At 36.0% G+C, this 126,340-nt stretch overlaps 9 protein-coding genes and 1 pseudogene across 17 annotated transcripts; 4 read left to right on the top strand and 6 right to left on the bottom strand.

The window, feature by feature from the left end:
* Window positions 1-21,232: 21,232 nt before the first annotated feature.
* On the bottom strand, window positions 21,233-23,874 carry LOC140860738 (AP2-like ethylene-responsive transcription factor At1g16060; annotated as a pseudogene).
* A 469-nt stretch (window positions 23,875-24,343) lies between these two features.
* LOC140894485 (probable pectate lyase P59) lies at window positions 24,344-26,486 on the bottom strand. The gene is made up of 4 exons (XM_073302984.1): window positions 26,153-26,486; window positions 25,342-26,023; window positions 24,991-25,236; window positions 24,344-24,858 (listed from the first exon to the last, which is right to left on the bottom strand). Exons 1-4 carry the CDS (start codon window positions 26,347-26,349, stop codon window positions 24,631-24,633), a joined length of 1,353 nt encoding a protein of 450 aa, XP_073159085.1. The 5' UTR covers window positions 26,350-26,486; the 3' UTR covers window positions 24,344-24,630.
* A 1,571-nt stretch (window positions 26,487-28,057) lies between these two features.
* On the top strand, window positions 28,058-30,901 carry LOC140864190 (mitochondrial outer membrane protein porin of 34 kDa-like). Its single transcript, XM_073268185.1, has 6 exons — window positions 28,058-28,194; window positions 28,278-28,348; window positions 29,402-29,512; window positions 29,724-29,810; window positions 29,905-30,113; window positions 30,271-30,901. The coding sequence occupies exons 1-6, from the start codon at window positions 28,146-28,148 to the stop codon at window positions 30,575-30,577; spliced, it is 834 nt and encodes a 277-aa protein (XP_073124286.1). The 5' UTR covers window positions 28,058-28,145; the 3' UTR covers window positions 30,578-30,901.
* Window positions 30,902-31,809: 908 nt separating this feature from the next.
* Window positions 31,810-48,498, bottom strand: LOC140894556 (inositol hexakisphosphate and diphosphoinositol-pentakisphosphate kinase VIP2-like). 5 transcript variants are annotated; one of them, XM_073303100.1, is made up of 31 exons: window positions 48,372-48,498; window positions 48,066-48,186; window positions 47,852-47,911; window positions 47,618-47,664; window positions 47,424-47,507; window positions 46,325-46,388; window positions 45,661-45,814; window positions 44,661-44,731; window positions 43,759-43,863; window positions 43,452-43,544; window positions 42,846-42,920; window positions 41,804-41,889; window positions 41,371-41,577; window positions 41,187-41,286; window positions 40,988-41,058; window positions 39,677-39,758; window positions 39,000-39,158; window positions 38,795-38,837; window positions 38,277-38,359; window positions 37,092-37,154; window positions 36,937-37,011; window positions 36,095-36,220; window positions 35,644-35,885; window positions 35,460-35,504; window positions 34,974-35,040; window positions 34,500-34,571; window positions 33,956-34,209; window positions 33,780-33,837; window positions 33,025-33,192; window positions 32,492-32,566; window positions 31,810-32,329 (listed from the first exon to the last, which is right to left on the bottom strand). In XM_073303100.1, the coding sequence occupies exons 2-31, from the start codon at window positions 48,126-48,128 to the stop codon at window positions 32,066-32,068; spliced, it is 3,156 nt and encodes a 1,051-aa protein (XP_073159201.1). In that variant the 5' UTR covers window positions 48,129-48,186; window positions 48,372-48,498; the 3' UTR covers window positions 31,810-32,065. The 5 variants fall into 5 exon arrangements, with proteins under 5 accessions (XP_073159201.1, XP_073159202.1, XP_073159204.1 ...); XM_073303101.1 differs by lacking the exon at window positions 48,372-48,498 and having other exon boundaries at window positions 48,066-48,331; XM_073303103.1 differs by lacking the exons at window positions 47,424-47,507; window positions 47,618-47,664; window positions 47,852-47,911; window positions 48,066-48,186; window positions 48,372-48,498 and adding exons at window positions 46,544-46,928; window positions 47,025-47,414 and having other exon boundaries at window positions 31,812-32,329.
* A 7,502-nt stretch (window positions 48,499-56,000) lies between these two features.
* LOC140862846 (probable prolyl 4-hydroxylase 7) lies at window positions 56,001-58,868 on the top strand. Of its 2 annotated transcripts, none has more exons than XM_073265884.1 (8): window positions 56,001-56,188; window positions 56,338-56,424; window positions 56,531-56,588; window positions 57,061-57,165; window positions 57,456-57,513; window positions 57,599-57,774; window positions 57,861-57,921; window positions 58,363-58,868. In XM_073265884.1, exons 1-8 carry the CDS (start codon window positions 56,124-56,126, stop codon window positions 58,668-58,670), a joined length of 918 nt encoding a protein of 305 aa, XP_073121985.1. In that variant the 5' UTR covers window positions 56,001-56,123; the 3' UTR covers window positions 58,671-58,868. The 2 variants fall into 2 exon arrangements, with proteins under 2 accessions (XP_073121985.1, XP_073121984.1); XM_073265883.1 differs by having other exon boundaries at window positions 56,335-56,424.
* A 1,891-nt stretch (window positions 58,869-60,759) lies between these two features.
* Window positions 60,760-63,882, bottom strand: LOC140863994 (uncharacterized). 2 transcript variants are annotated; one of them, XM_073267849.1, is made up of 9 exons: window positions 63,463-63,882; window positions 62,993-63,061; window positions 62,533-62,886; window positions 62,193-62,328; window positions 61,870-62,032; window positions 61,609-61,737; window positions 61,317-61,511; window positions 61,099-61,221; window positions 60,760-61,002 (listed from the first exon to the last, which is right to left on the bottom strand). In XM_073267849.1, the coding sequence occupies exons 1-9, from the start codon at window positions 63,647-63,649 to the stop codon at window positions 60,910-60,912; spliced, it is 1,449 nt and encodes a 482-aa protein (XP_073123950.1). In that variant the 5' UTR covers window positions 63,650-63,882; the 3' UTR covers window positions 60,760-60,909. The 2 variants fall into 2 exon arrangements, with proteins under 2 accessions (XP_073123950.1, XP_073123949.1); XM_073267848.1 differs by having other exon boundaries at window positions 62,993-63,070; window positions 63,463-63,881.
* A 2,117-nt stretch (window positions 63,883-65,999) lies between these two features.
* LOC140863834 (anthranilate phosphoribosyltransferase, chloroplastic-like) lies at window positions 66,000-70,728 on the bottom strand. 2 transcript variants are annotated; one of them, XM_073267558.1, is made up of 10 exons: window positions 70,306-70,728; window positions 70,042-70,185; window positions 69,067-69,228; window positions 68,871-68,954; window positions 67,812-68,000; window positions 67,582-67,672; window positions 67,386-67,445; window positions 67,196-67,314; window positions 66,463-66,597; window positions 66,000-66,207 (listed from the first exon to the last, which is right to left on the bottom strand). In XM_073267558.1, the coding sequence occupies exons 1-10, from the start codon at window positions 70,507-70,509 to the stop codon at window positions 66,166-66,168; spliced, it is 1,230 nt and encodes a 409-aa protein (XP_073123659.1). In that variant the 5' UTR covers window positions 70,510-70,728; the 3' UTR covers window positions 66,000-66,165. The 2 variants fall into 2 exon arrangements, with proteins under 2 accessions (XP_073123659.1, XP_073123658.1); XM_073267557.1 differs by having other exon boundaries at window positions 66,001-66,210; window positions 70,306-70,727.
* Window positions 70,729-70,976: 248 nt separating this feature from the next.
* Window positions 70,977-73,116, bottom strand: LOC140865938 (probable inactive receptor kinase At1g27190). Its single transcript, XM_073270780.1, has one exon. It carries the CDS (start codon window positions 73,064-73,066, stop codon window positions 71,225-71,227), a length of 1,842 nt encoding a protein of 613 aa, XP_073126881.1. The 5' UTR covers window positions 73,067-73,116; the 3' UTR covers window positions 70,977-71,224.
* An 8,308-nt stretch (window positions 73,117-81,424) lies between these two features.
* LOC140864677 (uncharacterized) lies at window positions 81,425-85,372 on the top strand. 2 transcript variants are annotated; one of them, XR_012144315.1, is made up of 5 exons: window positions 81,425-81,575; window positions 81,667-81,843; window positions 82,209-83,354; window positions 83,733-83,844; window positions 85,357-85,372. XR_012144315.1 is itself a non-coding variant. In XM_073268976.1 (4 exons), exons 1-4 carry the CDS (start codon window positions 81,543-81,545, stop codon window positions 83,766-83,768), a joined length of 1,392 nt encoding a protein of 463 aa, XP_073125077.1. In that variant the 5' UTR covers window positions 81,425-81,542; the 3' UTR covers window positions 83,769-85,312. The 2 variants fall into 2 exon arrangements, 1 of the variants encoding a protein (XP_073125077.1); XM_073268976.1 differs by lacking the exon at window positions 85,357-85,372 and having other exon boundaries at window positions 83,733-85,312.
* Window positions 85,373-85,611: 239 nt separating this feature from the next.
* LOC140860736 (uncharacterized) lies at window positions 85,612-86,067 on the top strand. The gene has a single exon (XM_073263742.1). The coding sequence runs from the start codon at window positions 85,612-85,614 to the stop codon at window positions 86,065-86,067; it is 456 nt and encodes a 151-aa protein (XP_073119843.1).
* The last annotated feature ends 40,273 nt before the right edge of the window (window positions 86,068-126,340 follow it).

Here is a 126,340-nt window from a genome sequence, read left to right as displayed (position 1 = left end):
TGAATAAGCACAAAATCTTCAGATTTTAGCATAAAGTCTTTAGATTTTAAGCATAAAAAAGCATAAATCCAGTACAAGAATTAAACAATTAAATATTCAAGTTTTGTGGTCCTAGGGAGCTATTGCAAAAAATCTTATGGGTAGGGAGCTAGGGCAAAGTCAAGTTTGGGTTTGGGAATTTATCACCAATTTGCTCTTATTATATTATAATTGTTATTGTTATTTTTAATCTTATTAATTTTAAAATTTTTGTCATTATTACTACTGTCATTATCCTTAACTCTTATCATATAATTTATTGCTATCATTATAATAAATATTATTAAGTTTTTTTTATTTAAAAATATATATAAAAAATTTAATCTATCTATATCTATATATATCTATATAAAAGCAGAGTTGTCTGCTACTTTTAGTAATTTCTCTCCAAAAGTTAATTACTAAAAAAAGCAATAATGTTAACAAATTATATATCTAGATAATGTTTCAAATTTTTGTTTGTAAAAAAAAATTTTAGTTAGATATTTTGTTTATATATGTTAAATTTTTATAAATATTATATATAGTAATATACCAATTATCAGTTCTATATAAAATTTTAATCGAACGTTATCACTATTTCCTAATTTCAATTATTTTTTGTGTGCATATATATATATATATATGATAACGTATTAATATTCGGTTCCGTTCATTAATTTTTAATTTAAGTTAATTTTTTCATCCATACATACGTAAAATTTACATAAATATTGTACATGATAATGTGATTAACGGTATCAGTACTTTTTAATTACAGTTAATTTTTTTTGTATCTATATATTAATATATATGTTAAAATTTTCATAAAAATTATATATGATAATTTACCAATTTTCACTTTCAGTTCAAAATTTATTGGATGTTATCATTAATTTTTTATTTAAGCTATTTTTGTTATTTTCATACGTATTTGAATATTTTCATAAAATCTATATCTAGACAATGTTCTAATTTTTTATTTAAAAATTGAAATTTGATCAAATGTTATCACCATCCTTTAGTTTCAGATATTTTTTTGAACCATGTAGATTTGAAAGTTTCCAAATTGTTATATATATAATATGTACCAATTTTCGGTTAATATGAAATTTTATTGGATTTTATCACTATTTTTTTAATTTCAATTATTTTTTTATGTTCGTATATGTGTGTGAAAAATTTTAGACACACACATATCTTACTATCTTACTATATTATAATAGATGAAGACATTATACTAACAGTTTTTTGTGTGTCAAATCACACCAAAATTTTTTCCAATTTTGCCCCTAAATTTTACACATATCTTCTTTAATTTATATCTTAAATGACTAATGTATCCATATTTTCTCAAACATCACTACTTTATTTTTTCTTTATCTTAATTTTCAAATTCTATTATCCGTTTTTATTAAATTATCCAAATACATTTTTACAAATTTTCTTTCTATGTTATAATTTTTTATGTTTCTTCCCAAATAATATTTAAATTGTTGAGCACGTAAAAATCACATGCCACGATTGCTAATATATATATATGATAACATACCAATTTTCGATTCAAAACTTGATATTTGTTTGGTTGTTATCATTGTTTTTTAATAGTAAAATTTTTGCCTTCATATATATTTAAAATTTTTCATAAGTTCTATGTATGATAATGAATTTTTTTTTTCGTTTTAAAAAATTCGATATATATGCAAAATTTACACGAATATTATATATGATAATGTATCAATTTTCGGTTCAAAATTTGAAATTTTATCGGATGTTATCACTAATTTTTTATTTTTGTTAATTTTTTATTCCTATATATATGCAAAATTTTCTATTAATTATATTCACATATTAAATATAAAATTAATTTCAAAACTTTCCGAATTCATATTGAGATTGAAATTAAGAACATTGAAAATATAAAATAACTTTAAATATATGCATCGATTATAATATTTCATTAATTTTTATTTTAAGTTCATCAATTTTTTTTCTTAGTATTATTATATTTAATTGATGTATGTTTTTTAAAATAATTACATTCATAATTATTTATCATATATTTATGTGAATATATTGATTTTTTTTGACAACTTGAATATATTGATTTTGAAATAATATTAAACAAAATAAAATTAATATATTTGTATGCGTGATCAGCATATACATGTTATCAATAATAACTACCAGCTATACAACAAATAATAACAGAATTGTAATAAATAATTTGATGTGTCTTTAAGAATTTTTATAATTCATTAAATAAATAAGTATTATCAATAAAATTTAAAATACATAATTATTTGAAATATTATTAATTTAATTTCAGTGATCAATTATGTATGTATGTGTGAAAATTTTAATTAATTGTATATATATGATAATTTTTGGTTCAAGATTTGATATTTGATTGCATATTTCAATTTTTAAAATTTGATTGAATGTTTAATATTTTAGGTTTCAAAAAAACTTTCATATGATGATTTTTTGTTCAAAATTTATCCCATGTTTCAAAATTTGAAAATTTTTTATTCAAAATTTGAAAAATTTTAATGTACCAATATACGGTTCAAAATTTGAAATTTGATCGTATATTGTCGTAATTTTTTTATTTCAGTTAATTTATTGTATTATACATATATGAAAATTTTCATAAATATTGCATATGATAATATATCAATGTTTGGTTCAAAAATTGAAATTTTATCAATATTATCACTATTTTTTAATTTTATTTAATTTTTTATGTCAATATATATCTAATTCGATCACTTTTTTAAAATTTTTGTTATTTTTGTGTTCACACACGCATATATATAAATATATATGAGAATTTACATAAATGTAATATATCATAATGTAGGGGTGAAATAGGGTCGGGATCCGTCCCGTAAACCTACTACCCAACTTTCATCCCAAAAAGAATCGGAATTTTTTTTTTCTCTCGATCCCGTACCCGAAACATTTCGGGACCCGACTATTCAGGATCTCGAATGTTCGGGATATCTGACCGCGTTAATCGGTGTGAATAAATTCAACTGGCAAGCGTACCAGGTCAAGTAATAATATAGTGGACAAAGGTCCAAGTGTCGAACCCACAGGGACTGTATAAAAATGATTACCAAAATCTATTTATTTCTACTTAATCTTTACTAATGAAAAAGGATGATTTCAGATTTTAAACTAATGAATAAAATTGAAAATAAAATTAAATTAAATAAAAACGCAGCAGAAAACTTTGGATTACTTAAAATTTGGGAAAAACTTCGATCAAGGACACACGTAGGTACCAGACAATTTGTGTAACAAGCAGTCAATCTAAGATATCAGACTTAATCGTAATTCACGGGAATTTTCCTAATTTATTCAAAGGATTATTTCTAGAACAATCAAACCTATTAAAATATTGATGAACTAATCTTTCGTAATTCTAATCAAATTTGAATTCATAAATTGCTGTGAAAATTCAGTAAAAACCTAAACCGCATAATGAAACCTAATTCTATTTCTAGTCAGTTTTACACTATGTTGATTATCGAAGTGATCAAAATCGAGACCTCCTCTGTCGACTTGGAATCGATTAACAAGCAAACAAATAACTGGCCAAGAAATTTGTAAGACAAATATAAATTCGATAATTAATAAAATCAAATCAAGTCTAAACATCTCAAATAAACAAACAAGTTTTCTACATAAATTGTCTGGCCCAATCACGTGGCCTTGATCGAAAAATAAAAACTACTCACAATTCATAATTCAAAACCAAGTTTTAATCATGAATTGACAAATAAAATAAAATAAAAGAGAAGAGAAAAGAAAAATCTCCCAAGCCTGTGTCGTAGCCGCCTCTCGAAATCTCCTCTAAAATTCTGGAACATTTGTGGAACCCTTGTAAAATAATAAAAACTCCTATTTATAGTATTTGGAAAGCCTTAAAAATTAATTTCCTAGTTGAAATATAATTTTTGGAATTTTCTGGCCCGTCGACACGCGCGCGTGCGCCTTGGAGTCCTCGCGCGCGCGCAATTATATAAAACAGTGGCCCAAACTTCCTCTCTCGCGCGCGCGCGAGAAATAGTCCCGCTCGCGCGCGCTCCACTCACGAATCTCTGGAATTTTCTTCTGCGCGCGCGCGAGATAATGTCCTCGCGCGCGCGTTATTTATTTGCTGAACATGCGCGATAGCGCTGCTTCTTGCGCCAACCACAGCCATAAAGCGCGATAGCGCTAATTCTTGTGCTAACAACTTGTTTCTCAGCGCGTTAGCGCTTCTCCCATGCTTATCAGCGCCTAGACAAGGGCAAACGCGCAACAACTCTCATCATCAGCGCAACCTTCAACCTGCTCCAAGCGATGATTTTGAAAAATTCATATCTTGAGTTCTAGCCGTCGGATTGATCTGAAATTTGGACTGCAGCTTTAAAACATCTTGAACTTTATTCTGAGCGGTGAAGATCGGATTTGGATCTCTCAAAAATTAAATATGATTTTTAGATCAAGGCTACTCCGTTATTCGCTCTTCAAAAATCTAATTTCCTACAAAATTAACCGGGGAAGTGAAATACACACACATGAACTAAAACACATAAAAACACATAAAAATAATATGAATGCACACAAAAATATATATAAAAATATCACAAACTAATGCATACAAACTGCACTTATCAACACCCTCATACTTAACTCTTGCTCGCCCTCGAGCAAGACATGCAAAAACAAAATGCAAACAAAAACATAAGTAAGGACAAGTCATAAATGTGCACAGCCTCTGAGAAGTTCAATTACCAACAAAAATCACAGACATGCTCTCAACTTTTCATAATACACTTTCGGTTTTACGTAAACGTGTGTGTGTGAAATGTCATTCCAGTTTCATACAACTTAGACCGAATTCGTCTCAAATCTGCTTAGCAACCTATGACAAATCAGTGCAAGTTTCACTTTTCAAGTGTCCATTTATTCCAACGATCTCTAGACATACCCGCCTCCCTTGAGATAATGAATTACACACCTCCGGATTTTGCACCCGGTATTGCATTAGCCCCAATAATTACCCGCTGACTTAGCTACAACTGGATAGGATGTGAAAAATCATTCTATTTTTTCTTTTTAATCCCCTCATCTATAGCCCGGATGGAGCATCAATCCCATTTAACCCGCATACTTAGCCTTAAATTTAATCTTTTATAGGATTTTAATCCTTTCAAGGCCCGGATGGAATTGTATAAAACTCTTTTTTTTTTTTTTCTCTAGGTGCGCCCAAGATCATAAGTGTAAACTAGAGCCTCATCAAAATTCATAGTACACAATCAAGATTCACAAACCACCTATTGCCGTGCAATGGTCAAACAGACAAAAACTTCATCAAATCTTTTGTTACAGTCCACTGGTCTAACATTAGTGCTTAAAAATATTCACGGTTCAACCTACAGTTTCTCATGTCAAGCCAAGAGCAAAATTTTTCAAAATTTTTTTTTTTCAACATAACTTCATCATCATTGGCTATCATGACTCATCCTACTCATGCAATGCAAACAACAACAAAAACACACCATATGCAAACAAAAACGAAACACGACAAATGCAAAACAAACACACAAATGCTATAAATTAGTCTATCCCCCATACTTATCCAAAGCATTGCCCTCAATGCTTTAGAACAATGAACAGAATGCAAACAAACACACAATGTAATGAAAAACAAAAATAACACTCCCCTGGTTTTCGATGCATTCTCTTCCTTCTTGACAGTATCCTCTGGGACGGTATCAGTAGTCTAGATTATCGGCGGGCACGACCAACTGGCATGGGAAAGAAACACTAATCAAATAAAAACAAAAATAAAAACCAAAAACATAATAAAAAAAACAAAAACACTGGGTTGCCTCCCAGTCAGCGCTAAATTAATAGTCTATAGCCCGACTATACTCCTCTTTGAGTGGTGAAATTCAAGGTGGTTTATCCACCGTCTGTGAAAAGCTCGAATCAGTCCTGCACTTGCATGCTACATCATTAAAGAACTTGTGCAAGGGATTAATTCCTGTAGACAACTGCACCTGCAGACATGCACCAACATCATGCATCTCATCAACCAAACGAATAACAGAACAAGATTTCAAAATTGGGCTCTCAGTAGCCGACTTAGACATAGTAAAAACTACTTGTTCATCGTTCAATCTCAGAACCAACTCTCCCTTCTCAACATCAACTAGGGCTCTACTAGCAGCAAGAAAAGGACGCCCTAAAATCAGTGGAACCTCACAGTCCTCATCCATGTCAAGAATAACAAAATCTACAGGGTATATAAAGTGTTCTATCTTGACTAGAATATTTTCCACTACTCCTCTTGGATATTTAATAGAACCATCAGCAAATTTAAGAGAGATACCAGCAGGTTCTATATTTTCAACTCCTAATTTTCGAGCAATAGAATAAGGCATTAAATTAATGCTCAACCCAAGATCACACAACACATTCTCAAAAGACAAACTTCCAATATGACAGGGTATAGAAAAACTCCCTGGATCCTGAGATTTTGTTGGAAGCTTCTTTTTCAACACCGCCGAGCACTCTTCCTTCATTGTGACTTGCGTAAGATCATTCAGCTTCTTTTTATTTTTCAGCAAGTCTTTCAGAAACTTTGCATATCTCGGCATCTGAGCTAAAGCATCTGCAAAAGGTATGTTAATATGCAGTTTTTTGAAAATTTCAAGAAACTTCTTAAATTAAGAATCAAATAATAGTTGCTTAGCTCTATAGAGGGAAAGGTAAAGTAGATAAATCAACATTTTTATTAACTTCAAATTTTGAAGTCTTACCTTTCTTACCTGTCGTGGAGGATTTTTCTGTACGCACCTCCTCTTTTTCTTCATCAATTTTTGGCCCTTCCACAGCCTTTTCGTCTTTCGGTTGCTTCTCAGACTGTTCAGATTGTGATCTCGTCACTACCATAATTGCATTCACGCTTTTGGGATTGAGCTCAGTGTTGCTCGATAGAGATCCAGTAGGACGATTTGACAATTGGGAAGCAATTTGACCCATCTGACTTTCCAACCTCTGCATCATAGCTTCTTGATTTTGTAAACGAGCCTCAGTACCCGCCACATATTTCATCATTATTTCCTCGAAGCTCGGCTTCTTCTCCTCTTGCTTGGACTGCCAGTTCTGATTATAATTATTGTTGTAGGAGTTGTACGGCTGCCGTCCTTGATTTCCCATAAAATTTACAGCATCAACTTCAAACAACTGCTGATCCTCTTTCAGATTCCCTTGTGTTGGCGCTGTTTTCATAAGTGCCACTTGATGTGTTAGAGAGTCGATCTTAGCGTTTAGGGCCATCAAAGCATCAACCTCTAGAATTCCACCCTTCTTTTCCTTCTTTACATCCGGCCACCCAATATTACTCTCTGCCATGTTGCCAATGATCTCCCAAGCTTCAGCTGGCGTCTTTCTGAATAAGCATCCATTGGCGGCAGCATCCAGCATAGATCGAACCGACTGATCGGCTCCGTTGTAGAACGTCTGGGTCTGCTGGATTTGAGTAAGATTATGCTGAGGACATGTCCTCAACATCTTTTTGAACCTGGTCCACGCCGCATGTAGAGATTCTCCCTCCTTTTGCTTGAAAGATATAATATCAGAGAATAACTTAGCCATCTTCGTAGGAGGGAAGTATTTCTTTAGGAATTCTTGGACAAGACCCGTCCAAGTAGTAATACAACCAGTCGGCAGGTCATCAAGCCACTCCAAGGCTTCGCACTGTTAAGAGAATGGGAATAACCGCAGTCTCACTGCATCAGAGGTTACCCCATTAAACTTGAATGTGTCGCAAATCGACAAGAATCGCTCCAGATGAGCGTAAGGATCCTCAGTAGAAGTGCCTCCAAATCATGCTTGAAGTTGGATCATCTGAATAGTTGAGGGTTTAAGCTCAAAGCTGTTCGCCTCAACAGCGGGGCGAACGATGCTGGATCCATAACCTTCAACCGGAGGCCTAATAAGATCCCAAACAGTGCGGTTGTCAACTTCTTCTGCCATTTCTTCCTCAGACTCAGAATCAAGCTCCAAATTAAGATCTTTCCTAGCTCTCCGAATCCTACTAAGCATGCGTTCTATCTCCAAATCGAGTGGTAGGAGATTTTTGAATAGTCGAGATCGATGCATGCACTAGCAGATGAGTACCTGACAAACACAAATAAAATAAAAAAAATTTAGAAAGCAGATAAATAAAAAAAAACAGTCTAATCTCAAGAGAAATAAAAATTTTGATATCAAACAGTCCCCGGCAACGGCGCCAAAAACTTGACCGCGTTAATCGGTGTGAATAAATTCAACTGGCAAGCGTACCAGGTCAAGTAATAATATAGTGGACAAAGGTCCAAGTGTCGAACCCACAAGGACTGTATAAAAATGATTACCAAAATCTATTTATTTTTACTTAATCTAGACTAATGAAAAAGGATGATTTCAGATTTTAAACTAATGAATAAAATTGCAAATAAAATTAAATTAAATAAAAACGCAGCAGAAAACTTTGGATTACTTAAAATTTGGGAAAAACTTTGATCAAGGACACACGTAGGTACCAGACAATTCGTGTAACAAGCAGTCAATCTAAGATATCAGACTTAATCGTAATTCACGGGAATTTTCCTAATTTATTCGAAGGACTATTTCTAGAACTATCAAACCTATTCAAATATTGATGAACTAATCTTTCGTAATTCTAATCAAATTTGAATGCATAAATTGCTGTGAAAATTCAGTAAAAACCTAAACCGCATAATGAAACCGAATTCTATTTCTAGTCAGTTTTACACTATGTTGATTATCGAAGTGATCAAAATCGAGACCTCCTCTGTCGACTTGGAATCGATTAACAAGCAAACAAATAACTGGCCAAGAAATTTGTAAGACAAATATAAATTCGATAATTAATAAAATCAAATCAAGTCTAAACATCTCAAATAAACAAACGAGTTTTCTACATAAATTGTCTGGCCCAATCACGTGGCCTTGATCGAAAAATAAAAACTACTCACAATTCATAATTCAAAACCAAGTTTTAATCATGAATTGACAAATAAAATAAAATAAAAGAGAAGAGAAAAGAAAAATCTCCCAAGCCTGTGCCGTAGCCGCCTCTCGAAATCTCCTCTAAAATTCTGGAACATTTGTGGAACCCTTGTAAAATAATAAAAACTTCTATTTATAGTGTTTGGAAAGCCTTAAAAATTAATTTCCTAGTTGAAATATAATTTTTGGAATTTTCTGGCCCGTCGACACGCGCGCGTGCGCCTTGGAGTCCTCGCGCACGCGCAATTATATAAAACAGTGGCCCAAACTTCCTCTCTCGCGCGCGCGCGAGAAATAGTCCCGCTCGCGCGCGCTCCACTCACAAATCTCTGGAATTTTTTTCTGCGCGCGCGAGGGCATTTGCTGAACATGCGCGATAGCGCTGCTTCTTGCGCCAACCACAGCCATAAAGCGCGATAGCGCTAATTCTTGTGCTAACAACTTGTTTCTCAGCGCGTTAGCGCTTCTCCCATGCTTATCAGCTCCTAGACAAGGGCAAACGCGCAATAACTCTCATCATCAGCGCAACCTTCAACCTGCTCCGAGCGATGATTTTGAAAAATTCATATCTTGAGTTCTAGCCGTCGGATTGATCTGAAATTTGGACTGCAGCTTCAAAACATCTTGAACTTCATTCTGACCGGTGCAGATCGGATTTGGATCTCTCAAAAATTAAATATGATTTTTAGATCAAGGCTACTCCGTTATTCGCTCTTCAAAAATCTAATTTCCTACAAAATTAACCGGGGAAGTGAAATACACACACATGAACTAAAACACATAAAAACACATAAAAATAATATGAATGCAAACAAAAATATATATAAAAATATCACAAACTAATGCATACAAACTGCACTTATCAATATCCCATTGGGTAGCGAGAGAAAATCACGAATTTTTTTCATGTTCAAGATTTTGTTCAAAAAATTTAAAAAAATGTGATAATTTTATTAAATATACTATTTAGAAACTTATATTTATAAATAAAAATAAATATTCAACTTAAAAAATATAATATTAAAATATTTCGGATAATGTTTCAAAGTTTTGTTAGGAAAAAAAATGTATCGAATAATTATTAATAAAATATTCGGATACAATTATTAAATAAATTTTGTTAAATAGATTGTCAAATAATCTCCTGAATCTTGTTCTACATATTTGTTTTAATTATATAATTATAAATATTAAATTATTAATTTAATTTTTTAAAAAAATACACAAAAATAAAATGACATTTCGTGATTTTACAATTTGATGGTCCCAACAATAAAAATTATGCGAATTAAGTCAATAATTAAGTGTTATATGAGTTGAAACCTACTAATATTTAGGTTATTATATTAATAAAGTTAATAATAAAATATATTATTATATTATTTTGGGACGGGTTTGGAATCCCGTCAGGGGATATGTCGATGCCACCCTGAGGGTAGTATCCTTAGGGTAGCGTGTCAGTTTATTATTGGCCACTCATGTGGGACCCACACATGGGTCCCACAAAAGTGGCCAATAAAAAATTGACACGATGCTACCCTGAGTGAACCCTCAGGGTAGCATCGAATTTTCCCCCGTCAGGATAAGTTTTTATTCCCGATCCCGCTCCCGATATTAATCGGGATGGAAAAAATCCCAAAATTTTGGGTCGGAAAAATTTAGGGTTGTGATTTTTCGGGACGGGAATGAGATGGGATTCGGGAAGGGTCGAGATTTTGGAAATTTTTGTCACCCCTATCATAATGTATGAATTTTCAATTCAAAATTTAAAATTTGATCGGGTGTTATTATTATTTTTTTATTCAGTTAAATTTTATGTTCATATATATATGTGATAATTTTCATAAATATTATATATGATAATGTACCAATTTTTTGTTCAACTTTGAAATTTGATTGGATGTTAGTGTGTTATCAATACTTTATAATTTCAATTAATTTTTGGTCAAATATGTAAAAAAAAGTTTGTAAATGTTATGTATAATAATGTACAAATTGTCGATATAAACATTGAAATTTCATAGAATGCTATTAATATTTTGTAATTTTTGCTAATTTTTTGTATTCATGTATATGTGTAAATTTCGATAAATATTATATATGACGATGTATCAATTTTCAATTAAAAAAATGAAATTTGATCGGAAGTTATTCCTATTTTTTAGTTTTAGTTAAATTTTTTTATGTCTGTGTATATGTGAAAATTTTTCATAAATGAAATATATGATACAGTACCAATTTTTAATTCAAAATTTAAATTTGACAAGATATTATCAATACCTTTTTAATTTCATTTCAATTTTTTGTTGTGTACATATATGAAATTTTTCATAAATACTATATATTATAATGTACCAATTTTTTTTTCAAAATTTGAAATTTGATAGAATGTTATTACGAATTCTTAATTCCGAATGACTTTTTGTGTTATATATATGTATATGTAAAAATTTTCAAAAATATTATTTATGATAATGTATTAATTTCGATTCAAAATTTAATTATATACATTATTTTTCAATTTCAGTTAAATTTTTTGTGTTCCTATATATGTTAAAATTTGCATAAATGCTATAAATGATATTTAGATTTTGCTTAACATAATCGATGTTATGGCTGGACCCACCTGAAAATATAAGATGCATTAAAATATATACAATGATGTTTCATTTTATTCAATTTATGTTATTATTTTGAGTGTTGTGTTACTTTTATATGTTTAGTTCTCACTAATATTTATCATATTAAATATATAAAAATGTTTTTTTATATAATAATAAGTTTTTTAATTTTTAAAAAAGTATCGTTGTGAATGTTTGGTATATTTATTGTTCGTAAATCAGTTTTATATGTATATTAATTATAGATATAAATTTTTTATGATATATATTATAAAAAATAATAAAAAATTTTCATTTATTAAAATATTAATACTCCGTACATCGCACGGGTGAAATACTAGTATATATAATATTAAAGATTAACTATGTAATCTAAAACACTTAAAAATATATATAGATAAAAAAGACTATGAAATTGAAAAAATATAGATAGAGATAGTACGAAATATTAAAAAAAATTGATATTTTTGGAAAATAGAAAAGGAAAAATGTTTTTTTGCCCAATAACTTGTCTATTTTTTTTGTTTTGATCCATTAAATTTTTAAAATTTAGTTTTGGTATACTAACTTTTATTTTTGTGATTTCGGTCGAATTGTTGATGTGGCATGTGTTGACATGTCATTATTTTTTGATGTCATATCAATATTTTTCGGTGTCACATAAGCAGTGAGACCAACATCCCTAAAAATTAAAAATTAGTATACCAAAATCAACATTTAAAAATTTAATGGAACAAAACTTAAAAAATTGGATAAGTTAGTGGACAAAAAACTATTTTCCAATTGAGAAATTAATTTTAAATTGTTGATAAGAATAAGAATTACCTATAATTATCGATTTTTTTATAGGTAAAAAAGAAAAATTGGCATTAGTGTAAATTCATTTTGGAATTCACTTAATTAACTGAAAGTTAGTTAATAAGTGTAGTAACCCGGAACCCATTTTAAGATAATAATATGTTAAACATGATTAAGGGTTGGTAATTGATCTATTTCGGAGTGTTATTGGACTTCGGAAGAGGAATTTGGGCTTTTGACTTTGAGCCAGATCGGAAGCTCCGATCCCAGTTCGGAAGCTCCGATCCCGAGATCGGTGGTTCCGATCGTTGCCGAGATTTTGGCTATAAATAGGGCTCATTTGCTTCAGTTTTGAAATACGAATTCCCGCGTTTCCTTCTTCAGTTATATAGTGTGAGATATACACTTGAGGGTCCTATCGATTATAATAGAGGTTCTGGAATAACCAAGGTGTGGTTATAGTCATCCGGGACTAGCGACTCCAAAGGGCTAACTACGGGCGAAGGTATGGTCCGGGAATCTATTTAAGTTTTGGGAGTACTTATTAGCTTAGTTAAGGCTTATAGAATTTATGTAGTGATACGGTGAACTTTTGAATATAGGCTTGGAACCTAGGATCCTATTATACTTGAACTAGCCTAGAGGTACGTACACATTGACTGAGATTGCCAGCGAGTATACATGTTTATATGTTGCATTTATTTGGCATTATTATATGGCATGATGTATGATTTACCGTTTTCTATACTCATATGACATGTGCATATACACGTGGAGCCTATACCTTGTTATACCTGATTATAGAGCCGCTCAGCTCTATACTCGATAGCCTGTCACTGAGAGTACCGCGACGGCGGGGGCATTTATGTCTGTCTACTCTGGTGTACTAGACGAGTGTGGTTGCACCCAGAGGTTGATCCGTGCGGTGGCAGCACTCATATGGCGCCGGTTCTGAGCATGACTTTTCAGATGACCCTGTACCAGTCATCATGTTGCATGCATTATATACATATGTTTACTCATGTCTATGTACTGGGCGTAGCGCTCACGTCCTAGTTGTTATCTTGGACACCCTATTCCATGGGGCAGGTCGCAGGATGGACGGAGCTGGTAATTCAAGGCAGGACTAGGGAGCAGGAGCCTTGAGGATTTTATTATACAGCAGGATTCGATATAGCTATATAATGTTTACTGTTTAAGATTTCGATTTGGTTGTATCACTACAGATTTAAGCCTGGATTATATTACTAAGCTGATATGTAAATTATGGATTATGTTTCCGCACGTTTTTACTCTGTTAAGTATTTTGCTGTATTAAGTTTAATGCATGTTATTAGTTGCCAGTTAGTAGGTGATTCCATGCAGGGTCACTACATTTTTGGTATCAGAGCATGCATAGATTTTGGGATTAGTACTTGGGATTTAGTTTAGTCTTGAGTAATTCTTGCGCATTTGGGATTTTAATGTGCAATTCTTTTCAGGATATGGCTGACGAGAGTCACGGTAGTGTTGGCCAGGGAGGTGGTCATCATCATCGTCGCCATCATCATCATGATGATCAACATCGTCCTCATGAGGGTCGACGTCGCTACTCTATTAATAAGTTTATGCAGGTAGGACCGAAACCCTTAGTGGGAGGCGAGAATCCTGAACAAGCTAGAAGCTGGATGTCTAAACTTGAGAGCACGTTCCGAGCTTTTGAGTGTACTGAGGAGCAGAAATTGGAAGTTCTAGAATTCGTTCTAGAGGATAGAGCACGTTTTTGGTGGGATGCCAAGGTTGCTCAGGCACGTACTGAGAGAGGACAGGTGACTTGGGGGAATTTCTGTCGGGAGTTTCAGAAATTGTATTTTCCTCCGGCTGTTCGCCAAGCACGATCTATGGAGTTGCTTACTTTGAGGCAAGGATCAATGACTATTGATCAGTATCAGCAGCGATTTCTTGATCTGCTACCTTTCAGTCCTCATATCAATGAGAGTGATGCGTCGAAGTATGATATCTTTCTGCAAGGACTGAACCAAGATATCTACTCTCAGGTTGTCGTCTGTGATGACCCGGTATCTTATGAGACTTTGGTGAACCGTTGCCGTCTTGTGGAGACCAGCAACAGGCGTGGACAGTTGATGATGTCAGCACAGCCTAGTGGATTTATTGAGCCTCGAGCTCAATCTGTTGTGTCATCTGTACCTACGTCTTCTTCTACTTCTACTACTTCGTCTGGTTCTCGTGGTTCATGAGGTACTTTCCGCTTTGGGAAGAAGAAGGAGGAGTTTTGTAGCCACTGTGGTGGGAAGCATCCTGCAGCTTCATGTCGGAGAGCTACTGGGGCTTGTTATATTTGCGGTCAGCAGGGACATCTGCGGAGAGATTGTCCTCAGCGCATGGGTTCTGCTAGTGGATCGGGATCCCAGGTTGGATCTCAGGCTTCTATTTTTCCACGTCAGCAGCCAGCACCACAGAGTTCTTCTGGTTATCGTCCCCAGACTCAAGGGCAAGTGTTTGCTCTGTCTCAGGAGCAGGCTACTGAGGGAAGCGATCGCATGTTGGCAGGTAACTTCTTGTTATGTGGTATTCCTGCACTTGTATTAATTGATACTGGAGCATCGCATTCCTTTATTTCTAGTCGCTTCGTTAAGAGACATAGATTACCTTATGTATCATTAGATATGGATTTAGTTGTATCTACTCCGTTGGAGCAAGAGATAGTAACTAAGCGTCTAGTGATGGGTTGCCTTCTGGAGTTTGAGGGTAATGTGTAATCGGCTAATTTGATGATATTAGCGATGATGGATTTTGATTGTATTTTGGGAATAGATATGCTGACTTTGTATCACGCTACTGTGGATTGTTATCAGCGTTTGGTACAGTTTCATCCCGTTGAGGGTGATAGTTGGTACTTTTATGGTGAGGGTGCGCGACCTCCGATGCCACTTGTTTCGGCTCTGAAGGCATGTCATGTCTTGGAGTCAGGTGGGGAGGGCTACCTCATCTATGCAGTTGATATGTCCATGAGTAGTACGGGTATTGATCAGCTACCGGTTGTCAGCGAGTTTCCTGACGTATTCCCTGATGAGATTCCTGGTTTTCCTCCGGTTCGAGAGGTTGAATTTGGTATTGATCTAGTACCAGGAACTACGCCTATATCCCGAGCACCTTATCGTCTGGCACCGTCAGAGATGAGGGAATTGAAACAGCAGTTACAGGATCTGCTTGATAAGGGATATATTCGTCCGAGTGTTTCTCCGTGGGGAGCACCTGTTTTGTTTGTCAAAAAGAAGGATGGATCGATGCGATTATGTATTGATTACAGGCAGTTGAATCGTGTCACCATCAAGAATAAGTATCCTTTGCCGCGGATTGATGATCTGTTCGATCAACTACAGGGTACTTCTGTTTATTCGAAGATAGATCTGAGATCTGGATACCATCAGATGCGGGTACGAGACTCAGATATATCTACGACTGCTTTCAGGACCAGATACGGGCATTATGAGTTTCTGGTGATGCCATTCGGTTTGACGAATGCACCGGCAGTCTTTATGAATCTGATGAATCAGATATTTCGAGATTATCTGGATAGATTTGTCATCGTCTTCATAGATGATATTCTTGTCTATTCTCATGACAAGGATGAGCATGCACAGCATTTGAGGATTGTTCTACAGACGTTACGAGATAAGCAGCTATATGCGAAATTAAGTAAGTGTGAATTCTGGCTTGATCGGGTAGTATTTCTCGGTCATGTGATTTCTAATGAAGGGATATCTGTTGATCCTAGTAAAATAGAGGCAGTGCTGAACTGGTCTCGACCGAAGACGGTTGCTGAGATTCGTAGTTTCTTGGGTCTAGCGGGATATTACCGTCGGTTCATCGAGAATTTTTCACAGTTGGCCAGGCCTTTGACTCAGCTTACACGGAAAAATGTTACCTTCATTTGGTCCTCGGATTGTGAGGAGTCATTTCATGAGCTGCGTAGACGTCTTACTACTGCACCTGTGCTAGCTCTACCTTCTGGATCAGGAGGTTATGTTGTCTATACTGATGCCTCTGGTCAGGGGTTAGGATGTGTTTTGACACAGCATGGACATGTTATTGCCTATGCTTCTCGACAATTGAAGTTGCATGAGAGTAATTATCCAGTGCATGATCTCGAGTTAGCCGCCATTGTATTTGCGCTCAAGATTTGGAGACATTATCTTTATGGCGAGAAATTTGAGATATTTACGGATCACAAGAGTTTGAAGTATTTATTCACTCAGGCAGAGTTGAATATGCGACAGAGACGCTGGATGGATCTCTTGAAGGATTATGATTGTGAAATCAAATATCATCCAGGTTCTGCTAATCTTACTGCTGATGCCTTGAGTCGGCAGGTGAGACTGTCTGCACTTCAGACTAATGAAATATCTCATATGATTCAAGAGTGCTGTTCATTGCGTTTTACGCTCAAGCACAAGAAAGGGAGGAATGGGATTCGTTTGTATACTATTCTATCTGAGCCGGTATTGTATTCTCGGATCAGAGATGCTCAGATATCTGATGTTAAGACTCAGCGATTGGCACGTCTAGCCAATGGAGTTAATACATCTGGATTCCATTTTCAGGCAGATGGTTTATTGTGCCTATCCAATAGAGTGGTTGTACCTAATGTTGCGGAGCTCAGGAATGATATTCTATCTCAAGCTCACAGGAGTCGATTATCAGTTCATCCTGGAAGTATGAAAATGTATAAGGACTTGCGAACTAGATTCTGGTGGAAGGGAATGAAGCGAAGTGTTTATCAGTTTGTTTCGAGATGTTTGGTTTGCCAACAGGTCAAGGCTGAACATCGACGACCAGGTGGATTACTGCAGAATCTTGAGATTCCCGAATGGAAGTGGGAGCATGTAACTATGGATTTTGTTACCCACTTACCTATGACGTCACGTCAGTGTGATGCTATTTGGGTCGTTGTTGACCGTTTGACGAAATCAGCACACTTTATTCCTTATAACCGGGAGTATTCTTATGATCGCATGGCACGCTTATATATCCAGGAAATTGTGCGATTACATGGGATTCCAGTGAGTATTGTCAGTGATAGAGATCCGCGATTTACTTCACGTTTTTGGGGTAGTTTTCAGCAGGCGTTGGGTACCACTCTGAGTTTGAGCACGGCGTATCATCCGAAGACTGACGGGCAGTCAGAGCGCACTATTCGTACGCTGGAGGATATGCTACGTTCTTCTGTCATGGATTTTGGTTTATCTTGGCAGGATCAGTTACCTTTGATTGAATTTGCCTACAATAACAGTTATCATCGTAGTATTGATATGGCACCTTTCGAGGCATTGTATGGTCGACGGTGTCGTACTCCGTTATTCTGGGATGAAGTCGGGGAACGGCAAGTCGAGTGTCCTGAATTGGTGCAGCAGATTGTAGACAAGGTAGATTTGATCAAGCATAGGATCAAAGTTGCTCAAGATAGACAAGCCAGTTATGCGAATATTCACCGTAGGCCACTTCAGTTTGAGCCTGGTGAATATGTATTTCTCCGGGTATCACCTTTCAGGAAGGTGATGAGATTTGGTGTGAAAGGCAAGTTGTCTCCTCGTTACATTGGGACTTTCCAGATACTGGAAAAGATTGGAGATGTTGCTTATCGTTTGGCTTTACCGCCATCTCTTTCCAGTATACACAATGTTTTTCATGTGTCGTTGCTTCGACAGTACATAGCTGATGAATCTCATGTGATTCAGTCTACTGATATTCAGCTAGAGCCAGATCTATCTTTTGTTGAACGACCAATCTGTATCCTAGACAGGAAGGAGAAAGTTCTTCGGAACAAGACTATACCACTTGTGATGGTACAGTGGCAGCGCCGAGGCGTTGAAGAAGCAACTTGGGAAACTGAGAGTCGTATGCGAGCAGAATATCCTGAGTTGTTTGCTTTGTATTTTTAATTACCATATAAGATGTAATTACCGTTGTTGTAATAAGACATGGTTTGTTGTTTCATATTGTTATCTTGATTTATCTTTAGATGTTATTTCGCGGACGAAATATCTAAAGGTGGGGAGAATGTAGTAACCCGGAACCCATTTTAAGATAATAATATGTTAAACATGATTAAGGGTTGGTAATTGATCTATTTCGGAGTGTTATTGGACTTCGGAAGAGGAATTTGGGCTTTTGACTTTGAGCCAGATCGGAAGCTCCGATCCCAGTTCGGAAGCTCCGATCCCGAGATCGGTGGTTCCGATCGTTGCCGAGATTTTGGCTATAAATAGGGCTCATTTGCTTCAGTTTTGAAATACGAATTCCCGCGTTTCCTTCTTCAGTTATATAGTGTGAGATATACACTTGAGGGACCTATCGATTATAATAGAGGTTCTGGAATAACCAAGGTGTGGTTATAGTCATCTGGGACTAGCGACTCCAAAGGGCTAACTACGGGCGAAGGTATGGTCCGGGAATCTATTTAAGTTTTGGGAGTACTTATTAGCTTAGTTAAGGCTTATAGAATTTATGTAGTGATACGGTGAACTTTTGAATATAGGCTTGGAATCTAGGATCCTATTATACTTGAACTAGCCTAGAGGTACGTACACATTGACTGAGATTGCCAGCGAGTATACATGTTTATATGTTGCATTTATTTGGCATTATTATATGGCATGATGTATGATTTACCGTTTTCTATACTCATATGACATGTGCATATACACGTTGAGCCTATACCTTGTTATACCTGATTATAGAGCCGCTCAGCTCTATACTCGATAGTCTGTCACTGAGAGTACCGCGACGGCGGGGGCATTTATGTCTGTCTACTCTGGTGTACTAGACGAGTGTGGTTGCACCCAGAGGTTGATCCGTGCGGTGGCAGCACTCATATGGCGCCGGTTCTGAGCATGACTTTTCAGATGACCCTGTACCAGTCATCATGTTGCATGCATTATATACATATGTTTACTCATGTCTATGTACTGGGCGTAGCGCTCACGTCCTAGTTGTTATCTTGGACACCCTATTCCATGGGGCAGGTCGCAGGATGGACGGAGCTGGTAATTCAAGGCAGGACTAGGGAGCAGGAGCCTTGAGGATTTTATTATACAGCAGGATTCGATATAGCTATATAATGTTTACTGTTTAAGATTTCGATTTGGTTGTATCACTACAGATTTAAGCCTGGATTATATTACTAAGCTGATATGTAAATTATGGATTATGTTTCCGCACGTTTTTACTCTGTTAAGTATTTTGCTGTATTAAGTTTAATGCATGTTATTAGTTGCCAGTTAGTAGGTGATTCCATGCAGGGTCACTACAATAAGAGTGAAATTTTTTAATTAAATATTAAGATTGTAAAATTAAAAATAAGAATGAATCAATTATTGAATATTATTGTGATCTTTTATTTATTTGATATTCTAGATTAGATATATCATAATTAAGAGATTATATATATATATATATATATATATATATATATATATATCATCAGTTTTGATCTCACGCACCCTAGGGTGCGGGGATCCACATGCATCTTGTGCCCAAAACAATTCCGATTGCCTTGAAGTTTTCACGGTAGGATCGTCTCGAAAATACGAATCCAACAATATATTATATGCTATAAATTTCAATTTCGGTGGTCAATTACATGAAGAAGGCTGAAAATTGCATATTTCACCTAATTTCCGATGATCTTCAAATATTCGACCACCGAGATTGAAATTTGTATCATATAATATATCGTTGGATTCGCATTTTCGAGACGATTTTACCGTGAAAATTTCAAGGCAATCGGAGTTGTTTTGGACACGGGTTGCACGTGGATCCCCGCACCCTAGGGTGTGGGATCAAAATTGTATATATGATAATATTTTATTTGATTTAAAATATCTTATGTATCAAATTACATTCAGAGTGGTTAGATCACGTACGATACAAATTACATCATATTTTCTATTTCAAATTACATTTCGAGTGGTTAGGCCGCACGGTACAAATTTCTGAGTGTTTCGTAGGTCCAAGAAGACACACAAGAAAATCTATTTTAGTCGAATTAAGATCACAGGATACAAATTTCTGAGTGTTTCCTTAGTTCAATATTGATTTGTGATATCATATTCTGATTAATTAAGACTGTTAGTAACATGCTAATTTGATTCTAGGAAATGACTCGTCGAAGAAGTACTGGAGTTCCCCTTCGCATGTCCGGACTAACCTCAGAACACAAGAAAGACGTGATCAGGGACCTAAGGATTAAACTTGGAGACGTACTCGTACTGGAGTTCCCCTTCGCATGTCCGAACTATCCTCGGAACACAAGAAAGACGTGATCAGGTACCTGAGGATTAAACTAGATAAAGATTGGAGAAACATGCAATGTGGAAAGGAATGGAGCTCTTGGAAAATAAGATGAACATTCATGAAAATATAAGCCCAGCGCTTGTATGAATCAATGGTAGTATACACCCAACTCTATCTATTGGCAACAGTTTCTGATCTCTAATCATAATTTATTTCCGAACATAGCATGTAACATCGGTATATCGGTATTTGTTTTTGGAGGAACAAAATACTTTATTCTCCGGCGTTCTTGTACTTCCCACTAGTTGGTTGATTTTTTATCGTCTTATGGGTTGTAGCATTTGATGGAATTGTACAACCCATAAAACCGAGCCAATCAGCCATTACTCCACTCCGGTTGCGGTTGCGGGTATGTAAGTAGTGGGAAGTACAAGAGTTCGCCTACTGGAGGATAAAGCTTTTAATTTGTTCCTATAAACAGTTATATATGCTATGTTCGGAAATAAATTATGCAAATTATCTCCCTATATGATCAGAAAACCTGTTGCCAATAGATAGAGTTGGGCGTATATGACAATTGATACAAGCTCTCGTCATGGTTTGCAGTTTTATTTGTATCAAGAATGCTAGTCCAAAATCGTTGATATATTTCTTGCACTCATTAATTACGTCCCACTCCACATAATTAATACAATTACTGAATCTTTAGTTAACCAGCCAACAGATAGAGTTGGGTGTATATGACAATTGATACAATAGCTTTTGGATGGATGATTATGTTGCAGGTTGGTAGTTTTATAATTGTATCAAGAATGCTAGTTCAAAATTCACTAAATATTGATATATTTCTTGTACCCATGAATTACATATTGTGCAACATAACATACGAAAACAAGCTCATTGTTTGTAGGCGCGCGAAGTCCACATATGGAAACATTATATGTAGGGAACTTGATCATCTTTGAAGTTTGATCTGCTTAAATCAACAAACTTAGTTCCATCTAGGCTTCAACTCTAACATGATCATCAAGTCACAAAAAATTTACATTCTCAATGCTTGCTAGCATAATCAGTAATGAGCTTGCGAGATGTGGATGATCAAGTCATATGATCATAAACCTAATCAAATGACTTCAGAGAAATTCCAGGTTTTATATTATGTGACAAAATAAAATTAATTTATTAAACTCTTTGTTTTATTGTTATACTTTAGTTCCTATGATTATACAGGATAGATAGAAGTAACACAATTTTTGTTTTTAGTATGAAAATATGGGACTCGAGAAGGTCAGGAGATTCAGATTTCAATGAAGCCAAATATTTTACCACAACATTTAAACATCTCGTAGAAAAATTCCAATGTTGGTGTTGCATAGAATCTCTGATCGAACATCGTAACATACTAACATAGATGAACTTCATTTATTTTTTTTCAAAGAAAACTAGTTATTTAAACAAAATACAGTATACAAAATATTGAAAGTTTGTAACAAACCTAGGGGAAATACTTGTAGCTAGACAAAGCATTAAATTATGCTCCTGATCAAGCCAATATTGGGAAGATTCCAGTTCTTGTCAAGAAAACTACTTGCTAATTCAATGAAGAATTGTCTAATGACTTCGAAGCTAGCTACCTAGCCCTGTTATAGGAATGAGGCTGTCTCTGCAGATCATTTCCATGCAAGGCCACTGGATCGAAGAGAACACAAATGGACCATCATGGAGATCAACAACTCCATATTCATTAAGATATATCACCACTTCCCCGACGCGGGCTTTTGCGGTTTTCGTTGTCGCTCTCTTCTTCTGGTAGATGCAAGTTCTTCTCTAAAAGCTCTCTGAACACTGAAGATTTGAGAAGCAGCCCAAGTGCCGAAGGAGATCGAGTACTGTACGTTCTTGCAAGAATAGTTAAAAGGAGCTTTTGTTCCATATGTTGTGCACTGAGAAGACAGCAAAATTTCCTGTGATTCTACTTTTCGTCTTGTTACTTGATGAGTGAGTTCAGCTTGAAGAAGTACTTATAACAGGTCCAGGCTTCAACCATCGGATGTAAGAGCTCAAGTCGAAATTTGTGACCGCGTTGATTCCTCTGTACGTATTCTATGGCTGCGATGTCGTATGCTCGTGCTGCTTCTTCTTTGGTGCCTACGCGGTCGAATTCTGATTGATTTGCTTGTTTGATCACCTCTTTTTATTAATGAAATGTGAGAAGTTTGTTTTAATTTAGAACATATACTACTGTAGGTGCCAAGGTAGAGGTACTTGTTTCCAAAAACTCTACAAAGCTTCCCCTCTTCCATTGTGATGGTGTCTGCATATATAAAACTAATATTGTGTAAAAAAATATTCATATATTAATGAAATAAAATCACTATAAGGTTAAAGATTGACCATATTATATACCTAGCAACTCCTCTGTACTTTGACAATCCTCTTGAAAAACTACTGCTCTTTCTGCATGGAGTATGATGAAGTCTTCAGTACTACAGCACTGAATTTTATTTTATGTAACAGAGGTAAATGGAATGATTGATAAAAGATTACCTTCTCAATGAAGCTAGCTAGGTATTCTTCTTTTGTCACCATTTGCATGATTCCGATTTCGTTCTCATAATCAGCTACCTGCAGAAAATAAATATTGAGTAGATATAATAGTCCAAGTAATTGAGCATGTACATACTTGATAAGTTAAAAAAGCTCACTGGGAAATTGGTAAAAGTTGAAGTCCCCCAATACTTTAATGCAGCTAAATCATAGGCCCTTGCTGCAGCTTCCTCTTCATCATAATTAGCTCCTGACAATTTTTCCAAAATAATGTTGGAACAATATAAACAGTCTCTAACAAGGCAGGCAAAAAAAAGAAGAAAAGAAAAGAAAAAGAAGCAAGATTATAACTCACCAAGATAAACTGTCCGTCCATTGCAGAAATCCAATTCCACCAGGCCGTGGAACAAAACCAGAAAATATAATTTATCGACGAATTCGCTAGCAAATAACAGAAAATTTTCGGTACGAACGGTATGGAATATTATGTCGTATCGAAATGTTGGTATAACGGCATTTCGGTATACCAAAATATGTAATCTATTTTTTTGGTACCGAAGTTTTCGGTACGGTATGCAGTATCATTCGATAAAGTATGTATACTGTACCGAACCAGCCCTACACATAACGTTTGAAGCAACGAATATACTTTAATTTTCGCGAAGCATATATTTATTTATTTATTTATTTATTTATTCATCCTCTTCTTTTCTTTCTGTTTTTAAGGAATTTTTCCTGCCTGAGCATATATATATATATATGTTTACAAATTAATTGTGGTCGACTTAACATGAGTAACATTTTTAAAATGCTCAACATGAAAAAGTAATGTTTTAGTTATTTTCAATGAACCATACTAGCGGCGCCACTATAGTTTGTAGGTTATTGTATTAACTTGAGATTTATTCAATACACACGAAATAATAATGGATCGTTGCGAGTTATATGATCATAAAAAAGAGTTTTTTTTTTCAAGAAAAGAAAAGAAACTATCTAATATCGGAAGTAAACAAAATTGATATACAATTAATCTATCCTACTTATCCAAAAAATCGACTCTACACCGAAATTTCATATTAAAATTTGCTGGAATCGCTTTTTGTCAATATTTATTCCTTTTATAAATGTTATTGTATCCACGTACCCTTCTCAGTCCCAAAAATATAAGCATGAAACCAATTATGCATGCATGTACATGATTTATATACTCTTCTTCCGTTCCTTTCTCGGCCTCGCTTGCCATATATATTCTTACAAGAACCCATATATGTTTTTAACAGGGTATCCCGGGCTTGCAGTTTATCCAACCAGCAAATCTCGTCATCTCCGCCACGTTAGTTGCCGGAGCAGCCGATATCTTATCGTATACCTCCGGGTGCTTGCTCGTCCACTTTGGATCTCCAGACTCAACAAAGAATGCACCTCTCAAGAACATATCCCCCTCTGATCTCCATGTCCATTGTTTCCACACTGATTCTGGTGAGTATTCCCTCTTCGTCACCTGCATTTTCCGCCCAAATTTAACAAAAAAAGAAAGTGTTACCTTTTTTTTTTTTTACATAAACAATTTTTCAGTGTCACGTCATCACTCTGACGAAAAAACATCTGCCCAAAATGGGTTCTGTTACATTACCTCCTTGGCGAAAGGATTGTCCGGCGGGGCGATGTATCGGTTTCCCTGGCTAATGATGGTGGGGTGTTGGCTGCCACCGATGGCATACATATTCCAATGTGTGTAGTCGTTGTTCACGACGTGGATGTATCCCCATCGGCACCGAGGCATTCTTTGCACCATTCTCTTCCCAAAATGGTTGAATGCAACTGTTATTTGCATTTTCTGGTCTTGAGAAAAGCTATCACTCGCCCCAAAAAGCATTGCCTGCATACATACTTGTATATTTTTAACACTTTTTATTTTGTGACATAAATCGATTAGCTAGTTTTGATCCAATATAAATATATATATTTGCTGCTATATATGTACCTCGTTGTGATCAGTGAAGTGGCTGTTGGAGATGGTGATACCGGTCGAGCCCTGGATTGCGTCGATGAGTCCGTCGTAACAGTTGGTCATGGACACGTGATCGATCCAGATATCCTGGGATCCGAAGATCGAAATCCCATCCCCATCGCTCATAGTCCTCAACCCGAAATGGTCCGCCGAGTCCCTGATCAAGCCACCAGTCCCACGTACGATGTTTGAAATCCTCAGCCCATGTATGATCACATTTTTCACATACTGGATCGTGATCCCGGCCCCATAGGAGATGCGGACCTTGGCGCCACGCGCGTCGATGGTCTTGTCGCTCTGCACGATCAACTCTTGAGTGAGCCTGATGACCATGTCGCGCTCGAATATGATCCACAATGGCTCCTTTTGGATCACCCCGTGGCGTAGGGTTCCGTTCTTGGGGTCCAGAATGTTGTTGTCTGAGGGATCCGTCACCACGTAGATCTTGCCATTCTTTCCACCCTTGGCCTTGTAACCAAAGCCCAACACGCAATCCGCTAGCCGGAACCGGTTGCTTGCCCAGTTGGGCTGGCATCTCCAGCACCTGTCGATGGGGTTTGTGGCCTTGCATGGGCCATTGTACTTCCTCCTTCCTGCTAGCTGCCTTCTCGTGTCATTTGAGCTCAAATGGCCATCCCCGATTTCCTTTAAGGTCCTGATAAAATGCACACACATTGTGACCAAACAATATTAATTGCATGTGTATAATTAAGGATATATATATATATATATAATTTATTGAATAGGAAAGCATACAAATCCAGCTTGTTATAACTTGATATACCTGTGGACATGCATGTTCAAGTGATTAACTATTTTCTCGGGCTGTTCCTCGTAGGATTCGAGGGTCCGGTTCCATGACTCCGCAGCGCGTCTACGCCACACTTCATCAAATTCTTCATGATGAGCTCTGAGGCTCGGGAGAATTGAAGCCAAAGCAACAAAGAAGACGATCAACATGTTGTATTTATTTCCATGCATCTTTTTTTTTGCTTTTGTTTTGGTTTTTTTTCCTTGATTTTTTATTTTTATTTTTTGAAATGGTAACGGTCTAAGGTCGAACCCTTTAGCAGATGATCTTCGGGTTCAAACCCTTTATTTTAGTCGACCAGAAGAATAAAAACTGGTGTTAAAAAATGAAGTTAATTATCTTTAAAATACGGTGTGTGTATATTGTTTAAATACAGGATTATATTTAATTTAATGGTAGTGGAAGGCAACCTCCGCGAATGTTGAGGGGAACCGATTGCTTCCATTGGTTTTAACGTCGTATCGCAAACTTTATGGGTTTTTATTATTATTATTTTTTTTCTGTGGTTCTCATGAGGTACAACCAATATATCGTATAATGATATTTACAACAATTATGTTATGATATTTTGCTATTATATCGTGAAATTTTGATATGATATCGTGAGATTTTTCATTCAATGTATCATGAGATTTGATAAATTAAAATTTTGTATTGAATTTTTTATGGTATAAAAATTGTTGTACAAATTTGGTTGTACATGTAGCACTGCTCGGTTTCCATGCGGTAACATGAATGTTAAATGATTGCAATGTTTTAATTTGCTATATATAATGTGTCCTAAGATTTTTTTTTTTTTTTGTTATTTAAATTTATATTGACAAATTGATCACGTTAATGTCACGTGAAAAAAAATAAAACTACTAAAAAATCAAACAAACTTAGAACTAAAAAATTAGATAACGCAGATATATAACAAACGAAGCTAAGACCATTTCGTGGTAACAACTATTAGTTGGACCATTATTAGTATAGCCTAGTAAAAGGCTCAAATAGGTCATTATATAGCACAGTTTGGTTTCAGAAAATAATAAATAATATTTGGATTAGTAATACAATGTAATATAAAATAAATAAAAAATGATAGTTATTTTAATATTTGATTTGATTGATAGATTATAATTTATTTGATTTGATTGATTGAATTTTATATTAAAAATATAAATTACCATTTTGTTTTTTTGAGAATAAATAAAATATGAATAATATTATTTATAAGTGTAATATAGTAATTTAAATTCAATTATTTAATTGATGTAAGATAAATGATTGATGATTTGATTAATGTAAAATAAATAATTAATAAATGTATAAATAATATATGACGAAAAAAGGCGGGATTTGATAGGATAAGTTGTACAAGTACTAATTGTACTTGTACCAAACGGTACCATATAGTATATATATAATATGATAGTAGAATAATATTTTAAAATCTTTAACCAAAAAAAATTATATTTTAATAACTAGTCAATTTCATAATTTGATGCGTAGTGAATAAAGTGAAAAGTAAATATTTATTTATTTGTTGGGAGGAATATTTTATTTATTTTTTATTTTTTGGAAACGGAATATTGTATGGATTTATTGCAAATGGGATGAAATATTTGTGATCCCTAAAAATCACATTTCTTGAGGAACAATACACCTCACTTTCATTATCTTTTTGCCGAATAAATTACAGGGCATAACCACAAGTGCCACGTGTCCCTTAAACCCCTTTAAAATTAAAATCTATTCCCCAATTTATCAACGGTCCACAAATAACCGCTGCCTCCTCCACCCCATCAACGGCTCAGATTCCCATAGAGACTTGCCCTGCGTAAAAAGAAACGCAAAAATAAATTATAATTATAAAAAATAAAAGGTGCATTTCATTCCCTTCTGCATTCATCGTAATACCTTACATACATATTTTCTCTTACTCGCCACATTTTGTTTGATTTTCATTTTAGGTTGAAGAATCATGGGCAAGGGACCAGGGCTGTACTCTGATATTGGCAAAAGAACTCGAGGTTCTTTGTTTGATTATTGTTTAGTGTTTTTTTCTTTCGTTTTTGATGTTTACTAGCTGTGTTTTTTTTTTTTGTGGAATTAGATCTTCTGAACAAGGATTACTTGAGCAGCGACCAGAAGTTTACGATCACCACCTATTCTCCTACTGGAGTTGTAAGTTTTTTGTGAGCATTTATGGCGTTATTTCACGGATCTAGCTTCGGATTCGTTTTTACTGGTCTCCTGATTTTATTTTGGGAAATAGTTAGTGCAGTAATATGGTTATGTGCATGTTGTTTTAGCTATGTATTTGGATTTTTAAATGTTAATCGATATTATTTTGCTAATGTTTTAGTGTTTGTTGTGTGATTAGTTTTTTTTTTCTTTTTTCTTTTTCTTTTATTGATCTGTGCTTTTTAAAGATGTTTTTCTGTTGATAGACATTTTCATTGGTTTTTATGATTTTTTTTTGGCATGGTCGTCGTTTGTATACTACTTACGCATTAGGTGCAGCGTTTTGTTTGTGTACGTCGCAATTTGCTTTTGTTCTCTAAACGTTTCGGAGGTCCATAGTTGAATGTCTGTCGGGTATGAGTGCCTCTACTAGGTTGTTGATTTCGTGGAAGTAATATTTGTGAAGCTAGTTTTTCATTTGTGTGAGTTGTTGAAAATGCTGTTACTGAAATAATGGTATCGTTTTATTACTTAAAAATGATGGGCTATAGGTCAAAGTTAATGCATGTGTCTGTTGTGGCATTCATTGTAATTTTTATGTCTGGATTGGGTGAGAAAGGTGTTTTTGGCTATTTTCTTATTACCGTAGGCAGTCGCACTTGTTTAAATGTATTTACATATTATTATGAATCACATTAACTTATGTTGTATAACTTTTCTCAGTATTAGTCATTGTTTTAAAACATTTGAAACTTGTGTTTCACAAATGAATATGCTGTTGGGATTAAGTATCATTTCTTTTGTGTCTGACTCTTCTCCTTTGAGTCCTGAACTGAGATGTGCATCATTTGTGGTAGCTGGTGTGCAGATTATTGAGTATTTCACTATTTTGTATTTAGTGTTTAATGTGTATAGTGCATGCAGTTTGTAACCAAAGATGGCTTATATGTTGTGTTTTGTTCTGTTAGTTACTTCGATGTCAATGGTTTGTTGGAGCGTCCTGATATAATTTTTGTATCTTTCCATTATCGTTACTTTATTGTTTTGTCGCAGACTCTCACTTCGACGGGAACAAAGAAAGGTGAATTGTTTTTGGCAGACATTAATACTCAATTGAAGCACAAGAATGTCACAACCGATATCAAAGTGGATACGGGCGCTAATGTATGCTTTACTTTTACCTTCTTCACTTGGATTATGATGTAATCGTCTTCTATTTACGTTATTTTTTCCTCTTGCCTCTCTTAAAAATTGAGGAGATACCTGCTTGTTTTTCAAAATATCCTGTAAAATTCTCATCAGAATTGTTGAATTGTATTACTAAAAATTGATCTTCGACTCCTCAACATCTAAATGATTTTCGAATCCATGCCAGCTCTTTACCACTTTCACTATTGATGAGCCAGCACCTGGTTTGAAGACAATCTTTAGCTTTAAAGTTCCTGATCAAAGGTCCGCAAAGGTAAATTGAAGTGGACAATTTTTTGCTATATGAAATCCGATGTGCAGTATATTTTGGTCCCTCTTTAATTATGGATTCTCATTTACTTTTGCAGTTGGAGCTTCAGTACCTGCATGATTATGCTGGTATTAGCTCGAGCATCGGGTTGACCGTTAACCCCATTGTGAACTTTTCTGGTGTTGTGGGAAGCGATAAAATTGCCATGGGGACTGATCTGTCTTTTGACACCAAGGAAGGTGCTTTAACCAAATGCAACTTTGGTGCAAGCTTCACAAATACTGATCTCATCGCCTCGTTGACTCTGTGAGTAGTCTGCCAACTGCTTGTTCAAATGACTTTGTTCCTTTGCAGATCAAGACGATAATTTTAGTACACATATAAATGCAACAGTTTGGCATTTGTGTCGTGTGTTCTTTAACAGATTTTTGAGAAACTTAATGACTCTGTTCTCCTGCTTTAGGAATGACAAGGGTGACACCTTGACTGGATCTTATTACCACACAGTGAACCCAGTGACCAACACTGCGGTCGGTGCTGAGGTGGCACACAGTTTTTCGAGTAATGAGAATACCATAACCGTCGGCACTCAACATCCGTTGGACCCCTTAACCACCGTGAAGGCTCGACTGAATAACTTTGGCAAGGCAAGCGCCCTGATCCAGCATGAATGGCGCCCAAAATCACTCATTACCGTGTCAACTGAGGTGGACACCAAGTCTATAGAAAAAAGTGCAAAGTTTGGTTTGGCATTAGTCCTCAAGCCTTGAGTCGATTTCTCCACCCCCAACCAAATTAATATCAGATCAATGAGCGTTCTTCTACAGTTGGCTTAATACTAGTTCTTTTGGTGGTTTATATGGTTCTTTCAGAAACAATTTTAGGTGTTTTTTGGAACTTGATTTCGTGGTGTCTCCTGTCCCGATTTTATCTTAGGTGGAAATAGTATCTGTTTGGTTTTTGGACTGGATTTTAGGTCTTGAATTTGTTTTGGAAGAGGATGTCGGACCACGATTTTTTCCGTCGTTTTAATTTCTGCGCGCCAACATAACCCAATGGTTTTTTGGACATGAAATATGACTTCATTTTTTTTATTATTGTTATTGATGTGTTATAGAGAGCGCGACCCATTGTCAATGTCATCGTGTTCGGGACAAATAACAGAATCAAAATTGACAACTAGCAAGTCGACTAATATCATAATTGTTATTAACATTTAATATTATTATTATTATTGAAACTAATAGTCAAATTGGTATTGTTTATTAATTTAATTTAATTTAATTGTTATGTTAATTATCACAATAAATGCATATTTCTCTTGCCATTAAATTTAAATATCTGTTATATAATTAGTTAATATTTGTAGCTATTTTGTTTGTATTATGGATATTGAAGTAGCTGCAGACAAATTTTTATTGCAAATATTAATTAACAAGCAATTTTCTAATTTTAAAATTGAAAATATCAATTAACAAATAATTTTTCCATTTTTTAATAAGTATTTACATAAATAATTTGTTGTTTCTGTAATAATTATTTAATTATAAAATTCCAAATTAAATAAAAAATATGTTATAAAATTAGATAAATTTTTAACATAATACGCGTCCATATATTTCAAGCAAACAAAAAAAAGGAAGAAGCATGATTAATACGATATTTTAAATTTTATTATTAAAATTTTAAAGAAAGTAATTCTTGAAAATTTTAATTATATCTTCAAGAATATATTACTAATAACGATGAAGGCATTCCAGTAATCGCAATACAACCAACAAAAACAATACGTCAATTTAAAATCATCTAACATGGTGCCTAATTGCCAAATGAATAAGAAAAAAACATAATTTATTTTTCTAAGATTTATTGTAACTAGATGCATTAAGACATTAAGCTTGAAACACCATTAGAACTGGTATATGCAACAGGTAATGACAACATTTTGTTGGGAAGGTGGTGAGAATAGCACTTGGTCAAATTTTGAACTTGCTTCCATTTTCATCTTATAATGCAAATTCAGTAATGCAATTACTTAGAAATCAAATCACACACACACAGCAGAAATATGTGCATGAAAGTGAGGTTTAATGGTATTATTATCTTTCAGTGGGGTGAGTCTTGTTAGTAGAAAGACTTCAATTGGAAAAAGAGCTTCACAACTATGTCTCACTACTGAATGACTATATATACAAGAACGAATGAAGAACACAAACCGATAGCTTCAGACTCTTAAGTAGAAGTTTAATGAGAACATACTATTTCCCGTTAGCGTTTCCATACTTGTGAAAGGGCCAAAGATTAACGAGGCGTTCTAAAACTGCTGCACTTTTGGAAAAATAGCCTGAGAATCCCTGAGGAATGGATGGAGGGGGGAAATCTTCCGCCGGCATAGCAAATGGACGAAACATCTTCTCCATCATCTCTAAGGTCAAACACGATCCGACTTCTTGCAACCTCTCAGGACCCATGATTGGTAATGTGTGCTCCTGATGCAGCGAAGTTGCCTCGCTATCATTGCTCTGCCAAAAACGAAATGAAAAAGCTAGCTCACAGAGGAACTCCAAGAATGGGTAATTCTTCAAGAATTCCCAACTGTTCGTGCCACGATCAGAAAGTGCAAAACAGGAGCATAATGTGGTTAGAAGGATTTCCATAATAATAGTGTCACAAATTAACTATACCTCCAAAGGGGATAAATCTGCACCACGGCTAAAAGTCATCTCTATCCTAAATCTCTTGGGATCTTCTAAAGCCACCTGCATTTGCATTAGATAATAAGTAAGATGAACAAACTATCAGCCAACACAACTAGTTTTGAACATGCAACTTCTGGGATGATATTTTTCAAACCATGTGAATTTAGTGCCACCTGATTCAAAGTTAGGGATTGCTGCTGGACTATGCCATATCTTAACTCGGCGGGGAAATGTTAGTAAAATCACTTCTACAGTTCTATCTTAAATCTCTCTTTGTAGGATGCACAACTCTGAACATGCGTCGTAATCACGAGGACAATGTTGCTCTCGTCTCATGGGACAAATTCCATGCATCAAAAGTAAAATGAAAGCTATTTATGGAGTTCCATCCAGAAAAAAATGGTGATAATAATCTTTACAGGTCAGTCTATGAAATTGAAATGATGACATACAAGCAGGTTGCATATAATTCCACGTAAATTACAAGGAAGAGAAAAAATCAGATTCAAGACACCAACCTCCGTGTCCTCGAACAATCTCAAAACAATGTAGCTCATGTAATCAAGCTCTTTAGTCCTACACAAACGCTCCAATCCATTATCACAAACAATGCTGGGTTCTCCTTGAAGAGATTCATCCAGATTGCAATAACGAAGAACATTCATCAAGGAATGTATATGAGATTCCTACAATTTCAAAATAAAACAATCAATATAATTTGAATGGAATATTAAAGAAGCAAACTCAACCACCAAGAAAATGAACAAATCTTTTATAATTATGAATCTCTTTAGGATGGTAGTACATGCAAGTCACAAACAGAAGCTGCCTCACAGAAAAAAGAAAAACAAAAGTCGGATATACATTAATATGCTACGCTAAAAAATAGATCTAGATCTTGTCCGCATCAACCATGATGCTATAAGTAACAAGTAGCATACTGCGCTGCCCATGGAACAATATTGTTGAAGAGCATGGCAGGACTAATCCAATCAGACCGAGAAAAACATCAGCATATATTTGGTTTCTCTCCACGACTTTTCATATCTTAAATCACATAATACACTAGCCATATCATTCCCAATTTCATTTAATCCATGATGAATACTTGGGTACTTGGATTCACGTTGGGGTTTGATTTTAAACCTGTGGATCTAAACACTATTTTTCAGATGAGATATTTACCGAGTCCACTTTTGAAGCCTTCTATGATAAGGAGTTAATAAATACAATTAAAGTAGAAACAAATTGTAAAACTGGATAATTCACTCACAGATGTAAAGTAGAGACGTGTTCGCACATGGCGGTCCGGTGTTCTCACATTAGCGTATCTGAAGATGAAGCAAAAACTAATAAATTGGAGATAAGACAAACGTGAGTAATAAATCCAAAAATTAGATTTAATTTTCCAGGACAAATGCGAGTAATAAAATCCATCAGAGCATATACTTTGGATCCAAACGGTATTTGGTTTCTTTGTCGTCATCATCATCTTGATCCAGAGACATATCACTTGTAAAACTAGCTCTTCTGGCGCCTTCAAATTTACCGTTAATCTTTGAATGATAATCTGTGTCATCTTTTCCGGTGCTAGGAACAGTAGGATCATTGTCCTGATTATTCTTCAATTCTGCAACATTGATTGCTTCTTCACGAGTATTTCTCAAGTCGATCAAGATTTTTCCCAACAAACGACGAGCAATCTGAATTACATTGACACAGTTTTACTAGTACGTATGACTTGCAAAGATATGAAGTAGAACAATGCACGCATGTTTTAAGGCAAAAAAGTTACTTTATCAACTAGAAATTAGTTCATTTAAGCAACAATCAAAACCTGCCACCACTCTCTTCTACATCAACCTAGGTTTATGGAAAAACTGTCTTTGCCCAGCTCTATATAATTCATCCAGAATTGGATAAATTGTAAGAAAACTATGAAATTTCACGAACAAGACAGAAAGTATATTGAAGATGTAAACAGCTGAATTACCTTGGATCCAATCTTTAGTTTCTGCCTAGGATTAATTCCATACTCATTTGGAATAACACCATCAGCAAGTAACTGTAAAACAGAAGAGTGGATGTAGACCCTTAGAATAATTGTTTGGTTGTGCAAACCAAAGGGATTGATGACGTTGGGTTGTACCAAGTCTGAAACCAAGTGGAGAAGGATAATTTTGTACAGAACTCAGTTGTGACAAAACCATAGGCAACTAACTGCAGATAAAAACCAAAAGGAAGAAAACCTGATAAATAGTGGACACACAACACCAACCGAATAGATGTTTCGCCTTCAGAGAACACAAGAGGGCGTGGTTGATGTTTATGGGCATCACAAAAGGAAGAGAAACTACTTATTCTTTTTATTTGTTCCGTTTGATTTTTCTTTTCTGTCTGTGGGGAGGGGTGAGGGGTTATTTTCCTCTAGACCAAGTACATATTACAATTGTTAACAATTCCACACCTGGGCAACTTTAAAGAGCTCGTCTAGTCCTTTCAAATTTAAATGTGCGTTGTGCAGAAGATCGTATCTGTCAAAAGATGAGGAAAATTTTCAGAACCACAGGAGGACATGATCAGCAAGTATCGATTATGATGTCATCGTGTCAAATACAAACAACAGAACAAAACAAAGTTTCCGTCATGAATCCAAAATGTGCAGAAAGATAGTGTTATTCATAGTCATGCATAATCCGAATGAATTCCAGTTATATAGAAGTAAAGTCACATAGATAACGAATTCCAATCATCCCAGCCCTATCCTCTTTTCATAGCAGCCTACGGAAAGCAAAAGACACAATTAAATAACACAAAGGCAGTGATCCTAAAAATAATGAGCCCAATATTTTCCACATTACAAGCATATTGTCTCGTTGTTTCGTTTCAGTGAGAAAGCTTCTTTACCCACAAGATACCAGTGATAATATGATCGTATGACATATATCCTTACTTGCATGAATCATAAACATCCGGAATTTGAGGTATATCAAACCGCCTGCAGTTAAAAATTGTTGGTTGGTTAAACTTCAAGAAATAGAGATATTGGCGAAATATGGAAAGAAGGAACGAGCTGCAAAACTACATTATTATAGGTGAAAAGAAGAGAAGGAAAAATTTTAAAATAGAATACTTACTCTTTGCGCTCATTATACAGATCTCTCTCAAGTTTTCTCCACCGAGCAAACATGAGAAGAAATCCTTCACTGCCACAAGGTAACCCCGCAGCAATCCGGTCAACATCTATATTGGTTTTACCAAGTGCCTTAGCTTGATCATAGGGAAGGCATACATTGTATGAGCTTGTATCTGCAAGTTCCTCATCCTCATCTTTGGCTAAAAGTCTAACTTGTTCAGTGACCATCTTGGTTAGTTCCACCTAATGGTCGTGATGGTGCTTATCAAATTACCACAAAAGTAGAAAAATAAAATGAAGCTCCCTGAACACCAGGGGTATGTAGCTAGTGGAATTTACACACACACACAAACACAAAAAAATCAGAGAGTGCAGAGCTTGGTAACTGGTAAGAAAAAACACGAAGCATGGATTTCCAACAGTAACGTTTACAGGATGCAAACACTTTATACCAATTTGGGTAGAAGCTCGGATGCATTTGGTGGAACTCCAGCCCCATCAACCATCCAAGGTTTTTCTGGCAAGACATTGTTGCGATCAGCTTTTGTTGCGGAAGTTATAATTTCATTTAACCTAGCCTGTCAAGAGGCAAACAAAAATGTGTTTTAAGGGGAAAAAATAGAATTTCAGTACTCTGAAAAATTGTTTTCCTTTCGATAAATACAATTGCAAAGCTCAGATATTCTTAAATGTAATGCAATTTCCATTACTTCACATAACACAGGTATAGAAATAAATTTACTGACAGAATATGGAAACTAAATTTCTACACTAGCGCCATAATCTTCACGCATATCATGGTTTCTAATACAAAGCATCAAATTAACCACATAACAAAATGAATCATCCAGCATTGGGATATCAAATTAACATAAGAAAACATGAAATTCTTTTTAACCAGATAACAATAGGAATCATCCAGCAATGGGATATCAAATTAACATAAGAAAACATGAGATTATTAAGGTTGCTGAGCTAGGTCAAAAAATTAAAACAGAAGTCCTAAAAGAACTAGATAAGACTGATATTGAACCCATGAATGTGGCAGGATTTTAATGTGATTCCATAAAGATGCATGAGCCAAACCTTGAGCCTCTTTGATAAACAAACTGAACCTGTGATAATCTCATGACTTATTATAAGTAAAATGTTGAGCATTGCACCAACGCCCATGGCTGCATTCAAATTATTAAATATAAGTTGTATGTTAAATACAACTAGCTGTGTTCTCAACCTTGGTTTTAACCTTCCTAGAGCATACCATAAAACCAAAGTTCGAGCTTCCAAGACAAACCTTAGCTTCCTCCATCTCACTACTCGCATTTTCAAGCCCATCCAACATTGAGGAGTCCTTGCTGACGAGTGAAACCTTCAAAACGAATAATTTAGTAAAATGGCATCTACAGGAAACAACTCCGGAAATGGTGAAAGAGAATTGACATCACCCACCAAAATAGGTGTCAACTGTCCTTCCAAGTCAAGAAGACCTTTAGCAAAAGCAGCAGCTGACATCTGACAAGTATAAAGAAAATGATCATCGAGCAAGACAAACATTTAATCACACGCAAGCGAACCAGGATGGATTCTGGAACAATTACTAGAAGAAACACAGAAATATAAAAAGAGAAAGGGAAAATTTCTAAGAGACTATTTAAAAATATTTCATATCCAAAAAACCATTGATATTTTTTTGGTTTTTTAATATATTTCACACCAGAAAACCCAAAATTCGAAAACAGAAGATTTTTCTTAACAAATGCCCCTCTCAACTTGACATACGATAATTGTTAACCATAATTCTTTAATCTAATGATATATCTTGAAAAAACTGACATAAAGAATAAAATATTTACAAAATTAATTTAGGCCTTGTAAACGTCGTCCTGTACATATTGGGTGTGACATTTTTAGTCTTGTATCTTTTATTGAATCAATTATATTCCTTTTTCATATAAATCATGTAATTAAATGTTTAATACCATTGTTAAATTTTTATATTTACGTGATTACAAAAGTCGCCGTGACTTGCAAGCTTGTTTAACATTGTAATTATAAAATTTAAAAATGATATTAATCATTTAATTAAATGATTTTGACTAGAAATACTAAAATTGATCCTCGAATTGATTGTCGGAACATGGTTCCAGGACTATAATTGATTCAAAAATGATACAAAACTATAATTGTCACAGCCCAATACACATAGGACTAAAATTGTCATTTTTCCCTTATTTTATATAAATTAATTCCATTTAATTATATTATATCAAAATAAAATCATGATATTGAAAATTGGCAATGTTAATCAGTACTACAAAATACTAAGAGCTTAACAACTTATTTTATATATAAGTTTAGTTTATCAGTGCAACTTAGTTTAATTTGTTTTAAATATTTTGGAATAGATATATGTGCCAAGTAAAATATAATTGATAGTCTATCAACACATAATGTTAGGTATTTTAGAAACAGAAAGCTCAATCTTTAAAGTTGTTGAACAGGGTTTACACGAGAGAATGGAAAACACAAGGATTATTTAGACAGATCTTTTATGATGGATTTGAAAAACAATTCCCCACAGAAAGTAGATCTGGGGAATTCGTGGGATGCATAAATTGTATCTGGAAGCCTAACCTGAACACGGCCCTCATCAGAGCTGTATATCTTTAAGTCATGACGATATGTGCTGTGAAGTCGGAGCAAGCCAGTCCCTTCACCTGAAAAGAGAAACCAGAAGATTTAAAAAAAAAATATCAGAAAGTAGACAATTCCACATAAATAGAAGAAAAAGTTGTCCGATCACATCAACGAGAAGGATCATGCTTCCCCAAATATAAACCAATTACAAAGTGACAAACAACAAAAGATTCCCTGCACTATAAGCTGGACAGTGGACACCATTCATCATTTCATCTACTTTCAAAATAGAAAAATCAATGAAAAAAAATGAAGTTCTCGTTACTGCAGTGTAAGAAGAGAAAATATGAAAATTGCAAGACCCTGACATTAAGGGACTTATATACTTGGACAATCTCACACATATTATTACACAACTGTAGACAACATAAATAAGATGGGGGGAAAATCATCGATTGCATGCTTTCTTAAGCAGAAAAGTACATGTCATGAGATGCTGACAAGTAATGGCTAACCTGGGTACATATTATTCCGAAAATACCTCCCCAGCTCTTCAGCCTGACAAGAAAATTAATGAGTATAAAAGCAGGGAGGGAGAATTCTTTGATAGCACAAGCTAAGCACAAATTCCAGGTATCTTCAAATACAAATGAAAATTATACCAAATTATCAAGTTGCAACAAAAGGAATGAAGTATCACTGATGCAATAAAGCAGTCACCTGCTTTCTGCCAGCATGAGTAAGAACACCACCATATTTAAGAACCATCAGGGCTTCGGTAGGCCTTTCTTCTTCCCCTTCCCCATTGTTTTTCAAAACTTTGACCCATTTTAATGGCTTGAGTTGGACTTTCCGATAAATCCCAGAGAAATGTCCTCCCTAGAAATCAAAGCATCAACAATTTCAAAAAGCCATTTACCATGTAGATGGAAAACTTACTTATTTAATGTTATAAAAACGAGAGCAAAAAAGTAGAAACTAACACGAAATTCCAATACAGAAGCTACCACAAGTGTAAAGATTAATGCAAAAGAGGTTATGATTTCAGAAGGAAAAAAAATAATTATGACAGGCATCACACCAGAATTTTGAGCCAAATGACTAATAATCTTTGAGAACCGAAAATTAAATGAACAGTTTCATCCCATGCATTCCTTTGAACTATATTTTATGGAGTTTAAAGGAAATGCCACAGTTTTCAAATGAAAAAGGCCAGAGAAAATTGATGATGGATCAATCCATCGTGTTCCTAATTTTGTTAAGCTATAAATGAACATGCACACAGAGATTCGGATCATAATTAATTACTTACAAACCATTTGAAAGTTCAATTTACAAACAAAACAGTGAATACAAAATATTTGAAATCCATAGTAAAAGGATATATATGAATGAACCTCCTCAAGCACGGCCTTCACATGGCGAAGTTTTTCAGCATGCTCAATATCATCAGCTTCACTATCACTCTCTCTGTCAGGTCTGGATAATAATTTTATCATCACTTCAGAGCAATCTAAAATCAAATTCAACAAGGAGGGACTATGTGGTTTCTCATTTTCCAACAATGTATTAATAAAGAAAAAAATTAGAAAAACGAAGAAACAATGAAGCAAGCCCTCGACCAAATTTATCAGCACATCCTTTTACCACCATAAAAAGCTCTCAAGTTTTCAAGTCTTGGCATTTCGAAGGAATGACACATAAAGTGTTTGATAAACTTGTCTCTAGCTGCTGCTATCTCCCAAAATGTAAACAAGGAAAGTATGGAAGATTTTGACAGTATGATAAATGAAGCATTTAGGTGTCGAGAAAATAAATGTTTGCGAGCTCTTTTAGTGGAAAGAGTCGAAATTGTTCACAAAATAGGAACTCGATTTAGTTTTAGCTCCACTGATACTACAAAGTTTACTAAGAGCAGAAGGTTCCACTTAAAGTAAAAAGCACAAGAGGTCAAAAATCCACCAGAAAATGCACCTGTGCCAGCAACACAGCTCTTACATGGTGTGTTATTTCGAGGTGGACAAAGGAAACAGGCAAATTATAACAGCAAGAGGATTTCCATCCATGCAGAGAACATAGACGAAAAAGCGTATTTAAATCTCAAGAACACGGCAAAGAACAAGTTAGAAATTAACTTTGACCTAACTCATCTCAAAAGCTAGCTCAAAATTGGAGGTTTGCCATTCTCAATATAAAGGGCTCCCAAGTTATTTAACCAACCACACAAACTAAGACAACCAACGCACCCCTCTCACGAGCGTGGAGATATTAACGGGTGGCCAGCTATGGGCCGTTCAACACATAACGATGGAACCCAGGCCAGAGTCGGAACCTGGGCTCTGATATCATGTCAGAAATTGACTTGGACCTAACTCTCTCAAAAGCTAACTCAAGAGGAGAGGTTTGCCCTTGTCTATATAAAGGGCTCCCAGGTTATTAATTTAACCAACCGATGTCGGACACAAACTAAGACACCAACAGAACATAAACACAGATTCAAACTGAATGTCTGAATACCTTCATTCTACGACATACAGAAGTGGTTTGATAGAGGTAATGTTAATCAAATGCAGATCATAAAATAAATAGGATGGCACAAATTTATTGTACAAAAAACACATCAATATTGGTTGAGATTAAATCTGATTCACAAATCCGCAGGGCTGTTACAGAAATACAATTAAGATTTAAGTGCATCATTTCCGCACCTAGTTCGAGGCACTAAAATACGTGTCGCATCCAAAAGATCTTGCAACTGAATAGCACTTTTCAGCTTTGTCTGCACAATCGTTTAAAAGAGTTAAAACGCTGAAACACTTTTTTTTAAGAAAAAGCTGAAACACATTACGTGTATATTAAATTGAAAAAATCAACAAGATGATAAGGACGGAGAAATATCAACTGCACCTCTGTCCTAGATCTTCCCCCATTATATTTTAACATCAAATTCAAAAGTTTTTCCTCGGTAACTTTGAACTTCACTTTCTGCTTTGGAGTTCGGTCACCGCTGTCAAGTGAAAATTTATTTCTCAAGGGAAAACCATGCATGCCATAATTATCAGCAGCAGCAACAATCAGTAATATATCTTACTGACGGATAATAGCGATAACACATCGTAGCTCTTCAGATTGCCCAAAGGTGCCAATTATTCCACTTCCTTGGCGTGTCAGTCCTTCAGACTGCTGAACTGGCTCATTGACCTTCCACGGTAAAGTTGGAGGAATTGTCGAGGACAGATGCGGGGCTTTTGCATCAAGAAACATTTTCCTGAGCACACAAGCAGTATCATCATAATATCTGCATTTGACAAGTACAAACCGTCATAGTAATTCAGAAGTTAATCCTAAGAAGAGGAAAATTATAAACAAAAATTGACGAGAGTGACGAGACCAAAAAATAAAAGCATATCAACAACCAGAATTTAAGTATTCCTTAGAAAACTCCTATGCATAAAACCCATATAATAACTCATTATGACTTGGAATAATAACGGAGAAAGAAAGAAGCTAACGGAAAATGTTACTTGTAAGAATTCTTAACAAAACTCCATCCGTTAACATCGCAGACATAGGAACGTCCCCCACAACGCAAGAGATCAAAGCCACAGACCTGAAATAACATCACGAGAAAATAGGTTTTTCACTTGAACTGTCACGTGCACTCCTCATTGAAAGAATTATGGTATCTTTGGTCATGTTTCCATTATTTCTTGAAAATATTTCGAGGAAATGTATGTCTGGAAAATAATTTGCGGAACGTAAAGAACATTTGGTTGTGTTTCTGGAATGAGACATTTGATATTGTGTATATCATGTTGTGTGTGAATGTCAGGATGATGGTTATGTGAAATATGAAAGTGAGTCAAAAATGTATTTTTGAGAAACTGTGAGTAAACAATATGGATATGTTTGTTTGAGCTTCAGAGTAAAGAAAACATTGCCTGGAGAGATGAACAAAAATTGGCTTACTTGTTTGTATCACAGGCATATATAAAGCTGGTTCAAGCAGGAAATACACAAGTAATAAAAGTTTCTGAAGATGAGATAAGGATAACCAGTTAGACCTGATAAGAAACTCTCTATCAGTACATTACACTCATAGATATTAAGACCCTTCGCCGCTCAAACACCAAACCAACAAGTGTGGTCAGATTTTTATCCGAGAGAAGAAAAGAAATTTGAAGATGAATCCAATGAAAAAGTCAGCAAAATGTTTACCGGTGATGAATACTAAATGATATAGCACCATGACACCATCTGAAGAAACTGTAAGAACTTAGCATTTGAACTCATACATAAAGAGTACAATAACCACAGTCAGGATCCCCATATATGTTGCGTGATTCAATGGAATAATACTCATTACGTTTTCATTTATTCAATTCAGATGTTCGACGAACTTTCAACGTGTAGAAACAGCTACGGAAGTGACAGTTGCAGGGGGCATAAAAGATAGATTGAAAACAGGAACAGTAAGTTGTCCATCGGTGAAATTTTCCCAAGCTTCATGGAAAAATGTCTGACAATTTGAGAAGAAATAAACAGTTGAAGCATAACATAACTTACAGCTTGCCTAAATGCGCAGCACACCTCTCTTGCCATTTCCTTCTCAGCAGGAGTCAGTAGAACTGGATATCTAACCTACATAAGGTAATTTCAAAGTCGAAAGAGGTAATTTAACTGAATCCAGTGCTCGAATTTGAAGTGAAGAAGTTCACAAAACCAGCAACTTAATTTGTATTTTGCCAGTAACAAAAACTATTATCGAGTTAAGATCATAATTATTGCAGGAAATCGTATGCTAATGTAAATTCCTGTTTCTCAGTTATGTAGAATAAATAATGCAATTGTTGAATGCAGTGGTTTACATATGATATAACCATACAGTAACTTGAAAGAAAGCTTGTAATCAAAAGAAGAAGCTTACAAATATACAACCTGAGACGGAAAAGCAAGCAGGTTAAAAAGTATTAATTTGAGTTACTGGACGTGAGGAATTTCAGAGAAGCAAATACAATTGAAAATTCATTACTTAATCGCTATTAGGAAGGCTGAAACCACAGGTATAGAAGGATGAGTTGCCAAATTGCTTGGAAATTCTATTCCTAAAAGAAGAAGGATATTTACGTATAATGTGTAGATGTTATGCGTGTAAATGAGGGAGTTACTTACTTCTTTACCATCCAGATTTCTCATAACAACACCATCAACCACAGGAGACTTCCTAGCCTCAGCGTGAGCGTACTCAGGGCCCACTGTGTACACCTATTGCACAAGAAGAATGTGAATTGATCACAAAAATTTAAAGAGAACAACATTTGATTGAGTAATAAAAACAATATCATATATATAACATATCAAACAAATATGAATAATCTTCTCCACCCACTCTTCCATTACTATATATAAATTTATAATTACTTTCCCAGGAAGCGAGATGGGATGACAATCAATATTTTCCAAAGTAGGACGAAATAACCTTCACATCTGTACCACCAGTGGGCATGAATTCCTCGTATATGTAAGACCCTTCACGTCTCACTCTTCTGACCTCTGGATGAAATTCACTTGAACGATTTCCGACCTGAGAAAGATGTGAGAAATACAAAAATTATACAGAGATAAAATACTCGGAAGCCATCACAATAGAAACGAGGAGAGGGGATTATATCGTCTTCCGACAATGTTTAACAAGGAATTGATTAAGTCCTAATTAAATCACCACGTGTTTTACGTCAGTAAGCAAAATCAGGAACTGTTGAATGGAGGAAACATGTGTGCAGAACACCTTGAGGCTTGAGGAGTAGTATCCTTTACTTCTACACTCCCAAACCTCCACTACAAAGAATCAGGGGGAAAACAATAAATCCAAGAAATAAGTGAATTTCCAGTGACATGGCCTCAAATGTCGTACCAGAAGAAATTGAAAGTTTTAGCATGTCCTCAAGTTGAACAGTTTGACAAAAACAAAAACTAACAAACAAACAAAGTCAAAGAGACTAAAGCCAAATAGTGTATGAGGAGAAAAAGACATTTGGAACTCTACTCATTCAAGAAAAGTTAAAAACAGTATCATCTTATGAATAAATCAGGACCACCATATCACCTGCCATTCAAATAGCTATTCTAATGCAATCATACTTAATACATATAGCAAAAGCCAAAAGGTCAAAACTCAAATTATGGCATGCAAAATTAAACCTATAGTATTGCTATCTGATAAAACCTTCCAATGTTTATAAATCTCCATTCGCAAAAGTTTTACCAAAGCAAGCACCCAAAGAGTATCAGATTTACATGACAGTTTAGACGAAAGATGATGTCAAACACAAGCCCTTAACGTATAAAATAAGACGAACTAAAATATCTAAAAATTCTTACCTTTCGAAACAGTTCCTTCATTCCCCCACCAGCTGAACTAGGGTAATATATCATTATACTGTGATCATCACCTTGTCAAAACAAATTGAGTAGCGCTAAGCTTTTCTAGAATAAAAAATAATAAGTGCAAAAGGCAACAAAAGAAAATATTGGAACCGAAATTGTAGCTGCATTTGTATTTTCCATTCACATGAAACCACGCCATGACAAATCATTTTTTATGCAGCAATAAGTGTCATAATCATTCGCTGCTATAATAAAAACACAAGAAGTTATCAACTTCTGTACACATACAAGTATTGTACCAAAAAGTTTCCGGAACACTGGCACCACATTTTTTCCTTCTCTTTGTAGTTTATTGTTACAAGAAATCTTCAGAAATCTGTTGTCCTATAAAATGATAAATGAACGTGCACAAGTTTCGAAAGTTTCTAGCCGCATTAATGCCATAAAATGGATGTCAATAGAGGCTCTCAGACCATCAACTGGCCACAAGAGCAAAATGAATTATTTGATACGGTTAGAAAATATAATATGCTATTGCACATAATTATATCATACATGGCACAAATAGATAGTAGATGTGAGATAAAAAATAGTCAACTAATTCCATTTTAACAGAAAAACGATATTTGTGCTAGAATTTATGTCACAAAAAGTGTGGATTAAGTACAATTATGCGTGAAGACTAACAATGTTTTTTCACGTCTAATATTGTACTAAACCCACTTAAACTTATAAATCTTAACCTTATCACTTCATCGCGCTTTCTAGAACACTGGTTGGCTAACACAATTTAGCAAGATATTCAGATAGGCATTCAGTGGGGTAAGTTATATCTATGACATCCTATGAACTCGACTTGCACCAAGGATGAATTTGCGAATGTGCAATCAGGTTTTAACTTCACACACCAGATCAGCATATCACAACTACTCTCCAACCATTACAACAAAATGTTAAAGGAAAATTCAAAATTTGTTATTAAAAGTTATCTTACCATCAATGGGCTTCTCCACAAAAGGTTTCCAAAATCGATTCCCGTGGACTTCAACAAAATCTTCCTCCTCGATGAAATAATCTAGCTCTTGGTTTGGATATTCCCTATTCACCAAGGCATATCTAGGAACAGGAATTCCATACATTTCAAGCAGCTGAAATTGCCACGAAAATATCATTTCACCACCACCACCTCCACCACCTCAATCCCAAAAACCGCAATTAGTAAGAAAAACACTCACTTTACAAAATACGTAACGAATATCATTTTAAATGCATATATCTACAGGTGACAAGAGATACCAAATTGAATATAGGTAACCAGGATTTTCATGGAATGATATAACAATAAAAAAATGAAATATATACTTCTGAAGGAGACAAAGCATAGGTTTAGCAGAGAAGAGTTTTTTATTTATTAATGTCAAGATAACTGAAATTCACATTAACTGTGAAGCCAATCCAGTGACACAAAAAGGTATATGGGATGAAAGTTGTCGTGAAAGAAAATTAAAAATGACTTCATTTCTGTTGCAAGTAAGAAAAAAGGTGCCTTGTCTATTCACAAACACGGATAAATATGACTGACAAATAAAAGGTATGAAGAGTCTTGAAGGCCTTGGGACACATGTATTGGATTTCTCTAGAAGATTTAAGATGCAAACCTCGTACACTTTTCTTCGATCATGAAGAAGATGTTGTTGTTCCAATTCATTAACAAGAAAAGGCCTACAACAAATGGAGTAGTTAATTCGTGTGGGTGACAGCATACTTCATGAAGTGTGAAAATGACATGATGTGGCCCACATGATATATTTTACTTGAAACTTATTAGAAAAGAGAAAACATCAGGAAGAGGCTTGCTTCTCAATGGCATGGTTCACCTTTTCCAGAAAGCAATCCTCTGTCTTTCAAACTTTCCAGGAAGATACACCTTCCCATTTAATATCCCCATGGCTATGAGTTTACGTTAAAGAATGGAAAAGTTAGTCTTTGGTAAGAAGCACAGCTAAAAAGATCAAACTTTGCCTTGCATAAACCACCACAGTAACTAATTCCTGCGGCCTCCGCTGTCCTCCAACTGTTCCAACCACCTACTTTGCCCCTTGATCCGAAATTCCACAAAGACATAACCGATAATTTTATCATTTTCTTATGTATCCTTCACATACACAACACCACGATAACATTTCACTATTTGATCGAGGTTTGGTATTTTCAGATGTTTCCAATGAAGATTGAAACTGTGAGATGACTCTAAATTTTTAGCTGAGAAAGAAACATCAATATCAATATGTTAATCATGTAAGTTAATGATTGTGGGTAAACATGTTAAATCGTCAAAATGTGATCACTCTGTCATACATCTGTAACTGTGAGGATACCAGTATGGCCACTGTATCTTGTCAGTGGTCCAGCATATATGGTAAACTCTTTATTGTTGATTTCTTCCAAGTTCGTGCTTGCAAGACCCAATACAAAGAACAAAGCGCATATTGTCCATGATCAAGAGTCAAATAAACTACTTCCCAAAATACGTTATGTGAGGGTGAGGATAAGAATGTTCACCTTGTGGTTTACTCTCTAAGCAACATTTCTTCCATAATGATGCATAAAAGAACCAACACAAAACAAGATGACATACGAAGCACTTATCACACATAATCAAAATCAAATAAAACTACTTCCCAAAAGCACATGAAGCAAGGGTAACGATAAGAATGTGTGCATAAGAATAAAAAAAATGTGAGACATAAAGCTTACTTCCTTAATTCAGCATATGCCTCAGCCCGCTTCAGAGGATAACCAGTGGAATAGAAGGCAATCAAGCAATCACAAATCGGCCAGCTGAAATAGAAGGGTACACTTTATCGTCGGAAAAAGGAACCAACTCGTAAAATAGCATATAAAATAAGCATCACTTAATAAATTGGACATTCTAATAAGATGACATTCACCTCTCAATAGGATCTTCAAGGATAACCTTGTCCCCAAAATGCACAACCTGCACAATTTCATACGCACAATCATAATTAAATTATTTCAAATATAAAGGTTAACTTAACCAGCAACAGCGTTCCACTTTAATATATTTAAACATGCATCGTACATACATATGTATACACACATTTATACATGGTCAAATACGTAATATACATATGTTATTAGAGTAGCATATACAAATTAACAACCTCAAATTCTCCAAAAGCTTGCAGTCGCTCTAAAATCTGTAACATCGGCCCCAGATGTGCCTGGCAAATGTCAAAACAACAAAGAACGAGAAAAAGTAGTCACGAATCAAATAAATCTTTACTGACGGACACAAATATTCCAACTAAATATGCATGGTACCGAAAAGTAGAAATTTTTAAGAAAAGGGAACAGAAACTCGAAACCCAAGTTCACCTTCTTTTCCATCACACACACACCAAGCGTTATCTTGGTCCGCGGCACACCATCCTCCTCCATTTCGGATTGAAACAACGAAAACAAAATCAACTCCTTCCACTTCGCAAACTCTTCAACACTGTTAAAAACACAAAAAATGGGGCGAAAAACCAGTGCATGTACACCAATTCCACAAAATCAAAACGTGGGAACAAACACATTGCAAAAAAAAAAAAAAAAAAGCAAAAGAAACCGAAATAGCCAAAAATTCGTTATCAAGATGCAACAATTTCGGGGACGGCAACAGAAAACGAGAATTCATACCCCCGGAGTTTCCGCAAAGGCCTTATCAATCACGAGGAATAGAGATGGAAGCACTTGGACACGCAACCAAGCTCGAAAATACGAAGGAATGGAGCGAGCGTGAGTTTCATTCTAAACTGTAGAAGAGAGATGGTTTCGTTTCCATTAATTTATAGGGTACGCCCCCCTTTTTCATGCCATTTTTATTATTATTATTATTTATTTTTTATTATTATTATTATATATTAAGTTTATTTATTTACTCCCCGGCTCCTCACATATACGCAGTATTCTTTCCCTTTCCATGTTCAGAATTATATTTCCTTCTTCTTAATTAATTACTTGAATAACGGCTAATTACTTTTTAGAAAGATAAAATATAAAAATTATTTATTTTTAAATTTATATTAAAAAAACAAACAAGTTTACATGTTCGAGAGAGAATGAGTGAGTAGATAGATAATAATCAAATATACTATTTTAATTAACTAATATATTACTAATTGCTAATATATAAATGTTTGGATTCTGAATATGCAGATAGATGTTACGAAAACAAAGGTTTTTATTTATTTATTTATTCAAAAAGTAGGGAGCCGTTTGGGAATGGAAAAGGACGGGATAAGGATTGTAAAGATGTTTGTATGGAAAGCACTAGCTTTGCCACGTGTTGGCATCTCAATACAACATGTGATTTTTTTTTTTTTGGGTAAGTTGGTAACCGAGAAAAAATATAAAGTGGGAAGCTGGAAGATTGTAATCAGGCAGCAGTATACTGTATATTTGTTGGTTTAACAAAAGCATTTATGTAATTAAATTTTAGGCTTTTTTATCCATAATTTTAGGCTTTTTTTAAAATCTGATGGTTTATTTTGTTTTGATTTTATATCCACGTTTGCAACGTCGCTATATGCTGTTAATTGAGTCTCCCTCTTTATGAATATATTTGTTTTTTTTTCAGAAAATCTTAATTCTCTACATACGAGTGATTTGTATTGGAGTAGTTTGCTGCTCGAATCAGGCTAAACCCCATTTTTATCATTTGGTATTTGTCGATAATGTGGTTCAATTAAACTAGAGAGTTCATCCATTGTTCGACAAGTGATGGTAACTAAAATAAACATTAGCAACCCTGCACGCAAAATTTCAAGTATGTGCATATATACCATCAATAAAATTTCTCGTGCATAAATATTAACTCATGTTACATTAAACATTCTTTTATATTTTTAGATTGAAAAATAAATTGAAAGATTATAGCAATTAAGTAGTAATTAATAAATTTATTGAAATATAAACAAAATTTATTCATCCATGAAATGATCGAGGTGATTATTTAAAGGGTTTACATATATCATGAGTAAAATTCATTTTGTTAAAGGAACTGTTAATAAATGTAGACAAGTTAATATATACTAAATTATTGCCAATTTATCAATAGATTGTATATCAAATGAAGTTTATTAACATGCTAATATATTATTATACAGCAAGATAATCGTTCTAGCTAACAATATCCTTGGAATTTTAATGGAGGTACATTTTGTATGAATTTCAATAACAATATTTAATTTGTATTTTGTCGTACGTCGGAACGATATTTTTTGGGCATTAAAAAAGAACTTGCATATTTAATCATTCACCTTCTTATTGTATCTTATTAATGAATTATATACAAATAAATAAATAATATATGTCGTTTATAAAATTACTACGACTTAAAAACTATTTATATCAAAATTGTCAAAGAATGGATCAGAATGATCATGAGAAGTTAACAGATAAATGATAGGAATAAATATATGTTAATTTTTAATTAATTAAGATAAAGAGTATTTTTTGGAAATTTATATTGATATACATAGTTTTTGTGAGATGTTTTCGTTTTATAAGAGTAATAGATATATATGTCTAATTCTATATATAGTAATGATCATCTGCACCTTATGGTGCAGGGTTTTTTATGTGTGACCACTAAAATTCGATATTTTTTATATTTTTTTTAACATTAAAACACAGTACCGGATTTTAGCGATCGCACAAGAAAAATCCTACACCCAAGGATGCAAGTGATCAAAATTATATATATATATATATATATATATATATATATATATATATATATATATATATATATATGACAATATATATAGGTGTTTATATATTCTTGCATCAAAACGTCTGTCTCGAAAATTAAAGTTGTCAAAATTGATATTAGTTTTACTTTAAAATTGATATCTTTGAAATTATCTATATTTTGAGAAGATTTGTATGTCGATCGAAATGCATGCATGCATATCCATATGACCATATCCCATTAATGTTTATTACCATCATCATCATCATCGTCATTACCCATCGAAGTGCATGCGTGCATATCCATATCCAATTAATTTTTATTACCATCATCATCATCATCATCGAAATGCATGCGTGATGCGTGCATATCCATATCCAATTAATTTTTATCACCATTATTATTATTATTATTATTATTATTATTATTATTATTATTATTATTATTATAATATTAATTTTTAAAATTCCAATTATGGAAATATTTCACAATTAGTAATTCATTCATCTTTAACAGGTGATTTCACCTCCTAATAGATATTCGTGTTCTTATTACTCGGTGTTTTTTTGTGAGTAAATATTAATGTTCTGGATTAAAAAATATATTGTAGGTATATTCATCATGCTCAATATTATATATTAGTATCCGGACACACTGCTACGTACTTTTTATTGTCTATATTTTTAACTAAAAAATAAAATAATAAAAATAAAGAGTGAAATAAAAAATAGAATTTTTTGTAAATAAATATTCACAAAAGACAAAAAAAAAATGATATTTGTAATTCCATAATCATCCAATGGTACGCAAAATCATAAGAGATGTCACACGAAAAGAGATGTCACATCAAGAGATCACTAAGGTGCTCTTTTTTTATATATGTAGTATAGATATTAGTATCTAGAGTATGGCATAGCCGATAATACAAATATAATTTTACTTCTCAATTTTAAAATCTAGTCGTAGTGCACGGTACATTACACAAATAAATATTCCGTAAGCTCACTCTCTGGATCCCTTATTTTTCGCGAATATTGGCTCTAACCAGTTGCAACCCATTACGTTCAAACAAAATAGTTTTATATATATGTGTTAGCTAGTCTAGGCTCACCGGATGTAATATTTAGTGTATCTCGACATCATTAAATCATGATTCTATCAATTTTGAATACAAGTTGACATAATATATCAAAAAATTTCAAGAATTAAAATCGTGTAACATCATGGAGAGACCTGATAAGCATGGCAATGAAATAAAGGGAATGTTGCAATCACTTAAAAAATAATTGTTAGATTTTGACTTTAAAAATTAATTGACATGTGTTTCTTAAACCCAGATTATGTGTTAGATTATGCTTAACTTAATTGAAATCCAAAAGTTAGTGATCATATGATGATTTCGATTATTCAAAAGTGATTCTAATAAACAAAGTCAATGTTAAAATCACTCTAGTAACTTATTAATGAAACACTACCCAATTTTCATTTTTAGATTTTCTCACATTTATTTTCAAACACTACCAACTTTTTATTTTTCTTAACTTTTTATAATTTATAAATTTAATTGTTTCTACAAAAGTATAATCTTTTGGAAACAATTCATATTTTAGGAATTGTTTCCTATGCGAGATAGTGATCAGTGGATCATATAACTTATAATATTGAATTAGCAGATGAATGTAAATTGATTTTTATTTGCGTTCATAGTAAATTCAACTTGACGGTAAATGAAATTTATAGATTTAAGAAAATACTCAAGAAATTTCAAATATTGCAATCACATCAAATATTGAATCACATAGTAAACCTTTTTTTTTTTAATCAAAAAGAGAGACGCGAGTTTGAACTTTTTTCAAGCAAAAAAATCCCTTGGGGACATACATAAACCTTTCTCTTACAAGTTGCACCTGCCCATCAATCCCAATTCCCAATGTTGTAATATTTGCATGATCGAGCGACTTGCTGTTTTAACAAAAATTATAGCTTGTGTAACTCAAATCTTTTAAAGCGCATAGTAGTCCAAACATCATGGTTCGATCGCTCTATTAAATATGGACAATTATTGCATCCAACAATTTATAAATAAATAAACAAACAAAAGAGCTTATGCAAACCAAAGAAGTACTAAAACTTCATATATACATCACCAGATCTGCTCCTATCTTCGTATATAAGTTGACTTACATATATAGATCTGGCAAAAAAAATACGTACCTCAGAAATTTACCTGCAGCTGTACACTAGCCATATATATCAACCTCATGTGAGTGTAAGAAATCGGAGGCGGCTTAAGTCGAGGGGAGATGATGCTTAACGAAGAAAAATACCGAATCGAACTGCGTTAGGCATCATCTCTCCTGCGACCAAAGCCCCCTGCTCACACTTTCCTTCCATTTTCTGTACAAATGTAAATGACGATGAAAAATATTGGGGTATATATTTACGGTGTTATCTAAAGGCATGCCGGTCGCATTTGAGGTAGGTGGTTGCTTACTTAGTTCATTAATTAATTGTAATTTGGAAATAATCAAATGTGATAATCGTTGTAATTAAATTTGTACAGCTGGACTTCTACTGGATTTCTTGTAATTGTTTGTAATTGGTGCGACCCTTTCCTGCTTATGTCACCGTATGATGTCAGGTATGGGGATTTCATTCGTCAAATGCGAGAGGGGAGGCTTTTGAAGACGCGACTCGTTTTTGACAATATTTATAAAAAGATTTTATAAAATTATTTTTTACAAAAGTTTAATACAGAAGTTTTAAAATTTATTTTAAAAATATATACGTTTTTACGTCAAATATATATATATATATACACTTACTTCAATTAACAAGTAACATATAAAAAAAAATTCGTATAGAGTCCAAAAAAAATGTTTTACAGAAATAAGTCATTCTACACTTGTTTGGGTATATTAACTACAATTGAACAATAAACAGACTCACCTCGGAATAAACGAAGGATACAAAATACATATAGTCATTGTTTGATTTGATGTATTATTAATTTATGTATAACTTATCCCAATCAATTTTGCCTTATTTTCGTCATATTATTTATCTATTTATTAATTAATAATTTTAAATCAATTAAATCAAATAACTTATAATCTATCTATCAAATCAAATAATGTATTAACTATTTTTTCTTATTTATTTTTAATTTACATTATATTACTTATCTATTGATTATTTATCATATCACTCAAACCAAACGGTGCTATAGCGGATAGTTTGAGGCTAAAACGTGGAAGAGGGTGGTGTCGCTGAAGCATTGACACTTGTTTAAAGTAGTGTTGTTTAAAGTAATGTAAGAGAGAATTTATGAGAATCACTTTTCAGTTTTTCATAAACAAAATTTTTAGATTATGAAATTTTGTTAAGCAAAAGCCGATTAGTGCTTTCTAAAAGTTATCTCAAACTATTTCTCTAATTATTCTCAATGAAAAGAAAAATATTGAAGTGTCATCTCTCCTGCGACAACACCCCCTGCACACTTCTAATTATAAAGTTATCTATGATATACATAATTTCTATATATAATGTGTGCTTGATGTGGAGGGGTAAATGTGAATCGGAATTATATGTAATGGCCCAAGTAAGTCAAATGTCATGTGAATTGGAATAAGTTAGACTAGTCCAATATTTAAATCGGTCCATAGTTACATGGAATGTTACATACAGATGCCGGTCTACTCAAGTGGTCAAACTCAAACGAATTGAACGAGAATGATTTCACACGACTGACTTTCTATTACGCGGTAAATGGCGACTTGCGGGTTGGTCCGCTAGATATAAAGAATCATTATATATCTTATAATTATATTAATAATGTGATATTTTGTATTCAATGTATTATGATATTTTGAAAATAAAAATTATGTATTTAAATTTTTTTTATTGCGTAAGAATTATTGTACAAATGTATATTCAACAATTTTGCTCTAAATTAATGAGAAATATCTATATCCACCTCCTCGCCTCAAAAGATGGGTTGTAAGTTTGTAGTGGGTTGCAGATCTATCCATCTCTAATGGTCTGTTTCGACGGCGTAAAAAAATTATTTAACATAATAGTTTTCAAGTTCGATAATCATACTCACACTATGATTTTTTATTTTTTATACCAAAAACAGTTTTAAAATTTTAAATTATTTCATTATAATTTGTCGTACAAAAAAAATATTTAACATAATATTTTTAATAACATATGCTCACATCGTTTGTGAAGGAGCACTACTTACAAATGAAAATAAAATCATTTAAACAAAATAACAAAGTGTTGTGTTATTTAGATTCAATCCAATTTTTTTTTTTAAAAAAAAAAGACTCCCCTTAAATGCATCGAAATAAGATAGATAAAAATTTTTTTACAAAATTTTAAATTTTATGAAAAAAAAAACTGAAAAATACTTTTTAAAAACAATCCAAAATACGACCTCATCAAAGCGCCCGATGAACTTGATTAAAATGCAAAACTGGATGCTATTCTAGAGCAGCCAGAAGATGGAGGAGCTTGTGAATATGAAAGAATATAGAATTGGGGATTCCCATATTAGATGAGAAGTGAGTGACGTGACAATCCATTTTTTTTTTAAATTTTTATATTGTTGGTAAGTGATTAGGGTTAATTACCATGAGATTAATGTTCATATCAGGCTTTTCGGAGCCTGTTGGTATAATTTTTTTAGCATATTGATTGACTTGAATGTTAAATAGGCAGTGTATAAGATTTTTGTTATGATCGGTAGCAACACGTCCTTTCATAAAATTTAGATACGCTAAGATAGTGTTTGCAACCTTTAAAAATAAGTAATTATGAGATTTTTTTTAGACAATTATTAGATATTGTGTTGCCTGAATCACTTATAATAAATAGTTGTAGACACAAAATATCTTACGAGGAGTCGTATATCACAACTAAGCTGATAATTGCCGAAAGAAAAGATAAAACACTATATGCATATAAAATTTGAAGAATTAGTGCATTTGATGTACTTTTGCAGCTTTCCAAGCAACGAAAAACTAAATCAATTTCACGGTTACTATAAATTACCATTATTGGCATAATATTGATATAAGTGTTAAATTGTTTGAGTATGAGAAATTTAATGGAGAAGGGTAGTTATTAGGAACAATTTACAAGTGTTTGATAGCATATTCGAGAAGTTTAGGTTTTATTTTAACATTTTCATATCTCTAATGCTTAGATTTTTGCGAAAGAAATTGACTCTATTAATATTTATAATAATTTTTTTTCATAAATTGAGTTATAGGTCGGAGATATTTCTCCTAAAATTGACATGTGATTTTTTTGTGAAAACCTATTTTTGTATCTTAAATTAAAATTTACATATATCACATCACAATCACAAAATAAAATATAAGCGAACCATTGCAACGTAACAAATTATTTATTTATTTATTAAATAATAATAATTATTATTATTAATTATAGTATTATAACAATTGGGCCAAAATAAAATGGGCCTTGTCTTAGTTGGAATCGATTAAGCCCAATACCACTCCCAACTATTATTGGTTTTAGCGCACAGTTTCCCAGTGAACCCGTTTACCGCTTAGCACTCGGTCTTCGGGATGCAGAGTAGACCTTTGCGTTGAAATCAGTCATTCGACAGAAATCCCATCAAGATTTCCTTGCCCATCGCGGAGAAAAGTGACAGATTTTGATAGATGGTCATGGGCCTGAGGATTTTTCTATTAATTTCTCTGTGTTTTTTGGTTCATGCGTCTCATGGGTATGTTCCCTTTGATTGGAAAAAAAAAGAGCGTGTTTTGATTCCGAAAGAGAATTTTTGTCTCATGGGTCTCTTTGTCATTGTAGAATGTAGATCGTGGCTGTGTTTTTTTGGTGTACTTAGTACTGTTTTTTATTGGATTGCAGCAGCAAAGAGTCGGTGTTGAAATTGGTTACTGGTGCCTCATCATCGCCGTTGGATCCGACCCGGGTCACTCAAATCTCTTGGAGTCCCAGGTTTTTCGCTTGAAGACGCGTTTTATACGCATTTTTTTTTCATTTTTTTTGTGTTTAATCAATCACTTTATGTGATCTATGATGATGGTTGTTTGGTTTTCTACAGGGCTTTCCTATACCGAGGATTTTTGACTGATGAAGAGTGCGATCATCTCATTGTCCTGGTTAGCCTATTACTTCGTTTCTCGCACCTTTTATGCTTGTGTAAATTGTAATGGGTACGTGGTTTGATGAAATCCATGGAATTTGTAAGCATTTGTTAGATGATGATGTAAGTGTATTGAAGAATGTGGCTAGTGCTCGTGCTACTGTTGTTTATTCCTTGCGTGTTTTTACTCTATTATACTGAGGAGTTGATAATTTTCCAAAGATTTATATCTGTGATTCTCGGAGTAGGAGCTAGACAAAGATGGTGGTTGCTCCGGCTTTTAAATGCTTTCAATCCGAGAATTTTAAGAATAGTTTGGTGGCTTTTTTTTTGGAATTTATTGTAAAATGGTGTTTTTTAACTTAGATTTTGAAAATTGATGGGACTTGTAAGAAATTAGTATTGTGTAATCATTATATGTAAAATGCGAAAATTCATGAATATATGGTAAATGTGCTTTAAATAGTTTATAAAGTTTCTGTGAACAGGCTAAAGATAGTCTAGAGAAGTCTATGGTAGCTGACAATGATTCTGGCAAGAGTGTAGAGAGTGAAGTCCGGACAAGTTCTGGCATGTTTCTTAGCAAAGCACAGGTAGTGAAATCTTTGATTCTCTTAACCTGTTTCAAACAATTCTTAACCTGTTTCAAACAATTTTATATTGCATTGTTTCAAAATTTGAATTTTTAGACCATCGGTAGTGTTTAATTTATCTTTTGAATAGAGTTAGATACAGCGAGGAACACAGTTTTGGCGTATGGATTCATGATTTTCTATAACTAAGAAGCACGCCGAAGTGTTGACATTAAGATTTGAGCTAAATAAAAATATTAATTATCTTCGTTGTTAAACATGATCATTTTATGCATTTGTCTACTTTGAAGGATGAAATAGTTGCTGGCATTGAAGCAAAACTTGCGGCATGGACTTTTCTCCCTCCAGGTACTCTGAAACAACCATGTTGAGGATCAGTTTTGTTATTATTTCAATCAATTCTTCCTACTGTTTGTATCTATATGTGATGTAGAGAATGGGGAGGCTATCCAGATATTGCATTATGAGCATGGTCAAAAGTACGAGCCGCATTTTGATTATTTTCATGACAAGGCCAATCAAGAATTGGGCGGTCACCGAGTGGCGACTGTACTTATGTATTTGTCACATGTTGAGAAGGGTGGGGAAACAGTATTTCCTAATTCAGAGGTAAGTAATGTCATGTGTATTTGCATGTACCTGTAGATGCCTAACATGGAAAAGCTCAATTCTTGTTGACATGATTGATTATGCAGGCAAAAGATAGACAAATAAAGGGTGATGATTGGTCTGACTGTGCTAAAGCGGGCTATGCAGGTATGCACAATTTCACTATGTACTATGCAAAATTGATCATCATTGTACGCCCCTAGGTAAACATGTCCATGCAAACGCAAGTCCACATAGTGGGTTCTGTGTGCACTTCATATTCATGCTCTTATCGACAAAAAAAATCCAATGTATTGAAGGAACCTATCTATAGTCTTTCTGATTTTGAACTTTCTAACGAGTTGACGCGAGCCAAAGATGTATTAGATTAAGAACACAAAGGTTTGATTGGCGATTTTACATTATTGGTGGAATGCATCACTACACAACATCATTTGGGTGAAATAAATTAAAGATCAAAGTGAAATTGCCTTAGATAACTTTGATTCCTCCTTATTTTGCTTGTGGAGGTGGAGTGTGGTTTTTTATTTTTTAATTTTTTTTTAAAATGACTTTCTTATACCTGTCTCCCTGTTGTTCTTTTGACAGTTCAACCAAGAAAGGGTGATGCCCTGTTATTTTTCAGCCTTCACCCTGATGCAAATACAGATCCTTCTAGCTTGCACGGTAGCTGTCCTGTCATCGAAGGCGAGAAGTGGTCAGCCACGAAGTGGATTCATGTGAGGTCTTTTGATTTACCAGCCCGCCCGACAAGTGGTGATTGTGTTGATGAGGATCCAAATTGCACGGCATGGGCTCTTCGAGGGGAATGCGAAAAAAATCCAAACTATATGATTGGCGCTAAAGAGGGTACGGGTTATTGTAGGAAGAGCTGCAAAGCGTGCACATCCAAGTAACTTATCCTGTTGTTCTCATTTAAGCTGAGAGCAAAATTTATTGGTGATCATAGTGTATAATCGAATGATGTTAACATAATACCAAAAGTGAACATATATAAAGGGGAATTGTGCATTCCAGCAATTTGTCATTGCTGTCTTTACTGAGACATGATTTCCGGATTACAGATTAACAATATAAAGTGTGCATTTGATCGATTTGATTTATCTATTAAATCGATTTTTTTCAAGGTCAAATCACTAAAAAATTATTATTATTATTAGTTAAGTAACTTAGTAATGGAATGATTGGAATCCATATTTCACTAAAATGGGTGATTTTTTATTTTTATTAAAAAACAATCAAAGCAAATCCAACTATTCGGTCCAAACTAACTTAATCGGAATAACATAAATAAAGTATATTTCTCACCGATTTGAAAGTTCCATTAAGAAGCAAAGCAAACTATCCCACAAGTCAACTTGTGCTGGTTGATGTTTTTTTAAAAAAAAAAAAAAATTATTCTGTAAAACAGTATTTATTCAATTAATGATAATTTTTGACCATTTATGTCAAAGCTCATGCATTGAAGTTTTAGATTTTAAAATTCATTTTGTTGTTTGGACGAGTCTATGTTGAATAGATTTCAGGTTCATCCATTATTATTCATTTAAATAACAAATTCATTGGTTAGTTTGGAAAAATCCATTTGAAACTGGATTTCAAATATCAACTAGTTATTTTTTGAGTTATTTGAATACATTTCAAATTCACCTCAATAAGGAATCAATTCAAATCTCTCCCTTCAAACATCCCCTCAAATCTGAATCCTCCCACCTAAACCTAATCTAAGATTAATAGTCCATGAAAAATATGATTACGCAAGAGGTAATCACGAAACACATTCTTAGTAATTATAATATCACGTAAATTCATAGTTCGAGACTTGTATTTAGGGGTGGAATAGGGTCGGGACCCGCCCGTAAATCCCCTACCCAACTCCCATTCCGAAAAGAATCGGAAAACTTTTTTTTCTCCCGATCCCGTCCCGAAACATTTCGGGACCCGACTATTCGGGATCCCGAACATTCGGGATCCCGTCGGGTAGGGAGAGAAAATCCCGAATTTTTTTTCATGTTCAAGATTTCGTTCAAAAAATTAAAAAAAATGCGATAATTTTATTAAATATACTATTTAGAAACTTATATTAATAAATAAAAATAAATATTCAACTTAAAACATATAATATTAAAATATTTCGAATAATGTTTCAAAGTTTTGTTAAGAGAAAAAATGTATCGGATAATTATTAATAAAATGTTTGGATACAATTACTAAATAAAGTTTGTTAAATAAATTGTCAAATTAATCTCTTGAGTCTTGTTCTATATATTTGTTCTAATTAGATAATTATAAATATGAATTAATTAAATTATTAATTTAATTTTTTTAAAAAATACACAAAAATAAAATGACATTTCGTGATTTTACAATTTGATCGTCCCAACAATAAAAATTATGCGAATTAAGTCCACAATTAAGTGTTATATGAGTTGAAACCTAATAATATTTATCTTATTATATTAATAAATTTATTAATATAATATATTATTATATTATTTCGAGACGGGTCGGAAATCCCATCGGGATAAGGTTTTATTTCCGATCCCGCTCTCGATATTAATCGGGATGGGAAAAATCCCGAAAGTTCGGGTCAGAAAAATTTCGGGTTGATATTTTTATGGACGGAAATGGGATTCGGGAAGGGTCGGGATTTCGAGAATTTTTACCACCCCTACTTGTATTCATGTTGTGTCGTTGATATGTTGCATTAGCGCCAATGTTGGCTGTGAAGAGAAACTCGTTTGTTTGGGAAAGCTTTTAAAACTACTATAATCGTATATACATGCCTTGGTGGCCTAGTTTTGGCGGATAACAATTGTTATAGTGATAAAATCTAAATTTGAGGTCAGATTGTGACAATACAAGACGACAAGACTATCCATCATTATGCATGTTACACGAATCAAAGACGATTATCGTCTCCTGCTTGGGGTCATCCATAATTATCATATCTGTTGGTGGGAATTTATAAAATGAAATAGTTGGTTATCTCAGATAAAAAGTGGAACTTTATTGAGATTGCAGTACACATCTGTACACTCGGATTTCAACATCGTACATTCAACAGACTAAAAAAATCTGAAACACATGAACTCAGCATTTTTAAAATTCAAGAAAAAATTTCTGCTTTCTTGTTCATAAGCTAAGTTGGCTGTAGTTAGAATAATCGATTTCTTTTAATCTTATACAGCATAGTATACACTCTGGTAGATCTTCTGCCTTGTTTCCCTGCATAAAGTTACACCAAGAATATGTTAAGAACCGGGATTTTTCTCTCTTTTATTTATGTATCCCTGATTAGGACAGATTCTTGTTAGGATTTACCTGTATTGTGAGACCAAAATCAAAGATACAATGTTTGATTCTGTCTTGAAATGTTTGGAAGCCTTTTCGAGCAATGTAACTGAATCTGTGAATATCTAAGTCGATCTCGAGGTAGTTTTCTCCCTGCAGAGGTTTATTATAAAGTCATGATGAAAGATGAGTTCATATTAACATATTCAGCGTTCAGAACTCTTTAAACGCTATACAGGAAACTTTACCGAGTAAAATTCATGCTGAGGACGTGAGAGAATCGGTTTCTCGTTGTAAGCATGCATAAGTTTCCTCTCAGCTCCATTTAACTCAAGATCGTCGATATTTGCAATCCCAGCCAAGATTTTTAATCTTTCCCTCATGGGGGAAATCGTATCTATGGGAAAACCTTTGATCTTCTCCGTTTCATTATCGATTATCCGCTGATTTACAAAGGTGCAAAAAGGAGGACTCTATGAAAATTGATGAGTAAAATAGAACTGAAATGAATATAGAATACAGAGAAGGGCACCCTCTTACCCTGAAATTTTCTTGGAATGGAACCGGAAGACATTTGGAATAATTTTCTGAAAGCTTGAAGTAGAAAACAACATTCATCCCTGGGCCATCGTTCTCGTTTTGGAAAAATGTAGCAGTGTAAAGTGGAATCTGATACGACGAAAAGGAAACTATGATCAGCAATAAAATATGTCTAGTTGTTCAATTCTTGAGCATATAGATTCTGTTGTACAACTATGTCCATTGTTCAACCTTTTCTCTCTTTCTCAATAAATCTAGTACCTGAAGGTTTACAACAAGAATAGGAGGGACTTCTCCAGATGAATCAATGGCAGGAAGCTCCACAAACTGGGCAACATGATTAATTTTGCGAGGAGATAAGAATAAATCTGCTCCAAAAGGAACATATGCAGCAAAACTCGAAGCAATCTCTTTCCTTTTATCCCTGTCAACACACATACGGCGGGTACTGCTTAGTTCAAAAACTTTAAGTTGTATTTTTATCACTAGTCATAGCTTTTGATATAAATGCAAAAGCTTTTGGTTGTCATTGAGAAATTCGCATAAAAAAGGAACTAAAGCATAGTATGCTCTTACAGTCTTACTTAATATAGTTCCTTCCCCGGACTTTAAAGGTGTTCGGATCAATCTGTGACCAAGACCCTGGCATTTTCTTCTCTAGAGAGGAACACATTATTTGTGAACCAGCTATTGGTCTTTGAATAATGGGCTTTGTGGATGCTGAGATAGAAAACAGACAGAATCAACAAATTGAAGGAAAAAAAATTCAAATGCTGAAACAATCTCAAGAAAAAGAAGAAACACTGCAACACATAATATCTCCTGATTCGTTGTTATTTTCTTCTCTGCTTTCCCGACTAAGGAGACAATCTAGTCATCATGACTCATGACATTACATAGGAAACGAAAAGCCAAAACACTTACATAATATAGCATTCTCTTGTCCTTCTTTCCATTTGAAAGATGGGATAAGGGACAGTTTTTTCCTGATACTTGGACCTCCTGGATTTGGCGATTTTCTCTTTCCATCCAATGACTCATCACAAGCAAGACAAGGAAGCAATGTGTTTGACAGAAATCCACAGCTATGCAAAGGTGCGTTCTGATCCGTGTCAGCAGTTACGTCCACGCATGGGACAGACGATTTCTCCAAACCAGATGGATCCTTAAGCTCATTTTGAGAATCATCGTAATTCAACTGAGAATCAGAATTCTGAGTCACATAGTTCGAAAATCTTGGAGTAACACCAGTAGAGATAGATCCAGCTTGAGATACATCTGCACAATATTAATCAAGTTCTATGGTAGATACGATGGATTTTGCTAGTCATGGCTTCATAAATATATGGAAATTTTGAATCTTATGGAAAGTCAAAAGACTTACCATCTTGAACACTGTAAAATTCGTCTTCACAATCGGAATCCATCACTGAATCAGGATCATACCATGAATCTGAATTTCCTTTTTAAGACCATCAAACAAAATTTTCAGTCCACTGACAAACCATTTCTTACACATTATCGCAGGTGCAAATAGAAACAAGAGAGCAATCCAATAATTCAATCACATCACCAAATGTAAGCTAAGATCACATTGAATCCACATTAAATTCGCTCATGGAAACAAAATGGACGTCATTTAGGATTTCTTTTGCCCGCAGAAGTTGGAAATTCATGGAAACACACAAATGCCACTAAAGTGCATCTTTTCAGCTCCAACCAAGAAATCATTAACCCACAAAAATTACTCAATCCCATCCTCAAAAACTCCAAAAAAAAAACAAAAAACAAAACGCAAAATCAACCTCAGAAACACCGAACCAGCACAAGGGAAAAAAGGAGTCAGAGTACAACCTTGGAATGCAGGATTACAGTAAGACAGATCCGTTTGACCGGACGGTTCGACCCGATTATTCAGCTTGCTAGAAGGACAGTGGGTCGTCTTCTTCCTTCTTGCTCTTCGCATCCTCCGCTTCCTCTGCAAATCCAGTTTGCTTTTCACTCCCACACACCCTTTGGGTTTGGATCCACATATCCCCATTCTTCCTACTTTTCCCACCAGATTAGGCAGAAAGATTTGCAGAATTCTTTGATCAAGCTAAAAATGGAGTCTTTGCGCATTTATATTCACATACACGTAGACCGTAGTTAGGTGAAGCGGGTAAGGATTATCAGTTCAAATATCAATATAAAAATCAGGTGCCCAAGAAAAAGGTGCCGTGGCTTAACTTCATTGAATTCAAGAACCCATCAAATTTCATTAATCGACTCCAATGGTTGTTTGTGTTTTATATTAAGAAAAGGGGAATCGCAATTAAAGGCCTTCGGATCGGTCAAACGAAAACGTTGTTGTTTGACTCGTGCACCTCGCGTAGGAATTTTTTCTGGTCGGGAGATCGCACGCCACGTGTCGATCTGAGATTGGATCTCCGGGAGCTGAGCTGAGCCACGAGCCAGAGCTGAAACGCGTGGTGAGACCAAGGCGGCGAAAGGCGGGCGGAGAACGGCGTCGTTTTGCGGAGGAGTGGCCTCCACGACGTCGTTTTTGTCAGGTAATGCGCGTCCAGTATGTGGATTTGTTGGTGCACGTGTGGGATACAATATTCATGCGTGCGCCACCCCATATTTGTTAAATGTTAAATCATCTCATTCTCTCCTAAACATGGTAGGTTCCATTAACTTCCATTCAGATATTTATTATGCAAAATCATATTGTTATTAAAGTAATTTACCTATTTTTCTATTGTTTTTTTTTGGGTCATCGACGATCGTCACCTAATAATTTATAATTTTTTTCCAATTTGAGTCATTTATTCATTTGATGCTAATATGTCACTAGAAAATTATGATATGATAACGAAAATTTGCTAAGGTAGTGTCAGATATTAATGACATTGCATTGATTACGTCAAAATTCCGATGAAAAATGATCAAAATTGAAATAAGGTTGAAATTAGTGAGTTAAAGATTGTTAGCGATTCTCTTATTATTATCGCGGTCATACTATGTGTTAAATATAATGTTTATCTTTCATTCATGCATGTGATTAAGTTTATATCGATACATGTAAAATAAATTGCAAAAATAAACAAATATAATTGTGTTGGAATATGTGAAATAACTCGTGGTAAATTGCATGATTATCCTCTTTTTGTGGCGTTGAGCTAAACTAATTGTGCTTGTCCAATATTTATAGATCATATTCATATATTTTTGTTGGCTTTACACCAATTCTTATAAGGTGAATATGGCCAGCTAGTCCACGCCTTTATTTTGTAGCCCTTGACTTATTTTTCCACCTAAGTTTAGTACTTGCCCACCCCATTTATGCTTGGCTTTCACATTTAATATACTATTTGACTAGTTATGTTTTTATTGAAAAGAGAGAGTTATTTTTTGACCAACACACTATCAAACTATACTAATTAATTGATATTCTATGTTATAGATGTTCTTCGCGCATTTTTGTTATAATCATAGTTGCGCTTGATTGATGAATTTGATTTTGAATTAGATATTTGAAAGATTTGAATTCATTTTGAGTGTATTTGTCCATATAATGTCATTTGAAATTCACTTTATTTTTTTATCGATATTAGTGTACAGATAAGTAATATATATTTACGATTTTATCTATTATTTAATTGTTAATAATAAAAATATAATTGAAATACAAAGATTTCAAATTCATCTTCTCACACGCAACATTTAATTTCATATATCGAGTGAATTTGAAATTCATTTTAATTTCGTCTTAAGTAATTTGAAATTTTCAAATTCATTCATCCACAAATCTACGATAATGAAAATCGACACACATGTTTTGCTTGTATTGATGAATTTGAGACGATGAACATTAGATCCACCATCATATCCTTTGACATGTTAAGATAGACAACATTAAAGTGAATTTCAACGCCAACTCATATTCCTTGATTTGGTGGTAATTTACAACCATATTTCGTAAGTTATTTATTCTCTCATTAGTTAGATGGTCCTACTTTTCCACTTATTTTCTAAGGTTATTTATGTTATTCAATTTGTTAGGTGTGTGTTGTAATTAATGTCCCATAGCTTGGTTTAATAAATATAGGTAATGTTGTTTTTTCATATAATTGTTTAATGATTAAAACCCATATGAAGCAAGACGAAAACAAGTTCTCTTTTTTCGTCAAAACATGGCATACCTAGGTGTCTATACAAATTATTCAATTTGTCATATCAAATTGTAAACTCCTAGCTCAAGGAGTCTCATCTTGTTCTTTTGTTTTTGCCTACCGATCAGTGAACCAGACTGCTCATGCATTAACTCGAGCGACTGCTTCTATGTCTGATCTTGTAGGAAGAGTTGATTCTCATCCTACTTTGATTTCGTTTGTAATTTTACTAGATTTGTTATCTTAATAATATCTCCTTGTTCTAAAAAAAAAAAAAGTAAATAATTATTCTAAGATGAAAAAAACACTTAACATATTATTTAAAGAACCAAAAAATTGTCATGATTATTCAAAAAACCAATAAAGTGATTACGCTGGGCATTGATCTAACATTTCCCACTCATGCTGGAGTTGGAGCTGCATTGAGTGCTGTCTCTTTCACCTTCTGAAACAAAACAATGGCCATTAATTAGTCTATGCTCCAAAGAGAAGAGACACCATTAATTGACTTGTCTCGATGAACAAATTGAAGTGAATTTCAAATCTATTACATATTAAATTCTGCAATTTCGACTATGATAAATTTCAAATACAACCTAGATTGATGTTATTTGAAATTTATCCTCAAGTCTCAGTGTCTCACCAAATCAAAAATCCATCACTACAAGTGCAACCTAAGTGAATTTCATTTTCTTACATTCGATGTACGTATCCACATGTCAAGTGTCTGTAGACCTTTCCCAGATGAATGTACTGCTCGGGCAACATCGACACCTTCGGACAGATTGTTTACATGCCCGCTTACCAACAGAGCAGCTGCTGCATTTAGCACCTGTTCAATGTTACCAGGAGATGAGTTTTTAGAATGAATATCCGTTTTCCTTATTATTATTATTATTATTATTAATTTTATCATACCAGTTTTCCTGAAAAGTGTCAACTTTTAATAAATTTTGGCTGAGCAACACAACTGTATATCTCTCACCCCCAACCCCTTTTTTTTCTAATTGTAAAAACCATTTCGCATAGCAACCTCAGACTAAGCTTGTGACCTCAAGCTCGTGCTCCACTATTTTGAAGCCAGATTAGCTTAAAGCAGACTCACTTACATCCTTGTGCAGGACTCACAAATCACAAGGAGTTTAAATAAGTTTAAAAGAAAGTTTCGATGCTTAAATTTTGGCATGTAAGCTAAATTATTCAACAAAGGCATTTCATTCTCGGTACTGGCTTAAAAGTGATGAACTTCAGGCAACCTTTGATGAGTTATGAGAAGCCTTTTCACATTTGAAAGATGCTCAGAAGTGGCAGAATGCCCCACATCTCAGATAGAACTTAAGTCATACAAGGTTATAAACTAAAACTTTTTTATGCATCCAATTAATTTATCTACAAAATGCAGGAATCAAATAAACAGAAGTAAAATTTACCAGGGCATCCGCGATACTCCCCTTTTCTCCTGATAGTACACGACGAAGTACGTCTGCATTGTATTCTGGGCCTCCACCTCGCAAACTTTCCAGAGTGCATCGAGGTATGCCAAAGTCCACTAAAAAACAACATCTAGGTTGGCATCCCGCTGAATAATCAGTCTCTAGAAAATGAACAAAGTATTCTTACATGGATCGAATAAGAACTTTTCAATTTTATCCGGGGTGACGTCAAGGACTAATCCAGGCCCTGTTGAGTTTATGCAAAAAATATCAATGCAAAATTGCAAATATTAAGAGGATAAGCTTCATAAAATAAGGGATATAATCGTTTCAAAATGGATATCATGCCTCATAGGACAGGGTAACAGAAGTTCATATCTTACCAAGAGGACTCATCTCATCCAGCCCTTCAGAGTGAACTACCAATGCTCGTTTCATACCAAATCTCTGGAGCGCTTTGGCCATTTTTTGGACCTAGCCAACGATAGGAAAATTGTATCTCAAATTCGAAGCTTCTAATGACAATTGGAAGTATAGAGAAAATAGGCTTCACGAACAAGTCCAAATTTAATAAATAAAACATAAAGCTCATAGCTTAAATAATTTAACTCACAAGATCTTCTTTGTATACCCCAACAACAGCAAAAGGAACTCGTGCTGGATTCAACATGGGCCCTAAGATGTTGAATACAGTCTTTATTTTAAGCTTTTTCCTCACAGGTCTAACAACCTGCATAGCTGGATGATAAATCGGGGCCATCATAAAGCCGATTCCTACTTCATTTACACACCTTTTTACCTCCTGAATACAACGAAATCAAACAAGGATGTTCACTAATATGGTCACGTCAAGTCTGCTTTGTAGAAAAAACTAAATTCTTAAAAACTTTACTAAAAATTATACACGAGTTAATTATTTCAATATGAGATCTGTTGTCGCAAATCATTATGCAGAATTACGGATATTAATTCTTCTATCCTGAATCTTGTATTTGGATGTGGCAACGATAAAAAATTACGAGGGGGACAACAAAATTAATGCTAGATTATAGTAAGAAACTGCTCTCACCGAATCTCGATAAGTGAGCCTCGGAAAAAAGTCAAATCATTATGTAATCTGTAACTCTTCTCATTGCACTACATTTTGACACTGAAAAGGAAAGAAATAAACCAAGTGATTGAAACTCCTAACACATGCTTAAATCTACTTTTAATCTTCATGTAAGAGAGAATCATCAGTTCTTGGGCAAGTCGTGGATGAAATAAACGAAAAGAGAAAATTATGAGCGATTTAACGGTTGAATGACTTAATTCAAGACCCATAATCAAATTATTCAACTCCGCTTCCATTAATTTGTGATCTTGGATGCTAGGAAAAACAAAAGCTTTTCATGTTCATCGAATGCTGAGGAGTGGATGTATCGTAAATATTTTTCAATTTACATGTCATTAACAAAAATATTTCCCTAATAATAACTGCTTATTTGTATCATCAGCTCCCATTCGACACGATCTTCATTTATATTAAGAAGTTTGATATAAATGGGTATGCTCAATCAAGCTGAAATCCATTGCTACAAATATTTCTTTGATAGCATCACTTAATATGAAAAGCAGCATTTAAAACCGCATGTAATGGAGAAACAAACTACAACATTACAACTGAACTGACCTCTGGCTCCAAGTTAATTGCAACCCCTAATGATTCAAGAACATCGGCACTGCCACAGGCAGAAGAACTGGAGCGATTACCTTGCTGTGATTCAACCATAATGAGGATCAGTTTGCCATAAGAATAAAAACTAATCAAATACATATAATCAACAGTGGGATTTAACTAATCTCTAATCTATGGCTGGAACATCCACCTTTGCAACTTTTGCTCCACAAGTTGCAGCAAGAATTGAAGCTCCTGTGGAGATGTTCACTGTATTTGCACCATCACCACCTGTACCAACGATATCAACAGCATCATTTAGTCCTTCCACTTTCTTACAGTGTTTAACCATTGCCCTTGCCAATCCAACCACCTGTTATATTCAGTTAGTAATTACTTCAACATGACAAACGAGAAGATCGTTTCCATTGCTATAACAATCAATAATTGCCTTCTTGTCACGGCGAAGTTGAAATCGTAATAAAAAGTTTCTCCTGAATTCAGAGTAATATATTTAACAATGGTATACAAAAAAACGTAACTTTCTACACTGATTGTCATATTTTTAAAAGCCAAGGGCAATTATTATTCATAAACAAGCAAGCTCTGGGCTTCTTTCGAATCAAATGCCATGGTTCTCATCGATATTTGAGGCATTCAATTGTCACAGCCTATGTAAAAGTTTCTATGGCAGAAAAAATGTATGCATAATCTACTAGTGCTAGTGATTTCCAATAAGCTGTAGAAGCTTAATACTAGAACTGGATAAGGAAAGACACAAGTGCCCCAAAATAATTAATAACACAACTCTTTTCATTCTCACACTTTATGGTTCACTAAGAGGCAGTACCGGAGGAAGCAGGGCAAGTAGTGTTCCATTGGGATTTCGTGGAACGGTCACACTTATCATCGCTGGATATTTTTTTATAATAAAAATGGAAAAAAAAATATTAGGAAAAAGTTGAAAAAGGAACAGAAACGTTCCCAAACGGCCACGACAGGCGACAGCCACGAAATCGCGAAATGCCAAAAGATCGGCGTTTTAGCCCCTCCACCCACTACATGGAAATACTATCGAACAGAAACAAGCATTCATCAAATAAAGATCGCAGGCGCTACATCCACCCCTGCTTGGAAACATTAACAGAAACAAACGAATATTCTTCTAACAACAGGGAGCACTTACTTCTTCATAAGTTTCTCCTTTAGCTCTCAACAGGACCAGGAACGCACTAATCAAAGCCTCATCAGCACCATCTAACAAGAAATCAAGTGACGCCTCAGCTTCGCCTTCCAACAAATCTACCCCACTTATCAAACTTTCGATCAGCTAACAATTAATCAATTAAATATTTAGAACATGGCAAAAAACCAACCAAAAAATAAACGCGAATTCAATCCCAATAAACCCAGAAAAAAAAATATTTAAAATTTATCATTTATATCATACCTGACTGAAAGAGTTTACAGGGGACCCATGTCTGTTTGAATCCTGCAAAACAGATGGCACAAAACTGGAGCGCCTGATATTAAATGAGGCTCCAGAAACAGCATTCTTGACCTCGTATTGCGGAATAAAACGGCTAGGGAAAAAAGATGAACACTGAAATTGAGGTGCATAAAGATACAGACTTTGATGAAGGGAAACAGGCATTTTGACTTGTGCCCCAAAAGGCAAGTAAAATTCCGCGGTGAAACCTTATTGTGTAAACGGCATCAATAAAGGTTTGCTGAAAAGGTTAGCAATCTGTACAGCTCTAGTGAAAATGACAAGCCTGGGAATTGGTCGAGTAAAGCATTAATTAAGGTTTCAGGTTGGTTTTTGGAATTTTCAGAGCCTAAATCAGGGACGTTGACTTATGCGCAATTAGCACCGGGTTCGATTAGTTCGAGTCGGATATCCGGATCCATCTGAGTAGCAAATTTGACTGCGATTCTTTAAGGGTTTGGGAGAAATTTTAGAAACCGGCTTTTCATTAACAAAATTTAATGAAAAGTTAAAACTGGAATTCTCGGATCACAATTTTATTAACTAATATCATTCTATTACATTTTTACAGTTGCCTGATTAAAGATAAAAGAGATAAGAGGTTACTGTCGATATTGAGTCTGTCCATGGCCATCAGTGATATATAATAACAAAATCCATAAAAGAACATTTCAAAGAGGCTTCCTCCAAATCTTCGAATGTAAAAGCTGGAGCAAACTATAAATACAATAATTTCCCATAAGTTTATTTTGGAAAAGCAAATCAAGAAGCATTTTACACCAATGTACTATGCCACATCGATCGAAACAGGACTTGTATGCGATAAATTCTTCAATCATTTGGCCATGAATGCATGCATCTTTTAACACTTCTGCTCATATCAAATGGGACTATTACTGGACTCTTGTTCTCCAGGCACCAACGGAAATTCATCGTACCGTTGCGATGAACCCTGTTCTTCAGCCATGCTCTTCAATGATCCGTAAACTTGGTACATAGACCACCGATCCCTAGGCCTAGAAACCACACAGTTACATGCAATTTTCAAGAACCGCACAATGTCTTCATCGTTGCCTTTGCCGGATAACCGATGATCGATAGCATCTCTGATTCGACCAGAACCTGAGAGCTGATTCACCCAGTCCACAAGATTGCCCTTAAACACTTCATCACCAACGATGACTTCCAGTGGCTTTTGTCCAGTGGCCAACTCGAGAAGTACGACCCCAAAACCATAAGCATCCCCTTTAAGAGAAGCAACCATCGTACTTGAGTACTCTGGAGCAATATATCCAACTTCACCTAAATCTCCACACGCATAGCTACTCTCATTAGATCCTGAAGATGCCAAAAGTTTTACCAAACCAAAGTCCATTATTCGAGCATCAAAATCCTCGTCAAGAAGAACGACGCTTGAATTAATTATCTGGTGCATGATCGGAGGATGGCACCCATGGTGTAGCCAAGCAAGCCCCCTAGCCGCCCCTAACGCAATCCTAAACCTAGTCGACCAATCCAAGACACTAGCACTAGCCTTGCCACTCAACTTGGAACCCAAAGTCCCATTCGACAAGTGTTTATAAACCAAGAGCCTCTCCTCCTCCACCAGGCAAAACCCCAACAATGGCACCAAATTTGGATGCCTCAACTGTCCTAACCTATTCATCTCCATCACGAACTGCTTCTCCCCCATCCGGCATGGACTGAGCCGCTTAATAGCGAGTACAGAACCATCCGGCAAAAACGCACTATAAGTCGTTCCAGTCGTCCTACTCGATACCATCACATTTTCCTCACTAAAATTTCTCGTGGCAGCCAACAAATCCGCCAACTTGATCTTCACAAGTGGCTTCTGAAACAACATCACCTGAGTGAGCTTGTGAGCCCTCAGCCCCTCAGCCCAACTACTGTCACCATCATCTCTTCCACCGATCCCAAATCTTCCCCTTCTCTGCTTTCTCAACTTCACATGATACCACCACCACAAACCAAATCCCAACAACAAAGAAGCAGCGGCACCGAAAACCCCCGCAGCGATAATAATGGCCATATCCTTCTTCGTCAATCCACCGCATTTCCTCAGCGGCGCGCCGCAAAGCCCCCCCCTGTTCCCACCAAGATCAAGCTCCAAAGACGCACCCTTGAAGGACGGAACCCGCCCAGATAAATCATTGTTCGCAACAGATAGCTTTTTCAACCTCCCTAGATTCGATAACTGGTGAGGAATAGTACCGTTGAGCTTATTATCATCCAGAATCAAAGTGTTCAGATACGAGCATTTCCCAAGATCGTCCGGTATGGGGCCGATTAAGTAATTGCGCGACAAATCAAGAGTCACCAAATAAGGCAACCAACTACAGATTTGCGAAGGAATCGTACCCGAGAGAGAGTTAGAAGAGAGATCCAACGTTTGGATATCGCGGCATAACTGAATAGAATCCGGGATTTCCCCTACGAGACCAAAATCGCGGAGCTGTAAACTTAGGACGCGGTTCTCAAGGTTGTTCCAGCACGAAACGCCGGCGAAACTGCATGCGAATGCGGCCGAGCTGTTCGAGAAAACCCACGAATTGAGCTTCCCTTCCGGGTCGCCGAAGGAGTTCTTCAGTCCTTGCAGGCACCTCACATCATCTACAGAGTCGGAGAAAGAACTGGAGCAGAGCAGGGAAAGTAACAGCAAAGAAAAGGGTATGAATCTAATGAAAAAATAGAGAGGAATCATGATTGATAGCGGAAGCGTCGTTGATCAAATTGAAGATAAATATCATTCGAAGACGAAGATGCAGCGTGTTCTTCCTTGCATGAACTTCGATGGAGCTTGCTCGTGTATATTTCAACCTTCGGATTATTCTCGTATTTGGTCAATTTTAAATGTAAATAAATTAAAAATAGAATAAAAGATTTTTGAAGGTCAAATAGAATAAATTTTGTACAAGATTCAATGTGTGTTTGGTATTGCAACAGATATTTACAAAGAGTTATGTTAGATGTATGATTAAATTTATATCATATACGTTATTTTTTAAAATACTTCTAGAAAGATTTGTTAGTTAATATGTATGCAAAAACATTTATGTTTTGAACAAGATGTTATCTTACATGAAGATCGAAGGCAAGAAATAAAACATTACGCTACACCACGGTACAGTGGCAAGTGAAATGGGATTACTAGACTTTGCACCAAGAAAACATACATAATTTCGACGTTGGTGGTCAAATTCAATGATTTTTGTGCTGAATTTCGATCGTCTATAGTAATTCATCACTTCAAGTTACACTGTGCCACGATTCAAAAAGTGGAATGCATTCATACGTTTGAAAATAATAATTAATTTTATTTATTTAAACGAGGTAAGTTTTAAAGGGTTTATTATTATTATTATTATTATTATTATTATTATTATTATTATTATTATTATTATTATTATTATTATTATTATTATTATTATTATTTTAATGATAGTAGTACTAGTGCTTTGATATTAATTGATGCCGCAAGTGATACTTTAATGAAGTGATAATGATTAATGGATCACATGATTTAGGGATATATGTTGTGAATTGTGTGATTAATATATCAATTAATAACAAAAAATAATGTACTTGACGTTAAAATAGAGTGGCAGAATTAAGAATTGTATGATCCGGTGATAATCATATTATGATGAAATGAATATTATTAACATAAAATGGAGGATCGTTGGAGAAAGGAAATTTATGTTGGGAGGTGACTTCCTAAAACCCTTTTTCTGATATTGGTCAATACACGGGTTTTACAAAAATATAAATATAAATATTATTATATATAGTTGGTCTCATTGGATTTGTTGGTCTCCTCTTTCTTAATTTATTTATTAATTTATCACATATATATACTCATTGACATGAAAAATTTGTTCAATGGCCGACAGGTATCATCATTCTCTTGAGTAAAAAATAAAAACCAAGGGCTAAAAAACATTATTTCACTACGTCTCTCAATTAAACTTCAGGAATTGAGGAGAAGTTAGTATAAAGATGGTATTCTTTACATTATATTCAAGGTTCAAACTTTAATTTAATTAGTGGAGTTCATTTATTTTCATGGATCTCACATTTTCACATGTGATTTCGACCTTTGAATTTAACATTTATGTTAACATAAACTCAAACTATTTTAGGATACGAGACACCAGTTTTATTGGTAATATAATCAGACTACACTCTGTATAAAAGTAAATTAATGTGGTTGCAATTTATTCAGTTAAATTTCAAGGACTTTCTGTTCCTATACAAATGAAAATCAAAACTTGCTTTCACGTACCACATTGAATTTATTTTATGTTATACTTCACCACTCTTTTAGTGGGATTTCTACCTGCTCCACTTGTCACTCATGAGTTTATCATCAATGAATTCTTGTGGTTAAACCAATATTGCATATTTTGAATTCGTCAACTATCATATTTCCAATCAATCAACCATTGTTTGATTCGTGTAGTTGATAAGATATATTGGTGTGTAATAATTGTATCCAACAATTTTTGTATGATGGTTGTACGGATTAATTTTGTGATATAATTTTTTTTATTAAATTTGACCAATAATAAAAATATTATTTTTATGTTAAAATATTATGTTTCACTCTATGTAAAAATATGTGAGATTGCCACAGGATCCTACCCATAATTGTATTGTTAGAAAGATCAATCAAAGAGTGACATTTTGTCTATTATACAATTTAAAAAATGGAAGTTGCACAATTAACATTTAATAAAATGACAAGTTCTCACATAAATATCACTGATTGCTCAAAGTGTATGTCAAACATCATATAATTAATCATGCTACAATATAATATATATATATATAGTTGTGAAAAAAATAAAAATTTATGGTAAAAAGTAAAAACTTCAAAACTCAAAATATATCAAACTCTACACTTTTTAATATTTTTCTCTCAACTCAATTGTATTTTTCATCACAAATGAAGACCTATTTATAGATCCACATTTGAGATTAGTCCAAAAATTAATACATCATCATCTACATCATCACACACTAATTTTCCACATTTTACAACTCAATATTCAACATTCAACATTCAATATTCAATATTCAACATAATAATAATAATAATAATAATAATAATATATTTTTCAACACTCCCCCTTGTGATGATGATCGTGATACGACGACTATCTTCATTACGTGTTTTATACCGCCTCGTTAAAAACCTTACTAGGAAAAACCCAGTGGGATAAAAACCATAGTAAGAAAAAAAATAGTGCAGCCATGTAAACTCCTCCTCGTGTTAGCATGAGTGATTTTTCACATATTTCGTAGATTGCGCATCCCAATGTTGTATATATGCTTTCTGAATATCGTCGTGGGAAGTGCCTTTGTGAAGAGATCTGATGAGTTCTCACTTGATTGAATGTAACAGATATCAATATCTTTATTCTTCTCAAGCTCTTGAGTGTAAACAAAGAATTTTGGGGGGATATGTTTGGTTCTGTCACTTTTGATGTATCCTTCTTTCATTTGAGCAATACATGCAGCATTATCTTCATATAGTGTCACAGGCTTCTTGTCTACTGTCAATCCACACGATATTTGAATATGTTTGGTCATTGACTTTAACCATACACATTCACGACTTGCTTCATGTAATGCAATAATCTCGGCGTGATTTGATGAAGTTGTTACGAGTGTTTGTTTCTGTGAACGCCAAAAAATTGCGGTGCCTCCACGAGTAAATACATATCCGGTTTGGAAGCGTGTCTTATGTGGATCAGATAAATATCCAGCATCAGCATAACCAATGATACTTTGATTGGTGTCTTTTGAGTACAAAAGTCCCAAATCTGTCGTTCCTCGTAGATAACGGAATATATGTTTAATTTCGTTCCAGTGCCTCTTTGTTGGATATGAACTGAATCTTGCCAATAAATTTCTAGCAAAAGATATATCAGGTCTAGTGCAATTTGCAAGATACATAAGGGCACCAATGGCACTTAGATATGGTACTTCTGGACTAATAATAACTTCATCATCTTCACATGGACGGAATAGATCCTTTTCTATGTTTAATGATCTTACAACCATTGGAATACTTAATGGATTTGATTTATCCATATTAAAACGTTTAAGGATCTTTTCTGTATAATTTGCCTGGTGAACAAAAATTCCACATTCTTTTTGTTCGATTTGCAAATCCAGACAATACTTGATTTTTCCAAGATCTTTCATTTCGAATTCTTCCTTCAAGTACATCATAACTTCTTGAATTACTTTATTTGTTCCAATGATGTTTAAATCATCAACAAATACAGCAATAATTACACATCCGGATGTTGTTTTCTTGATGAAAACACAAGGGCATATTGGATCATTTACATATCCCTTTTTCATCAAGTGCTCACTTAGCCGATTATACCATATTCGCCTGGATTGCTTTAACCCATATAATGATCTTTGCAATTTTACAGAATAAAATTCTCTGAGTTTGGAACTTTGTGCTTCAGGCATCTTAAATCCTTCAGGGATTTTCATGTATATATCACTATCAAGTGATCCGTATAAGTAAGCTGTAACAACATCCATAAGACATATTTTCAAATTTTCAGACACTGCCAAACTAATTAAATATCGAAACGTAATTGCATCCATAACAGGAGAATACGTTTCTTCATAATCAATTCCAGACCTTTGAGAAAAACCTTGTGCAACAAGTCTAGCTTTATATTTGACTATTTCATTTTTCTCATTTCGCTTTCGAATAAAAACTCATTTGTATCCAACAGGTTTTACACCTTCAGGTGTGAGGACTATAGGTCCAAAAACATTACGTTTATTCAGCGAATCCAATTCAACCTGGATGACATCTTTCCATTTGGCCCAATCATGATGAGTTTTACATTCACCAAAAGATTTTGGTTCATGATCCTCATTTTCATTTATGATGTCACAAGCCACATTATAAGAAAATATCTCATCAATATCTTCTATGTCTTTTCGGTTCCATATTTTTCCAGTATTAATATAATTGATAGAGATTTCACGATTCTCGTCAGTTTGTGGTTCTGACATTACATTTTCATCATCAGGTGTTTCTTCTGGAACACCATTTTCTTTTTTATGATCATCGTGCTTCTCTATGCCTTTTCTTTTTCGAGGATTTTTATCCTTGGAACCGACTGGCCTTCCACGCTTTAAGTGTTTTATGACATCATGAGTGTCTTCAATTTGTTTCTTTGGAATTTCAATTCGAGTAGGGGCATTTACAGCATGTATATATGATTTTGTTACCCTTTTTGTGTCTGCAAATGCATCTGGCATTTGATTTGCAATTTTTTGCAAGTGCACAATTTGTTGTACATCTTTCTCAAATTGTTTGGTCCTTGGATCCAAATGTAACAATGATGGTACATACCATGTGATTTCTTTTTCGATGTGTTTCTTTTCTTCCCATAACACTGGGAAGATTTCTTCATTAAAATGACAATCAACAAAGCGTGCTGTAAACACATCGCCTGTCTAAGGCTCAAGATATCGAATGATTGATGGACTATCATAACCGATATAAATACCGATTTTTCTTTGAGGACCCATTTTTGATCGTTGAGGTGGTGTAATAGGCACATAGACCATACATCCAAAAATTCTCAGATGAGAAATATTTGGTTCTTTACCAAATGTAAGCTGCAATGGGGAGAATTTATGATATGCACTTGGTTTGATGCGAATTAATGCCGCAACATGTAAAATTGCATGTCCCCATATAGAAATAGGGATTTTTGTTCTCATAATCATTGGTCTAGCAATCAGTTGTAGACGTTTAATCAATGATTCAGCTAATCCATTCTGTGTATGAACATGAACAACATGATGTTCAACAGTAATTCTCATTGACATACAATAGTCATTGAAAGTTTGGGAAGTAAATTCTCCAGCATTATCAAGTCTTATTTTCGTGATTGTATAATCGGGAAATTGATTCCGCAATTTTATTATTTGAGCCATTAATCTTGAAAATACCACATTTCGAGTTGACAATAAGCATACATGTGACCATCTGTTAGAGACATCGATCAATACCATAAAATATTAAAATGGTCCACATGGTGGATGAATTGGCCCACAAATATCACCCTGAATGCGTTCAAGAAATATGGGTGATTCTGTTTGGATTTTAGCTGGCGATGGTCTTATAATAAGTTTTCCAAGAGAACATGCTTTACATTGAAACTTATTATTCTGAAAGATCTTCTCGTCTTTAAATGGATTACCATGCGTATTTTCAATAATTCTTCGCATCATTATTGAACCAGGATGTTCCAATCGATCATGTCAATTTGTTAATATTGAAGAACTATTAACCATCATATTTGATTCGATTGGACTTATATGTGTATAATACAATCCAGTAGGAAGCATTGATAATTTTTCAACCACATATTTTTTTCCTGATTTATATGTGATAAGACACATATATTTCTGATTTCCATGTTTGCTCATAGCATTTTCCATATCAAACTTCACAAAAATGCAATAAAAAAAATTAAGTACAATACAAATGCAAAATATAACATGCTTTATAATACAAGAATGCATGAAAAATACAAATTTGTTACAATCTAGTCCCACCAATCTTTTAATCAATGTCTTCGAAATCATTCAAAAAATCTGCAGCATTGAAACTAGTTGAACCAATTAAATGGTCACTATCTTCAACAAAATTGGTCTCTTTTCCTTTTCCCTTTGTCGATTCTTTATAGAGCTTACATAGGTGCTCAGGGGTTCGACAAATATGTGATCAATGCCCTGGAGTGCCACATCTATAACAAACACTCTCAGATCTTTTTGAGGGATTTTCATTTTCACTCGTATTTTAATGCTGCCTTTTTGGTGGGTGGTTCGTGACGTTCTTTTGAGATAAGTTATTGAAATAACTATCTCGATTATTTTCATATCCACGGCCACGACCACGATCGTGATAATTTTTACGTCCCACTTCCTCGACCTCGTCCACGACCAAAATCTGGTCTATGCCTTTGATTTTGGTTTTCATTTTTCATTACGACATTTGCTTCAGGAAATGCCGTTGATCCAGTGGATCGGGATTGATGATTTCTTATTAGCAATTCGTTGTTCTTTTCCGCCACAAGAAGACATGCAATGAGTTTAGAATATCTCGTAAAATCACGCACTCTATACTGTTGCTGTAGAGTTATATTTGATGTGTGAAAAGTGGAAAATGTTTTCTCAAGCATTTCCATCTCCGTGACTTCAAGTCCACAGAATTTTAATTGCGAGACTATTCGATACATCGCAGAATTATAATCACTGACTTTTTTAAAGTCTTGGAATCTCAACGTATTCCATTCATCACGGGCGGTCGGAAGTATCACTTCCCTTATATGCTCAAATCTTTCTTTCAACCCTTTCCATAAAATCATTGGGTCTTTTTCTGTGAGATACTCATATTTCAACCCTTCATCAAGATGTCGGCATAAAAAAATCATTGCCTTTGTTTTATCTTGTGAGGTTGATATATTAATTTCTTTGATGGTATCACTTAGACCCAATGACTCAAGATGCATCTCTACATCGAGAGTCCATGACATATAATTCTTTCCAGTGATATCGAGCGCAACAAATTCAATCTTTGCCAAATTTGAATGATGGTACTAGAAAAATAACAATGCATTTTATAAGTTAATTTCCATTAATATGACAATACAAAATAATGGAAGAACGAAGATTACAAGTACGTGTACAAATAGGGAAAAAGTATGTGGTGGAAAATAGCTGGTGAGTACAAAACTCGTGAGCATGATGATCATAATCGTTATGAAAAATAGTCTTAGAAATGCCATCATCTTCATCTTCGAACAATCGAGGAGAAATTATTTTGAGAGAAAGAGTGAATTTGGTGTGATTGAAAATGAGTTTGAGTGAACATATTTATAGGGCAAAAACTAGCCGTTTGTTACCGTTGGGGTAAAAAAAAATCGAGTATGTGTTGAATAAAAATTCGTGATAATCATGTGATGCATATAATGATAATCATAATTAAATATACGCAATAAAATATACATCATATCACGTTATTATGAGTTCAGTGTCCTAGACAACCTCTTATATAATAACATGAAATTATATATTAATATAGTTAGTATATATACATAATAAATATATATCAGATCACGTTATTGTTTAAAAACCTTAGAGGCTTTTTTACTTGTCGTATCCCTTACTGGAAGTGTGGGATGTCGTCTTAACATCCTCCCAGGATTTATAACAAGTTTTTAAAAAACTAAATGTTTTTTTCATTTCTGATAATAACATGAAATTATATATTAATATATACACAATAAAAATATATAAACAGTAAAATAAAAATTCTTACTTGTTGAATATTTTTGACTTCTTCTTGTATTTTGGAGCGTCGGAAATTATAGAGAACCTTCGAGCGATCGTGCTGATAACGTGTTGTGAAAAAGTAAAAATTTATGGTAAAAAGTAAAAACTCCAAAACTCAAAATATATCAAACTCTACATTTTATAATATTTTTCTCTCAACTCAATTGTATTTTTCATCACAAATGAAGACCTATTTATAGATCCACATTTGAGATTAGTCCAAAAATTAATACATCATCACACACTAATTATCCACATTTTACAACTCAATATTCAACATTCAACATTCAATATTCAATATTCAACATAATAATAATAATATATTTTTCAACATATATATATATATATATATCACTTTTTTTATCACTTATATATTGTAAGTCCACGTATTGATTTTTTTTTTTTTTTTTTAATGTCAAAACTAGTGAAGTGTAAATCAATCATAACGAGAAAGTCAGACATCAGGTTTTGGAGGCGTGGGCCAAGATGATGAATCTCCGTACACAACAAAACTAATCTGGGCCTATTTTCCAGAGGATCCAGGCCCAGTGAAGCCCATCTAAAAATAAAAAAAGAATTCAAAATCTAAATTACACTGGCCCGCGCCCGCCCAAGTTCCAGCTAAATTCTTCGCGCTTAATCAACGTAGCAACGACGCCGCTTCATCCGATACGACGTCGTACTTCACCTCTGTTTTGACTGTTTGTGCCCTGTCAAATTAACTAAAACATAAAGTCTCGGTACAAAAAATCTTGCACCTCTTCCCGTCGGAAAATCACGGAATTCGAGCCATGGCGGAGACGGAGACGGAGACGGAGACAGAGGTAATATCTCGGCGGTGGATTTCCGAGCTGATACATTGTGTTGAGGTCATAATCGTTTTTATTGTGTTTTTTTTTTTTGGGTTTGGTGCAGAAAATGGACGCATTGAAGAGGGCATATGCGGAGATGATTCTGAACACAGCCAAAGAGGCGGCGTCGCGAGTGATGGCGTCGGAGCTAAAATCTCGGAGATTAGAACAGGACTTGATTTCCACAAAAGAAGAAGCTGCTCGAATGCTACTTCGTTTAAAACAGATGATCGATAGGAAGGTAAGTTGGAAAAGTTAAAACTTTACTTGTGATTGCTTTAGTTATCGACTAATCGCTACTTGAACTAGATTTGTTTGTGGAAAATGAGCAATGAATTATTGTTTTCATCGATTAACTTTTTCTTGTTTATTTTTCGGGAATTAGTTTGATTGAACAATTGATTTGCTTTCTTTCTTTCTTGTTTTTTTTTTCTTTGCGTCCAATGCTATGACTGAATTCTGGTATGAGATTATACGATGAGGATCAAGAATGCATTGTTATGGTTGGGTATGATCTAAAAATGTCATGTTTGGCTGTGATAGTTTTACTTGAAGATAATGAATAAATGTTTGGTATTGAAATAGTTATCAAATGAATGGTTACAGACAAAAGAAGCAGAGGTCACGTTCATCAATCAACAAAGAAAAGTTGACGAGCTTGAATGTCAGCTAGATGAAGCTGAAGGGATCATCTTAGAGCTTAGAGCCGAACTGAATGAGGCTCAGGAGCAACTGGATCAGGCAAAGCACAGGCCTGTGATTTCTTTGAGACAAAATGAAAATGGTAAAGTGAGTTATACGGCTGCCAAGGATAACACAAGTGGTTATGAGAACTTCACAGAACCGCCAGCGTCTGGGCCAGAACTTCTCACTGTTGACGGCAAGCACTTTGGTTTAGACAACCAAAGCCCAGGTGTGAATTCTGAATGCCACATTTATTCAGTCGACAGCCACCAGAATTTGACACCCATAAAAGAGCTTGATATGTTCCGGAATGAATGTACTCAGGCAGTTCACACGACTGAAAACATAGATAGTGAGGCTCTTGGAGAGAAGTTAGATCCTTTTGAGAATTCAACCAATGTTGAGAGTATGAATATTGTTGGGAGTGCTTCTGTGTCGGTGGAAAATGTTCCACATGGAAAAAGTGAAAATGTCTCTGTTGTTCGTAGAAGTATAAGAAAAAGAAAACTCAAGCATTGGGATGAAGTTATGAGTGCTTGCTCTCATCAGTTTAAGAAAGCTCGTCTGGCCATTTCATCTCTGTCATGCTGCAAGAGTAAGAAAGTCAGACACGGTGTTGAATCTGGCTATAAGTTGAAAACAGATGACAAAACTCAAATTGGAAAGAATCTTAATTGTGTAGAAGAAAACCAAGATGTTGAACTCAGGCATAATGAGAATCCACCAGATATGGGCATAGAATTGATAGACGTTCTGGTAAAACAGGATGAGCATGATCCCATGTTTGGGTTGGATAATGCATCGAAATTCGATTGTGATGTGAATTGTGCCATTGCAACTGAAGCATCTAATATTTCCTGTGATGACCGTGAAAGGGTCTTCAAATATACATTCAGTAGGAAAAGAAAAGACTCCATGATTTACCCTGAGAGCAAATCTTCTCCTGCAGAGAGCCCTTCGCGAAAGAGCTTTGGAGTGAAACAAAATGGTATTTCAGGCTTTCAAACCTCAAAGCTGTTGACTAAATCATCCATGGATTGCATAGGACTGGCGCAGGTTGCTCATCAGGTTGAATGGTCTTTACCCTATGATTGAATCATGATACTTATTTAGTTGAACGCTTCACTGTTGATTAACGATATATAATTGGGGGGGGGGGGGTGGTTATATTTTGAAACTATATCTCGAGTCAAGATGATTGTAAAAGTGATGATAGCATTAGAAATTGAACTAATTTGCATTTAATATGCAATTATTTGTCCGACATATCTTTAGTCTCAACCAAAAGCAGTCTTGGTGACTGCTACGGTGCACCACAAGTGTTTCCCGACCAGATGAATGATATATTTATGTTTGTGTTGGAAATTGATGTAAGATCAACAACGTGGTGCATGCAAAGCCCTTTGCTTGATAATCAAGATCTCATGTAAACTTGCTTCTCTACAGCTTATTTCTTTGTCTGGAAGAGGTGGTAGCAGTTAACTTGCTCTGCAGAGACTTGCAATGGTTAAGCCACTCGAAGAACAAGACCGGTGTTTCATATATTACCTGAAGAACTGTAAGAAATTGCCCGATATTCCTATTTATGAATTCTCATAGTTGGTCATTCTTGTATCTTTCTGGCATGCTATTAGCAATTTTGCCGTGATATTTATTAAATTGTTTTGTTGTGGAAACATGCATGTAAAATATGCGCTCTTATTTGCGGTAGCATAAACTGTAAGTTAAAACTTGTTTGAGATGTAGTGGTGGAAAAGAGGGCCATGACACCTTTCGAAGTTGTATCTAGTTAGCTGTGAAGCCACCCTTTTTTTCTTAGTTAAAAAAAGAGATGGTATTTCTGAATAATTCTCGTCCTCCAAAATGTGCTAAGTTATGTTTGATCAACATTTTCGATCTGTCTTAAAAGTATCAGAAAACTAAATCTTCTAAAGATACAGTCACCGATTTTCAGAAATTTGGGCAGTTTTTATTCTCCTATACCTTTCATATGACCACATGATCACAGAGAAAGGTACACACATAAATGAAAAATTGGACAACAGCTACTAGGCATTAGGCTATTAAGTGCTGGGAATTCCCCAAAAAAAAAAAATTTAATAAAAAAAGGAAAAAAAATAGAAAAGAAAGTTCCTAACTTGTTTCATATTCGGAGAGACATAGCAAAATAAATCATACCATTTCACATTATATTAATATATTTTTTAAAAAATAGTTGTTGCCAAGTGAGAGGTACTTGCCTTTTCTGTGGGAAGGCTTTCTTACTGTGTGGAATCTACAAGACAATGTAAACGTAATGCACTACAAGACATTATGCCAAGTTAGCCCCCCACAAATTCATACGTAAATCGTTCCGTGAAATATGCAGCCGCATACCTAAGAATCTCTCTTTTTTTAAAAAAATATGTAGGAAACGTTGTTACAACCGAGTCTCGAATTTCAGATTAGGTCCCAGATTTGGATTATTGGTTTTAGATGAGCTCGGTTCATGAATTCGGAGAATTAAAATTTATTGTTTTTAGAAAAGTAATGTAAAATTTCTAAAATATACTTGTCAAAGGAAAAAAAATATGTTTTACTTTATTCCTTGTGGGGCTCAGGATGTGATATTGATATTAAACACTAGCATAACATAGGCGTGCATTCAGGTGTCGACCCCCAAACATTTCTCTGTTAAGTCAGCTTTCAATTTCTCAAGTAAAAAAGCATGCGTTATAATACCACCAAACCCCACTCTATGGTCCCTTTTTCGGCCTTCTCTCCCTCTACAAATTTGCCATCATCATCTTAAAAATAGTGAGATTTAAGTTCATTAATTAGTTATTATTACAAGTCTTCAAGTGTGTGTGTGTCTATATATATAGTAACAAAATTAATGGACTCGTCAATGACTTGTATCGTATCTGACACTAATGTCCCAAATTTGTGACGAAGTCTTAGATTCGAAAGTCAATTACAACAAATTAACAACCTCCTCCCTCTCAACTGAAAAAACAATATATATTATTGAACTTGAAAACGCAAAGTTGGAGTAGTTGATGATTAGCTTATTCCACTGATTCTGCTGCAGTGCATGGCGAGAATATATGTTTTCTTGTCCCTCGCCAAGGACATGTCAACTTATCATTACAAAGCCTGCGAACCAGTTTTCATTTTGCCCCCACTAACCAAGCACCAAGAAAATAGCCCAAAATCACTGGAACAACTCATCTATAAAAGGCCAAAACTTTCCTACACTCCAAGCATGGTAGCTAAACTTATTGAAAACACCATTGTTTTTTTTCTTGGATCTTCCAGTTAAGAAAATTTGCGTGAGTTTTATCAAATGACAGGGGAGGCTTATAAACGAGATGACCAGATAAAAGCGGTCTGGTTCGCGGCGGGAACAGCCGTGCTAATGGCCTGCATCGAACGTGCCACTGTCGTGTCCCTCTTCGCGCATTGGCGAGTGTGGGCGTTCCTCGTGTTGAACCTCTTGCTCTTGGCCATCCTCTTCACTTCCAAGTCCCAGACCTGGTGTTCGAACCGCGATACCGATACACAAGATGGCAATGCTGATCCGGAGCTGGATAAGAAGAAGAAAATGCCACTGTGGCAGCCTCACGTTTCGGCTAACGTTATACAGTGTGTTGAAAACGAGACAAAGATCAAATGTGATGAAGATGGGAGATTGCAAGAAGAAGCTCAGTTCGAGTTAAGCAAGGAGGAATTGAACCAGAGAGTTGAGAACTTTATTGCCATGTTCAGGCAGCATTTGGTTTCTGATTCCAAGAGTTCGTGATCAGTCCATCCAAAACAACATCATGATCTACATAAATCTATCAGCAACGAGTTCGTCGACGCGCGAACGAATCGATGTTTTTTTTTCCCCATGTATTACCATTATGATTATTTGTTCGTTTGGATTCCTTGTACCATATTGAGGGAAGAACCAAGTAATTTTTACACTTGAATGAGATATGATTCATCTTTTTTTTTCTTTGAGAACGATCGGTCTACTTCACTTTTTATGTTATTATGATTTGGTTTATGATTTTAGAAATGTCTAAAATCAAACCGTTCTATTGTGGCATGGTATGGGTTTATAGTATTACAATTTGGTTTATACTGTTTTAGAAACAAATTTAATCGATTCATTATGTATCCTTCTAGGAAATGTAAATTAATTGGTGATTCAAATCCAAATTTCGATAATTTTCGTCCAATTTTAGTTTAGAATTAATTATATATATATATATATATATATATATATATATATATATATTATAAGAGTGAATTGTGAATAAATACCTAAACCCAAACCTAACTTTTTTATAAATCCCTACAATAAAAATTCTTTCTTAAAACTTTCTAGGACCACCAAACTTGGTCAAATCTAATGTTTAATTTTTGTACCCAATTTATGCATTTATGTACTTCATTTATGCAATGTTTGTGCTCAATTATGGTACTTGAATTATCCGCAAATATGATATCAGAGCTTTAGGTTTATTATTCAGACTTTATATTATTCGTTAATTCATACTTTTCTTTGTTGAGGAGAAGATTTTTACAAAAAATGACTTCAAACGAAGGTTTGAATCAAGAGGATTTTATTTATATGAAATCCTATAAACAAGTTAATCTGTTCACAATAGATTACTTACGACAGGTTGTGATTTATGCTCTCAATTTTGAAGAGATAAAGAAAGATGATTTCTAACTCTCAATTTTTAGAGATTACCCCAGATTTCTCTAAACTCTCCGGAGATCTTAGAGAAATTCAAAAGACGGTACAATATTACAGCAACCAGCTGTATGAAATACCTCGGCAGATTGAAGGAATCCTTAAGAAACAAGAAGAAATTCTTGTAACTTTAAAGGATCTTCAAACTAAAATCACAAATCTAGAACAAACTTCTGGTTCTAGAAAAGTAAATACAGGAGAAAGGTTACCACTCTTGTTTGGTACCGAACCTTTGTTACATCAAAAAGGTAAAACCAAAATGGTTCAAAAACTTTTAACTGATGATAAAATGATGATTAATCTTATAAAAACAGTATCAGAGAAAAACACTATCTGATGACTACTTTAGAAAGATTAAATCTCGAGGATCAACAAGATCTTGTGGATTTTTTTGCGAATCTCAAGGTAGTATATCTAAAAATGAATTCCCCTGAGGATGAACAACCCATAGGGAATCCCCCAAGATATGTGGTTAAAACAGAAGAACCACATAGTGAGTTTCATGTTGGAGAAAATTCACATCCAGCAGAGTAAGATACCACTACATCAAACTCCTTATGGAAAGACTGTTTTAGACCCGATACATCCTTATGGGGTTATGTTAAACCTTGATGTTTTGAACTTAAAAAACAGAGAAGATCTTATAGATGATTGGATGCCAGCTATGGGAATAGCAGCAGGGACATTAGATCTCAATAAAGAAGGATTCATTAAACTTCTAAAAATAAGTCTAATGGGATCTGTTAAGATCGCATGGGAGATGACTATGCCAGAAACTAAGGAATCAATCTTAGCAGGAGAATCCCTCAGCGAGATTGGAGGAAGAATGGCCACCCTATTTAAAGCACAATTCATAGGGGTAGACTATTTCAATAATCAAGATACAGAGAAAAAGAGAAGATATACTCAACCTCTGTATAGCCTCGAGTTACATGATATCTGTTTAGTTGATGAATACATTATGTTATTCACTAAATACAGATGAAATTCGGGAGTCAAGGAAAATGTAGCTATTCAGCTATTTTTCGCAAAAATGCCAAGTCCCTTGAGAGAAATGCGATTAAAGAATACGTTCCAGGTAATCTTGATACATTGGCAAGACGCGCCTCCTTTTTGAAAGGAAAATTGGCATAATGGTGCCACATAGCAGCATTACAAAAGAACTACAAGAAAATAAGGGGTATAGATAAACGTACACCTTTATGTTGTAAATAAAATGATCTTCCAACGATCATTGAAAACAGATCACAAGGATTTAAAAGGAAGAAATTCAGAAATAATCCCTATAATAAAAGAATAAAAAGTTCTTGGAAACCAAGAATATTTTGGTCCAAACAAAAGGCTAGATCCTATAGATCGGGTAGAAGAAGTGAACCTACAAGAACATCCTCAGCAACAGGCTCATCACAAAGCAGGGGAAGAACACCATCTAGAAGAAATTTCAGAAGAACTCATACAAGAGCAAGTGAAAGTTTCAAAGATTGCAACTGCTGGACATAAGGAGCTAGAGGACATATATCTACAAACTGTCCAGAAAACGAGAAAAAAAGAGTTAAACTCTTTGAAGCAACGCCGGATATGGATGATGCGATCTTCTTTCAAGATCTAGTCCAAGTATATCAATTTGAGGATATCCCCTCAGATGAAAGCATATACGAATAAGAGATGTTGTTTAGCCAAGAAGAATCTGATGATGAATCAGAATCAGAATCAAAATAAAGAAGAGGTGTTTCGACATAAAACAAATGAGAGTTTGGCTGGGTTCTTTAGTCAAAAAACTATATCTCATAATATGGTCCAAAGGATTATGAGAGAAAATCCAACGTTACAGAAGTACCAAGGATTTTCGGCAGGACAAGTAGAAAGAGTCTTAGGCAACTTAGGACTTAGACAAGGAAGACATCATTTGATTTACAAAGTATCCAGAAGGGAAATGACAATCCCTATGGAGTTAACAAGTAATCAAATAGAGATGCAGTTATTTCCTTTTGAAGAAATAAGAGAGGAATTGCAAAAGCTGAAAAGTGAGGTAGCAAGGACGATGCCTTGGATTCATATTGGAGCAATCCAAATAATGATTAAGGCAACTTTTAAGGAAGGAATAGATTCACCCATAGATATCGTAGTATGTGATAAAAGAATGGGGAATATTCAAGATGCTGTACTGGGTACTATCTCAGGAAATCTTTGTGCATGAAAAATTGTAGGAGTTATTTATCCAAGAATAACCTACAATTTAGCTGACAGAGACTTTAGTCGAGCCTTGACGTTGCATCAAAACTTCAAGGAAAAAAGACTAATGAAAGAAGGTAATAGACCATATTCTATTACATATCAAATTTCATATGCTCTTTCTAATACTCATCATTCTGAATTATTTATTAGAAATGAGTTCATTGAAATTCCAGAGATCTTTGGGAAAGTTGCTCAAGCAATATACCCAGAAAGAACCGAGTTTCCTTTAATTCAGAAAACAGACATCCAAATTCAAGACATGCCAGTTCTATATAGAGACCTTAAAATAGAACCCCGAAGGTTATCTTTCCAAGGAAACCGAATGACAAGTAGGAGATGGGACAAATCTCCTATTCAAAAATTCCACCAGAAGAAAAAGAGTTTTCTATAATAGGAAAACTTAGATCTCCAGAAGGATGGAAAGAAGTGAAAATAGTATTCGAAATTACAAGTCATCGGAACCAGTTCCCTTGTAACTCGATTTACTATTTGGAACAACAGGAAAAAAGAACTTACCAAGGAGTGATAAATATTGGAGAATTGGAAGTTCAAATATGGGGAATTCCAGGAAAAGAAGTGGATCAGCTCATTCTTGGTCTAGAGTTCCTGGAGGATCATAAAACATGGAAACTCCTTGAAAAGGGAATAGAGTTCATGGCAAAAGAAAATACTTGGAGGATTCAATAAGAATTCTACAAGATGGAAAACCAAGAAAATCGGATAAGGGACAATCCCTTAATCAAATTCGAGAACTCTGTTCACAAATAGAGAAAGAAGCAACTTTTGATGTAGTAACCCAGAACTCATTTTAAGATAATAATATGTTAAACATGATTAAGGGTTGGTAATTAATCAATTTCGGAGTGTTATTGGACTTCGGAAGAGAATTTGGGCTTTTGACTTTGGGCCAGATCGAAAGCTCCGAACCCAGATCGGAAGCTCCGATCCCAGTCACTTCGGAAGCTCAGCGGAAGCACCGAGATCGGAAGCTCCGATCCTGGAACGGACGTTCCGATCTCCAGCTGCCAGCAATGCTCGATGACTTAGCCGCGAGTTTTGACAAGTGTTGAACGTAGAGCAGATCGGAAGCTCCGATTGCCCGATCAGAAGTTCCGATCCCGACGTGTCACACATGCATGCAATGAGCTGGATCAGAAGCTCCGATCTCGAAATCGGAAGTTCCGATCCTGGCCGGGAATTTTGCCTATAAATAGGGCTCGTTCGATTTCATTTTGAAATACGAATTTCCGAGTTTCTTTCTTCAGTTATATAGTGTGAGATATACACTTGAGGGCCCTATCGGTTATAATAGAGGTTCTGGAATAACCAAGGTGTGGTTATAGTCATCCGGGACTAGCGACTTCAAAGGGCTAATTACGGACGAAGGTATGGTCCGGGAATCTATTTAAGTTTTGGGAGTACTTATTAGCTTAGTTAAGGCTTATAGAATTTATGTAGTGATACGGTAAACTTTTGAATATAGGCTTGGAACCTAGGATCTTACTATACTTGAACTAACCTAGAGGTACGTACACATTGACTGAGATTGCCAGCGAGTATACATATTTATATGTTGCATTTATTTGACATTATTATATGGCATGATATATGATTTACCGCTTTCTATATTCATATGTCATGTGCATATACACGTTGAGCCTATACCTTGTTATACCTGACTATAGAGCCGCTCAGCTCTATACTCGATAGTCTGTCACTGAGAGTACCGCGACGGCGGGGGCATTTATGTCTGTCTACTCTGGTGTACTGGACGAGTGTGGTTGCACCCAGAGGTTGATCCGTGCGGTGGCAGCACTCATGTGGCGCCGGTTCTGAGCATGATTTTTCAGATGACCCTGTACCAGTCATCATGTTGCATGCATTATATACATATGTTTACTCATGTCTATGTACTGGGCGTTAGCGCTCACGTCCTAGTTGTTATCTTGGACACCCTATTCCATGGGGCAGGTCGCAGGATGGACGGAGCTGGTAGTTCAAGGTAGGACTAGGGAGCAGGAGTCTTGAGGATTTTATTATACAGCAGGATTCGATATAGCTGTATAATGTTTACTGTTTAAGGTTTCGATTTGGTTGTATCACTACAAATTTAAGCCTGGATTATGTTACTAAGCTGATATGTAAATTATGATTTTGTTTCCGCATGTTTTACTCTGTTAAGTTATTTTGCTGTATTAAGTTTAAATGCATGCTATTAGTTGCCAGTTAGTAGGTGATACCATGCAGGGTCACTACATTTTTGGTATCAGAGCATGCTTAGATTTTGGGATTAGTACTTGGGATTTAGAATTAGTTTTGAGTAATTCTTGCGCATTTGAGATTTTAATGTGCAATTCTTTTCAGGATATGGCTAACGAGAGTCACGGTAGTGTTGTCCAGGGAGGTGGTCATCATCATCATCGCCATCATCATCATGATGATCAACATCATCATCATGAGGGTAGACGTCGCTACTCTATCAATAAGTTCATGCAAGTAGGACCGAAATCTTTGGTGGGAGGCGAGAATCCTGAACAGGCGAGGAGTTGGATGTCTAAACTCGAGAGTACTTTTCGTGCTTTCGATTGCACTGAGGATCAGGAATTGGAAGTTCTAGAATTTGTTCTAGAAGATCGAGCACGTTTTTGGTGGGATGCCAAGGCTGCTTAGGCACGTACTGAGAGAGGACAGGTGACTTGGGGGGATTTCTGTCGAGAGTTCCAGAAATTGTATTTTCCTCCGGCTGTTCGCCAAGCACGATCGATGGAGTTGCTTACTCTGAGGCAAGGATCAATGACTATTGATCAATATCAGCAACGATTTCTTGATCTGCTACCTTTCAGTCCTCATATTAATGAGAGTGATGCGTCTAAGTATGATATCTTTCTACAAGGTTTGAACCAAGATATCTACTCACAGGTTGTCGTCTGTGATGACCCGGTATCTTTTGAGACTTTGGTGAACCGTTGCCGTCTTGTGGAGACTAGCAACAGGCGGACATAGTTGATGATGCCAGGACATCCTAGTGGATCTTTTGAGCCTCGAGCTCAATCTGTTGTGCAATCTGGACCTACGTCTTCTTCTTCTCCTACTACTTCATCTGGATCTCGTGGTTCACGAGGTATGTTCCGTTTTGGGAAGAAGAAGAAGAAGGAGGAATTTTGTAGCCATTGTGGAGGGAAGCATTCTGCAGCTTCATGTCGGAGAGCTACTGGTGCTTGTTATATTTGCGGTCAGCAGGGACATCTGCGGAGAGATTGTCCTCAGCGCATGGGTTCTGCTAGTGGATCAGGATCACAGGTTGGATCTCAGGCTTCTATTGTTCCACGTCAGCAGCCAGCACCACAGAGTTCTTCTGGTTATCGTCCCCAGACTCAAGGGCAGGTGTTTGCTCTGTCTCAGGAGTAGGCTACAGAGGGAAGCGATCGCATGTTGGCAGGTACCTTTCTGTTATGTGGTATTCCTACACTTGTATTAATTGATACTGGAGCATCTCATTCCTTTATTTCTAGTTGCTTTGTTAAGAGACATAGATTACCTTATGTATCATTAGATATGGATTTAGTTGTATCTACTCCGTTGGAGCAAGAGATAGTAAATAAGCGTCTAGTGATTGGTTGCCTTCTGAAGTTTGAGGGTAATGTGTTAATAGCTAATTTGATGATATTAGCGATGACAGATTTTGACTGTATCTTGGGAATAGATATGCTGACTTTGTATCACGCTACTGTGGATTGTTATCAGCGTCTGGTACAGTTTCATCCGTATGAGGGTGATAGCTTGTATTTTTATGGTGAGGGTGCGCGACCTCCGATGCCACTTGTTTCGGCTCTGAAGGCATGTCATGTCTTGGAGTCAGGTGGGGAGGGCTACCTCATCTATGCAGTTGATATATCCACGACTAGTACGGGTATTGATCAGTTACCGGTTGTCAGCGAGTTTCCTGATGTATTCCCTGATGAGATTCCTGGTTTTCCTCCGGTGCAAGAGGTTGAATTTGATATTGATTTAGTACCAGGAACTACGCCTATATCCCGAGCACCTTATCATCTGGCACCTTCAGAGATGAGGGAATTGAAACAGCAGTTACAGGATCTGCTTGATAAGGGATATATTCGTCCGAGTGTTTCTCCGTGGGGAGCACCTGTGTTATTTGTCAAGAAAAAAGATGGATCGATGCGATTATGTTTTGATTACAGGCAGTTGAATCGTGTCACCATCAAGAATAAGTATCCTTTGCCACGGATTGATGATCTGTTCGATCAACTACAGGGTACTTCTGTTTATTCTAAGATAGATCTGAGATCTGGATACCATCAGATGCGGGTACGAGACTCAGATATATCTACGACTGCTTTCAGGACCAGATACTGGCATTATGAATTTCTGGTGATGCCATTCGGTTTAACGAATGCATCGGCAGTCTTCATGAATCTGATGAATCAGATATTTCGAGAGTATCTGGATAGATTTGTCATCGTCTTCATTGATGATATTCTTGTCTATTCTCATGACAAGGATGAGCATGCACAGCATTTGAGGATTGTTTTACAGACGTTACGAGATAAGCAGCTGTATGCGAAATTGAGCAAGTGTGAATTTTGGCTTGATCGGGTAGCGGTCATGTGATTTCTAATGAAGGGATATCTGTTGATCCTATTAAGATAGAGGCAGTGCTGAACTGGTCTCGTCCGACGACGGTTGCTGAGATTCGTAGTTTCTTAGGTCTAGCTGGATATTACCGTCGGTTCATCGAGAATTTTGCACAGTTGGCAAGGCCTTTGACACAGCTTACACGAAAAGATGTTGCCTTCATATGGTCCTCGGATTGTGAGGAGTCATTTCACGAGCTGCATGGACGTCTTACTACTGCACCTGTGCTAGCTCTACCTTCTGGATCAGGAGGTTATGTTGTCTATACTGATGCCTCTTGTCAGGGGTTAGGATGTGTTCTGACACAGCATGGCCATGTTATTGCCTATGCTTCTCGACAGTTGAAGACGCATGAGAATAATTATCCAGTGCATGATCTCGAGTTGGCCGCCGTTGTATTTGCGCTCAAGATCTGGAGGCATTATCTTTATGGCGAGAAATTTGAGATATTCACGGATCATAAGAGTTTGAAGTATTTATTCACTCAGGCGGAGTTGAATATGCGACAGAGACGCTGGATGGATCTTCTGAAGGATTATGATTGTGAAATCAAATATCATCCAGGTTCTATTAATCTTACTGCTGATGCCTTGAGTCGGCAGGTGAGACTTTCTGCATTTCAGACTAGTGAAGTATCTCATATGATTCAAGAGTGCTGTTCATTGAGTTTTACGCTCAAGCACAAGAAAGGGAGGAATGTGATTCGTTTGTATACTATTCTATCTGAGCCAGCATTGTATTCTCGGATCAGAGATGCTCAGATATCTGATGTTAAGACTCAGCGTTTGGCACGTCTAGCCAATGGAGTTAGTACATCTGGATTCCATTTTCAGGCAGATGGTTTATTGTACTTATCTAATCGAGTGGTTGTACCTAATGTTGCGGAGCTCAGGAACGATATTCTTTCTCAAGCTCACAGGAGTCGATTATCAGTTCATCCTAGTAGCATGAAAATGTATAAGGACTTGCGAACTAGATTCTGGTGGAAAGGGATGAAGAGGAGTGTGTATCAATTTGTTTCGAGATGTTTGGTTTGTCAACAGGTCAAGGTTGAACATCGACGACCAGGTGGATTACTACAGAATCTTGAGATTTCCGAATGAAAGTGGGAGCACGTGACTATGGATTTTGTTACCCACTTGCCTATGACTATACGTCAGTGTGATGCTATCTGGGTTGTCGTTGACCGGTTGACAAAATCAGCACATTTCATTACTTACAATCGGGAGTATTCTTATGATCGCATGACACGCTTATATGTCCAGGAGATAGTGCGATTGCATGGAATTCCGGTGAGCATAGTCAGTGATAGAGACCCGCGATTTACCTCACGTTTCTGGGGTAGTTTTCAAGAGGCTTTGGGTACCACTCTGAGTTTGAGCACTGCATATCATCCGGAGACTAACGGACAGTCAGAGCGGATGATTCGTACATTGGAGGATATGCTACGTTCTTCTGTCATGGATTTTGGCTTATCTTGGCAGGATCAGTTACCTCTGATCGAATTTGCCTGCAATAACAGTTATCATCTTAGTATCGATATGGCACCTTTCGAGGCATTGTACGGTCGACGGTGTACGAGTCATACTCCATTATTCTGGGATGAATTCGGGGAACGACAAGTCGAGGGTCCTGAATTGGTGCAGCAGATTGTAGACAAGGTAGATTTGATCAAGCATAGGATCAAAGTTGCTCAAGATAGACAAGCCAGTTATGCTAATATTCGTCGCAGGCCACTTCAGTTTGAGCCTGGTGAATATGTGTTCCTTCGAGTAACACCTTTCAGGAAGGTGATGAGATTCGGCGTGAAAGGCAAGTTGTCTCCTCGTTTCATTGGGCCTTTCCAGATACTGGAAAAGATCGGAGATGTTGCATATCGTCTGGCGTTACCGCCAAATATTTCCAGTATACATAATGTTTTTCATGTGTCATTACTTCGACAGTATATAGCTGATGAATCTCATGTGATTCAGTCTACTGATATTCAGCTAGAGCCAGATCTGTCTTTTGTTGAACGACCAATCTGTATCCTAGACAGGAAGGAGAAAGTTCTTTGGAACAAGACTATAACACTAGTGATGGTACAGTGGCAGCGCCGAGGCGTTGAAGAAGCAACTTGGGAAACTGAGAGTCGTATGCAAGCGGAATATCCTGAGTTGTTTGCTTTGTACTTTTGATTTACCATGTAAGATGTAATTACAGTTGTTGTAATAAAACATGGTTTGAATGTTTCATATTGTTATCTTGATTTATCTTTAGATATTATTTCGCGGACGAAATATCTAAAGGTGGGGAGAATGTAGTAACCCAGAACTCATTTTAAGATAATAATATATTAAACATGATTAAGGGTTGATAATTAATCAATTTCGGAGTGTTATTAGACTTCGGAAGAGAATTTGGGCTTTTGACTTTGGGCCGGATCGGAAGCTCCGAACCCAGATCGGAAGCTCCGATCCCAGCCACTTCGAAAGCTCAGCGGAAAAACCAAGATCGGAAGCTTCGATCTTGGAACGGACATTCCGATCTCCAGCTGCCAGCAATGCTCGATGACTCAGCCGCGAGTTTTGACAAGTGTTGAACGTAGAGCAGATCGGAAGCTCCGATCGCCCGATCAGAAGTTCCGATCCTGGCGTGTCCTGCATGCACGCAATGAGCTGGATCGAAAGCTCCGATCCTGAAATCGGAAGTTCCGATCCTGGCCTGGAATTTTTCCTATAAATAAGGCTCGTTCGATTTCATTTTGAAATACGAATTCCCGAGTTTCTTTCTTCAGTTATATAGTGTGAGATATACACTTGAGGGCCCTATCATTATAATAGAGGTTCTGGAATAACCAAGGTGTGGTTATAGACATCCGGGACTAGCGACTTCAAAGGGCTAACTACGGACGAAGGTATGGTCCGGGAATCTATTTAAGTTTTGGGAGTACTTATTAGCTTAGTTAAGGCTTATAGAATTTATGTAGTGATACGGTGAACTTTTGAATATAGGCTTGGAACCTAGGATCCTATTATACTTGAACTAGCCTAGAGGTACGTACACATTGACTGAGATTGCCAGCGAGTATACATGTTTATATGTTGCATTTATTTGGCATTATTATATGGCATGATATATGATTTACCGCTTTCTATATTCATATGTCATGTGCATATACACGTTGAGCCTATACCTTGTTATACCTGACTATAGAGCCGCTCAGCTCTATACTCGATAGTTTGTCACTGAGAGTACCGCGACGGCGGGGGCATTTATGTCTGTCTACTCTGGTGTACTGGACGAGTGTGGTTGCATCCAGAGGTTGATCCGTGCGGTGGCAGCACTCATGTGGCGCCGGTTCTGAGCATGATTTTTCAGATGACCCTGTACCAGTCATCATGTTGCATGCATTATATACATATGTTTACTCATGTCTATGTACTGGGCGTTAGCGCTCACGTCCTAGTTGTTATCTTGGACACCCTATTCCATGGGGCAGGTCGCAGGATGGACGGAGCTGGTAGTTCAAGGCAGGACTAGGGAGCAGGAGTCTTGAGGATTTTATTATACAGTAGGATTCGATATAGCTGTATAATGTTTACTGTTTAAGGTTTCGATTTGGTTGTATCACTACAGATTTAAGCCTGGATTATGTTACTAAGCTGATATGTAAATTATGGTTTTGTTTCCGCATGTTTTACTCTGTTAAGTTATTTTGCTGTATTAAGTTTAAATGCATGCTATTAGTTGCCAGTTAGTAGGTGATACCATGCAGGGTCACTACATTTGAGATTAGTAAATCATGAGCATGATTCACTAAAACACATTGAAGAAGTAGAAAAGAGTTACAATACTCTACCTACTGAGGCCTTAGAAGTATTAAGGCTAAATAGTCTTAATCGGATTACTGAGTTACAATGCAGTTTACTAAAAATGGCAAGACCATTTAGTAATCCCTTTAAGTAAAATGACAACAAGTCCTTTCTCCATCTATATTCCAATTGGGATGTTATACGAACAATATAAGGCTGAATACTTTGCAGCTTATATTGACACGGGAGCATGAATTTGTACAGCAAAAAGAGGAGTCTTTCCTGAAGAATGTGAAGAGGACTTGCCAAAAATTGCTGGACGAGATTTTTCTCGAAGAATTTTAATTCTTTGCAAAGGAATAAAACAAGCAGAAATCCTTGTGGGAGGAACAGGTCAAACACCTTGGTACAAGGTAAAGACACCACCAATATATTTCCATGATACAAGAGCTGATATCATGTTAGGAAATAACTTCTTATAAATGTTTAAGAAATACACACAAGACAATGAGTCAAGAAGACTTATGTTCACTACAATTTATGATCATAAAATTATCTTTCAAAGACTCAAGGTTGCTTTTTATCGACAATTGCCGATAATATTTCGCAGCCAGCGTGGTGATAAAGGACAACTTTTTCACCCAAAAATGAAAGATCCAAGAAGGTTTGGAGAAACCATGTTGAAAATAACAACAGAACAAGAACTCCAAACAGAGGATATGGAGCTTCTCAAGGTAACTCTAAATCATAGAGATATAGAGTTAGAAAATAAGGTATCCCTTGAAGATGTCAAAAAGAGGCTCAAAGAAAGTTATAATGAGCATCCTTTGGCATGGTGGGATAGAAATCAACTCAAAGCCAGCCTTACTCTAAAGGAAGACAAAGAGTATGAATTCGTCAGATATAAGCCTATCCCGATGAACATAACAGATCAAAGGGATATGAAAATGATTATTAAGGAACATTTGGACCTTGGTTTAATCAAAGAAGGAGTTTCACCATATAGCAGCCCAGGTTTTTTGGTCAGAAATCAAGGTGAAATAAAAAGAGGGAAACTCAGGTTAGTTATTAACTACCAAGGTATTAATAAAATCCTGGAGTTTGATGGGTACTTCATACCTAGTAGAGAACACCTAATTAGCTGTGTACGAAATGCTAGAGTGTTCTCAAAATTTGATTGTAAGTCTGGATTTTACCAGATTCGAATGGAAGAAGGCAGTAAGAAATTCACAGCCTTCTCTACTCCACAAGGACACTATATTTGGGAAGTTATGTCTATGGGATTGGCCAATGCACCCCAAATATTTCAAAGAAAGATGAATAATCTTTTTAAAGATTATTTCAACTTTATGTTTGTTTATATTGATGATATTCTTATAGCATCAAAAAACATAGACGAACATGTTAAACACTTAGAGATTTTCTCTAAAATTTGTAAACAAGAAGGACTGGTTTTATCTGAAAAGAAAGCAGTCATAGCAACAAGGAAAATTGAATTCCTTGGTATTGAGATTGATGAAACTGGAATAATTCTACAACCCCATATTGTGGAAAAGGTAAAGAATTTTCCAGATAAACTCAAAGATGTAAAACAACTCCAGAGTTTTTTAGGAGTAGTTAATTTTGCAGGGATGTTCATAAACAACCTAGCAATGTACAGAAAGGTGTTCAGTCCTTTGTTAAAAAAGGATGCCAGGTTTATATGAATCGATGACCATACTAAAGGGGTAAACAATTAAAGGAGATATGTAAGAATCTCCCAAAAATAATTATACCCATAGATAAAGATGATCTGGTATTATTCACGGATGCCAGTGACGAATGATGGGCTGCAGTCCTTACCAAGATCACCCCGGATGGAGAAATACCATGCAGATACTGTAGCGGTCTTTTTTCAGAATCTGAGGCCATCAGATGACATATCAACGAGAAGGAATTTTATGCAGTTAAAAGGGCTTTTGAAAAATGGCCATTATTTTTACTTGCTAAAAAATTCACACTGAAGGTTGATAACACTCAGGTAAAAGCTTTCTTAAGAAATAAGATTGAATCCAAACATGAGAAAGCTAGGTTATTAAGATGGCAAGCATTATGTCAAAATTATATTTTTGATATTGTTATTATTAAATCTCATGAAAATATTCTTGCAGATTTCTTAACAAGAGATGGAAGATAGTGACGTGGATTCCATTATGAAAATGCAGAGGCATCTCAGGGAACACCTTGGGTTGCTTCAAATCGAGTTCAACCAGTTAGTCATTAATGCTAAAATGGCTGGCAGGTTACAGCAAGCTGATCGGATCAAAGTATCTAATGTATTACTGGATGTATGCAAGCTCAAACTCAACTATGGGCTGCTATTCAAGGGCCAATTGTTAAGGCTATAGAGAAACCATTGGTTTCTCATAAACAGGAAATGTTAAAACCATTGGTTTTACAAGAAGAAAAAATACAGCCACTGGCTGTAGAACAAAAGTTTGAGGATTCCAAAACCCAAGAAACAAGTGCTAATCTATCATCAGCTTTTGATGAATTGGATGAAGCAACAATTGATGAGAAATACTCATCAAGTCAACCCTCCGCCTCTGAAGTAAAAGAGGAAAAGATCAATCTTAGGCCCAACACTGACAAGGGTAAATCTAAGATTGATACTAATCCAGCTATTATTTCTCCATTCCAGGTTTATCAACAGAAGTGGGAGAAATTAAAGACAAGGAGTGAAATCAATCCGAACACTTGCAGGGTTGATGTTGCAGGAATATATCCAAGGGTTTGGCTAAAAAACAATGTCAATCCTAAGGATGTAAAGCTTTGGTATGAATTTGGGGCTTTGGCCTCATTTTACACAACGTCGCCAAGCTTCCCGGAGATATCACAGTTACCAAAATGGATCCAGGAAGCAGTTCAAGAAACATGGGCAAATAATGATCATTTGTCCAGAGGAGATGTGCTAGAATTATATTTCTTCAGTGCAGCTCCAGAACCAACAGGGAAAGGATCACACGAACCCTTTCATTTCATCAAGCTATGAAGACCTGATATGACGAGCCATTAATTTATCAAGGATCCTAAAGCTGAAGAAATACCCTTGGTGTCCACTTTTGGAGAAAATGAAATCTCAACCAGAAGGGCATGGGGTATTTGGGTCTGTCTCACCGAGATGGACAAAGTCAAATTTTCGTTCAAATTCTACCAGAATTCTGTGAATGGATCGTTTCTGTTAAACACAATGACAGGAAAAACTACGGCTTTCGCGGAAGAACTCTTCGAAAAGAAGAGAAACTTTTTGTGGAACAACAAGCTGCCGGGGAGTAAAGAAACTCGCCGAAAATTTTGTAACATGACTCACATAGGAAGATGGTCAGAGGTTATCTGCCCAGAATGTCCTGATCAGAAGGAGCCAGAGTTCGGAAAAACATTCAGACCCCGAACGGATCGAAAAAAATTTTCCGAGACAAACAAAGGTGGACAGGGACCACCAAAGATGCGTTTTTTCAGGGGACCACTGCAAAAGCAGAAGATGCCCCGACAAGAATAAAGAAGACATGTGAGGAGGATAGAGCCAAAAGAAAAAGGACGACATGTGACTCCTCCACCAACAAACGATGCCATCAATAATGGCATAACAGGACAAGGTGGATAACGGGTGATTCATCCACTAGCTAAAGATGTCATTAATAATGGCATGGAAGGACAAGACAAACAGCTGTAAGATTTCCTGAAGTTTCTCGGTGAAACGAGTGGAACCTCAGCTATAAATACAAGCGTTAAAGGAAGCTGAAGACATCGATCATTCCCTTCAGTTTTCTTACAAATAAATTGTTGTAATATTTCTCTTTCTAAGATTGTAATAAGTTTTATTTTTATGTATTTCAAGAAAAAAGCTACTATGAGTAGCTAAACAAGTTGTCTTCTCCTCTTCAAAGGAGTTGATTTATGTAATAATATTAGGTCTGAATAATTTTTCTAAAGTCTCTTGTTCTTTCATGCTTATATTTTATAATTAAATTCATATACCATACGCCTTAAGGTAGAAAACAAATTAAGGTTGTGCTGGGTGTCGTTGAAGGAGCTTGTGCAGAAACCATCTGTTGCGACTGCGTGGTTGGAGTGTGAGGAGCACTTCGTAAAACTCGGCAGGTATGACCCGACGACACTATGGTCAAAGAGGTTTTTGAATTTAATTCATCTTACGAAAGCATGTTGGACCCTAATCCAGAGTATATCGGCTGGAAACCTTGCGTAACCGATAGTTTTGTTTGACCTGAACTGGTTCGATAGGTAAAACAATGTCACGTACAAAGGATTAAATGCTAAACACTTTGTTAAGACAAATTTGGGGACCACTAGGGAGTTGAAACAAAAAAATTTGAGTGTAGGGAATTAAGAGAAAGAAATGTTTGGGTTTGGGGATTTTAAAATAATTTGCCCATTTTTTAAATGAGTTGTATTATTTCAATTTAATTTTTTTTAGTAAGGTAAAGTTATTTAAATTTTGTTTTTATGGTTTTGATAATTATGTGAGTTATAAATGATATTATTTTAAATGTTTTGAATCAGCTATTTAGTTAAATAAAGATCTTGTTATTTTTTAATGGAATCTGATTTTTTTCTCAAAAAAATATGTGAATATAAATAAAATAATTTATATTTGAATTATTAAAATTATATGTTGTAACTAATAGTATAAATATAAATAAAATATTTATTTTAATGAAATACGTTTTCAACACTAGATCTGATTTTGAATTACATAAAATCATACCATAATAATTTAGTTTTTAAGTTATATATATAAAAAAAGGTAACAAATTCTGAATTCGGGTTGATTGGGTTTTCGGTTTTTTATGTACACCCGAGCTAAAATCATGACTGGGATTGGGCATAGCCAACGGACCATAGCATTGGGAAATGTGAACAATGGGCCATGGGCCGATCAATACAACAAAGTAATGGGCTTACGCCTACCTCTCACACAATAACTCGTAGTTTTAAAAAAAATTAATATAGCGTACTAAAGTCCATTTTGGTACACTTGATAAATTATTATTATTATTATTATTATTATTATTATTATTATTATTATTATTATTATCATCAAATTAGAGAATAAACTATTGAAAGTAGTTAAATGAGTAATGGTCAAGCTATAAAATCAATTTTATTTTTACTCAAATTATTTTAAGTCCGATATTATTATTTAATTTTAATAGATACACATTTCATTTTATAAAATTGTTTTATTGCTTGAAAATATAAGCATAAATTTATATTTATTTAAATTTATATTATTGTAAAGATATCATACTCATTGTATAAAAATGTTATAAATATTAATTAATATCAAATACACGTATATATGAACTGATAAATTATATACTGAAAAAATATTTATAAATATATAATAACTATGCTTTTGTCTATCTATATTATAATATTATTTTTTATATTAATAAAAATAAATCAGAATATGCAAATCTAAAATATAATTTATTATATTTATAAAAATATTATAAAATAAATATTTTCATTTATATTAAATATTTAATTAATATATTAAAAAATCATGTAATTTGTCAAAAATGTGTAAACCAAGTATAAAATTTTTGGCAGTCGTAATCGTGTAAATCGAGATAATGAGTGAGATTCATGTAATGTTGTGTCGGTATGCTGACCTCCATTGACTATTGATTTTTTTTTTTCAACGCTAAGTATATATGTCTTTTAGTATACAATTTTCAGATGTATGATATATATAATTTTTTTTCTCATTTATTATAATAAGTAAATATGAATTTGTTTTTACAATTTTAATCAATAAAATAATTTGAAAAGTGAAATATGCACCTAGTTGAATTTAACAGTGATATTGGATCAAAAACAATTTAAGTAAAGTGGAAAATCGATTTTTTAGTTTGATCATGTACAAATTAATCAATTTTCAATAATCCATGTATCAATTTAACATTTTATCAGTAGTTTGTATTTGAAAATAATTTTTAATCTTTATATATATATATATATATATATATATATATATATATATTTTGGTAAAGTCTTTTTGAAAATTTCACAAATATCCTTTTGACTTCTTCCAGAACATTTTACTCCCTTTGATTTTCTCTATATACTACACTTATCTCTTTAAATGTTTAAAAAACTATGGAAATAATACAAACTGTTTAATGTTTAATATAACGTAAATATTTATAAATTTACGTTTTTTGTTCATTCAAAATTAATTAACTATATATGCTTAAAATTTTAATATAAATTTATATATATATATTATGCCCAAATAAAGCGTGCATGCGTTGCCGATTAATATATAATATCAAATTATCAATAGTCAATACCCCTCGAGTTTAATGCTTACTATAGTGTAAGTGTCAGCCCGGCAGTGGATGTTTGGACCCAACCAACCAACATTCTATGATAACTTTTAATTAACCAATTTTTTTGTGTTTTATAAATAAGTACTTGTGGTTGTTTAGGTGTAATAATTCTATAATTAGAAAAAATAATCAATATGTGATGTTTGGACATTTAAAAATATTTGAATTGTATCGTTTTAACTAACTATAACTTTTAGTAAAATAAATAAATGATAAACAACCGTTGGAAAAACTATTGACATAAAATTATTGAAGTAGATGTATTTTTAAACCTTGCTAAATTACTCTACATAGCGCTATGAAGCAAGAACACCTCGTGATACAACCAAACATCAATATTCAATTCATATGAATGACTAACATTAACACATAGAAATCAATATTGGTTTAAATTAAAATCGGAAGTCGCTAAAATATCAGAAATGTCACTTCTGATAGTAAAAAATTATATGAGAATTTTAGTTTCTTCTCCGTATTTTATTTTCACTTTTATTATATTTCGACCTTATTTAAGTAATGTTTAGGAGAGCTTCTAGGAAACACTTCTCAGTTTTTCGTTAATAAAATTTCACGAGATTTTAAATTTTTGTCAACGGAAAAGTTGAGAAATACTTCTAAGAAACTTTATCAAACACTACCTTAATTCGATTTGCTGCACACCCCATGTTGAACAATTATGTAAATATCGTTGATATGACGTCTCGATCGATGCGATGAAGCATGAGACACCAATATATTTTATTCATACATATCTGGCATTATAAAAACGACACGAATCATTCAAATAAAATGGTGATCAATGATTTACTGTTTGAAAATGGTATAAACAATGTGGATTGCGGGCGATAGGAAGTCCAGTCCCTTTCCATGGCCACCCAAACTGGATACATTCCAATATGTATGATATGTAGTTTTCAACTACTTGCCAATTATGTCCTGCACAGGATAAATATATACTTAATTTATTCATTTATCACTTAAAATTATATATCTAAATATAAGTATATCGTGGTCATGACCAACTTGTAACTGATTAAAATAATTCAACTTACGAGTAGTAATGCTGTCACGTTGTGATTACGACAAAATAAAAGGTTATAATCCATTTCATACATAAGAAAAATATTCATAGTGACCTTGATATAGATGTTTGCTATCTCAAAACCTCGTCTAATTCGGTATATGATCAGTATGTGTTATTCGTATTGGTTAATAAAAAACGAAAATTTAAAATGAACTTAAACTTAACTCAATTTTAAAAACTAGCTAAGGAGAGAGGGTTGCTCAAATTTATATATTAAACTCCCAGGATATCAATGAAATCCTAGAAATCATTTTCGACGGAGATTAATTAGTATGAACAAGTAAAAGTTATAATATTCATGTATTATTGATCATAGAAAATGAAGCGCAATCAAGCCATTCGACTTCCAAAAAGCGTGATTAATATATAAGTGGCTTTAAAACAAAGGAGAATGAGCACTTTGGTAGGAAAATGATGAACACTCGGAATAAAAACATGTAAAAAAAATCATTGCCTTGTTGGTAGGGATATATGATACTGTACATTTTATTTAAAATGTGGAGGGGAATGGTCCAGGGAACATATAAACAGTCATAATCGGATAGAAAAAGATTTAGTGATCGAGCTTTTTTGTTCGAGACTCAATTATATCGAACCTCCCTTTCAGCTTGAAAGGGAGGTTTTATTCCTTAAAATCATCCTATTTTGAAAAAGATTTTATTAAATATCTTTTGTTTTTCTTGGACATGAAGTAATCTTTGTTTATATGATTTATTTTCTATTTGCGATATTGATAAGATGATTAGAATATTTAACATATCATATCTAATATTTATCTTTTTTTATTTGTGTAGATTTGATATGATAAAATCAAAGGAATCCTACGCCTACAAGAAAACATATTGAAGAAGGATTCTTGGCCTATTTATTTTGAGATAGGCGTACACAAGAGAGGGAGATTGATAGAGAGAAAAACGTGAGAACCTAAGTACGTACATTGTGAAAAGCTGAAGATCTCTCTGAAGCTTAGTTGAAGCTGTGACAACTTGAAGCCGTGTAGAACACTTGAAGATTGGAGATCAAGAAGTGTGATGCTCGTGTGATTTTGACTTCAACATAGTTTTTCTCCTTACTGTGTTTTCATTATTCTATTTCATATAGAATGTTTTTAGGAGAACGTTTACTATTTATTTTCTCACTTGTTTTGAGAAATTGAATTTTACAATAATCACTAGTGTTAGGGTTTGTAAAACTCTTTGATTTATTTTCTAGTGAAGTTTTGCCCTGAGGCGCTGCAAGAATATTTTATACTCTTGCTTAAATCATATTGAGTCTATTTATTTGGTTGCTTGTTTATTTTATTTATGCTTTAATTATATTCCGCTGCAAGTTACTCAAGGTGTTATTGTAGGTATTGTCAACACCTTGTGACAACACCTCAAACAGTTTATGTGCAACCATTTTCCCTTACAAGTGGCCTCAGAGCCATATTCTTGATACACTAAGAACTGATCTTGGTTTGTTTATTTTATTACAGGGAATAAGATGGACTCATCGTCTGTTGCGAACTCGTTCCTGAAACCTCTGGTCCTTGATGGCACGAATTACGCACTATGGAAGAATAGGATGCGATATACTATTAAGGCTATGGATGTTCGTGCTTGGCAAAGTATTCTGACTGGTTGGACTCCTCCAAAGACGCTAGATGAAGATGGAGACTACATTATCAAGCAAGAAGAAACTTGGACTGCCGAGAAAACACAAAGTTCAAGCTACAATGCTAAAGCACTCAATGCAATTTTTGCAACTGTTGATATGAGGATGTATGGAATCATAGCTGATTGCACTGTTGCTAAGGATGCATGGGATGCTCTTCAAGAACACTGTGAAGGAACTGATAGCATGAGAAGAACAAGATTGAGATTGTTAAACGCAAGATTTGAGAATATCAGGATGGATGAGAATGAATCTATTGCTGATTATGATAAGAAACTTGGGAAGATAGCTACAGAGGCACATGCTCTTGGAGGACCTATTGCTAGTGAAACTATGGTGAACAAGGTTCTTCGATCCTTGCCTAAAAGATTTAATGGGAAGATTTGGGCGCTTGAAGAAATTAAAGACACTTCAAAGATGAAGATGACTGAACTGATTAGTATCCTTCAAGTTTTTGAGATGAACAATTCAGAACAAGAGAAGGATAAAGAAAAATCAATAGCCATTCAAGCCTCGAAACCCTCATACGAGGAGTATGTTCAATTTCATCAAGAAGTTCATCAATTTGACTTGGAAGATGATTCGATCTCTCTTATGACTAGAAAATTCAATGATTATCTGAAGAAGATGAAAGAGTCAAGAAAGACGGATAAAAAACTCAAGGCTCCAATGTTCTCTAACAAGCCTTTAAGGATTACTGGACCAGAACAATCACCAAGGAAACCTGTTGATACTCATAATCCTTGACTGATGATGGATGGGAAGAAGAAGTTTGTCTCAAAGAAGTTGGACACTGTTCAATGTCATGCTTGTCAAGGTTTTGGACACTATGCAAATGAGTATGCCAACACGCTTAGGAAAGGAATGAACACATCTTTGAGTGATGGAGAGTCTGAAGAAGAAGAACAGGAAGATGAAGAAAGCCATACTGCCTTATCTGCCCTACTAAAGAGCAAAAAAAAGTTTCAAGTGAATCCTTTAGGTGTTGCCGCAGGTGTTGCCACACCTGGCCGCAACATCTCCCAAAGGTCAGTGTGTTTGAATTCCTCCATTACTGATAACATGTGTGATAATGATACAGGTGAAGAGACAATGTCCATGGAAGAAGCTCGGATGATGAACTTCATACTGATTGGGTTGAAAGAAATAAGATGAATACTATTCTTTTGAAGGAAAATTCTGATCTAAAGGCTGATGTGTCAAGACTGGAAGTCATGCTGAGTAAGAAAGATATGGAGTTAAGCCAAGTGAAGAAAGAACTCGGAAAATCAAATGCTACATTGGCCAAGTTTAATTCAAGCACTTCCAAGCTTGATTCGTTACTCATGATGGGAAGAGATGGTACGGCTGGTTTAGGTTTTGAAAACAACATATTTGAGGTTGGTGAAAGTTCGAAAGGCCCTGTGTTTGTCAAGGAAAGTAGCAGTGCAAAAATCTCAAGCAAAAAGGCCTCACCAAGTGATCCTCCAAAACCAAAGCCACAGCCCGCTGCCCCTTCAAAATCTAGAAGGAAACGTAAGTACATCTGTCATTACTGTCATAGACCAAGTCATATCAAACCATACTGTTTTAAGCTGCAGGAAGACTAAAGTTATAGATCTGCATCGAAGGTGTTGCCAACACCTCCCCACAACATCCCTAGAAACAGATCTTATGTAAGAAATATTTGGGTACCAAAAGCTGATATTCAATGTCATATGATTTATACTGCTTTGAGAACTAATGTTTCAGGTGCATGGTACTTTGATAGCGGTAGCTCTCGCCACATGACAGGTTCCAAAAAGTTTCTCACTGACTATGTTGAACAGAAAAGTAACCTATGGTGGAGGTTCAAAGGGAAACATTGTTGGAAAGGGAACTCTGGATGTTGCTGGTCTGTCCAAGCTTTGCAATGTGCTTCATGTTGAAGGATTAACCGCAAATCTAATAAGCATAAACCAACTTTGTGATGATAATTTGCATGTGCAATTTGATAAGAAATTATGCAAAGTTTTTGATGATTCAAATTTGTGTGTCTTGACAAGTACAAGGTCATCGGATAACTGCTATCAACTCGGAGAAGAGATGGCTTGTAGGCATACAAAATTGAATGAGTTTGATCTATGACATCAAAAATTGGGTCATGCAAACTTCAAGACTTTAAAGAACTTAAGTAAGTTAGATGTTGTCAGAGGTATGCCTAACTTAAAATCTGGTATTCCATTTGTGTGTGAAGCATGCCAGAAAAGAAAGCAGACTAGGGTGTCACACAAGGTGTTGCCAACATCTGTGACAACACGCTGCCTTGAGCTTTTACATATGGACTTGATGGGTCCAATGGATGTTGAAAGCTTTGGAGGTAAGAAATATTCTTTTGTTTATGTGGATGATTTCTCACGATATACTTGGGTAAATTTTCTGAGAGAAAAATTGGACACATTTGATGCCTTCAAGAAACTGCTCACTAAGATTACGAATCTACATAATCTGAAGGTAATCCGTATTCGTACTGATCATGGTAAGGAGTTCGAAAACTCTTCTTTTGCTAGTCTGTGTGATAAGAAAGGTATTTGTCATGAATTTTCTGCTCCTAAAACTCCACAACAAAATGAAATTGCTGAAAGAAAAAATAGGACTTTGCAAGAGATGGCAAGAGTGATGTTAAGTTCGAAAAATATTTCAAAACATTTTTGGGCTGAAGCCTTGAATACTGCATGTCATATTTCAAATAGAGTTTATTTGAGGAATGGTACTACTATGACATCCTATGAAATACTTATGGAAAAGAGGTCAAACCTTAAATATTTTTATGTTTTTGGATGTGTATGTCACGTTTTGAATGATAGGGATCATCTTGCTAAATTTGATGCAAAAAGTGATAAGTGTATGTTCTTGGGATATTCATCAAATAGCCGAGCCTATAGAATGTATAACTTGAGAAAAATGACTATTTTTGAGTCAATTAATGTTGTTTTTGATGACTTTGCAGATCTAAAGAAGAAAACAGCTGAGGATGAAGTTAATGATCTGCTTGAAAATTCTGGAAATTTAGATGCTGTCAAAGGAGTGTTGCCAACACCTCTGACAACACCTCCTACAGAAAATCCAGAATCAAAAGTTGAAAAGCCTACTGATGAGAACAGTGAGGTAAATGAAGCTGGAAAGAATGTTCCAAGCAGAATTCAGAAGAATCACCCAACCTCACAGGTCATTGGAGATGTGCATGGAGAATTGCAAACTCGAAGGAAAGAGAAAGTGGATTATCGAAAGATGACAAGTTTATTGTGCATGAGTTCTACGTATTCTCAGGTAAGATTCTCGTGTTTTGTGTCAAACATTGAACCCAAAAAGGTTGAAGAGGCTTTAAAAGATGAATTTTGGGTCAATGCTATGCATGAAGAGTTAGAACAATTTGTTAGGAATGATGTTTGGTACTTGGTACCATGTCCTACTCATGGTAATGTCATAGGAACTAAATGGATTTTTAAAAATAAAACTGATGAGTCGAAAAACATCATTAGAAATAAAGCTAGGTTGGTAGCTGAAGGGTACACACAGGTTGAAGGGGTAGATTTTGATGAAACCTTTGCTCCTATAGCCCGCATTGAGTCAGTCCGACTTTTGCTTGCTATTTCATGTAACATGGGAATGAAGCTTTATCAAATGGATGTAAAAAGTGCTTTTTTGAATGAGATCCTAAATGATGAAGTCTACGTGAAACAACCTAAAAGGTTTGAGGATCCAAATCATATTGATTATGTGTATAAGTTAAAAAAAGGTATTGTATAGATTGAATCAAGCATCACGTGCATGGTATGGGAGACTTACTGAGTACTTGCTCAATATTGGCTTCAAAAGAAGTGAAGTTGATACTTTGTTTGTGCAAAAGTCTCACGATAATATCTTAATTTGCCAAATTTATGTGGATGATATAATTTTTTGTGCTTCAAATGATAAACTTGTTGATGATTTTGTGAAATAAATGTCTTCTACATTTGAAATGAGCATGGTTGGTGAGTTAACATATTTTTTGGGCTTGCAAGTGAAACAAATGCATGATGATATATTTTGTGTCAAAGCAAGTATGTTAAAAATCTTGTAAAGAAGTTTATGAATGACAACACTAAACACATGCGCACACCTATGAGGTCTAATGAAAAATTGTCTAGGGAGGATGTTGCCGAAGGTGTTGACAACACCCTCTACAGAAGCATGATTGGTAGTCTTTTGTATTTAAGTGCTACTAGACCTGATATCATGTATAGTGTTTGTTTGTGTGCTCGATACCAGTCTAACCCAAAAGTTACTCACTTAAAGGCCGTAAAACGTATACTGAAATATGTGGCTGGAACTTTGAATTTGAGTTTGTGGTACACTAAAGAAACCAATTCAAATTTGATAGGGTTTAGTGATGCTGATTGGGCTGGGGAATTAGATGAGAGAAATAGCACTTCGGGAGGATGTTTCTACTTGGGGAATAACTTAGTATCTTGGTATAGTAAGAAACAAAATTGTGTCTCACTGTCTACTGCCGAGTCTGAATATGTTGCTGTTGGTAGTTGTTGTTCACAACTCTTTGGATGAATCAAATGCTAAATAATTATGGTGTTAAGAGTGATACTCCTATTGTGTACTGTGATAATTCTAGTGCCATTGATATATCCAAAAATCCAGTACAACACTCTCAAACCAAACACATTGACATTAGACATCACTTCATTCGAGATTTGGTCGAGAAAAGCATGATCTTAATTGAGTTTGTTGGAACTAATAACCAATTAGCTGATATATTCACAAAAGCTTTGGATTTCGAGAGATTTTCCAGTCTAAGGAAGTCTCTCAGTATGTGTGCATTATAGACAGAACCGAGATGTTGTCAGGAGTGTTGCCAACACCCTGTGACAACACCTTTTCAAGCATGTGCATTTTTAGGATCTTAGGCATACTGCATTCATGCATTCATTCTGTTTTGTGATGTGGTTTATACTTTGTAACCATTGACTAGTTTTCACTCAGGATTCTTTGCAAAATATTTTACAGTTTAATTCGGATAAATTGAAGAAGAGTTCTGACTAAGTCATGAAGTAGTGGAGGGACGTTCGTGTATTTCATGATCTTGTCCCAAGTAAAAAATGACTTTGTAAATTCAGAATAACAAAAGAAAAAAATGATGAAGCTTGAATTGAATCAATCATAAAATTTGATTGATAATCAGAAGCAAATGGAAAAAGCTACCTAAAGGAGTCCATTTGAAGATCGTTCCTTTAATGTGCAGGCTACCACTTCTGCAAAAATAATGAATTGGATATAATAATTTTTCTGAATCCTGAAGTGTTGCTGGGAGATGTTGCCAACATCGTGAATAACACCTCACTTGTCAACATTTATTTGTGCATAAAATTGCATTTTATTTTTATGTCACACTTTGTTTTAGACATAATTAGGTCATGCATATTTTTAATTTTTGTGAATATACTAAGCCAAAAGGTTAAAAATTCTGATCGAACAAAATTTGTGATTTTTGCCTTATCCTCTGAATTTTTGAATTTGAATGTGATTGGATTTTGTTTCAGTGGTGTTATATTCTGATGAGAAGTTAAATTTGGAAATATTTGGTGAAATATTTGGGCCAAAATTATCGGAGAAAATCGAAAAGATTTATTGCCAAATTAAGTCGGATTTGTTACCGTTCTCCTCATAGTTACCGTTGGAGATTTTGTTACCGTTGGGGCCTACTCAGAATCCGAGTTAGAATAGGAAAAGATTTGGTGCCTTATATATTTGTGTACTTATCTATTTAAGGAAATATATTATCTCCTTGCTTTGTTTCGCACCATTGTATCCTCTGTACTCCCTGTTTTTCCATTGCCTAAAATATCTTCTCTGTTCATTCTTTCATATTCTAATGGCAGGAAAGGGTTTTGATTCACACGATATTCGTTCTGAGATGGGATATACGAAAGATGATGCGGAAGGTGTCACAACACCTACATCACCACACCCTGTGGTTGAGCAAGCAATTATTCCTATTGCCGAGGAACCTATGCCTCTGGACTCCATCGCTCCAGGAGAGCCTGGCAATGTCATCGATGTAGAGAATTTACCAGACATGAGCTTGGTGAATAAGGTGTTTCCCACGGAACCCTTAACTCGCCGATCCAAGAGACAAGCTGGATACAACCTAGATTACACTGCCTCCAAATGATTCCATGGAAAAGGACAACCATCAAGACCATCTCTGGCGGACACTGAATTCACCTCTGGGGATGAGAGCTCTGATGAAGACTTCAAGCTTGTACGCCGAAAAAGGGGAAATTCAAGTACCCAGGAACCGTCTGGAGAAGCTATTCCGGTTCCTTTTGCCGCTGAAAGCAAATCATCAAGTGATTCCTCTGAGAATGAGTCCACTGAATCAGAACTCCACTTGTTGCTGCTACTGCTGTTGAGACAGATGCACCTGCATCTGTACCTACTATTGAGGAGACATCTACTGTTCCTCCTGTTCTGTCCGATGAAGAAGAAATGTCAATAGCCCAGTTCATGGCTAAAATAAAGAAGTCTAAAGGCAAGAAGTCTACATCCACTGCTACATCCACTAAGGGAAGACAAACGGGGAGCTCTACCACTCGCATAAAACTCAAGACCATACCTCTGAATCTCAACCTGCAACGGTCTAGACACTGACAAGGAGGTAATCACTGCAGTCTTCCTGCTCAAAGCATCTGCAACCACATTAGCTTTACCAGGGTGGTAGCTAATATTGCAGTCATAGTCCTTCACCAACTCTAACCACCTACGCTGCCTCATATTCAACTCCTTCTGGGTGAAGAAGTACTTGAGGCTTTTGTGGTCTGTGAAGATCTGACTCTTCTCTCCGTAAAGATAGTGTCTCCAAATCTTAAGAGCAAACACTACCGCTGCCAACTCTAAGTCATGAGTAGGGTAGTTCTTCTCGTGCTCCTTCAATTGCCTAGAAGCATAGGCAATAACTCTATCTCGCTGCATCAGAACTGCTCCCAATCCCAACTTGGAAGCATCAGTATACACCACAAAATCACCTTGCCCGGATGGCATGGTCAACACTGGCGCTGTCGTAAGAGCTTCCTTCAAAGTATCAAAGCTCCTTTGACACTCGGCACTCCAAACAAACTTGGCGTTCTTCTTAGTCAACGCTGTCATAGGCACAGCAATGGAGGAAAAACCCTTGATAAATTTTCGGTAATAACCGGCTAATCCAAGAAAACTGCGAATCTCAGACGCGCTCCTCGGTATAGACCACTCCTTCACTGCTTGAACCTTTGAAGGGTCTACTTCCACACCGCTCTTAGAAATAATATGACCCAAGAAAGCAACTTTCTCCAACCAGAATTCACACTTATCAAACTTGGCCAACAACTTGTGCTCTCGAAGCACCTCAAGAACGGTCCTCAAATGCTGTTCATGCTCCACTCTATCCTTCGAATAAATGAGGATGTCATCGATGAAAACAATGACAAAGCGGTCCAAGTAAGGCTGAAACACGCGGTTCATAAGATCCATGAAAACCGCGGGCGCGTTCGTCATCCCAAACGGCATCACAAGGAACTCGTAATGACCGTAACGAGTCCTAAAAGCTGTCTTCGCCACATCTGACTCCTTCACCTTCAACTGGTGATAACCTGAACGAAGATCAATCTTCGAAAAGACGGATGCACCTTGCAATTGATCGAAGAGGTCCTCGATCCTAGGTAATGGGTACTTGTTCTTCACCGTCACTCCGTTCAAACCTCGGTAGTCTATGCACAATCTTAGACTACCGTCCTTCTTCTTAACGAAGAGAACTGGTGCGCCCCATGGGGAGAAACTAGGGCGTATGAATCCCTTGTCAAGCAACTCTTGAATCTGCTCTTTTAACTCCTTCATTTCGGTAGGAGCCAATCTGTACGGTGCCTTGGAGATAGGCACAGTACCGGGAATCAAATCTATAGAGAACTCCACTTCTCTATCGGGCGGAATTCCCACAACATCGCTAGGGAACACATCCTCAAACTCCCTGACGATAGCCACATCAGAAATAACTGGTCGCTCTGGCAGCTCTGTCAAAGATAAACTGGCTAGAAATGACTCGCACCCACTAAGTACAAGCCTCTGAGCTTGCAAAGTAGAAATGACTCGAGTCTTCCTCAAGCTCTTAGCAGCCTCAAACCAAAACGGTTCCTCGCTCAGGCCTGACTAGTACTGACCTCTGCTGAAAATCTATCATCACCGCATTCTTCGTCATCCAATCCATCCCAAGAATCAGGTCAAACTCTGGCAAAGGTAGCACTATGAGGTCTGCTACCACTGACTGACCCTGCAAAAGCAATACAAGGTCTCTCACCAAGCTCCTGGTGGATAGCTCTTCCCCTGAGGGGATAGTAACTGAGAATCCAACCTCCAATTCCTCGCTCTGAATTCCCCTCTCAAGGGCAAAAGACTCCGATATAAAGGAATGGGTAGCCCCTGAGTCTAATAAGGCCCTCGTGGCTACGCCTGCCACAACAATCCTACCTGCATAGCAGTAGTTACAACGACGAAAGGTTGAAGTTAAAACCACGAGTTCTACTTAGGCTCATTCTAATTCAACAATTCCCAAACAAGATACTATTCATGCTAAACAGTCAAAGGTCCTAAGGCATGCAACAAGTTACTAGAGTAAAACCTCAAACAAGCAAAGATTTAGAGTCGCATGCATCAACAAATCTTTAACTGCTCTAACCCAAAAGTTAAGATATTACCTGTGAGAAGAGTAGTGTCTGGGTCGGCCTGCTCGGCCTCCATCACGAACACTCTGCCCTGCACGGGCCTCCTCAGCTCTGGACAATGGGTAGACATATGTCCTGGCTTCTTGCACTTGAAGCAAACTCCAGCATCCTTCAAACACTTCCCAAAATGCGGACGATGGCAAAACTGACAAATAGGCTTCTCCCCAGCCTTGGGAGGAACCTGTCTCTGGGCCTGACGCCCCTGCGGTGCCTGCTGTCCCTGCTGTCTCGGGGGCCCATGATACGGCTTCTTGCCGTGCTGCTGCTGAGAGTGGCCCTGATGAGGGAAGGGCCTCTTGCCATGCGCCTCCGCGCTAATATCTCTCAGCGTCTGCTCGGACCTCAAGGCACGCCTCAGTGCTGAAGCATAATCAGATGGCTCAGCCATCAGCACATCCCTACGGATGGTAGGTCGAAGCCCTACAAGAAAGTGCTCCAGCTTCTCTTTCTCATCATCTCCAATCAACGGCACGAAATGGCAGCCTCTCTCAAACTTCACCACGAACTGGGCTACCGACAGATCACCCTGCCTCAAGCTCATAAACTCCGTCTTCAACGGGCTCTCACATCAGCAGTAAAGTACTTCTCAAAGAACAACTTCTTGAACTCAGCCCAAGGTAGAGTAGCTGGGTTCACAATCTTCTCCATACCCTCCCACCAGAGGGCGGCATCATCCTGGAGGAGAAACACAGCACATCTCACTCTATCTGGATCTCCCATCTGCATATAGCGAAAGATCACCTCAAGGGAGCGGATCCAACCCTCCGCTATCAACGGATCAGTGGTGCCAGCGAAGTCCTTCGGATTCATCTTCCGAAACTGCTCATAAGTAGTCTCCGATCTAGCAACAGGAGCATCCACATGACGCTCGAGGATACGGGCCAATCCTGCTAGCACCTGCCCTCCTATATCCACCTGCGGCGCCGGTGGAGGCGGTGGAGGCGTAACTGCACGCGGATCATGACGACGAGCCATCTAAACGCATTGAGAAAATCCAACATTCAAATTTCATGCCTTAGAAAAATATTTTTACTTCAAATTTAAACTTCTCAATAACTCAAGAAACTAATACATCAAAACTTAAACAGATAGAGACATTAAACTTAAATCTTACAGACTTTGAGGCGAGATCCCCTGAGTTTCAGCAACAAGCAGTAGGCTCAGCCCAAACCAAGACCGTGCTCTGATACCAACTGAAACGACCCTAACTACTCGCTACTAGACTATAATTAAAATAAAGGAAAATTACGGATTTTTAAAAATTTTGCCATGACTTATTTGTAAAACAAATAAGCCATCAAGACTCAAACAGCAATTTAAATAAGAAAAGAAAATTGACTTCAAAACTTAAGTGCGTTAAACATAAACATGCAATCCTAGTAACCACCTCCCGGTTACAGCATAAAGTAAACTAAAGCATTTAAAATTAATTCCAACGATAATCATAAACTTGCAAAAGCGGAAAACGTACTTCAAAACATAAGCTGTAGCACAGGGAATGCACATCCTGGCCATAAATACTACAAGATCTCAAATAATACTTCATTATTACAAATTCGATAACTGTGCGGAAAAACATAAACTAAAAGGAAGCAACGGTCACTGGGCCTTGCACTACCGATGGCCTCATCCCAGTAGATCACGCCCCTCCGTCTCCTCCACAAAATCCTCACCTGCAAACATTCAAGCATAGTGAGTCTAAAGACTCAACAAGCATAACTAGGATAATAACAAGGGTTTAAAATACGTGATGCAAAAACTCAATTAAACTGTAATATGCATGAAACTAGAAAGATATAGAAATCATGCATTAATGAACTCACACTATGATAAACTTTAACTTTCATAACATTCAACTTAGACTCATGCATAACTGAAAGACTGACATCAATGCAAAACGAGTCAACTAAAATTGTGAAACTTTAACTTTTAAACTTTTCTTTACTTTTTCCTCTTAGAAATCCGATCCCTGATTTGTGACCCTCTGTTTCGATCATGATCATGGCTGCAGTGCACTATGCCGGCAAGACGACGAGATTTCTCCCGCCGAACTTAACCCCTCTATGGCAAGGAGACCGAGATGCCTCCCGATCCCACATTGCCCCTCTGTGGCAAGGGTAAACAAGATGTCTCTTGCTCCTTGCCTAACCTCTATAACCTCTTGGTGAGTAGACCGAGGCATCCCCCGGCCTAGCAACACCCCTCTTGTCACAAACAGATCACTTCATTCAAAAATATTTGCTTTCTTTTCCCTTTTCATTTATAAAGACTCAACTCATACATTAAATGACATGCAAACAAGTAAACTTCCTTTTTCTTTATTAAACTCAAGAACACGTCAAATGCACACGAATAAGCAATCTTTAAGACATGAGACTCGACTCGAAAATGTGAGTTTAAGGTGGATGAGTGGCTGCCCCTAAGTCCAAAGAAGACAACTTACCCAACAAAATCCTCAAACTTGACTTAACTCGAGCAAGTAAACCGAAAAGCCCTTAACTTTGTCATGCCTTATCCAAAACCCGTCCCGCTTGAACCGACACTCAACAAACACTCCAAATCATCCCAAGGAATAGGTGGTATCATCAAAAGATCAAAAGAGCAAATTTACAACACACAAAAATCGGACAGCCCTTATTCAAAGGAAAAATCTGCACTTGCACCCAATTTTGTAAAATCCATAACTCACTCAATTCTTATCCGATTCGAGCCCATTTTACATCGACACGACCACAACGTCATGAACTTTACCATGGAATAGCCTAACCCTGCCCAGACCTCAGCCACGACCCTGCCCTGCCCCGAACAGTACTGCCCTGCACACTCACACACCTCCAATTCCAACAATTCAAACACTTAGCCCACTTTCCTCAACTTATCTCCACACCAAACACCCAAACACCTCAAATAACCTCTCTTAGGACTTTTCCCAAACACTTGTGCTACACTCAATCCACACTTTCACAACACATATCAAGAACATCAAGAATTAACCATCAAAACTCCAAAATGTTGAACAATCAATCAAGACCAATGCAAGACCATTAAATACTTCAACATCAAATAAATTTCAGCCCCTACACATGCAACATTTCGAAAATTAGGTCCATATACAATCTGAAATTTCGAATTTTGGCAAGGACACTCAATTAATTCCATGTCAATGCACATATACTCAACATTAATCCACATAAACTCAACTCCCTAACATATTTAGAAAAAATCAGCCCCTAAACATGAAAAATTCGAAACCCTAACCTTCTAACAACATGCATTCTCGAAAATATTGCAAGAAATCATAAGGGTGGGGGTAGATATTGCTTGAATGTGAGCCCAAAGGAGTAGCTACACTTGCCTTTCAACCTTTTACCCAATAATTTCGAAAATAAGGGGAGATGGAGGGAAGAACTCTAGGTCAAACTCCAAGCTAAGCTCCTTGTGGATCTCCTCCGGCAGTGGGGATGGCGGCAGGCGGCGGCGGACGGGTGGCTGGCGGCGGCGAGCGGTCTTCTTCAAGAGAGGGGAGGAGGAGGCGGCTAGGGCTAGGGTTTGGGAGTTAGGGTTGTGTCTTGATTTTTTTTTTAATTGAAATGTTTTAATGATAGTGTAAATTAAAAGTGTAGTGTATTGTGTGTAGTGTTTTAAAATTTCACTTGTACTAGCAAAAGTACTACTTGTACTATTAAAACTTTATACCTCAAACTTTTTTGCTATTTTCAAACTTCTAAATTTAAAATTTCAACTCACAACATTTTGATTGAAATTACACTAACCCGGATTTAATAAAATCATATTTTATGAAAAATTTAGGAAATAACCCAAGAAAATGATAAAATTGCTTTTTGACCCCTAAAAATTCAAAATTTGCATTTTTGGCCAAAACCCCCCTTTTACCTCTAACTTAAAATCTTAAAATTAAAAATCTTGAAAATAAACCACCGAAGCCCACCGTCGTCGCCTGCCTGGATAAAAATTACTAACTAAACAGTTCAAGGCATTTAATTCAAATAAGTCAAGCAAGGCTAACTTTAACTGAAACTTAAACAATTAACTTCAAGAAATTTAAAATATAAATACTGAAAATAATTTTTGGCATGATTTTCAAATTTTAGAAGTTCTTGGTGCTACAATTCCTCCCTCCCTAATAAGAAATTTCGTCCTCGAAATTTAAACTTACCAAAAAGCTTCGGATATCGAACTCTGATATCTGCTTCTGCTTCCCAAGTGGCCTCTTCATCCGAATGGTTCTGCCATCTCACCTTGATCATTGGAATCGACTTGTTACGGAGTCTTCTCTCCTGTCTATCCAAAATCCGGATGGGCTTCTCCTCATAGGTCAAGTGAGGAGATAGCTGAAGCGGTTCCGAACTAAGCACATGGGATGGGTTCGAGATGTACTTCCTCAACATCGACACATGGAAGACATTATGGATCTTATCAAGGTTAGGCGGCAAGGCCACTCTATAAGCCAGTACCCCTACCCTATCCAAAATTTCGAAGGGCCCTATGAACCTCGGTGCCAACTTCCCTTTCTTTCCAAACCTCATCACACCCTTCATGGGTGCAATACGGATAAAAACATGATCACCCACCGAGAACTCCAAGTCTCTCCTCCGGTGATCAGCATAGTTCTTCTGCCTACTCTGGGCAGTCCTCATCCTAACACGGATCTTAGCCACTACCTCTGTGGTCAACTGAACAATCTCCGGACCAAAGTCTGATCTCTCACCTATCTCATCCCACAACACTGGAGATCTACACTTCCTCCCATATAGTGCCTCGTAGGGAGCCATGCCAATAGTGGACTGAAAACTGTTATTATATGCGAATTCCACTAGTGGTAGTCTCGACTCCCAACTACCTTGAAAATCAATAGCACATGCCCTCAAAAGATCCTCCAAAATCTGAATCACCCTCTCTGACTGGCCATCAGTCTGCGGGTGAAAGGCGGTGCTAAAAAGTAGCTTCGTACCCATAGCAGAATGAAGACTCTTCCAAAAAGACGAAGTAAACCGTGGATCTCTATCAGACACTATGGAGACTGGAATACCATGTAGTCTGACTATCTCCCGGATATACAACTCCGCGAACTGAGTCATCGTGAAATTCATCTTCACCGGTAAAAAGTGAGCCGACTTAGTGAGACGGTCTACAATCACCCAAATGGCATTCGAACCTCTCAATGTCTTAGGCAATCCCACGACAAAATCCATGGAGATATTCTCCCACTTCCACTCCGGAATAGGGAGAGGCTTAAGCAAACCGGCGGGTCTCTGATGCTCCGCCTTAACCTGCTGGCATGTCAGGCATTCTGACACGAATCGGGCAATGTCACTTTTCATGCCTGGCCACCAATAAAGCTGCTGAAGATCCCGATACATCTTCGTACTACCAGGGTGGATTGAGTACGGCGATGTATGTGCCTCTGCCATGATAGTAACTCGCAGAGAATCACCTACGGGAACCCAAAATCTACCTCTGTACCTCACAATCCCATCTACCACAACATACAAACCGCTGCCTTTCTCCTCATCTCTCTGTCTCCACTTCCTGATCTGCTCATCAACTGACTGCGCTGCACGGATACGATCAAAAAGTGTAGTCTGCACACTAAGGGAAGACAAACGGGGAGCTCTACCACTCGCATAAAACTCAAGACCATACCTCTGAATCTCAACCTGCAACGGTCTAGACACTGACAAGGAGGTAATCACTGCAGTCTTCCTGCTCAAAGCATCTGCAACCACATTAGCTTTACCAGGGTGGTAGCTAATATTGCAGTCATAGTCCTTCACCAACTCTAACCACCTACGCTGCCTCATATTCAACTCCTTCTGGGTGAAAAAGTACTTGAGGCTTTTGTGGTCTGTGAAGATCTGACTCTTCTCTCCGTAAAGATAGTGTCTCCAAATCTTAAGAGCAAACACTACCGCTGCCAACTCTAAGTCATGAGTAGGGTAGTTCTTCTCGTGCTCCTTCAATTGCCTAGAAGCATAGGCAATAACTCTATCTCGCTGCATCAGAACTGCTCCCAATCCCAACTTGGAAGCATCAGTATACACCACAAAATCACCTTGCCCGGATGGCATGGTCAACACTGGTGCTGTCGTAAGAGCTTCCTTCAAAGTATCAAAGCTCCTTTGACACTCGGCACTCCAAACAAACTTGGCGTTCTTCTTAGTCAACGCTGTCATAGGCACAGCAATGGAGGAAAAACCCTTGATAAATTTTCGGTAATAACCGGCTAATCCAAGAAAACTGCGAATCTCAGACGCGCTCCTCGGTATAGACCACTCCTTCACTGCTTGAACCTTTGAAGGGTCTACTTCCACACCGCTCTTAGAAATAATATGACCCAAGAAAGCAACTTTCTCCAACCAGAATTCACACTTATCAAACTTGGCCAACAACTTGTGCTCTCGAAGCACCTCAAGAACGGTCCTCAAATGCTGTTCATGCTCCACTCTATCCTTCGAATAAATGAGGATGTCATCGATGAAAACAATGACAAAGCGGTCCAAGTAAGGCTGAAACACGCGGTTCATAAGATCCATGAAAACCGCGGGCGCGTTCGTCATCCCAAACGGCATCACAAGGAACTCGTAATGACCGTAACGAGTCCTAAAAGCTGTCTTCGCCACATCTGACTCCTTCACCTTCAACTGGTGATAACCTGAACGAAGATCAATCTTCGAAAAGACGGATGCACCTTGCAATTGATCGAAGAGGTCCTCGATCCTAGGTAATGGGTACTTGTTCTTCACCGTCACTCCGTTCAAACCTCGGTAGTCTATGCACAATCTTAGACTACCGTCCTTCTTCTTAACGAAGAGAACTGGTGCGCCCCATGGGGAGAAACTAGGGCGTATGAATCCCTTGTCAAGCAACTCTTGAATCTGCTCTTTTAACTCCTTCATTTCGGTAGGAGCCAATCTGTACGGTGCCTTGGAGATAGGCACAGTACCGGGAATCAAATCTATAGAGAACTCCACTTCTCTATCGGGCGGAATTCCCACAACATCGCTAGGGAACACATCCTCAAACTCCCTGACGATAGCCACATCAGAAATAACTGGTCGCTCTGGCAGCTCTGTCAAAGATAAACTGGCTAGAAATGACTCGCACCCACTAAGTACAAGCCTCTGAGCTTGCAAAGTAGAAATGACTCGAGTCTTCCTCAAGCTCTTAGCAGCCTCAAACCAAAACGGTTCCTCGCTCAGGCCTGACTAGTACTGACCTCTGCTGAAAATCTATCATCACCGCATTCTTCGTCATCCAATCCATCCCAAGAATCAGGTCAAACTCTGGCAAAGGTAGCACTATGAGGTCTGCTACCACTGACTGACCCTGCAAAAGCAATACAAGGTCTCTCACCAAGCTCCTGGTGGATAGCTCTTCCCCTGAGGGGATAGTAACTGAGAATCCAACCTCCAATTCCTCGCTCTGAATTCCCCTCTCAAGGGCAAAAGACTCCGATATAAAGGAATGGGTAGCCCCTGAGTCTAATAAGGCCCTCGTGGCTACGCCTGCCACAACAATCCTACCTGCATAGCAGTAGTTACAACGACGAAAGGTTGAAGTTAAAACCACGAGTTCTACTTAGGCTCATTCTAATTCAACAATTCCCAAACAAGATACTATTCATGCTAAACAGTCAAAGGTCCTAAGGCATGCAACAAGTTACTAGAGTAAAACCTCAAACAAGCAAAGATTTAGAGTCGCATGCATCAACAAATCTTTAACTGCTCTAACCCAAAAGTTAAGATATTACCTGTGAGAAGAGTAGTGTCTGGGTCGGCCTGCTCGGCCTCCATCACGAACACTCTGCCCTGCACGGGCCTCCTCAGCTCTGGACAATGGGTAGACATATGTCCTGGCTTCTTGCACTTGAAGCAAACTCCAGCATCCTTCAAACACTTCCCAAAATGCGGACGATGGCAAAACTGACAAATAGGCTTCTCCCCAGCCTTGGGAGGAACCTGTCTCTGGGCCTGACGCCCCTGCGGTGCCTGCTGTCCTGCTGTCCCTGCTGTCTCGGGGGCCCATGATACGGCTTCTTGCCGTGCTGCTGCTGCTGAGAGTGGCCCTGATGAGGGAAGGGCCTCTTGCCATGCGCCTCCGCGCTAATATCTCTCAGCGTCTGCTCGGACCTCAAGGCACGCCTCAGTGCTGAAGCATAATCAGATGGCTCAGCCATCAGCACATCCCTACGGATGGTAGGTCGAAGCCCTACAAGAAAGTGCTCCAGCTTCTCTTTCTCATCATCTCCAATCAACGGCACGAAATGGCAGCCTCTCTCAAACTTCACCACGAACTGGGCTACCGACAGATCACCCTGCCTCAAGCTCATAAACTCCGTCTTCAACCGGGCTCTCACATCAGCAGTAAAGTACTTCTCAAAGAACAACTTCTTGAACTCAGCCCAAGGTAGAGTAGCTGGGTTCACAATCTTCTCCATACCCTCCCACCAGAGGGCGGCATCATCCTGGAGGAGAAACACAGCACATCTCACTCTATCTGGATCTCCCATCTGCATATAGCGAAAGATCACCTCAAGGGAGCGGATCCAACCCTCCGCTATCAACGGATCAGTGGTGCCAGCGAAGTCCTTCGGATTCATCTTCCGAAACTGCTCATAAGTAGTCTCCGATCTAGCAACAGGAGCATCCACATGACGCTCGAGGATACGGGCCAATCCTGCTAGCACCTGCCCTCCTATATCCACCTGCGGCGCCGGTGGAGGCGGTGGAGGCGTAACTGCACGCGGATCATGACGACGAGCCATCTAAACGCATTGAGAAAATCCAACATTCAAATTTCATGCCTTAGAAAAATATTTTTACTTCAAATTTAAACTTCTCAATAACTCAAGAAACTAATACATCAAAACTTAAACAGATAGAGACATTAAACTTAAATCTTACAGACTTTGAGGCGAGATCCCCTGAGTTTCAGCAACAAGCAGTAGGCTCAGCCCAAACCAAGACCGTGCTCTGATACCAACTGAAACGACCCTAACTACTCGCTACTAGACTATAATTAAAATAAAGGAAAATTACGGATTTTTAAAAAATTTTGCCATGACTTATTTGTAAAACAAATAAGCCATCAAGACTCAAACAGCAATTTAAATAAGAAAAGAAAATTGACTTCAAAACTTAAGTGCGTTAAACATAAACATGCAATCCTAGTAACCACCTCCCGGTTACAGCATAAAGTAAACTAAAGCATTTAAAATTAATTCCAACGATAATCATAAACTTGCAAAAGCGGAAAACGTACTTCAAAACATAAGCTGTAGCACAGGGAATGCACATCCTGGCCATAAATACTACAAGATCTCAAATAATACTTCATTATTACAAATTCGATAACTGTGCGGAAAAACATAAACTAAAAGGAAGCAACGGTCACTGGGCCTTGCACTACCGATGGCCTCATCCCAGTAGATCACGCCCCTCCGTCTCCTCCACAAAATCCTCACCTGCAAACATTCAAGCATAGTGAGTCTAAAGACTCAACAAGCATAACTAGGATAATAACAAGGGTTTAAAATACGTGATGCAAAAACTCAATTAAACTGTAATATGCATGAAACTAGAAAGATATAGAAATCATGCATTAATGAACTCACACTATGATAAACTTTAACTTTCATAACATTCAACTTAGACTCATGCATAACTGAAAGACTGACATCAATGCAAAACGAGTCAACTAAAATTGTGAAACTTTAACTTTTAAACTTTTCTTTACTTTTTCCTCTTAGAAATCCGATCCCTGATTTGTGACCCTCTGTTTCGATCATGATCATGGCTGCAGTGCACTATGCCGGCAAGACGACGAGATTTCTCCCGCCGAACTTAACCCCTCTATGGCAAGGAGACCGAGATGCCTCCCGATCCCACATTGCCCCTCTGTGGCAAGGGTAAACAAGATGTCTCTTGCTCCTTGCCTAACCTCTATAACCTCTTGGTGAGTAGACCGAGGCATCCCCCGGCCTAGCAACACCCCTCTTGTCACAAACAGATCACTTCATTCAAAAATATTTGCTTTCTTTTCCCTTTTCATTTATAAAGACTCAACTCATACATTAAATGACATGCAAACAAGTAAACTTCCTTTTTCTTTATTAAACTCAAGAACACGTCAAATGCACACGAATAAGCAATCTTTAAGACATGAGACTCGACTCGAAAATGTGAGTTTAAGGTGGATGAGTGGCTGCCCCTAAGTCCAAAGAAGACAACTTACCCAACAAAATCCTCAAACTTGACTTAACTCGAGCAAGTAAACCGAAAAGCCCTTAACTTTGTCATGCCTTATCCAAAACCCGTCCCGCTTGAACCGACACTCAACAAACACTCCAAATCATCCCAAGGAATAGGTGGTATCATCAAAAGATCAAAAGAGCAAATTTACAACACACAAAAATCGGACAGCCCTTATTCAAAGGAAAAATCTGCACTTGCACCCAATTTTGTAAAATCCATAACTCACTCAATTCTTATCCGATTCGAGCCCATTTTACATCGACACGACCACAACGTCATGAACTTTACCATGGAATAGCCTAACCCTGCCCAGACCTCAGCCACGACCCTGCCCTGCCCCGAACAGTACTGCCCTGCACACTCACACACCTCCAATTCCAACAATTCAAACACTTAGCCCACTTTCCTCAACTTATCTCCACACCAAACACCCAAACACCTCAAATAACCTCTCTTAGGACTTTTCCCAAACACT

Source organism: Henckelia pumila, chromosome 4, assembly GCF_033568475.1.
Source record: "Henckelia pumila isolate YLH828 chromosome 4, ASM3356847v2, whole genome shotgun sequence".
Taxonomy (NCBI): Eukaryota; Viridiplantae; Streptophyta; class Magnoliopsida; order Lamiales; family Gesneriaceae; genus Henckelia; species Henckelia pumila.
This window is presented reverse-complemented; position numbering and strand designations above follow the sequence as displayed.

What these genes read in the sequence shown, in the direction of transcription:
- LOC140894485 (XM_073302984.1), bottom strand. Translation starts at nt 26,349, where the DNA reads ATGCATGGAAATAAATACAACATGTTGATCGTCTTCTTTGTTGCTTTG. An exon ending in TTGAACATGCATGTCCACAG is followed by an intron (nt 26,024 to 26,152) that starts GTATATCAAGTT and finishes GCATTTTATCAG; the next exon opens with GACCTTAAAGGAAATCGGGG. An exon ending in ACTTCACTGATCACAACGAG is followed by an intron (nt 25,237 to 25,341) that starts GTACATATATAG and finishes GTATGTATGCAG; the next exon opens with GCAATGCTTTTTGGGGCGAG.
- LOC140864190 (XM_073268185.1), top strand. Translation starts at nt 28,146, where the DNA reads ATGGGCAAGGGACCAGGGCTGTACTCTGATATTGGCAAAAGAACTCGA. An exon ending in TATTGGCAAAAGAACTCGAG is followed by an intron (nt 28,195 to 28,277) that starts GTTCTTTGTTTG and finishes TTGTGGAATTAG; the next exon opens with ATCTTCTGAACAAGGATTAC. An exon ending in CTCATCGCCTCGTTGACTCT is followed by an intron (nt 30,114 to 30,270) that starts GTGAGTAGTCTG and finishes CTCCTGCTTTAG; the next exon opens with GAATGACAAGGGTGACACCT.
- LOC140860736 (XM_073263742.1), top strand. Translation starts at nt 85,612, where the DNA reads ATGACAGGGGAGGCTTATAAACGAGATGACCAGATAAAAGCGGTCTGG.
- LOC140863994 (XM_073267848.1), bottom strand. Translation starts at nt 63,649, where the DNA reads ATGGGGATATGTGGATCCAAACCCAAAGGGTGTGTGGGAGTGAAAAGC. An exon ending in CTGTAATCCTGCATTCCAAG is followed by an intron (nt 63,071 to 63,462) that starts GTTGTACTCTGA and finishes GGTCTTAAAAAG; the next exon opens with GAAATTCAGATTCATGGTAT. An exon ending in CATTCCAAGAAAATTTCAGG is followed by an intron (nt 61,512 to 61,608) that starts GTAAGAGGGTGC and finishes TTTGTAAATCAG; the next exon opens with CGGATAATCGATAATGAAAC.
- LOC140862846 (XM_073265883.1), top strand. Translation starts at nt 56,124, where the DNA reads ATGGTCATGGGCCTGAGGATTTTTCTATTAATTTCTCTGTGTTTTTTG. An exon ending in CAAATCTCTTGGAGTCCCAG is followed by an intron (nt 56,425 to 56,530) that starts GTTTTTCGCTTG and finishes GGTTTTCTACAG; the next exon opens with GGCTTTCCTATACCGAGGAT. An exon ending in TGTTTCTTAGCAAAGCACAG is followed by an intron (nt 57,166 to 57,455) that starts GTAGTGAAATCT and finishes TCTACTTTGAAG; the next exon opens with GATGAAATAGTTGCTGGCAT.
- LOC140865938 (XM_073270780.1), bottom strand. Translation starts at nt 73,066, where the DNA reads ATGATTCCTCTCTATTTTTTCATTAGATTCATACCCTTTTCTTTGCTG.
- LOC140863834 (XM_073267557.1), bottom strand. Translation starts at nt 70,509, where the DNA reads ATGCCTGTTTCCCTTCATCAAAGTCTGTATCTTTATGCACCTCAATTT. An exon ending in CAATTAACTTGGAGCCAGAG is followed by an intron (nt 68,001 to 68,870) that starts GTCAGTTCAGTT and finishes CGTTGTATTCAG; the next exon opens with GAGGTAAAAAGGTGTGTAAA. An exon ending in AAAGTTCTTATTCGATCCAT is followed by an intron (nt 67,315 to 67,385) that starts GTAAGAATACTT and finishes GTTGTTTTTTAG; the next exon opens with TGGACTTTGGCATACCTCGA.
- LOC140864677 (XM_073268976.1), top strand. Translation starts at nt 81,543, where the DNA reads ATGGCGGAGACGGAGACGGAGACGGAGACAGAG. An exon ending in AGACGGAGACGGAGACAGAG is followed by an intron (nt 81,576 to 81,666) that starts GTAATATCTCGG and finishes GGTTTGGTGCAG; the next exon opens with AAAATGGACGCATTGAAGAG. An exon ending in AACAGATGATCGATAGGAAG is followed by an intron (nt 81,844 to 82,208) that starts GTAAGTTGGAAA and finishes GAATGGTTACAG; the next exon opens with ACAAAAGAAGCAGAGGTCAC.
- LOC140894556 (XM_073303100.1), bottom strand. Translation starts at nt 48,128, where the DNA reads ATGGAGGAGGATGGTGTGCCGCGGACCAAGATAACGCTTGGTGTGTGT. An exon ending in GGGGAAGATCTAGGACAGAG is followed by an intron (nt 41,059 to 41,186) that starts GTGCAGTTGATA and finishes ACGATTGTGCAG; the next exon opens with ACAAAGCTGAAAAGTGCTAT. An exon ending in ATTTTAGTGCCTCGAACTAG is followed by an intron (nt 39,759 to 40,987) that starts GTGCGGAAATGA and finishes ATTATTATCCAG; the next exon opens with ACCTGACAGAGAGAGTGATA.